We start from the raw sequence: 144179 nt of genomic DNA, 5'->3' as shown, positions 1-144179 counted from the left end.
TTCTGTAGCTGATAAGAACTTGAGATCCTGGATTCAAATCTAGAGCAGGACCAATAAATTTCCATTGACTTTTACGTCAAGAAATTTTAAAAAGCAACCCGGATGAATTTTGCATTGTAATCACTGCCGTGCCTCGTAAAGCATGTAAAGTCATTGGTTGGCTGGTTCGTCCTACACCTGAATTATTTCCGATTCTATTGGATGCCCGTCCCAACAAGCTATGATACTATATTACACTGCAAACGTAACACTACTATTGTAAACGCATTACGTTTACAATAGCACACAGTATATGAACTTTATTAGTCGCGACAGTAGACACGAATAAGAACAATTATAAGTCGTTTACAAGACTAAAATTTATTTAGTAACAAATATGTATTTAACACTTATAAAGAATGTAAAACATCAATAATAAATTTTACAATATTCATTAGCGATTGAATTTGTATGCCGATTATGAGTATGAGGAAATTGGGAGTGCATTTACGTTTTGTCACACACTAAAGCACTATTATATGTCCTGTCGGTTAGCTATGAGTGAGCCTATGTAATTACAGACACAAGGGACATAACATCTTAACTCCCAAGGTTGGTTCCATCGGCTTGGTTGGTTGGTGCATTGGTGATTTAGGGAATAGTCAATATTTCTTACAACACCGATGGTCGGTGGCCACTACTCAACAACAAGTTGCACACATGCCTGTCCACAATTCAAATTTACTATCATGATTGAAATCTATCAAAAGGAAATCATCTCAGACCATCATTAGCTCTAGAGTTTATTCTATTTACGAAGTTCCCCCTTCTAAAGTTCCTCGTCGCGTTAATGTATAATATTTGTTAATGTTTGTATTTAGTCCCCTCAATACATTACATTTCATTTAGGTTTCAGATTGATCAATTCATACTTATTAAATATTTGTGTTGTTTTAGGTTGTGGGCTTACAAAGTATCTACTGCTATTATGCCTTCAAAATTAAATTAAGCCTATAACCTCGACCGTACCGTTCAATCTTTATCGAGACTTCTCCATCGCACGTGACATTGGCGAAATAATCTGTGCCCCATTGACACAAATAAAATCCATAAAAAAATTATTACTAATCTAAATATTGGTGTTCGATAATAATATGTTTTTCTAATTTTCATTTTACGTTTATTCCCTTGCGAGATATTAGTATACTTGTATGTTGAAATAAATAAAAGTATCTTTTCACAACTTAATCTATACGTCTCTCTACATTATTTAAATTTACATTTAGTGTGACATGATGACACACTGGATCCGAATGATTGATTACAAGTAAATGGGTGTCTGATGTCAGCAAAGATAAAATAGCTGAGTTACTTAACATTGAAAAGCTTTCTAAATTTACATACAAATAATGCTGATAGTGAATGAGTATTATATTTCTGAACGGAAAAAATAAATTGTTTAAGAAGAATACAAATTTCTTCACATTTATCTTCGTATTGGAATCACTTTTTTATTTATTACTGACTTAGTTCTTACTGAACAATTTTTTTAATTTAAAATAAGTAGAAAGACTGGCGAATGGACATCATCCATGGGCATTGGCTGTGTATGGAATATTAACCATCAATTACATTAACAAGAACAAGAACTAAGATGTTATGTCCCTTGTGCCTGTAGTTACACTGGCTCACTCACCCTTCAAACCGAAACACAACAATACTGAGAATTGCTGTAAAATTATTATTATAGTAGTAATTCATATGACATAATAAAATATTGAACCATTTTAGCTAAAAAAAAATCAGAATGTTATCAATGAACTTTAATCAAAGTATAACTTTCATTGCCGAAAAAAACTATAGCTTTAAAAAAAAAACTAGTATTTCACACACGTTTCGACGGTGTGGATGCAAGGTCAATCTATTAACTGAACTACGTGACCTGAAATTTCTCGAAAATAGGACTATTCATTCGTTCAATCCTTAGTCCTTTTAATAATATTCGTTTAAGGCGTCTTTTCACAAAATTCAATTTAAAACACAAAAACTTTACTAACAAAATTTTCTTTTTTTATTTACTAGAAGTATGGATGTGAAACTAAGATATGAAAATGTATAAATATATTAAATCAGTTTAGTTGAACTTGTTAAACCTGTTGATAAAAAACACGGGAGTTATAAGTTCTTTAATGCCTGTTATTATTTTAACGTAAATTTTCTTTTTATATTATATTTACAATTCAGTCCTTTACAGTCAATATTATTTTATACGTTAGTATAACAGTTTTTATTGATTGTTTATTTTGTTCGCAATTGTGAATGTTAGTTTGATTACTTTTAAATTACTTTTTGATGTTGTCAAAATTGAAAAGTGATGAGAAGAGATAGTTAAGCATAAAAATGGGTCGCGGTACTCTCAGACGTTGAACATAATATATTATTTTTTTATTGAGTCTGGGGCTAACGAGTAAGAGGCTCAGCCGATGGTAAGTGACTACCACATCCAATGGATGGATATCTGCAACATCGTACCGGCGATAGAAAGTTAGGATCAAAACTGTAATAATAAATCGTTTTTAACTTCGATGGTCTCGTAGGCAAATTATATGGCTGCAGATCTCGATCACTAGAGTTCAACTAAAATTACCATCTGCTTCGTTGTCGATAACTATTCTTGGAAACATTTTTGGAATATTTCCCACAACTATGCGAGGGTGGAAATAGCTCAAATACTCCACATTCAAAGCCATAGCTACGACACACACACTTTGACAAAAGGTGTTTTTTGTATTCTTCACTGTGTCACGCAGCTTATTGACATATTGAATTTATAATATGGCATTGCCAATAATCTTTTGTGAGTAACAATAGATTGTTCAATAAGGAATCAAAAACTTTGGATGACTTTGGCCGCATTTCGACGGATGCTGTGTCGGTGTCCGGTGTGTGATTTATGAATTGTATTTCTTCGAGCGTGAATCGATTCTAAATTATAATGTGTGGATAAAAGTAGATTTTCAACATTTTTTTTTATGAATAAACATGGATATGTTCTTTAATAAAACATTATCTTAAATTCATCCAGTGATATTAATCTGTTCTTCTTCTTTTGAAAATTAACAGAAATTACTACAGCAAATAAAAATGTATTTTTATGCTAATTAATTGTTGATCAGATCAAAGAAAAAAATTTATTTTAACAAAAAACCTTTTCAAAAACACTGTCAAAAGAAATTCGCCCCTTATTTTTTTCTATAAACTTTAAACGGATTAAGACATTCCAATTAAAACTGACAAAACCAAATATAGCTAAGAGTTTAGAAAGTTTAAATGAATCTGTTCTTTGAGTAATTCAAATGTAATGACTGCAAACTAGAACAGCCTCACTAATTATGAAACCAAGAGTTTTAGGTCCTTAAGAGCATTTGTAAGTATTTGTCAATGGATATAATATTATAGAAGAAAAAAAAAAACTAATTATATTCAATTAACAAATTAATTGCAGACAAACATCCGATTGCAGTTAAACATTTGAAACCTTTGAACTTGGACTTATGAAAATTGAGCTTTTGAGTAATAGTGCAGAAAAATAGGAGTTTAAATCCCCGCCTTATTACCTACACTGGTCACACGAGGTTGGTGCATTTTTTGTTTAAACGGGGAAATGCTGGTAGCTAACGTGATCAAGATTTTACGATAGCTTTTTTTGGTTAGATTTGTATATTTAAAATACTCAATGTAATTAATTCTTATGTGTTTAGTTCAATATATATTTAATTTGACAGTAGATTGACTAATTAGCTTCCCGGTTCTTGGATCCTTATTCCGAAATCGGTGGTAACTTTGATTTAAATTTAATCCCGTAACGAGAAGATTCAAGTGTTCCTAAGAACCTACTTGGATAAAGTATATTTTGATGTGAGTTTATTTGAGAAATAATATTACCATAATAGATCATTATACCATAACGAGATAAGTTTATAACGTTCTATGATTCAGCGAAAAGTTGAATTCGGAAGCAAAAAATTTTGCTAAGTGTTTTTAAGGATTGCCCTTGGAATTGGCCCATTTGTTACTCGGAAAATCTGCTTAACCCAAGCTAAGGGATCGTTTTTTTTATGTAGAAAAAAAAGCTTTGTGTAACCGCAGCGAAGCGAAGCACTGCGTAGTCGTGTGAATTTTATCAGCAGGATGATACATGGCTCTCGGTAATACGGATACTCTTAAGCTTCACGTTTAAAATACATCTGCTCATATGTTACTCAACTCAATTTTTTTTTATTAATGAGGCTAATAACGAAAATCAAAAATCAAATGTAATTTTGAGTAAATAGTCAACACGAAGCAGCAAGAATCATGTAATGTAGATTACTTAGACGAATTTCATTACTACATACATTTTTACAAACACGTCCAATGCGGAGACTTTCCTCGTAGAATTTCGTCTATTTAAGGATAATTGATAAATAAATAAATAGATATTGAACAAAATCACATACATTATACTCTGATCCCAATGTAAGTAGCTAAATCACATCTGTTATGGAAATCAGAAGTAACGACGGTAAAACAAACACCTAGAAAACTAATGAACATTTTCTACATCGAACCGGCCCGGAATCGAACCCGGGACCTCGGAGTGGCGTACCCATGAAAACCGGTGTACACACTACTCGACCACGGAGGTCGTACTAATGATGACTGTTTTTTTACCCTTAATCTATAAATATACCTGTTTGTCAGACTTACAAGAAAGAAGTACATTAGTATGTTACTTTTATGGTTTTTGTTCCTAACTGTCCATAAGACAATTACCTTTATGAGTCCAAACACTCGTTATAATAGTGGAAGAATTACAGAAAGGTGAGCGAGAGGCTGTGTGAGGATGATAGCAACGTGTGCCACGACCCGTCACTAATACAATATATTGGAAACGTCGAGCCAATAAGCGTACGATATTTATTTTTATTCAAAAAAAGAATATGTTCGAAATATGAAAATAATTACGTTTCGTGGAATTATATGATTATTTATATGTTTTCATATCCATTTTACCGCTTATTTAGTAAAGGTGAGCCGAGATGACCCATTGATTAGAACGTGTGGATCTCAAACGAATATTTCGGATTAAAATCGATAGTGACTTTCATCTTGTGAGGGAGGAAAACATCGTTAATGGGGAATTCCAATGTACATGTGTATCTGTTTCGTTTTGTAGTGGGGGGGGGGGGGGGTGTTGTATGGTGGAATAAGCTGAGATATTATATGAGAAGCTGTGATGGATATGGATATGGATACATTTACTTTCCTGACACTAAAAATATCGTATAAAATATAAATTTAGCATATCCAATATAAATTTGCTCGTGGTCTCTCAATTGAAATGAAACTGCATAGTGTTACAGGCGTCAGCTCATTGGAATGGAAAACCGTCGGACTGCTGAGGGCCACAATTCTATCACATTAGCCATCTGCTGCGACTTTGCCCGTGTTTAATTCAAGTTTAATCCTATGGTATTTTTTAAGCCTTATACATTTTGTGTTATAATTGTTATATACATATAAATGTATGCATTTTTCATAACACAATAAATATGACAAACAATTTTTGGAATCTTATAAAAACAAATTTCAAGGAGTATGTTTAGAGATTACTTCACCACGCTGCTGCACGTGTGGTCTCACCGTAGAGCTTTGTCAAAAACATCTGGGCTTTATATTTTTTTTTAATTTATAAACAAAACAAACTGATCAATCAACGCATAAATATATTTTTAAATAAATAAATACATTTATTAACATATCATAAATACATTTATTTAAACATTATATAAATAAATATTGGACAACATCACAAACATTACTCTGATCCCAATGTAAGCAGCTAAAGCACTTGTGTTATGGAAAATCATAAGTAACGACGGTACCACATAAACCCAGACCCAAGACAACATAGAAAACATGAACTACTCGACGACGGAGGTCGTCGTATATAAGTTAGTTTGCTAGCATTGCATTTGCTACTAAAATGTTATATAAAATGATGATATTCTGACAATTCAGAATACTGCGGCCATTTTATAGTGGTTAGTCCGCTATAAAATGGCCGTAGTAATTATATTTAATTTTAATTATTGTACATTTCTCAATTAAACATTTCAGTTACATTAAACTCCGTGATGTCATATATCCAACTCTAAACTTCTTTAAGATGCTGCACTTAAAACAGTTAAGTGAAACCGGGGAATAAACTAATCCTCCATTATAGCATTCAAGTTGGAAAAGTGAATGTTTAAGCACTAATAAACGGTAAAAACAGTTTGTGTCGAAATATAATAAGGAAATAAACAGTTCATAATTATTGTAATTCCAAAATTATGGTGTTTTGTGATTTTATGGCTTTGGAAGGACAAATGGGACAGCTGATGGTAAGTGGTCACCTCTGCCTATAGGCATTAGCGCAGTATGAAATTTCAGGCATTGCTTACATAACCAATGCGCCACTAACTTTGGAAACTGATATGTTTCGTCCGTTGCGTATATACGAGTATGTAGTTATACTGGTTTATCATCCTTCAAATCCGGAACTAAAATACTAAGCATTTCTGCTTGGCGATAGTATGTATATTGAGAGGGTGGTACCTACCCAGACAGGCTACCTCCATCTAAATTCATAATCGGTACTTTCATAATCTTATTATTATTATAAATCAGTATGTTTGCCTTTTAGTAAGGTTTGAATCGCGCGAGCGGATACACGAGCGTGCTGAAAATGAGTCGGTTTATAATTATTTTTATATAGATTTCGATTATCTAGTAGTATTCATTCTTTAGTTTTTCATTATTAGTAGTAAAAATACTGATAAAACAATTGAACTCAATGTTCCTATTATATATTTTAAAATTTCAAGTTCAGGAATAATTAGATTTGCAGTGTACAAAATACGCTATAGCGATTTATTTGTGAAGGCAAAAACGGTATTTATTAAAAATTCTAAGATATAAGGAGTAAAATACTATATTAAAGAACCAGTTGTGTGATCGAATCTATTAATGATTACTATTAAATGTACATTTTTAATTGATATTATGTTTTCTGACATTAATTTAAAACTACTACTATTGAATGAAATCAAGGCAATAAAAAAAACGAATTTAACAAAATATAATGCAATGGTGTAAATAAATTAACACGCTGGTTGTTTTTTTTTTTATTGCATTGTTTGGCAGACGAGCATATGGGCCACCTGATGGTAAGTGGTCACCACCGCTCACAGACAAAGGCGCTGTAAGAATTATTAACCATTCCTTACATCACCTATGCGCCACCAACCTCGGGAACTAAGATGTTATGTCCCTTGTGCAGGTGATTACACTGGCTCACTCACCCTTTTAACCGGAACACAACAATACAGAGTACTGTTATTTGGCGGTAGAATATCTGACGAGTGGGTGGTACCTACTCAGACGGGATTGCACAAAGCCCTACCACCAAGTGTTTATAACTACTATCAGAATTGGTAAATAATATTACAAGAATGTTCAGGTATTATGTATCAAAGCGACGAAAACATTGAAAGCTTAAAGAATGAATCATAATATGGATATTAGAGCGATAAATTCACTCAATAAAAAATCTGATTGAACGTCTGTGAAACGTATAATCGCGTTTTTCTTCGTCGCATCGGATAAAATAAATGAAGCGTGGTTTAAAAGAGAAAGAGAGCTTGTTGTTTTATTATTTATTTTGTCCTTTTTCTATTCCGAATAATTACACGTAAGACTCTTTTCAGCTTTACTTAAATACTGATGTTTTTGTGCGAACAGTTTATTCAATTGTGACACTATTGCAGGGCTTTGTGCAAGCCTGTCTGGCTACCAATGATACTTTGTATTGCCTTCTAGTTAAAAGGGTGAGTCAGCCAGTACAATGAACACGGTGTTCATTGTATGTAGCTATCATGTGTACAACATCTTGTTACTGTAATTTTGATATGTTTATGCTTATGTATAAGTACCCTATACAATAATAAATAAAATTTTAATAAGATTTGTTTTACCTAAATATATGTTGTCAATTTAAGTATAAAATTAATGAAAAAGTTTTCAGTATCAATCATCCTCATCAAGTGAGTAGCGAGAAATGCACTCAGGTTGTCAAGACTGTTTAGGCTAACTAGTGTAATCACAGGCACAAGGGACATAACATCTTAGTTCCCAAGGTTGGTGGCGCATAGGTGATGTAAGGAATGGTTAATATTTCTTACCTTTGTCTATGGGCGGTGGTGACCACTTACCATCAGATGGCCCATATGCTCGTCCGCCAACAAATGCCATAAAAAAAAAAAACTAACAGCTTAAAACAAAGCTTTCAACTCGTTAACTTACCTTAACTTTATTTCTTGAAAGTGTTAATAGATCTAACATAAAAATAATGTTAAAATTATTTTACAATACAGGAAGATGTATGTAATTATACTAAACAAAAAGCAGATAGATTTTTCTCGTGAATCTATCTGTTTTTTAATGAAAAGAATAAAAATCCCAATATAAGTTTTTGGGATTCGATAACCATTTCAAAATGTTTTATTGAATATGTGTATTTCGTTACAGTTCTCATGTTTTATGTAAAAAGAATAACGAAAATTGTACCATCAAATAAATTGTAGCTAAGAAGAAAACATAAATAAAAATTCCCAGTAAATATTTATATGGAATAGTTCAGATCCACGTGTTCAATCCCTTGGGCATTTAGCTTATATGTGTAACATATAATATGTTGTATGTTGATAACATTTATTTATCATACACAATATGTTTCAATATTCAAATTAAATGAAAATAGTAATTGAAAACCAGACCTCCGTGGTCGAGTAGTGTGTACACCAGTTTTCATGGGTACGCCACTCCGAGGTCCTGGGTTCGATTCCCGGCCGAGTCGATGTAGAAAAAGTTCATTACTTTTCTATATTGTCTTGGGTCTGGGTGTATGTGGTAACGTCGTTACTTCTGATTTTCCATAACACAAGTGCTTTAGCTACTTAAATTGGGATCAGAGTAATGTATGTGATGTTGTCCAATATTTAAAAAAAAATAAAATAAACAGTTTATTGTATATCTTAAGTAACCCTTTTGAATTTGTTCTGATATAAAATATATTAATTATATATATCATTCATATTCATATTCATAATTATATCATTCAATTTATTAGACAATTGCACTGAAAAGTGATTAAGTTACAATATTATTTGTAAGCTTTCATATTTTATTTTATATATACCAACAAAATAAAAAAATAAAAATTACATCTCAAAATTATCAAGGCAAAAGTTCTACTACTTACAGGTAGTCTCACCATGCATTATCATATTACACAATGTATTTTTTAGCATTAGCAGCCCGTAAGTGTCCCACTGCTGGGATAAAGGCCGCCTCTCCCTTTAAGGAGAAGGTGTGGAGCATATTTTACCACGCTGCTCCAATGCGGGTTGGCGGAATACACATGTGGCAGAATTTCGTTGAAATTAGACACATGCAGGTTTCCTCACGATGTTTTCCTTCACCGCCGAGCACGAGATGAATTATAAACACAAATTAAGCACATGAAATTTCAGTGGTGCCTGCCTGGGTTTGAACCCGAAATCATCGGTTAAGATGCACGCGTTCTAGCCACTGGGCCATCTCGGCTCAATTTGTTATAAAATTGGTAGGCAAACTGGCAAATACACCACCATAGGGTAAGTGGTTACCACTGTACTGTAAGAAATATAAAACATTTACATCGCCAATGCGTCGCCAGCCTTGGGAACTAAAATGTCATGGATACACTGGCTCACTCACCCTTCAAATTGTAATATAACAAAACTAAGAATTATTGTTTGGCGGTAGAGTATGTGATGAGTGTTTGATATCTACCCTGACAAACTATACGTAGAGCTAATACACACACATACAAACTTACATAAATAATTATATAATTTGCATTTTAATTAAAATTAAATAAGTAAGTGAATTTTGTAGTTTATTTGACAAATATAACAGTGTACCTAAACAATATTTGATTACCAAGTATCCAACGCGGGTGCCAGAGCATATACTTTAAGTAAAAAACGTACGATAGCTTATCTACGCAGTAAGTATTTGATAATGAGTGTTGCTGTGGTTTTATAATATTTACTATATAATACATTAGTTACGTTAAGTTTATATATACATATACATATATTATGGCTCTAAGTTACACTTGTTTCGACTGCAAGCTAAAATTTAAATAGGTTTAATTTTATTTCTTTCTTTCTATATACAACATAAAATATAATGTAACAAAGTATAATATCACATGTGTCAAATAAATAAATGAATATTCTACACGATAATCTCTATTAGAATATTCTAGAACATGGCGTATTTATTTAAACGCAAGATTGTTAGAGTTTCTGTTAATAAATACATTCAAAGCTCCCGTGCTCTATTTAGATTATAATTTTTAGGTCAAATAAAAAAATCGTGACAATGGTTCCATTTATTTGTAGGCAATTCCACTTCTGATACTAAACTATTATCGCGTATTGTATTCGAATTCGTTTGAAGTAAATTGATATTGAAAAATATTCCTTTCAAAACTGTAATTGTAATTTCAGTTTTGTGCGAATACAAATATTATTTGTTTGATGGCATGATCACCACCGCCTTCACACATTGTTAGTGTAACATTGTGCCTGTAGTTACACTGGCTCACTCGCCTTTCAAATCGGAACGTAACAATAATAAGTGATGCTCTTATGCCGCTAGAGTATGTGATGACTGTATGGTATCTACTCAGAAGGGATTTGCTTTACCACGTAGTAAATAAATTGTCTCTTTTAATATGCTTAAGAATGTATCTCCTAGCTACATAGGCGAACCATTAAGTCACTTGATGTGTTCTATAACAGTGTTTTCTTCGTAATCGTCGCACGTATTTGGAATGCTTATCCCGATTATAATTTATTCTTAAATGTTGCTTATTTTCTACATTGACTAAAGCAGCACATTTTCTTCAACTTTAATACAATGTGTACATTTTTGCATGTAGTTTTTATATATGTAAAGTTCTACATATGTTAATATTTATTTTCATTTAACTATCTCTGATTTATAGATGTACTACATACATATATATACACATCTATAAATCAGAGATAGTTAAATGTAAACTTGTAAAAATTTTAGTTATATATTTACTAGTCTTAAAATTGTATTAAATTTCTAATGAAATATTCTTTTTCTACTAAATTACAATCTACGTTACTTTGAGAGAGCACATAATCTGTAACAACCTAAACATTTGAAAAGGAAATAATATTTCATTTCTTATCTTAACTTCGTACAGCGGCACTATTCTATAAAAACAATTCTAAACTCTATGTAGAACTCGATCGTCAATTAATTTCCAAAAGGTAATAAGCTATTTGATTTTTTTATTAATTTAAGGTGGTCGCGTAAAAGTGCTTTTAAATGCCTATATGAATGAAGTATATTTTGATTTTAAAACTCAGCAGGATCCAAGGTCCAAAAAGAGTAACCGAAGTGTTTTTTTTTTGTCATACAATTACTCAGTAGCAGCCCAATGTTATCATATTGGAAGTGTTACACTCTCGAGCCTCGAAAATCACACGAGGTGGGTGTGTTCGACAGATCTCACTCTGGTTAAATGGATTTGCCGTCTTCGAATTATAAGATTGAAACTGATTTTATACGCTATAATATTTACTGCGAAGTTAGCTAGTCATTGCGATCGTGGCCAGAATCATTAGTGGTTTTACTTACTACTACACTTTTTTACTGGTTATAATATAACAACTAAACAATTTATACTAAAATTATAAATGCTAATGTAACTCCGTCTGTTTGTCTGTTACGCTTTAGTAACTAAACCACTGAAATGAATTTGAAGCATCCTCGAAATCCAGAGGCTGCTCTCTTATACTTAAAATCTAAGATTGAAAAACGAAAATTCCATTAAATATATACGATTTTATTATAACAGAGTTCTTCAGCATAGATTTGATATCGAACACAAGAACACTAAACATACTTAAAAATAGCGTTTCGGCGTAAAGTCGATTTTCAACGTTTTACGATCGGGTCGACCATCGAATGTCAAATATTCTTACAGAGTTACTAGATCGTTCAAGAGATTAATCCTTACAATTTAAATATGCTATAATTTATTCATGGTAATATTTTTATTGTTTCTTAAATAACTTTTGCTTTTAAAATACTATATCAAACATATTTTTTTGAATTCGTATCATATTCTACTGAACTTTTCCTTTTTAGGTTATCAGCATTTGTTTTGTATTTTATGTTGAAAGTTATTTTATAAAGTGATTTCGGCGATAACATTAATTCTCTGCAGTCTCAAGTCTGGTTTGAGAGAATTGTTTTAAATTGTATTAACTTAAAAATGGTATTAATTGGTATGTAATTTTGAAATTACAAAATAATTTCTAGAATTTATATAAAATTAAATAAAATAACTTGAAGAAATTCAAAGGTTATAAAAATGATACTTAATTCTATTTAATTATTAAATAAAGTACTGTATACAATTTTGTATACACCTTTAAAGACGTATCACTTCGAATGTTTCCTATATTGTTAATTTTAAGTGTTTAGTGATAAGTCGACGGAGTAACTACATAAATACATCTCAGTAATTCTTCTAAAAAAAAAATAACATCTTTATTATTAAGTGCTAAAAATATTTTTCATTGTGTTTATTTAAATTTAAGGGATATATACATAAATGTAATTTATGTTAAAACAATTCATACCACAAAATGGTTATAGATAAATTGAATTAAGCATATAACAATTATGTACAACATAAAGCTGTCACATTGACCTTAAAATCTCCTTAAAAAACTAAATAAAGTAAAAACATTAAAAAATATTTCATCCGTCGTAAATATTACAAAATTCATAACCTCGTTGCCGAATACACATTTACGGGTAACAATCGTAAAAGCAATTGTTCCATTTCTGTTTTTCCAATTTCGTTACGAAATACAAAAACCGATTGAAACGAGCGAACGAAAAGTACAAACTTTAATGTAACAGTTTTAAGTTGAATCTGTTCCTTTCATTGTGATTGTGAACGAACGAAGGTTCGAACCGCTCCAGGAGATAGTAATTGCTAACGGGGACTAATTGGGAATTCTGAGATTGTTTCCTATTATCGAACTCATTATCTTCAAATTGAACTCTTAACTTCCTGATTTCTTTAACTTCACGCTAATGTTCTTTAAACAAGTAGATTTCTAAACGTTTCAGAATATTTAGTTCGAGCTTGAGAGTTTTATTTAAATTATATTTGTCATCGACCAATATGGCTCAGCGGTTAGAATACGTGAATCTTAAGCAAAATTCGTAGATTGAAAGCCAGTTAAACGCCACAAATTTCATTTTCACTTCGGTTAATTCATTTAAATCTTATCTTTGGTATAGACAAAGATTAATGAAAGGTTCCAAGGTGTATGTATGAGGATATATGAAAATTTTATTAACAAACAAAAATGTTTATGTAAACTTAGTAGGAAATTGTGTTCAGGATAAAAGGGGAAGCCACTTATTGGTACTGGTAGGATTCGCATATCTTAAATATATGTACTCCGTGATAGGACTCTAAATACTTCGAGCGAAGCTCTTCTAAAATATGCACTAATCATGTAGAAAAATAATACAGCTAAAATGGTACTTTTACTTATATTTTTGACTGTCTTGATGGCTTACAACATTAACAGCCTGTAAATTTTCCCACTGCTGGGCTTAGGCCTCCTCTCCCTTTGAGGAGAAGGATTGGAACGTATTCCACCACGGTGCTCCAATACCACTTGGTGGTTCCACGTGTGGCAGAATTTTGTTGAAATTAGACACAAGTAGGTTTCCCCACGATATTTTCCTTTACACCACGAGAGCACGAGATGACTTATAAACACAAATTAAGGACATGAAAGTTCAATGGTCAAAAGATGCACGCGTTCTAACCAATGGGCCATCACGTCTAGCTCATAAGCCTGAAGATGATGAGGCAATGGATTCAAGTTTCAATAAAAAACAATTATTTTTTTCTGTAAATAAAATCAGCAGTAGATTCAAATGCTCGGAATACAGGTAAGATCGATGGACTTCTGTTTTTGGAATCGTTGGACTTGGAATATTTTCTCTTCTGAGAATGGATGCTGACCGATGGCGATCAACATCGGTTATGGGATGATCATCATTAGCACTTTTATTTAATAATAATCGAATAAAATGACAGACAATGTTGAATTAGTGGTAAAATTTAAGACCACAGATCCCTCAGAATCCCCCAGGTTTTGGGTTCAAGCCCCAGGTCGGGCTAATAAAAGTGTTTTTCGGTCGAAAAATCGTCAATCGTCAAAACAGACAAGACAATCTGGATGTTGAAAATGCGAACACTCCCATACCTTGGAAAGTTCCTAAATCCATTAGTCTTGCGCCTGTACTCTTTCCGGTCTTGTTGGATTTGCCTTCCCATTGGATTTTGAGATTGAGTTAATAGAGATTGCACCTAAGCTATAAGTAGTTTGCTAGTCTCCCTTAATATTAGCCGCCGTGACCAATTCATCGTTTAAATAAAATTATATCTAAATGAATGCAAGATTCCACAATGCTTCAGAAATTTAGTAAAAAGGACGTTCATTTTATTTTTTATTAAATATTGATTATATCTTTATAATAATTTGACTAATGTCAACGTTAACGAGTAAGAATAACTATATTCACGCTTGATTCCAAAATATCCTAATTAGGTACCTTTCTTTATAGCCTTGGGCTGTCTTAGTCTTTATCCCCTTTAGCCCCTGCGATGATAATATTTTAGTTATTTGAAACAGCCTGGAGGCGATCATTTCATTCCCAAGGTGTGCAGTCAACTAAAAAGTCATTAGTGTTGTAATATCCTTAAACACACAAATGCTCTTTAACGATTTTTTTGAATTTTATAATTGAATAATTTTGAACGTTTTCTGGGATCCTGTTGTAAAAGCGTATACATTGCCCCAAAAAAGAGTTACTAACCCTATGTAATCGAGAACTTGGAGTAACAAGTTTATTCTTGTTCCTATTGTTTATAGAATGTACGTCACAATTTCTGGGAAAATCATTTATATTTTTGCGTACGTACATAAAATTATCAAAAACAAATTGAGAAGCGACAGTCATTATTTTAATTTCTTTAAATTTACCTCTTAACGAATCTTTTGGGCCCAGATTATAAATTGCATGAATAGCCCTCTTCTGCAGTACAAAAATGATATTAATGTCAGCTGCATTACCCCAGAGTAGGATGCCATACGACATTATACTGTGGAAATAACTGAAATACACACGGCGAGCCGTATCCACATCAGTCAAAAGTCTAATTTTTTTTACCGCATAGGCTGCAGAGCTGAGTCTATTCGCCAATTTATTTATATGGGGGCCCCATTGGAGCTTACAGTCTATTGTCATACCAAGGAACTCTGTTGATTTTAAAACATCTAATGCTTCCCCGTTTAAAAGCACACACATTTTGACACATCTTACATTGGGAGTAGTGAATTTAATACATTTTGTCTTTTTACTATTTAACATTAAATTATTAACACTAAACCAATTTTCTATTTCAGAGAGAGCATTGTTCACATCGTTATATATTGAAAGACGTCTTTTTATTTTAAAATTAAAGAAGTATCATCAGCAAACAATACTATATCGAGTTTATCACCTAGGAGATGTGGCAGGTTGGGCAAGTCATTTATATAAACTTCCTCAGTTCAAACTTCAGGAAGTTCCTCAGTATACCTCTACATACAAGCAAACAATCCCTTTCCCTGTTTATAATATTAGTATAGACAACAAATATACTGAACTAGAATTGATATGGAAGTTTTTATCGGAGCCAGTGGTGGACAATTGAACGCATAAATAGGTAACTATTAATGTCGTTCATGCTCATACATCGCCGCACCCAGCATCAACGTATATGCGAAGGCATGAATATGCATTCTGTAACGATCAAAGGGCAACAAGCTAGTCTCTGTTCGATAAAACGAGCTTTGTTGATTTGTTAAATTAATATTTTAGACCTTTTATTAATAGTTTTATATCCACAGCGTTTATATTCGTTAAGATAGATAGACATTTATAGTCAGATAGATAAAAATTTTATAAAAAAAAACAACACAACAAATATATTGAAAAATTATTTTCGCATAGATGATGTAATTGATATAACTATTTTAAAATAGAAGTAAAAGGAATGAATCCGATTTAAAACAATGTAACTTATTTTCATTTACTGTAACGCAGTAATACAATGTTGTAAATAGTTTCAAATTAGATTCGTTTAATATATAAAAATTAATCGATATTAAATTATTAATAAGATGAATGTCAGTTATATACAAGGATCCGATACTATCGTTCACTTTGAATGATGTTGAAAATATTTGCAAAGTAGTAAATATGTGTGAATGTGTTCTATGATTTCAAGAATGTTTTTTATAGATTCTTTAATACATAGATAGATGTATCTTTTGGTTTATCTATCTATCAGTATTGTTATATTGTTACGTTAATAATATATTTTTGTAAATTCATATTAATATTTTATTTTAAAAGTAGTGTTGTTTTTTGAAGGAAAATTTGAAAAATAGAACGTCCTATTTAATATTTTATTTATTATTATTATTATTTAATAATAAGGCGTAAGTATTTATATAATTTTTAAACTCGATCGGTTCGTATCGAAAAACAAATTCGAAAACGTTATTTTGGTTAACAAGATACAACGATAAATAAATAAGCAATGTGTCGTTATGTGTTAAGTAGAAGCTGAAATTAGTCGGGTCTTCTGTTTCCTCTTTTATTTAATTTTACAACCAATAAATCGGCTGAAGCCCTTAAGACGAGAGCTGTAATAAGTGGAATCGTTAGCGAAATCCTTCGATTAACTTTAAATTGAAAAAAAACTTATTATACTCTAAACCTGGGTGGGTTTATCCGTTCAATGTGACCACTTAACTCATGAGCTACACTATCAAGAATATTAAATTACATGCTTTGCATGATTGCATTACACTGGATGTTATACGTTAAGATCTATCGAAATAATGACTTAGATCGGTTTCACGTTGATGCAATTCACTTTGGTTTGTACTTTTAAATAATAATCTCAAGTTAAAATTAGAAATCATAAATAGTTAATTGAAGCAGATCGAAGCTCTAAGAGATAATTAGCCCAGTAGTGTGACATTTCTCATATTCAATTAAACATCTTTTAATACAAATTTTATATTTGTATTAAAAGATGTTTTTGCAGTTTCAAAATATTATTGTACAATATTTTATGTATATTGTTTTTATCATATTGTATTACAGTTGTAGAGAAATAATAAATTTTGAATGACATTTTTCAACATTATATTTCTCAATAAATACAGATTTAATTTATTTGATTTAAATTATTTTTTTCTAAATAAGCAAATCATCAATATATACATATATAATTATATAATTTGTGTACAAAATTGTGCCGATAATCTTTTAAGAAATAATAAAACATGTATTACATCACTGCGGCCTTCACTATCTCTGACGTCTACCGAACACAGGAAATTACCAACTTCATAATACACACTTCGTATAAGTTGTCATAACAAAGCAATCATCTCGATCTCGCCGCGCAATATTGCAAACGCCCTGCACCTTGTTATAATAACTTATAAAAACGTTTCGCAATAAATTCTTTGTTATGTTGTTAAATGCTAAAAGTGATATGGTTCTAATGTGCACATTATTAAATTGTACTAGAAAGTATAATCGTAGCGCGTAGCTCGTAGCCTTTGTCGTAGCCAGTTCGCGCCCGCGGACCGTGAGTGCCGGCCGCGCACGTCTTCCGACATTCCGTCGAGTTTTAATAGTTTAAGATATCTCCGATGGAGTTCCTCAGTTACATATACCTTATATGTGATTCGGTATTATGTCCTCATATTTAAAGGCAAGTGTTTCAATAAATTTTATATATTATCTGTAAGATTTAGGAATTTATAGTGCTTATCTTAGACGCTAAAAAATTTAATTGATTTTTATTTATTTACATTTTCATACATTTTTTTTTCATAACAACATAATTATTAACCTTTTTTAATATCGTACAAAAATGATTACCTATTTTATTTACGTTTACTTATGGATAAAAATAGGCAACGATATATCATGATCACGATATTTCTCTTTAATATAAGGTACATAACAATATCAATAAAGTAGAAATTACTTTTATATATTTACACATAATCTACTTAAATTTTATAAAACAATCTCAGTATTACAATACACGATAAATTTGCAAAACAAATTGGTAAATATTTTACATAAGTGTATACAATTTTTGAAATGTATGTGCAATATATATGTATTTATGAATATTTTATATAGACTGAAAAGAACAGCTTCGTCTTTGCGACAGATTCAAAGCTAACATAATTATAAATTAATTAACAACCGACAGACATTTTCCTTCTTATTGTCATTCCCTTAAACTTTTTTTAATTAACTCATGGTAAGCGCAGTGTGTATCATTCTTTCATTCATCTCATTCTTTGTATATTCTTATAATGTTAAAATGAAATTTGATAATAAAATAATTCAATACAAATCTGCATAGTATATGTATCAGTACATAGTATATGTGTTAGTTTATTATATCGAATTCATGTCATAATTATTATTCCGATTAAAATCAAACATACATGCTAGAAGCAATGCAGAAAACACCTTATATATCATTGTATTAAGGCTATGTTTCTGGTTTAATATAACACCTTCGAAACTTGTCATTATTTAGTTACCAAGAAGGTTTAACATATTTAACCTTTAATTTGTTTTTTTTATATTAATGTCTTTCTAACCGAATTTCAACCAATTATATTTAATAGCCAAACGCGTAGAGTGTACTAATGTTAACATGTGTGTGAGTGTTCTAATATCCTATAGGACTTTAATTTTCATGACCGCAATAAGTGCTCTTTGAGAACTTGCTTACAACGAATTGCTACTGAATATTTCTCATAATTTCGACCCTGATTCGAGTCCAAGACCTAAAGATATTTAGGCTAGCAATTACACCATCTCAAAACTACTATTGAGTATTTTTTTAATAGAGATTACAAGCCAAATATCAAAGACCCCATAAATATCAGTACATAGGATTTGAACCATTTTTTAAAGTAAGCTAGTCGTTATACCAAAAAGGTCTTACATATACTTATATACCTAGTCAGAGAAAGATTGTGATGATCATAACATCTTTTATAGATTATTACTTTTATATAGTAGGATTTTATGCTCGTCTGGGTACGAAATATTACTCCTTATATATTCTACCGCTGAAGAGCAAAACTTGTCTTGTATGTTGGAAGGATGAGTGAGATCATTCAGTGTAACTAAAGGCATGAAATCTTAGTTCCAAATGTTGATGGCGTATTGGCGATATAATCAATGATTTATATTTCTTATGGCACTAATATCAATGGGCAGTGCTGACCACTTACCATCAAGTGACCCTGATGCCCGTCAGCCTACCTACTTAAAAATATTATAATTTTATTGATTATATAAAGTAAAAAAAATAATACTTATATATATATATAACTATATTATAATCTATTACAATCTTTCTTTTTAATACAATATTTATCTTGATGTTCTTCTAAGGAAATTCTACAGAAAATATTAATGGAAAAGTGTGAAGTCAAGACGGATCGCAAGTGTATAACATAGTGACAAGGGGCCGCTTGAAGAGGCTTTAACACTTCATAGTTAAATTATGTTTAAAAGACACCACTAAGTCTCCCTCTAGAGCCGTTACTTTATTAAAACACCCGCTACAAAACTTTTAATCTCACGTTCGGCTACAACAATTAATTTACTAAGCGTCAAGACTGTCGCTTAAATAAATTTATGTTAAATAATTGCTCTTAATAAATAACGCATAACAATAATAAGGCTATATGAACTTTAAAACATTAAAGGTGTTGTGAGACGGCCGGTTAGATCGAAGAACTTTAATAAGAAAATATATAAAGCCCTACCTACCACCAATAATAAATTATCATAGATTCCATTGTAGTACGAATCCATTACATTTCTTGGTCTATCAATGTTGACGAGCAGCGTGTGGTGACCATCCAATATGTGGTGGCCCATTTGTTTGTCTGCATTCCAACTGTAAATACTAATAATAATATTAAGTATGTTCACACATTCGTCGAAATCAACTACGTCACTCCACCAGTACTCTTTGCTACAGAATAATAAAGTTATTTGTGACCTTTTGACATTCGCTTTGTTTGAAGCTCGCCAAAGAAACTTGGAGTTAAGCTGACATTCATTTTGCATTCAATATAAAGTCACTTATATTGAACTTCTTGCACTTGTTATATAAACATTACATTCACATTTAATGTTGATACTTGTGTGTTCGTATAAAGTGTAAAATCTGTGAATCTGTGATAGTCCAGTGGTTAGAACATGATTGCGAGTTCAAACCCAGGTCAGCATCATTGCTTTATTTATGTTGATAATTCATCTTGTGCCTGGAGTTAAGTAAAACCTTGTTAGGTAACCTGCAATATAGTAAAACCCTAAAACCTCCAGTCAGAGAGGAAGTCGTAGTCCAGAGGTAAAACATTTACGTTACGTTACAAAGAATATAAGAAATATAAGTAGGATCAGCAAAACAAGGTGAGCGTAATAACGAGCGAACGAACGATTACCGAACGATTTTCAGACACGGCAGCCAATTTCACACTACCCTGAAAATATTATGTTTCAAAAGTATTTGTCTTCTGCAGAGGCACGCCCAATTCTCTTATTTTCATAATCTTAGGAATCGGAAACATGACATGACCGTTGGCACGAAAATGTAGCGCTTACTTTCTATCTCCGGGATAGTACTGAATTTTTTTGAGCGCAAAATTGATTAAGTTTATGTCGTCCCAGCTCGGATGAACACCGGAGCTCAGATGTGCCGGCTTTTAAGATACATACTAGATGAACCTGTCAGTAAGTAACAGGCTAGTAATTAGACTTATGGAAGGCTATAAAATAATTTCGATTACAATCACATTACAGTAATACGAATATGAATGGTCTTAATACATTATGTAGTAATTCATACTTTTTTAAGTTAAAAAAAAACAATTATCAACTTCGAATCGCTAGAAAGTTTTCCTATCATATGTGATGGTTATTATATTTTTCAACGAAACTTCAAGATACACAATAGAATTGATCGCATTTGAAAATTGATAACACACATCGCATGTGTGTGTGAGAAAAAGAAATAGTTGATAAATGTGCCGCAACGGATCAAAGGTCACCCATCTCGGGAAGAAGATTTGATGCATATTCCACCACACAACTTCATTGCGGATTGGATACGTGTAGCACACTATCATCCGATACTTCCTGATGATATTTACCTTTACCATAAACATGATATCAATTATAAACCCAAATTATACACTAGAAACCTCCGGGTTTGAATACGCAATCTTTGCTTGACTATTCGTTGTTTCTTTAAAAGTATATTAGACTTTATTTTAACTACTTAGTTATTTCTTGTTTATTCGTTTAATAGTGTGACGATATACTATTTTATTTTCATTTATTACGTAAGGTCGAAAATTGTTTTTGGATACCGTTTAATAGCTTTAGCTCGAAACGGTGTTTGTAATTCAATTTCGGGGACTCTCGTTAGAGGAATATATGTTGACCTCGAGTTTGTTTACGACTGCCAGACGCTTTTCCGCCTTTGGGAATAAAACGGACAATTATTGAGAAGACTAACATTTCTTTATTTGTTGGTGAGATCTATTTTTGTTTTGAGTACATATTATTATTTTTTCGTAAAAAGAAAGACGTAAATCGTGACGCTATCTAAATTGTTCGTTTTGTTAGGATTAAAAAAAAGAAATATAATATCAGTCAAAAGTATTGACGTTATATATGTAAATAAAAAACTAGTCGATTTTTGTTGATAATTTTGCAAATTATTGTTAAATCTTGCATCGTCATAGATGAAGTATATAATTATATACATATATCGACATATACTTTTATCATTTTTAATATTATGTCATTCTTACCAAAAATATTTTTGTATGTTTATATACATTATTAACTTAAAATCGCTCCGTTAATATATTATTTAATTTATTACGAATTATGTTAATGAAAGTACAAACTAAATTAAAAAAAAAAAAACTTCGATTATACTTTTGTTTAAAATACATTACCTAAATATAATCGTATTCTATTAATTAATTCAAACAGACATTAAATAATACGTCATTTATTGCGAGGGAATTATTATTATATATTTTAAAACTATACAGACAATATGTAATTTAGTTCACGTAGCATGTGGCGCGCCTATATTTTTCATTAGATTATAAAATGTTATGATTCATACTTCATGGTTATATTTTTAACATTATCGTAAAAATATTGTTTTATACATTACTACAAATCCATTACATGTTTTGCTGTGAATAAGATTGTCCTTTATGGTTTCACTGTATGTGACAAAATAAATTGTTATTAATTAAAACAATAGCACATATAATCTCTATGCGTTAATAAACTATTCATACTGATTGTGATGTTATTTTCTTGAATTCTTTACATGTTAATCTTTCAAATTAATTGTTTTATGTAAACCTTTATTCTTCCCGTTGGTTGGGTTTTGTGTCACCCACCAAAATAATTAATTTGAGGTCTGTAGTAGGTGGTAATATACCAGTTATTCTACTACGAAGTAGCATACTGACGTCATCTGGCTACTGACTTTCTTGCCGGTTTTCTCGTTCTCGTCTTTCGTTCTACATTCCGAACCCGCGGTAGTATTATATTTAATACCGTTCTGTAAAATGACAACTTAAAAGTGCTAGTAAAATCTATTTGATTAAACTATATTTTTGATTGATTAATTGATCTAGATTGATGATCGATTTGAGCTCAATAACTTTTCATCGGCTCGACCTGGGATTTGAACTCAGCAACTTGGTATCTGCGGTCTTATATCTAGCCGCTTGACTAACGAGACAGTAAAAGTATATCAATATATCTGTAGGAGTTTACTTGGTGGTTGTTGTTGTGCGAGCGATCTGTGTAGATACTACCCACTCTTGAGATTCGAACCGCCAAAGTGAACCAGTGTAACAACAGGAAAAAAGTACCATGAAGGAATAAATAATCATAGCCACTCAATATCAGGTAGCCCATATCTCGATATTATAAAAAAGTCCCGACTGACTGATTATTAACTAGCACGTCTGAAAATGCACTAATATATATGTCTTTACTTCCCTCGGGTGAATCTTTGGCGCGTAGTGACAGTTATTTTTCGATGTATCAAGTTTTTATGTCATCCAATGTTTTGAAAAAGAAAAAAAAGTTATAACACGATAACACTACTTGTATCCTCAGTACGTGCAATAAGGTCAGTAATTTTTAATATATGTTATATTATATATGTATTTAAAGTAAAACGTGAGCCGTACATTCGCAACGCTTAGCCTTGCGAAGTGGTGCCATGAAAAACAACAGCAACAATGCCTCTCTGAAAGCAAAGATTTTTTTGTTTAAAGATGCAAGTTTTACAATGGCTAACGTCTAGTTCTTTATATTTTAGCTCTCCCATTCGTTGCATATACAAATAAAAATATCTTACAATATACACCCTTGTCTAAGCATAATTCGTCTAACGCAACTACTCATATCATTATGGTAATGACGTCAACCGCCATTTCGTTAATTAAATCGTTTTAGTTTGAGAAAGTTATTATAAATGGTAAAACTGGAGAACATATTTCGTTTAATTAAAACTTTCTTATATTTTGCTTGTTAGGTGTGCTCTGGAATAAGTCTTTTGCTACTGACGATGAAATATTTGACAGATTCATATCTTCTTAATTAAACTATTTTTTTTTTTTTTGATATAGGTGGACGTACAAACGGCCATCGTCATTGCGCCACCAACCTTGGGAACTAAGGTATTATGGTCCCTTGTACCTTTAGTTACACTGGCTCATTTACCCTTCAACCCGGAATACAACAATTACTGCTAGCGGTAGAAATAGTCTGATGAATGTGTGCAACCCGACGTATTTATATATCTAAAAGTCAGTATTTATCTAGCATTATGATGGTATATTATCAGCTTTACTCATAAGAACGCGACCACGTTAAATCTTCGTTTAATTATTCTAAATAATCTTATTTTTATTTTTATTGCTGTTTTTACTTCTCTTATATTAATCTACGCACACTTAGAAAAATTATAAGTAACGTCACTCATACTAATACACTCCGATAATGAAACATATAAAAATGAAGCAAATGCATATAAAAATCTTCTGTATGTGTGTTTTTTACAGATTGGCCGATTTCGATGATTTTTTTTTGTGTATATTTTGTTATATAATCCCTGGATAGTTTGTAAAATATTGGACCCGGTAGATGGCGTTGTGTTCGAGAAGTAAATAAAATTCTTATTTTACCCGGACGAAGTCAGAACGGGCAGGTAATTTAAATGTAAATTGTTATTAATATTAGTAACAGTAGATATCTTTTTAGTAGGTATTACTAATAAGTAAAAATGAACGGATAACGTATATTTTGTGAAAAAAATGTTGCCAGGTAATTTATAAAAAAATAATAATATGTTACTGTAAAAATTGTATTTTATGTGTATTTTCAAAGTAAACTATTCTTAACGCTAGCAAGCATATTCGTCGAAAAAAAAAAGTAACTTAGAGAACGAACGTCAATCGACGTGGTTATTTATCTCGTATTGTGTTTTGCTGACGTCATGCATCACGCTATATCTATTGTATCAACAGTAGCGTTTTAGTGAACACAAATTTTTAGTTCATACACGTTCCCGTTTATCTGAAAACTAAGCTACTCAAGAGTAAAAGTTGTTGATTTATCAAGAGATACATATATATCTATCTCCTTCATAACTAGAAATGGATGGATTATTTAATTTATTTTATGTAGGTGGAAGAATTTGAGAAGGTGTCTCCAGCAGGTGGTATGTAGTGATTTTCACACATATACATTGAATTATCTCTTCTAACGCTATGAATGCTAAATAAACGATGCAAACGATGTTATGTTCCTTCTTCTTCTCTGCTCGGTGTCCCAATTTGTTTGGAATCAGCGCAGCGTGTCTTTGCGTTCCATTCTTCTCTATTATTTGTCATCTAATCGTTCACATCCATCCATGTCTTTTTATGTCGTCCTCTTTCCCTCACAGTTCCATACCAACTCAAATGATTTCCTTTCACTTCTCCTTGCGTCTGTAATTTATTATACTGGGTCATTCGCAATCAGGAGAGGAGTACAAAGTAGTTCTGATTGGCGGTATTATAACTAGCAATGTAGTGACTTCCCAGACGACAACAAAGCCCTGCTACGAGTTAAATTGCAATAGAAAATATCAAAAAAAAAAATACTTTTTAAATCAGTTCTTTTCGACTTTTGACATTTAACAAGTTTGTGATAAGGGCGGCTACTAACGCTATTGTAGTAATTATTTATTCGTCTTATAAGCCGTGTTGTTATCCAAGTAATCTACAAACTACTGCTATCTGACTGCTGTAATACATCATAGTTTAAAAAATGTCTCATGACTATAAAGCCTACTATAAAAATTATTTTTTACTGTGCTCTGGAGCTTCCTTTCCTTTCCTCACAATCAACATATACATATATGTATTAACATTTTTTTTTATATAAGGTTTCTTTTTTTATTAGCATTAGCAGCCTGTAAATTTTCCCACTGCTGGGCTAAAGGCCTCCTCTCCCTTTGAGGAGAAGGTTTGGAGCATATTTTACCACGCTGCTCCAATGCGGGTTGGCGGAATACACATGTGGCAGAATTTCGTTGAAATTAGACACATGCAGGTTTCCTCACGATGTTTTCCTTCACCGCCAAGCACGAGATGAATTATAAACACAAATTAAGCACATGAAAATGTAGTGGTGCCTGCCTGGGTTTGAACCCGAAATCATCGGTTAAGATGCACGTGTTCTAACCACTGGGCCATCTCGGCTTAAGGCTTAAGGTACATTAATTATATATATTTCACGCTAAATAAGAAAAACCTATACTTCGTAACATTCACTGATATGTATATGAATTAGAAATGTACACAACGTTCCCAAACTTTAACAAATTAAAATTAAAAACAAATAAGAAAAATAATAACTTATATTCATAAAGTTTGTTTAAAGTTGGTTTAAGTTTGTTATAATTTTTGTAATTTAATTAAAAAGATTTTTCAAAAAGTCAATGTTAATCGTACTAATATTTATTACCTATAAATTTTAATAAGTACTCTATTGAGATATAGTTTAGTTATTTTATATAACATTTTCGTCTTGGTGATACCGCGTCAACAAAGATTACTCAAAGTAAGATCGGTTTCAGAAAGCAACGGTCGGGTTTAGTCAGCTGCTCAAACTACTACACACTACTACAATGCCAAATGTTCTTTGGGAACGTTATAAAGTTGTGATCCCTTATAATTTACTTCGAACTAACTAACATACGTAGACATCCTTCTATAGAATATAGAATCGAAAACTCCAGATCTCAAAACATGATTATTCAGAATATTATAATAAAAAAAACAGTTGTTTTTGGTAGTATCATCGGTAGCCTATTTTAATAGGTAATAAGTGCATTTTTAGTTTAAATGTATCTACAACTATAGACATAGATCTGATAAATGTCGTTTTTGATTCTATCATATTTCAACATTACTCAGTAGTGATATAGTGAAAACAAAAATTTATTCGAGATTTTTTTTCTGCAAGATGATCTCAATGGATAGGTTAGAAAATTGTTATTGTTAAACTCTTGTTCCTCGAAAATCCCTTGAACCCTGTTGGACATACTGATTTTCTCCAGCTATGATTGGTTGCTGTTTCAGCGACTGTGGGGGTAAGGGTTTAGATAGCGCATCTGCGTTAAAGTAAACATTTGTGTACTCCGGTTTCGGTGATTCATCTCCGTTGTGAATGTTTGCCGTTGAAGAAGTATTTTATATATTATTATAGTTTTTTTTTTTTATGACAAAGACAGCCGGGTGGGCAAATGGATCACCTAATTGTAAGTGGTCACCACCCCATAAAAAATGGCGCACCGAAACACACAAACATAGTACCGAGTACTGGCGGTAGAACTCAATGAGTGGGTGGTACCTACTCAGACGGGCTTGCACAAAGCCCTAATAATAAGAATCTATTTGATATGAATCTAATTTAACTTCTTCTACTCGATCTTTCGAGAATAAGCTAGAAATACTTTTTCATTTATTGCCCCAATTTAATATCTTTAAATAAAAATCCGTAAATATTTCAATGTTGAGCAGTAAAGACCTCTTTTACTTCGAGAAGAAGTCACTTCTCTGCATGAAAAAGTTTGGTGTTTTTTCTCCTACTATTACACTGCGAGCTTGTGAATAAGCCTTTAATCGAATTTCACCCGACATATGCAGTTTTCACACGACGGCTTCCTTTATCGCCGAGCACATTTAAGTACGTCAAAACTCATTGGTGCTTGAGCAATTCATCTGACAATCAGTTAAAATCCACGCGGACTATCCTTTGGTGCCATTTCGTCTCATACGAAAATTAATAACGTTAAAATTTGTATATATATTTTTTTATGTAATAGGTTGGCCGATGAGGAAATGGGCCACCTGATGTTACGAGTAAGTGGTCACCAACACATGGGCAATGGTGCTATAAGAAATATTTACCATTCCATACATTGCCAATGCGCCACCAACCATGGCAATTAAGATGTACCTGTAGTTATTGTACCGGCTCAGTCACACTTCAAATTAGAACACTACAATTCTGGGTACTGCTGTTTAGTGGTAGAATATCTAATGAGTGCGTGGTACCTTCCCAGACGGGCACTACCATGAGGTAAATTTGTATTTACCACCACAAGTATGTAAAAAATATTCATTTAAAATTTCAATTTCGTAATATGTATATGAGGAATTCTTATTATTATTTTAATATCTGTAGACCCCCCACATGACACTTATAAAAAGATTCGTAGCGCTCACGTCCCATTCGTGGAATATAATTTCAGATAAGACCAAATGAGTGGCATTTACATTTCAACCGTGCACGAGGTATTTCTACCCTAATGGATTACACTTTATTCCTACTTTGTTATAATACCACAAAGAAAAGTGACTGTGCTGTTCTGGAGATGAATCTAAAGAAGCAACACCAGATGATTAGGCATGACTTTGAATAATTTTATATCTTTAACAAGTTACTTGTTATTTTTAAAAGATCACGGTTGTGGCTTTCATTGTCTGAATGTATCTTTATTTATCACTCTGCTTCTTAATACAAATGAAACAAATGAATGTACAATCGTATTAAAACAAAGCGACGTATATTTGAAGTGATATCTTTTTCACACATGTCGTATGACTATGAGAGAATAAAAGGGAATAATTTGGTACACTTCGAAATTCAAACTTTTTTATTATAAATCTCGACCAATCAGCAGAAGTTTTATGTAAATAAATAAGCAATACTAGTGAAAAATATCCATATACATAATTCAATTATGAAATAATAAGAATTTTCCTACTGGTTTAGTCGTTTCGTGTAATAAACTTCTTAAACGAGTATTAGTCGAATTAACACTGAAGACAGTCCTATTGAATGGCGCTATAAAGGCTTAATTCAATTACCCGGTAATCTAAGGGGTAATATTAACTTAATTTCACTTAATAAGTTGTTAATATAATTTCCATGAAGCTTAATACTAAAGTCCGATAGATTTATTGTCTCTTAAACCGTCCTCTTTTATATTTTAATACACCTAGTTCTAGTAGTGTTCAAAATTACTTACAATTTTATGAAAATGTCATTCTGACCTATTCAGTCTTTCCTTTAAACATTATTTTCAAACCATTTCAATTACAATTTAGGAGCTGGATTTAATCCCATGATCTTGGTGAAAATAGTCCATACTCCACCATACTGTTTCAATGCTGAAAGTATTTCATTGAAATTAGACACATGCTGGTTTCCCCGCGATTTTTTCCTTCAGCGCCGATCACGAGATGAATTATAAACACAAATTAAGCACATCAAAATTCAGTAGTACTTGCCTGGGTCTGAACCCGCAATCATCGGTTAAAATTTACGCTTATCTATCTATATCTATACTAGGCCATCTTAGCTCTATCTGATTAAAGTAAAGCTGCACCATATAAGCCGCTCGACCATACAACAAAATAGATAAAGAACTATTCATATCACGTATATTACTTATAGCCGAGATGGCCCAGTGGATAGACCGCGTGCATCTTAACCGATGATTTCGGGTTCAAACCCATGCAGGCACCACTGAATTTTCATGTGCTTAATTTGTGTTTATAATTCATCTCGTGCTTGGCGGTGAAGGAAAACATCGTGAGGAAACCTGCATGTGTCTAATTTCAACGAAATTCTGCCACATGTGTATTCCGCCAACCCGCATTGGAGCAGCGTGGTGGAATATGCTCCAAACCTTCTCCTCAAAGGGAGAGGAGGCCTTTAGCCCAGCAGTGGGAAATTTATAGGCTGCTAATGCTAAAAAAAAATGTGTATTACTTCAATAACACGTTACTGCTCAATATTTCGGCGTTATTATTGAACAGTTTTATCCTCTATTAAAGATTTCTGCCTTTGCATTTACGTAGAAACGTTAATCAACAGAAGCACTCATCGTGCGTAAGGGCGTGACATCGGATCAAAGGGTTAATTAAATGACTTGCTTAATCATTTCGTCCCTCTCTTAGTCTGACTATTAAGTAATTAGTTTCTAACGCATGTTTTTCTAGACCTGATATTATGTAAGACTTACTATTACTAAAAATATAAAGTATTTTCTAGGTGATGGAATTTTTCTCGAAATTATATCCATCAATCAAAACTACTATATAGGTAATAAAAATTCTTTAGAATATTCATTTATTTTTTGTCCCCAAAATCTCAATGCCTAAGGAAAATGGCCTAACACTAATGACTTACGCATTTAGACGTGGAGGCTTTTGGTATCACTATTCGAACGTTTCAAAGTATTTTACCATAACAAGGAAAAACCTCGTTAGTGAAACAGTTAGGTATAAATTTCGTTTGGGTCTTAAATGGTCATTCCCTTTCTATCAACTAATTTTGTAATTCTGCTCAATATTTTTAGAAATTTTATCAGAAAAAAATTACGAATTAGATTGTATTTTTTAAGTTTATTTTGTTAAAAAAAATCACATACTAGTATTTGTATTTTTATTTTTAATTTAGGTAGGTGTAGAAAAAATAATTATGTCATAAAAATTAACATATATATACTTTTTTATAAATTCTTTGACGATCGATCTGACATATCTGACGATTTCGATAATTGGTTTGATCCTGTACATTTATCACCATACTAAAATATATATCGAGTCTTTTCGAATATTATTTTTGAGCTTGTTTAATTTTTTCAAATAATAACACAATTACACATAAAATTAGTTGGACGTGTCAATGTGACAACACAATGTAAGCGCGTAACATGTGCGTTATTTTTATTTACAAAAATAATTTGTATTTAGTTTTGCTTTCTTTACTTGTAATCATATTTACGCACACTATAATCAAATTATCTTGTAAGTATGAACGCATACAAATGCAAGCCAATAATTTCACGTAGAGGGGCGCGTCTACCTGAACAGACCTATACCATTAACATGAGGTTGACATTCTTTTGTTTTGCCACATCGGTTCCTCTTCATAAATTAATTGTATCGTGGTATATGGAGAAAGGCTTTTTAAAATTATTGATACCTATATTATACTTACATTACATTAGCAGCCTGTAAATTTCCCACTGCTGGGCTAAGGCCTCCTCTCCCTTTGAGGAGAAAGTTTGAGCATATTCCACCACGCTGCTCAAATGCGGGTTGGTGGAACACAGATGTACCAGAATTTTGTTGAAATTAGACACATACAGGTTTCCTCACGATGTTTTCCTTCATCGCTGAGCACGAGATGAATTATAGACACAAATTAAGCACATAAAAATTCAGTAGTGCCTGCCTGCGTTTGAACCCAAAATCATCGGTTAAGATGCACGCGTTCTAACCACTGGGCCATCTCGGCTTCATATTATACTTATATTTAATATATTCCGAACGAAACTGAAATCCATCACGCGTCACTAATCAAGTGCATCTCAAACTTTTGACAAAATTTAAATTCATGTTTATAAAATGAAAAAAATAAATAATATTTCCAATAAATTTCTAATAAATATAAAACGACCACGTGAATTTATCCTGTGTTCCGGATTTAAATGCAACGAGTTTTAAATTGGCTCACAACTGTATAAAACGAAAACTGGGTCAAATTGTAAAATGGTCGTGATTTCTGGAAATTTCATCTCACCGGGAACAATTTCATGTTTTCTGCGATGGAATTTACTACGTTTACTTCGCGTCATCACTTTTATGGTCCTCAGTTGGGTTTAATATGATTCCTCACTATCGCTATGCCCGCAGCGCTGTTGGCGTACTTCCATACTTCAGATATCATTTTGTGAAGAATATTTGATTATATATGTAGTTGATTTAGTTTAGTTTTATAACAAGCAAAATTTAAAAAAGACAATCTATTTCATTTTTTAAAAAGTCAATAACAAACGATGCTTAGATATATACATATGTATTTTTAATGTGTGCGTGAATGTCATATATGTGTGTTAATTTGCATTCTTGTCGTAAAATATATTTTTATTTTCATTCTTATTCCGTTTCATTGCAATTCATTGTTAATTTAATTATATGTTGTATTTGAGTTAATTATTGTTTCCGTTCCGAGGACTAATTCTACTAACTTAGCGGTAATAATACGTTACCGATTCTACATGACATTAACAACCTGTAAATTTCCCACTGCTGGGCTAAGGCCTCTCTCCCTTTGAAGAGAAGGTTTGGAGTATCACAGTACCACCCACTCATCAGATATTCTACCGCCAAGCTGCAGTACTCAGTATTATTGTGTTCCGGTTTGAAGGGTGAGTGAGTCAGTCTAACCACAAGGCAAACAACATCTTCCCATAGTTCCGAAGGTTGATGGCCTATTGGTGATGTAAGGAATGGTTAATATTGCTTACATCGCCATTGTCTATGAGTGGTGGTGACCACTTACCCATTTGCTCGTCCGTCTACCTAAATCATAAAAAAAATGCTATTCCGATTTTATTCCGATCCAACTTTTTGCACCTCAACCGTCTCGATGCGTTTGTAGAATATGAAAACAATGGAACAGCAACGATTATGTTTTGATTTCTGCCTACGCAATACTCAGTAAAAATTACAATCACAAGAAAATATTAAAACATTTTCTATAACTGTATTAATATAAAGTCATTGACATCGATATTATTCGATACGAAAAGTAGATTTAATACAGCAATATATCTTTGCTAAGACCCATTTATTTATACGAGTTTCGGTCGTAAACAAAAATATCGTTACATTGTACAAAGAAACAAAACTGGGGATTTTTTTTTTATGAACGCTAAGCGTAAAAACGAACACGTGTAGCGAATTTGTCGGAAGGCATTGCGTTGAAAACATATTACAGGATCAAGAGATCTGAGTCGAGTGTGCTTTTTGTCTGGAATAAATGTGATTCTGCATACATCTAATAAAAAGCTGAATTTATATAGATATAAACAGTATTAAAATATAAATGTATGATGATTGGGTATGGAATTTTTTGTTACGCCTAACTGAAAGAACTATCAAACCAACGTCCATAAAATGTATACCGGAAGACGCAACGGTACAGAGGTTTAAAAAGTTTGAAAGTCTATATATAAGTTTATTATACATTACATTAATATGTAAGTAACTTTTGTCGTAGATTCATCTGAATAAGATTAGCCTATTGACGTGACAAGCGTGAGTTTCATGTTCTTTAATATATCATAAAGATACCTAAATCAATGGTACAATTTACTTTCGGGCTAAAGAAAATTCCAAATGTATGTACACTACGATAGACCCTCGTCAAAGAAGGATTATGTTAGAATAATAACACATGCCATACTAAAATAGTATTTGAATAAAAAGCTAAAGTATATAGTGCTATTCTGTAAATTTATAATAACAAAAATTTATAATAATAATATTTAAAAAAATAAAAAATATATTAGTAATATTTTTACGTTTATTTCCACTACATAATGACTTGATCGTCATATTTACTATCAAAATAATATAAAGAGAAAAACTACAAGATCTTGGCTAAAGAATTGAAAATATTCTCACTACAAAATAAAATTCAGACCATTTCCATACAATATGACATACATAGATACATAGAGGTAAGGGACAACCCAAGAAACGATGGATGGATTGTGTGAAAGACGATATGGTTAGAAAGAATGTTACTTGTGAGATGACGTCTGACAGAGAAGTATGGAAGAAGAAGACATGCTGCGCCGATCCCAAGTAAAATTGGGATAAGGGCAGGAGGATGATGACCATATAAACCATACAAAATATACCATAAATAAACAAAATATATACCAAATAAAAATTTTAATAAATTTAAATTGAATCAGTCAGATATTTATATATAAAATAAAAAATAATCCCTATTTAAGCAAAATATACATGACTGATTACCCTCATCCAACATAAACGACACAACATCAAGTTTTTCAAATGACAGCCTAAATCGTGTGCTGAGCAATAGAGGATTATGTGTTTTGTTTGTAATAAATTAAGGCGTGTTAAACGTTTTGTGTCGTCTTATAACGTGTTTGTTTACGTTTCATTTCCTCGTTGAAGTGTAAACTTTGTTCAATGATTTATGGAAGATTTCCACGTGGTCTATGTAATAACGATTGGATAAATAGACACCTAAAATAGGAAACTAACTACTGAATCTTCGTTATCTTAACTTCTTAAGAACTTTCTCTTTTTTCGTTTTTGCGTTTCTTCCATTTCTCTTCATTAAATAAAATCAATGATCTGTATTGATTTAGAAATGTAGAGCTATAAATTGAAGCTAATAAGGGTTTTACAGAATTTAAAATATAATAAGCTAAGTACTGTAAATTCTTTAGTATTAAATGAATATACACATTTCTTTACCCGACCTTTCGACAGTATCGTACTAGTCGTGGTCTCGAGTTCAGCCAGAAGTATTCGTTTTTGTTTATAATATCACATTGACGTTGTAAAGAATATTAATTACCCTTACATCGACAGGAACCGAGATGGCCCAGTAGTTAAAATGCGTGCATCTTAACCGATGATTTCGGGTTTAAAGCCAGGCAAGCACCACTAAATTTCATGTGCTTAATTTGTGTTTATAATTCATCTCGTGCTCGGCGGTAATGGAAAACATCGTGAGGAAACCTGCATGTGTCTAATTTCAACGAAATTCTGCCACATGTGTATTCCACCAACCCACATTGGAGCAGCGTGGTAGAATATACTCCAAAATCTTTTCCTCAAAGGAAGAGGAAGCCTTAGCCCAGCAGTGGGAAATTTACGGGCTGTTAATGTAAAAAACATCGACAATGCATCACTATCACACTGACTCACTCATCCTTCAAATCCAAACAAAACGTATTACTGTTTAACAGTAAAATAAGTGATGAGTGGTACCTATTTAGACCGACTTACACAAAACCCTACCACTAAGTCTGATTGCGTTTAAAACCCTGATTTAATAGTTATAATTTCGATAGTCAATTAGTACTAAATAAGCAATGGATATAAAATATATCGTTAATTACGACATCGTAAACAAGGCCGCTGAGGCATATTGAAATACACATTTATAAAGTAGAGGAAGCCCTCGAGCGTAATACGTTCACTCGTTTATTTGCGACTGTTGTTTTATAAATACAGCAAGCAATATAGAAAATGAAAGCTATTTGTAAATACCAAAAATAACGAGATTTTAATTGGCATATTGGATTCCCGCTAAAGAAACTGGGTCGTACTGGAAAATGCTAACGGAATAGGGAAATGAGTATCATCAAACTACTAGAAAGTCATTGAAAATTCTCTATTTAAAACAAGGGATTTGATTTCAAATAAAAAATCGAATATATAACTACAAGGAATAGGTACAATAAAATAGTTATAACGTTTACTTGTATCATACTCTTTATTACATAGTATTTACATTTGAAAGTATGTTTACAAAGTTTTACGTAATATATTATGTTTCTAAAATATTAAGAAAAAATACGTAACAGCTAGTCAGTGTCCCACTTATGGGAACAGACTTTTCTCTCTTAAGAAGTTTGTGAACTTATTCAACGTTGCTCTACCTCGGGTTCATACAAACATGACATTACAAAAAACCGACACATTTATTCCTCGACTGCCTCATTGCACTAGTGGCTATATAAGACCACAAATTACGAGGTTCTGGGTTCAAATTCCAGGTTGGGTCGTTAAAGGGTTACTGGGTTTTTCTGACAAAAATTCTCAGTAACAGTCCGGAGTCTAGGAATTGGAAGTATGTACACTTCCGTGCTTTGGATGGCACGTAAAGTCGCCTTTCTGTTTCCGATCGGATTTGACAGACGACCAGATTATGAAAGGGAGGGAAGAGAGTATACCTCTGTTTGCACATACTATAATATGTCCTGCGTAGTAAGTTAGGGTGATGAGGTTTCCTGCTGTAACTGAAATCTGTAGGGAAGGCATCGTCATTACATTTATTTACATTTGAATACGGAATGAATTATAACATAAATTACACAAACGATAATTCAGTAATACTTGCGTGAGTTTGGACACATGATATTCAATTAAAACCTACATGTTATATCCACTGAGCAGCCTCGGTTTCAAAAGATTAATTACGAAGAAATTCCACGAGTATATTGGTTGCCAATAAAAATACTGACTACACGAGAGAGTTAAAAAGCAAAATATTTTCAATTATTCTGCCCGAGCGAGTTTCATTCGAAAACTAATGGATACGTGTTTTTTCGTAAAGTACTGATGTCCTTGAAAATTAAAAATATTCTTCTTCAAATAGGATCTTGGAATTGTAGGAGACCTTTTGAATTTTACAAGATAAATTAAATTGAATGCTACCATTGGTTCGAAAGACTACCGAAAAACGGCAAAAAATTCAATAGATAATCTTTTGTTGCGTATTAAATATTATACGACTTGCGTTGCGTATTATAGTTAAAACATTGGTATAATTTAATCCAACAACTTGTAAACAATTATAGCCAAGAAAAATTTTAAATCAAGTAAAGTCTGATTTTGATTCATATATGATTATTGTATTAATATGACGTCACAACTCTAACTATACGTTTGATATAATTACGCAGACGCTTTCAATTCTGATTGCTATTTAAAATTAATATCGGCACTAACCGCAAACATAAAATTTAATGAATATTAATGTTTTCGTATATATATCTACGGATTATTATTTAGAGCGTGATCTGTTATAACATTTCACGTTATACTAATATTCTAATATTATACCTTTGAGCTATTTATTTAAACTGGTGTTTACACGGTGGTCAAAATGCAACGATGATCTATACATCATTATAAAATTGTGTCGGGAATATTTTTGATAGGGAAGATATTTAACGTTTTTCTTCCCTTATTTCCGAATTTCTTTTGATATCATCAATACAGTCGTCCCGGCTTCGCACGCATAAATTGATAAAACTTTTACATTAAAGGATAAAAAATTAGAAAAATACCAATATCGATTTTCAGTTATAAAGATAGATAAAATACCTTGTCATACGAGTACACCAATTATTTACACTCTTTAAATATAATAAATGAAAAGGCTTTTATTTATTCCGCGTTTGTACATTTGCTTGCTTACTTTTTCTAAATTAAATGCCGTATTTGAATGCGGGTTTCACAAATATTTAAGTATTTGCTTATGACAAAGAGTATTAAAATAATCATAGTAATGATGTTTTGTAATCAAAAGAGCTTTTAAGCTCTCGACTTGACTCTTGACTTTGCTCATAGCGAAAGTTTTTTTCTTTATTTAAAATAGGCTGACCTTATGGTAACTGCTTTATGGTGAGTGGTCAATATGTTAAATGGCATTCGCCTGAAGTTAACCGACTTACTTACCCTTCAAACTGAAACACGAGAATACCAAATTGCTGTTTAGCAATAGAAGATGTGATGAGTAGGTGGTATGTACCGAGCTCGCATAAAGCCCTGCCACGAAGCAAACTAATAAAGACTAATAAATGAGAAAATATGCGGCTTGGCCGTTTCGTTACTATGAGAACTATAAGTGAGTAAGAAAAGTGATAAATAACGGATATTTTTTTCACCCATGTGAACGTGGCCAAGTCATTTGAATAAAGCGTAGAGGTTGTGAAGTTAGGCCTCGTAGAGTTAGGGCGTTTAGAGTTAGAAGTTTGGTTGTACATGAGATGAGATAGAGACATGTTGTCGCGCTTAGAGAGAGAGACAGACAAAAGCAGTTCTTTGTTTTATATGACGTAATAATAAAAATATATTAGGTAAATAATTAAAGTGAAATTAAAGTAAATTTAAATATCATTTATAAATTAATTTGTTGAATTTGCTGCGCTTCATGTTTTTAACTAGTATTAAACTGTCGGAACTTGTGCAGCAATTTAGTATTAGATTAACACCATTTGTAATTTATTTATTAAATATAAAACTTCTTAACAGTTTCACAATAATCACTATAACATACCACGTGTTCCATCTGTCTTTATTTACGACCCGACTTCGCGCGGGTGCTGTTTATTAATAAAGAAAATGATACGATATAAACATAATTTATACTATAGCACATATATGAAGCTTTATTTTATTTTTTAGAATTTGATAATAAATTCCGTAGATTACTATATACAAACAAACAAAATTTTACGTCTTTTTAGTCATAGAGTAGAAGCATTGTTGAGAATATAAGTAATTCGCAAATAATAAAAATAATAAATAGCCTTAAGTAAACAGTTTAAGGCGAAGGCAAAGGCCTAACTTTTTTCATTACGTATAATTTATTATGTATCCTGGAGAAAGCTATACTTATTGCCTAAGTATTAAATAAACGTTTTTCTTATGTGTGATAACAGCTTTTACGCAACTGGATCTTTATATAAATTAGGTAGTTAAATATATATTTAGAAATTAGTGGACCCACCGTAATGACTTAGGACTGATCACCAAATTCAAGGTCGTTTATACGATCAATGAAACGAGCGACGCTTGAGGTTTCTCTAGCAGATAGAATCCAAAATGAGGACATTCGCCAGAGAACTAACATAAACGACATCGTGCGTAGAATTAGCTCGTTGAAGTGGAAGTTGATTGCCGACGGAGCCGACACGTGCTAAAGTGGAGACCACGCTAAGGCAAATCTGGTAAATGTTCTTGGGTGAGGTGGACGCAAGAACTATACAAAGTTAGAATTATAATTATAATATAAATGATGTAGTTTTTACAAGATATTTACTATTTTGTAGTAAATAATCATAATTAAAAAGAGTTCTCGTAATGCGAGTAATGAAAAGTTAATACTTTGCAGAATATATATGATTATTTGATTAATTTCAGAATACTGTATGTTTTGTTAATACAAACAACATTAGAATACTAACTTGTAAGACATAACGACAAATATTTTAACATAAGCCTTCCCCTTAAGAGTACAGAAGGCTTGTGCTAATAGGTAATTTAAGGGGATGTTACTTGCTGAATGTAAAATTTAATCTTAAAAGTATACTGTAGTATATTACAGAAAAGGTTAAATAAATTTTAAAATATAACGGTGTCAACTTAACACATAAACCAAATCAAAGAACGAGATCACCAAAGATCGTTGTGTTTTTTTTAAATACTGTTTCCAATTCAAAGTATTATTTATTAGTAATCAAACAAACATGCAAAATAAAACAAATACGAGAGTTAGTTTTACCTCCAAGATATTACAAAGTTAAAGCGTGTTAAAACCAGCAACTTGAAGCGCCCTCATAGTCCATTAACTTCATAATAGGTTAAATATGCTAAGAAGCGCTCGTTTATGAAATTAATTGTAGTTGTAAGGAGGCGTCTCAAATTTGGGTCTAAGGAACAATTTGCAAAGATTTTAACGATATTTACAGCTATTGTTATCGTGATTTATATTTTAAAATGTAACAAAGACTTTCGCGCCATAAGGAAACTTTGTAAAACATAATCAAAGACTTATTCTAGTTATTTATTAATTATATTTTATAAAAACAAACACGACAGTAGATGCTGTCTGCTATGTATTATATACTAAAACCTTCTCCGACGCACTGGATCAGGTAACACAAACCTCTCCTCATTTATGAATATAGATTTTAGTTCCTCCAAGCCGAATTTTGAAAATGGCGATAAATTCTTAAGGTGCAAAAAGGGTGTGCCCAAACACAGGTGTACTCTTAGCGCCCGCAATCTCAGAATGCGGTGAAATTAGTTTTTTTTTTCGGATATATTAGCCACCCATTCCAGCTAATCACGGATACACTTTATACGGTATGAAAGTATCCTATAGTACAACAGGAATAAAGTGGCTTTATACAAGCAAAAAAATCTGGAGATTGTCTATTACAAGCAAACAATTTTTACCTATTTATAATATTACGATATATTGTAATCTATATTTGGATATATAATAATAGCAATAAAGGAGAAACCAATTTAAAAATCGAATCATACATTAATTTCTTCGTCATCTTCATCACGTCCGAGTATGTTTCGAGACGTTAGAGAAATATTGCTGCGTTGCCTGTCCCCAGTGGCCTACATAGGGTGAGATGTGCGCTTGACGGGTAGTCACACCCTGGCGCCCTATTTTCTTCTTAATCTTGCATCGAACTTGAAATTTCCGTCTCACTCTAATTTATATAGTAAATTATTAAACATTAGTATCATATAACTAAATATTATTTATTATACAATTATACATTACATTTTTATATTTTATTTATTGTATATGTACCTACTTCGAATTATTTTATTAATAGTATTTCAGTAGTGTAGTTTTATAGTGTTCGGAATTGTGTATGATACTAGTTGTCGTTCACTGCTTCATTCGCGTTTCATGTGTTGATCGTCGGATGTTTGGTACAGAAAAGTAGCCTTTGTCCGTTCTCGGGGTAAATGCTTGCTTCATGTACAAGTTTAGCCGTACGAGCTTAACAGACTTACAGAGTTACTTTCGTTTTTATAATATTAGTATTGTATATATTATCATTGCAAAGGCTGCACGCTGTACGCAAACATCAATGTTTTAATATCAGACAAATATTTATTTCAAATCGTAACGTATTTAAACGTAGGATATTTTTATATTGTTTATATAAAAGTGAACTCACTCTTGCCAAAAAACTCTATATCTATAGTTTTGAATTTTAAATGTAAAATATTGTCTTCTTATATATATATATCTTTTATACTCAATACGCCTTCTCCCCCTTAGTTCTCCCTCTAGGTCCCAGTATATAGTGGTAGATAATTATAGCAGTAACAGTGTCTATGGACAATGGTCATCATTGAATAGCTCCTTTATCTTACTACAATGAATAAAATAGATGAAAGTTATCAATATATTCGTATATGGCGTAATCAACTGCTAAATTATAAATAAATAAGCATTTTAGCATTAGCAGTCTGTAAATTTTCCCACTGCTGGGCTAAAGGCCTCCTCTCCCTTTGAGGAGAAGGTTTGGAGCATATTCCACCACGCTGCTCCAATGCGGGTTGGCGGAAAAATATTTTCAATCAATTTAATATATAGGTTTAATAGTATACTTGCATCCGGACTGACAGAAAACTTTAAAAATCTTTGTCAAGTCCTCTTAAAGATTTCGTATAAAACTCTAATATAAGTTTGATTCCAAGTTTTACCAATATTTAAAATTGTAATAAAATAAATTCGATTAAAGAATTGACAAATATATTTCAGTAATGTGAAAAATTTAACTCGAATGCCATTCATTTTATAAACTTTTTTATAACTACTTCAAAATTAGAAATAAATAAGTAAAAGATATATGGTCGGTTCCTATCTATAATGAATCTTTATTGTACATCAGTAAACGATCGTTTTTGATTTACGACCAAAGATATGTTATAGTCGTTACTAGGCCACGTACGCGACTTCGAAACATTCATCGTCAATTATATTAAATACTAGCTGTGCCCGCGACTTCGTGCGTGTTGTTTGAATTGTAGCATGATTTTATTTTTATACTTCCTTATTACATCCGCTATCTGCCAGTGAAAGTCCCGTCGAAATCGGTTCAGCCGTTCCATAGATTAGCCGGAACAAACAGACAGACAGACAAAAATTGTAAAAAATGTTATTTTGGTATCTGTACCGTGTAAACATACATATGCATTTAGTAAAAATGGGTTATATTACAAACAGACACTCCAATTTTATTATATGTAAAGATATTCCTTGCTTTATGTTACAATTATAATACTAAAATGTATTCAGTATTCATTATATATTGCTAATTATCATTAATTTGTTAAACTATTTTCGAAAATAAAAATAGACATAGACTAAGAAGAACACTGCTTTAATGGTGTTCGACTCAGAAGCAATAAAATATAACGTGCGTAAAGTTATGACATGAATCAAATTATAAAAGAAATTCAATATTTCGTCCACATGTGAAAAATACACGTATAAGTCTCGTTTTTCATAAAGTCGCCAAAAAGGGAGGAATACTTCGCATTAAACATTCTTTGTCGGCGTAGAGATCACTCGATAAAGTTTTTTGTCAAATAATATTTCAACGTATCAAAGTTTTTTGTGTAACAATTATAATATATCTTGTAATATATGTATATACAAAAAATTATGATTAATTATACATAATTTGTTTTTATAATAGAGATCTATTTTGAGGCTTTTCATAATATTATTAAGGTTTTTTAACGGGTTTTCTCAAATCAGGATATTTTCTTGGTATATTTGATTTTATTTCATATACTGTGATTTATTAAATTATATCAATATAATGAGCACACTAACACCTATAACCCATAATATAATGAAATAAAGTCATATATATAGTTTTAGTGAATGAGTATTAATTTTGTGTGACGTCAAATATTACTTTTTATTTGCAGACAATAAACTATGTATAACTATCATTTAAGCTAATCAAACAAACATACTAAGTTCGACTACAAATAGAGGCATAGTTAGTTACAGAACATACACAAATAAATCGATGCCTACATATAAATTCAAACTTACTTATAACAAAAACAAAAACAATCCGGCTCGAAGGACCTATATGTCTCAGTACTACAAAGCCAGGGGAAATGAAAGATTAAACCCTGAACGCATAGGCATATATTCAAATATTAATATGACCTATATTATCCAAAAAATACAAAACGATAGCGCGATTTAATCAACTACTAACGCCATCTAGTGTTAGATGAAGCAATTAACACATTTTAATTATTAACAAGTTATTAGACATAAACGATATATGCACGATTTGTGACTATGAAGACCCTTCTAGTTTCGAAAATAATAATGCAACGAGTACAAAACTTATTTCACCAAATATACTATACGAATTCGTCCACTCGTATCATATTTGAATAATTATGAAGTCTGCTTGGCATATTGGAATAATTATAAACCCGAGGGACAAACGCCGGGTCGAGCCAACAAAAAATATATAGAGAGTTTCCGTCGAGAGCAATACGTCTGGAATGAAGAATTTGGAATTATTCACACTCTCATGATTGATGCAAAAACCGTCTCTTGTATCTGAACTCTTTCCAGTTGAGTAGGAGTAGCCATCCCACTGGTTATTTTTATAAAAGTTAGGCGTATTTTCAAATGGTCAACCGCTACCATAACCGAAATAGGTCGAGAGGACATCATCAAATTAATCATTATGTAATATTTTAACTTTACATTAGAATCACTTTCATTTAATATGAATATTCATTTACAATATAAAGTTAAAATATTTGTTATTAATATTAGCAGAAAATCAAATAACGTCCCAAATATTTCGAGTTTAGTAACAGTATAAGAGGGTTTACGTTTTAATTTCCATTCTGTCGATAATTACTCACTTACCCCACACTCAGAGTAGTGTAGTGATACTAACTTTTGTAATACGTTTAGATACTTGACCCTACTTGACGGTTTTGCAATATTGTATCAAAATCAAAATATACTTAATATTTATACTTGGATATTTATTAAGTATATTCTTCTTCTCTTAAGGAACAGTCAGTCAGTCTCTGTATATGCTCTTTTCCACAATTCCATTTAAAAGACCTATTCATATAATTGTCATAAATATAATACATTTAGTTGACTCCGTATTATATAATACAAAGACGACTTTACGATATAATTATGTTATTTAATCAAAATATTAATTATTCAAGCAAGCTCATAAAAGCATAAAATCGTTGAGTTCGTTGTAAAACTACCATCGGTTCGGAAAGTAGATTATACTGAGAAGAACTGGCACAAAACTTAACACTTTTTTCCATTGAATCTGTGTTTATTTATTTTATTAATAATGTACCAGTTTGATTGAAATAACTATTTTTACGTTAGTTCTTCAATTTAGAGTAGAGTTCCACTGCAAGGCTTATCGTCCTCTCCCTTCGCGGATAAATTTGGATACACATGTGGCAGAATATCACGATGTTTTCCTTCAATGACGAGCATGAGATGAATTGTAAACACGAATTAAGCAAATGGAAATTCTTGAGTTAAATTGCACGCGTTATAATAACAGGGTTGTCTCAGCTCGTAATAGAATTAGAAAAGTAGTTGTAATAAACGTCGATCAATATGAAACTACAAATCGTATGAAAAATGTATAATAAAAAATTATATCTGAGTGATATGTGTATTGTATGAACACGTATATCATGTATTGTAAACACAGTATTAAAAATTTAATTTGATACATACGGATATCCTTACAGTGTTTCCTTCATACCCGAGCACGTATTATATTTTATATTAAACATGAATTATGCAAATGAAAATTTAATGAGAAGATTATTAAATTCACTTACAGTATTTTATAAATAATAAATAAATATTGGACAACATCACATACATTACTGATCCCAATGTAAGTAGCTAAAGCACTTGTGTTATTTATTTATTTTATTTATTGGAAAAGTTACACCATCAACTTATCACTAAGCACTTAAAATTAATATCTGGCTTGGGTAACATACAAAGTGATACGTCTTTAAAAGTATAACAACATTAACAAGGTGTTATGGAAAATCAGAAGTAACGATGGTACCACAAACTGCCAGACCCAATACAACATAGAAAACCAATGAACTTTTCCTGCATCGACTCGGCCGGGAATCGAACCCGGGACCTCGGAGTGGCGTACCCATGAAAAACGGTGTACACACTACTCGAACACGGAGGTCGTCAAAGTACTTGGTGGTAAGATTTTGTGCAAGCACGTCTGGGTTCATTCCCCATCAGATATTCTACCGCCAAACAGCAGTTCTTAGTATTGCGTAATCACAGGCAGAAGGGCATAACATCTTAGTTCCCAAGGTTGGTAGCGCTTTGGCTATATAAGGAAAGGTTAATATTTCTAACAGCGCTTTTAAAATACATCGTTGTATATAAAAAGTATCGTGTGAAGGCAGGGGTTATTAGTAAGCTATAAAATATTTCATGCCTCGAAGGCGATCTTAAAAGCGACGTTAATAGCATCACGGACAGCTGTGTAAGAGGAACGATAGTAAAGATTTATTTGAAACTGCCTTCGCTCTAATAAAAACACAAAAATAGTGTGTACATTTTTTTAATATCGAAATGTCATATTCATGTATAGGAAATAATATTACGAATTGATATTCTTATTTGAAAATAATAGTTTTATATTCAAGGCGTTAAATTCGACTTTTGTATCGGAAAATGGTAACAAAAAACACACGTACCAATACAACAATAAGTATAACCATAGTTTATACTCTGTACAAACATACTTATCAAAGTCATACCTTAAAAAGCATGCTGTCTCATCTCATGTCTTATGTAAGTAATCTATCTCAACGACCTGTATCATTAGAGAACTAGTCACTGTGAGCGATACACCTCCATTTTTTGTATATTATGACCTATTAGCTGTACCCGCGACTTCGTGCGTGTTTGAATTTCACATAACGGAATCGTTGTAGCATAAGTTACTCCATATTACATCAGCTATCTGCCACTAAAAGTACCATCAAAATCGGTCTAGCCGTTTCAGAGATTAGCCGGAACAAACAGACAATCCAATGTTATTATATGATTTTTTAATTTTAAGACTAAACAATTTTTTAAAACTCTCAGAGGACGGCATTATTTTTAGTGTATAAAGATATTCTTAAAATAAAATGCATCACTAATTTTTTATATTTCACAAACAATAATTTTTTTTTTTATATTGTAATTAAAATTGCAATATATAAGAATAAATATGAATTAATTTTATATATGAGTATAGAAAATAATAAAAAAGCAGGGAGGAAGCATGCTTATTATTTTTATTTTCTACTATACGTCTAGTGGTAGGTGGTAGTGGTATTAAAAAACAAACAGTATTAAAAATACGAGCATGTTATGCTACTTTTTACTTAGTCAGTATATAAATATCACACAAATGAAATTACTTCGTTATAAAGTTCGAAACTTAGAAGGGACGTGATACGGAATTATTAACGTACTCTCAAGACTCCATTCGCCCACATCAACGTTGCGACCCGGCACCCCATTTTACACACAATCTTATATTGAACTTAAACAACATTTGTTTAACGTCTTTCAAAGTTACGAAAACATTTCGACGGAATTTAATTACGAGAATAATCACACGATTTTTAAAATTTTTAACATGTAGCAAGATTAATGGTGTTATCGGTATGACTAGGAAATTAATTAATCATTAAAGTTAATTTAAACCGATTAATCAAAGTTTCGCTCAAAACTATGTTGTTGAGAAAAAATTAAATGAATACTAAAACTATTTAAAAAAAATGAACATATAATCAATTCAACTTTAGTTATCGTCGTATAAATCTCATATTATATTGAATTAATTATTATCCTTTAGAAGTCAGGTAATCAAAACGTACTATTTTCAACTATAAATAGAAATTAATTAGGAAACTCTACATAACAAAAGGCGATAGCGCAGATTGTAGAGGCAAATATAATTCCTTCGAACGGTTCTCGCATCCGTCTCATTCCAGGCATATATATTGAAGTTCATTTGAACTAGAAAATTTACCCTTGGGTTCATATTTCATAAAATTAACATCAACCTCCAAGCAAGGTTTTTGTTCTAAGTCAATGAATAAAATATCGTAAAACTTGATTTGATTTCTTCTGTCAGTGACAGATAGAAAAAGAAACCACTTGTAAAACGTTTCAGACTCTACTTTATTATGATATAATTTGGTAGGTAGGGCTAGGTTCACTTGGTGGTAGGGCTTTGTGCAAGCTCGTCTGGGTAGGTACCACCCACTCATCAGATATCCTACCGCCAAACAACAGTACTCAGTATTGTTGTGTTCCCGTTTGAAGGTTGAGTGAGCCAGTGTAACTACAGGCACAAGGGACATAATATCTTAGTTCCCAAAGTTGGTGGCGCATTGGCGATGTAAGGAATCGTTAATATTTCTTACAGCGCCATTGACTCTGGGCGGTGGTGACCACCACCAAACCACACACGCACCCACACACATACACACACACCACAAACCGGAACAAAACCATACTAAGAATTATTATTTGGCGGAAGAATATCTGATGAAGGGGTGGTACCTATGCAGTCAAAGCTCCATCACTAAGTTAAAAAACTGATTGATTACAAAATGTTACTAGTCGATATCTGGAAGTTATAATCCTAGAGAGATGTATATTGGTATACAATGACACAGGTGGCGCGATAGCTTATCGCGAGTTTTGTTAAGAGTTTTATGCCGTGATTCCAAGTGAATCGACATGGCTTGCCAAAAGCCGCATTCGCATCCTCTCCAAGCAAATATCTCGCACTCGACGTGATTATTGCTGTTAAATAAACTACATAATACCGAAAGGAACCTTATATCGAAATCTATATCAAAATATTGTTTATGCAAATCGGATTCAGCGATCGTGCGTAAAAGCGGTTATTTTAATATTACAAACAGACACTACAATTTTATTATATGTATAGAAGATGGAATACAACAGTAATTTATAGATAACTAGCGACCTACCTCGGCTTCGCAAGGGTGCAATGCTGCCATTAAACATACTACAGAATGTCTTACGACGTTCACAGTTTTTCAGTCTTTAGACAATACAAACTATGTCTCTGCCTTTTAAATATGTAGTATCTTCGAAAATATTCATTTGAATTGCATGCTGTAAAGGGCCATATTGATCTTTATTAAATGCACAATGTTTTTGAGGTACTTTATTGGATAATTATTTATGCTATATTGCTTAATATCACTTCGAATATAAGCCATTATTTCTCGTAAAAAGTAAAGGATAAAAATGGTTGTTGTGGGCTATCCCTAAGAGATAGATATCGCCTCCAAAATAAACCTCTAAAATAAATGTTCCTCTACTGTATTGTGCATGTATTGTACATATAAACCTTCCCCTTGAATCAATCTATCTACTAAAAAAAAATTTGTGTTATTTTAAAGATCTAAGCATACATAGGGACAGACATCGGTAAGTGACTTTGTTTTATACTAGGTAATGAAGTTCGAAGAAACAGTTACGTCAAATAAATTATGGGTTCATTATTCTCGGAGACACCCCAGGCTTAATAGTATTACCAGAATAAGACCTAATAATAAGACGACCCTAATACTTAGGTCCAAAACGTTTTTGCTCTCCTATGTTGAACCACACGAAATGTAATTACCGCTTGAAGATGTTTGGTAAATTTTGATTAAAATGTCATGTCACAAAGAAAATATTATCATTAATAATATTGATATTGATGTCGTATTGATGTGTGCAGATTTGTTATTATGTTGTGTGCTTAAACACAAATGCACTCTCCATTTTCGTAAGGAAATGGGACGAATTTTTTTTCGTGCTTTGTGACGCTCACACACGAGGTACACACTTACAACTTCCAGGCTTCCAATTCTTTAATCGGCCCGATTCGGGGTTTTCACACAGAACGTCGGGATCTATGGTATTTTATCTAGCCTCTAGACAAACGAGGCAGATATATTTAGTTCTTTATTTTACTTTCCTGAAGCGTTCTAAATTAATAAAAAGAAATGTTAAGACTCAATTTTGTTTAAATTTTGAGCATAATATGCGTTCGTATAACCACGTCGAATTAAAAATACCCTCAAAGGTTTAAATTTCCCGCTTGTCACCAAAACAATGGTGTAAAATATATGAAGCCGTTCAATGCAGATAAAGATTGAAATGGGATTGAAAATGTCACCTCTATTAACTTCGCATACTGTCCCTTTCTATAGTCACAACCATAGTTAAAAGGGACGATAACATTTTTATCAGCACGGGTAGTACAAACCTATTGCCAACAGTTCAAGGTTCATTTATTTTAACATTTACGTTTGCCATCGCCCATAGGAACTGTTACTACAATAAGTATAAATCTCTCATAACAACAAAACTATACTGCTAAGAAGCTTGAGATGTTATATGCCATATGCCTGTATTTACACTGGGTCACTTAACTTTTAGATCGAAACACAAAGACACAGAGTTGATGACAAGGTTTGGTGTTGTAATAATTGGCATTACTGCACCACCACAGGGTAACAATACTCGACAATCGGGTTAACAAACTGCGGCTTGGTAAATGTTTGCAACTTTGAAATACTTCTAAGAGTTATCGAAAATTATACATAAATGTATCAGTTTTATTGAAAGTAGTCGTATTTGTAGCAAAAGATATCAGTAGACTAGTGAGACCGGCAGCCAAGCGTTTAATAATCATTTAATCTGCCAAGTAGCTAACAATAGCTGTATTCAAATAATAAAAAAAAATAATCATTTTATTGGCCATTCCCGAACATCAATAGATTTAATCACTAAGAATTAGTATTGCAAAAATTGAAAATTTCTCTTAATCTTGTCTAGTCTTGACTAGTCTGTCTAGTCAATAATCTGTGTCATGTGTAATTATGAATAATTACTGTTAAAATATATATTTCAAAATATATGTAATTTTTACTAAGACATCTCAAATACAATAACAAATTTAATAAATTACTTGAAACAATGACTTGTGCAAAAGCTTTTAGGCCCATTTGGATTCAAGCGAATTTTAGGCAAAGGAACATTACTCTTGTCACGTCAGAGGAAGCCGCCTTTGCACGCCAAGTACGCATTTTACTTTATTAATATATATCTATATATCTAAGCCACCTAGCGTGCTTGTCCATTTATATCAACTAATTGACGTCGTTTACACCCACGTAAGGTGCAGAACGAGAGGGCTCCTAACGCGTAATAACTTAAGGATTTAAATATTGTTATTTACGGTTGATTATTTTCGAAGAGGATCAGAATTGCTATTCAACAGGAAAATGCTGCAAGCATTCTAGTCACCATTAGAAACGGCTAAGATTGATACAGTAATTATTTTTATTTCTTATATGTATACAGTTAAGGGCAGAATATAATAATAATGTTAATAAATGTACCATCAAGAGTCACCAAGAATTATGACAATATAATTACATTCATACTTAATATTAACGGCGCGAGTCTCCGAGACGGCTACAAAATGCATTATCAAAGTAGATAACATCAATTAGTTTCAGAATGCTTGATACTTTCAAATGCTAGAATCAATATATACTATATATATGTATATTGGTATGGAAGCATGTATGCTTCAGTGTAGGATGGAATTTGGCACATAAACAAATGTTTTTAATGAAGAAGGTTTTTATATTCCTGTCTTGTTTCCCTTTTTTTTCACGCAGTGGATACTATCAATATGGTATGAGCCCCTGGGGGAAACAACCGGGTTATGTAGGATTACCAATAAAACCGATATGATGACCATCTTCGGTACAGATTGGAAAGGCTGCGGGATCGTGTGATGTAACGCAGCCGCGGCCCCGTGTTTATAATCCTCGATAGTACTGCGACACAAAATTTCTATACCGTTCAATCAATTGCCATCAAAATTGACTTGTGCTGGTTGCTATATAGACGAATGTCATCCTATCAGTCAATATCTGGCAATAGTCTTGGGATTTATTTATGTATATTATTTATATTTAAAGGACTCCGTTGGGATTAAAGTCAGTTTTCTCACTGTCAACGAATAAAAGCAACGACAAAAATAAAAGATAGTTATTTTTAAAAATATATTCAATTCAGTTTTTATTAATAGTTTCGCAAACATTCGCTACACATGCAACTTCGCTGAAATGTAAAGAAAATAAAACGTATTGTTTAATAAATATGAACTGCGACAGAGGTAAAATTTTACAGAAATTGTAAAGTTTCGCAATTTTGTATTTACTCGTGTTTCGAGAGCCAAGATGGTCCATTGGTAACATGAAAATCTTTACTGTGTACTGCTGGTTCAAGTCGGGGTATGCACTACTTTAAATATATTTGAATTGTTTTGTAGGTGTAGTAAAACCTGCATTTATCGCATAAAATTCTGCCACTCCTGTAACCAATCTATATTGGAGCAGTGTGGTGGAAAATGTCCATACTTATCATATCATAACCATGTCAGGATTTTCGTAAATACCCAGCACATTGACAACTTTCAACATTTTCGTTCGAATTTAGTTTAATATGTAAATTGCAGTGGTATCGGATTTTCTATAAAATGAAAAAGGCGCGAAGCATTTACGGACAGAATGAATGAACGTCATTCAGTTGTCGTCGCTCCAAACGATCCATTCTTAGCAAAGACTGATTGCTTTGCGCGATGCTTTTTATATAATGCGTGTATATATACTATTTATATACATCGTGCCACGTTGATGTAGTCACTACCTTATAAGAGCGCAGATCCTGAGTTCAGATCCTGGCTCAATACAATACAAAGGTATTAGGGTTTCTATCAATAAATATTTAGTAACGGTCTAAATTTATTACATTCAACATATATTTTACATATTTTAGAAAATGGCCTAACAGTAAAGCACAGAAACCTATACTAACCTATACTTTTTGCACAAAAATTTTTCACCAATCTTTTTAGAATTGACATGTTACTTTTGAATTAAACAGAAGTAACTCACGCAATTATTTATTTGTAATACAACAATTCACCTAACTTATTATGTCCAATTTAATTTTATTTATCAAGCTTCCCGGATGTTCAATACGCCTTTTTTCGCAAATCAATTATGAACATTATTGATTAATCAACCTTTCAGCCGATGATATCGCATCATTTCGAATGTTGTTTATTTGGTCCGCTTGTGGTTGGAATATAAACTTATACCATATAAGGTATAGGTATATATAAGGACTTTTCACTGTACCATCTCATACCATGACTGTGCTAGAAACGCCACACACATAAATATATTCTACGTATTGAGAAGCATGGCCCACTTGATTGTTCTGTGACCGACCGACACCGTCGCATGCCATGTATCAGCATAAGCAAAATATCCTCGCCGACAATCGTTGACGCTCATTTACTACTACTACTACAACTGGTACAACTGAGAGAACGAGAAACATAAACTCACGGCACGCGGTGGATACGCGGATACACGGATACTACGGATACTGAAACGTTATGTACGGGTGGAGTCAGAAGTCCAGGACATGCTATTCCGTACCTAATACATTCATAGCACGATCATTGCATGAGACAGTGTACAAAGCAGATTATTTGTGGAAGGATGAGGAAATGAAAACATAATAAAACTATATAATAAATACAAAATCGTATATAAGCAGTTACAATTAATTTTTAAAACTATGTATAGGAGACGGGTGTATATTCAAAATTGGTGTAAATTTATTCCTTTCCTTTATATTGGTTTTATTAATAGCCTCCAGTTATCGTTTCAAGTAAAACATTTCACAACAGCGGTCGGAGTAAATTATTCATAATTAAAACCATTTCATATATTTTACAATAACAAATCAAACGTAGAACTCTAGTGGGATAGTGGTATAGTGGTTCAAAATATTTATCGAACTATTGTTTGTGAGTTAAAAGATCAACTCAAGATATATTTAGTTTACAATGTATGTTCTATTCCCTTACTCTAGCGATCAAACACAACGGCAATTTAATTCGACCGGAGAGTGTGTGCAAGACTTTAAATGCTTTCCAAGGCTTGCTTTAAAGAAAATCCCCTAACGAAATGAAATGTTTATCCATCCTATTAAAATTGGGTTCGAAGGCTTATAACGTAACCAGACCAACGAGACGCTTCGCATATAAAAGAAAATCTATAAAAGAGCCTCAAATATTTTTCTCATGAAAGGGTGGATACGAAATGAGGACTCCGTGACAAGCTAAATTCTATTTGAAAATTTATTTCTCACATATCATCATCATAGCAGTCTTATTCCATTACTTTCTCAACCTGATATATAAAATTCTATAAAACCGCTTTATTATAAATGATTCCAAAATTATTTTATTTTGTTTCCAATAATTAAAATTGAAGATAATATTTTAATTTATTTTTAAATTGTTTCGTATTTATTATTAATAAATACGAAACAATTTACTTAATTTTATATCTGACACAAGAGCATGATATTACGCCACAATGATACAATTATATACCTATAAAACCTTCTCCGTATAACGTTACATGTTCTAATATAAGTTTTATGTATGTTGTTTTCAGTAGTTTTTTTCAAATAGGCATTACAAAAAAACGTGTTCGTATTTATTAGTAAAGATTATGACATTTATTTATAACGTTACGTAACTTTTATAATTTTTTAGTATTAAAAATGAAAATATTCCAACATCAAATTAGAAAGTTTTCTCATATACGAGAAAAAGGTCAAAGTCATTATGATTATCCTTTTTTTGTTTAACGACCTATCTACAGTTCGCAGCTACTGCAAATTTTGAAAGGGTAAAAAAATATATTTTGATAGAAATTAATATACTTTTACATTTTGTATTAAAAATTACAAGTAATAACATGGGTACAACTAATGACGTTATGTTTAATTAATGAAATTACAATTAAATTAAATTCTTAATTGAAAAGTGTAACTAACTACTGAACTTCTTGTCGATTCGTAACATCAGAATCTACATTCTACATTATGAATTTGTGATACATCGGATTCAAAATGGTTTCAATTACCTACTCGTGCAAAGCATATTTCAATTTAGTTGCGCTTATATTTGTGTTTCTTTGAACGATGCGTTTTAATGATATAAATATAGTAATATTTATTACAAAAAATGACGCAGATTTACACCACGCAATTTTAGTATTTTTTTACTGTGATAACCTATCTACTAATAGTAAATATAATACACATATAAATATATAGTAATTACTTATATTGTTATACATATCTTGTCACTATTCTATGCAGACATGATTTTTACAGTAACTTTTTTTTTATTTGTATATAATTAAGGTCATAATATAAATAGTTCGAACTCAATATAAATAATGATAACTCTTTTTTCTTAATATCGTAATTGTTCATCAGTATATGACATAAAAATAATTATAATATGGAACATATTATGTTTGGCCTTATTTAAAATACAAGTGAAAATAGCACCTGAGATAGGTTAGATAGTTTTTATTTATTGTATATTCTGATTCATAGTCGTATTTAATAATGAGGAACCACTCCCTGAATATCATTTACAACGTATGCTTTGAACTACACAACGTATTCTGGGAACTACACAATTCCTTATCGTGTATATATATATATATCGAATTATATTGTCTTAAAGATTTTCATGTACCAAATAGCTGTATTACATGTAGCCGTGGCGGCAAATATGTATAGACCAGCAGATGTGTGACATCGAAAATTACATTTAATAATCGATTTTTTTATTAAACAAAATAATAAATACATAAATAATTTGAGAATGAAATAAATACAAATATAGACATAATAATATGTAAATTATATTTTTCTGATAATTATAATAATATATTGAAAACGCGTATACTCAAGGGAGTGAGAGCGGAGGCGAAGCGAGAACATTACGGCATGCCGTTTGCCTTCACGGCCTACGAGTCGGTCTTAAACCTAAGCCGCGTCAATATATGTTTCACATAAAAACTATAATAAGCTATTCCCGGAACATGAATTTATACATACGTTGTGTATTCAGAGAACTCCCTATAAGACATTTTTATAATTTTTTTTTTTTTTATAATGTGACTGTCACTCAATATAACTCAGTTATGTTTATTTTTGTTTCAGATTTAACATTCAGACTACGAGATATTAGTATGTTTAACTAAGAAAAACTCCAAATTAAATTAATGTGCCTATAGAAATAATAAGGTGATATATTCATATTTTAAGTACAAAATATTTATTAGTGTTTAGAAAAAAATAAGACAATAATAAGTCTATAGTTCGTCGATAGTGTGATTGACAACATTGAATATAACATTCAAAGGCTGGGATATAATATTGTGAAGTGTTGTTAAACGTAATCATGTTACCCGTGCCGCAAGATCGTTTGTCTGGTCGCCGCAGCAGCTCCATAGTCAGCAGAACGCTTCTCGGTCGCCGAGCGTCAGTTTACGTCACGAGTAACCAACAGGATCCTGCTAAGGTCAGATATACTATCAATACACATAACCTTTAAGTATTTCTTACATTTTCATTTTATTATTAATCAGTTAACCTTTTAGTATAATTTTTATATTATACTAGCGACTCGCCGATGCTTCTTACCTGCGTGTTATTATTAATGAAAATAATACGATATAAATGAAATATATACCCTATATCACTCTGGAATAATGTAGCTTTTTGTGATAAAACTTTTTTTATAAATAAAATTATCTTTTTTTAATATTTGAAATACTTTACCTAGTGATAACATGGAAGAGATTGCTTGTTCAGGAAAAAATTCAAGATTATTTGTGAAATATATTTAACTTTATTTTCATTATACTAAAGCAACGTGTGTTAAATTTAAAGTATAATGTTGGCCGTTGTAGAAACTTATATATTTTTTACTTATAAACTGCATTGTACGACAACATCGAAACGCACAAAAGATAGTCTTAAAGTTATCAGCCAACCGTCAGACGTTCAGATTAGGTAGTTAATTAGTAGTAGAGCGTGCTAAAAAGAAAACTTACCACTTTTACATATAATAATAACATATATGACTTATTATATACCCACACATATACATGAAAACATTGAACACATACAAATAATTATTGTTATTTGACAAGAATTATTAATACACGTATTATTATCACATGTTTGGCATAAGTTAAAAAATGTGTGGTTTTATAAAATAGGTATAAACTAGTTTAGCTTAAAATTGTTGAATCGGCATTAATTTCTATGATTGTTACATAAAGCATTAAATTTTAAGTAACCGAAATGAACGAAACTAACAACAGTAACACGAATTAATGGATACCCTGATAATAATTTGATAGATTTTCATACGAGACATGCAGGTTTCCTCACGATGTTTTTCTGCCTTTACACAAATGTTGAACTCGATATATGCGCTTATAATTTATCTAATCTAACCAAGAATCAAACTCAGCTCGAACAAAAAACTCAAACTGTAAAATTTTGTATGAATGCTAAAAATAACTACATACATAGAATTATAGAATTATTCGCATTAGCATTAGCAGCCCGTAAATATCCCACTGCTGGGATAAAGGCCTCCTCTCCCTTTGAGGAGAAGGTTTGGAGCATATTCCACCACGCTGCTCCAATGCGGGTTGGCGGAATACATATGTGGCAGAATTTCGTTGAAATTAGACACATGCAGGTTTCCTCACGATGTTTTCCTTCACCGCCGAACACGAGATGAATTATAAACACAAATTAAGCACATGAAATTTCAGTGGTGCCTGCCTGGGTTTGAACCCGAAATCATCGGTTAAGATGCACGCGTTCTAGCCACTGGGCCATCTCGGCTCAATTATAGAATACCCAACTACAATTGCAATTCATATTGAATATCAATTTTAATTCTAGTTTACAATCCTGAATGTGACTCTGTTCGTGACTTACAATAATGGGTTTCTCCACTCGTTCGTTTGGGTCCGAATTTGACGGAATCGTGTAGTCCCAGAGGTGCAATTTATCGCTTCTAGTTTCCGAAGTCGATTCTGGAATGATCTAGAACGACGCAAACGGTTTTCTATGTATTTCACGCATTGTAGCTTCTACTATTATTTATTGAATGTTTTAAAAAATAATTCAAAAAAATAAAACGCGATAAGGCTTTAAGCAAGATTGACTGAATTTGTACCTCACTTTTTGCTTGCAATAGTGTTGTATTCCGGTGTAAACGTGTTACCGGATGAGTGAACCAGTGTAAGTTAATTATTATTATTAAGTAATATAATATTTTATATAAGTACTAATAGTAATAATCATTTGTTTTAACGTTAATAGTTTCATATAATAACGGCAGTTCAAGATGTGATAGCTAAAATAATCAGTAGTGACATGTTTAGCAATGAATTAAGTTTTTTATGTCTTCAGCCTTCCTTACCTTTGAAAGAAAAAACCACCAAGAAGTCCCCTTTTTCTCAGGAACGCTTGGAAGCAGTTTCTACGGTGCCTTGGAATTGTGAAAAAATCAAACCTCTAAGTATACGCAATCAAAAAGCATGGCCCTGTATGTCGCAAACATGCGCAAAGATAATCAAAACCTCTATCTTGTAGCATAATTATTGGAAAAATCCGAAAACCGTGATTGTTTCGTTACGGATATTTCGTCAGTCAGTGCGTATTTGTCTGCTGTTACGGAACCCACAGTGTGCGAGTCAAATTTAAAACACGATTCTTATTATACAGAAATATTTCTTAAAATAACACAAAAACACATTACACATTAGTTGCATCTTATGTCATCCTCAACATTTCGATTTTAGAATTTATTTCGTCTGACATATTCAAACCGTTTATATGGACTCTATTCAGGTATATAATAACTCACATAACTACATTATTCAAAATTTGTTCTATTTGTGAATCGAATCCGTCTAAAAATGTTTACATTATCAATGGCTGTCAGTATTACCCGCGGGTTTTTGTGGGAAATCCGGCGGTAACAGCTGAAAGGAATTTGCATTATAAATCCAGGGCCTGGCAAATAGGCCTATTCGAGGATATAAGTCAACTTCGTGAACCATTACCAGTAGAAATTATAACCGTTGTAATATCACGTTTAACATGGAAAGCAATAATGCCAAAACAGCCAATGATAAGTGGGTATTCGATATATTCCTAGTCATTTTAAATTTCGAACTATTCGTTCAAACCACTAAACGCATCGTTAGCAATAAAATTGCACCTTTACAAATTTCTTCTATATATATATATATATATATATATATATGTTTTTAATAAATATGTTTACATTTTATTGATTTACTTTAGCCCAGCAGGGGCTGGGCTAAAGCCTCTTTTCCCTTTTGAAGAGAAGGTTTGGAGCTTATTCCACCGCGCTGCATCAATGCTGGTTGGTGGATACACATGAGATAGAATTTCGTTGAAATTATATACATGGAGGTTTCCTCTTGATACAATAACGAAACGAAATAGGTAATATTTTATTTGTTTAGGCACAAGCCTCCATATTGTTATAGTTTTTATTATATATATATTTGAATATTTTGTAAATAAACAAAGTTATTTTAGCAAAATTCCTAATGGATTCATATTTTTGGAAAATACGTGTTTGATAATAATTCGTTTAAACTAGATTAAACAGTTGAATTAATAACTATGCCATATATACAATTAAGTTTTAATACTATAATGTTTTGACACGCAGTTATTTAAATATTTACTTCTGTTTCCTAAAGGTAAATTAAAAGTAATTCCGGAATAATTTATCAAACAATATATTTTTTTAATGTTTATGTTTAATTTTTTTATAATATAAGACAGTCTGGTTAAATTTCAAAGTGAATAAAACATAAGAAAAGTAATAAGACTGTATACTTTGGAATAGTCTATAGTTTATAGCTTATGATAATATGAAGATACCTAAGCTATTTGAAGAAAACGATTTTTTGCCTTTTGATGTTTCTTATATCCATGAACAATCTATTAAAATAATAAATCACTCGTTACTAATTAAAATAAACACTACCTTGTTTTTTACTTCACTTTGAAGATTTAAAAATAATAAATTGTTGGTTTGTTCTTTTTTTTTACAATAAGTATTAAACACAATGAAAGTACGTTGTAGTGAAGACATATTAAATAATTTATCACTTTTTATTACATTAATTAACCTCTAAAAGTCGATGTGTTCATTTCAACCAGAATTTTTATAAATCTGATACCAGATTTTTGTTTTTGAAAGATGTTATAAAAAATATGATTAAACTACTCAAGGCAATTAGGGTTGTATTTGTATCTATATAAAAAAAGATAAAGGGTACATTATAAAAATAATGTAATTTGTATGGTCAGGTTACATAAATATACATTAGTAATTAAATATTTAGGTAGATGAACACTTACCATCAGGTAACGAATATTAGTCAGTTAGTCTGTAGAAAATTAAAAGTATTTATAAATAGTGATTAGTTATTTGTAAAGTGTTAAAAATAATCGACCCTCCCAATAATAACGATTACGCACTATACGATTCGCGTCAATCATAAGCCATCGTTTGTAATAAATCTTTTTAGAGGTCGAACGCTTTTTTGATAGCCTATAAATTAACACTAATTCTACATATTTTACGATTTTCCTTATAGTTTTACAGATGAAATATATTTAAGCACACATAACATATTGTAACTCGTGTTCTAACTCAGTTTTACTATATTTTGAAATAAAGGTCGACTTAACTAATACTCTATGGGAACACCGTCGGAAATGTTTACATGTTTGGTTTTTAAAACATGTTTAAAAAAAATTATGAATGAAATAATCTTAAATTCTTGATTGAGAAGTGCTAAGCTCTATATAGAATATTTTTTTTCAAGTGGTACGACTTTAAAGTAACATCCACTCATCAGACGATTTATTAACCAAAATAAATATATTTTTTTTTGAGAACCGGCTTTGCGTAAGCTAGTATAACTGGTTCAAGGCAACGTTTAAGATGCCACGGAACACGTTCAGGGCAATGCCAGTGTCGATACTGGCATTGCCCTGAACATTTAATAATATTGACATCAAATAAGGTGAATGTTTTTGCCTACTAAAATAAATTAAAAAAAAAGATACTTAAAAAATTATTTGTCTCTGGTATTACACAATTTGTTAAAAAGGTCATTTTAAGTCACTGTTTTGTATAAACTTTGTTGTAGTTATTTTGTTATTCGAGTCGCTGCTCGACATTTCATGGTTGGAATTTTAAACGAGGATATTTTCTTTATACCTTAAGTTAATATCTTTTTGTCACAATCGGATTACACTTATATTATCTTTGCGGATTTACATGACGGTAAGTGTGTTGTTTTAATTAAAATGTCCGTAATAATTAATTTGTTTATTTAATTCGACACTTTACCTAAAACTATATTGCTTATTATTTAAACTCAAACTAAAAAATCTTTTTTATGGTATAGTTTGGCACCTAGGGAACTTATGTCCCTTGTGCCTGTAGTTACACTGGCTCACTCCCCCTTCAAACCGGAAAACAACAGTACTGAGTACTGCTGTTTGGTAGTAGAATATTTGTTATATAATATTTGTGATAGAAGCATTATAGCGCTATTTATTTCCCTTTCATAGTCCAATAGCTAAGCTCGTCACTAAACCATAAAGGTAGTTAATGTTTTACAACTACATATTGAAAATATATTATATATAAGTCCTCGCCACGTCTTTCTGTCTGAACAAAGGTAACTCAAATACTACCGAGCGGATTTCATACGGTTTTGATTCATGAGGAAGGTTAAGTGTAATTTTGGTGTAAATTGGCTAAAATTTGGATATGATTCTTGAAAATTTCGATTGAGAGAGTACTTGTACTTTGTGTTCTTTTGTTACACGTTTGCATCCGTTATATGTAAACCTGTAATAAACAGGAATTTGTAGCTAGTTTTTATTATTTATTTTAAAATATTAAAAAAAAAAAAATCACTGAACGTTAGTACGTTTTATTCTTTTTCAGCGAACAGCGTTCCTTCAATAGCGTGTCATTTATTTGATGTGAACATTGTTGTCTTCTTACGTATTTTCACTTGAAACGTTTTAGTACTAAAAGATAATACTCGTAAGTGTTCGGAACAAATTGACACGATTTTAAACACGAAATGTCACGACGTATTCTACACAACAACATGTACATATATATTTTGCATATTATATGCATACATGACCCGCACTCCACCCTCGCTTAACGGGTAGTTTCTTAGATAAGCGCGTCTGATGAAATAAACTTTCCCACTTTAGAATATAAACTATGCCCCTGGTTTTACCTGTATTAAATTTGACTGTCCGTGCCTGATTTATTGACAAGATGAATTGCCAAGAGTTATCTAAGAGTATTTTCTAATATAACATTTTTCTTTTCAATAAGTCTGCTAGTTTCGCTCGGCAAGTCGTCTGTGTAATATAAATTTAGATTCAGATAAATTGAAAACGCATTAGCTTGACAATCTTGTTGATACATGAGGTGTCAAGGATCGAATGACAATCGATTTGTTGAGTGAAAACAAACTCAAATTTCTTTATTCAATATAGAAGCATTACACTTATTTTTTGATAGTCAAATGAAACACTACAACAAGATTCGAAAAGAAAATACCCTGACCTGAGAAGAACCGACTAAAGAAACTCAGCTGAAAAACACATACTTCTTAACATACTTTATTTATATACGTAAGTAGATATAGAAAATTAATGAAAACTTTGTATTACAGACATGAGTTATAATTAGCATTGCAACGAATAGTTTATTCGGCAGTATACCGAATGCCAAATATTCGGTGAGTCCCTTGACTGAATAGTCGAATATTAGGCAAAAAATTTCGGCCGGATTTTAGCACCAAAACTTATACAGACGTAGAAAAATTCTTAACTTTTCTAATATAGAAAATGATTATTTACCTGTTTTATGTACCAAAGTCTTCTTAAATGATTATAAAACAAATGAAAACCTTACCCTTCTAAATTTTGATTACGACAATAATTTAAATACACAGAATCCTTAACTTTTCTAATACATAAAATCATTATATACCTGTGTTATGTACCAATGACTACTCAAATGATTATAAAAGAAATAAAAAGATGAATAAATACGTAACTAAACGGTCTTTTTTTCATTTTACCATTAGCTCCCTATAACAAAATATATTACTCAATTATTCGTTATTCGGCCGAATATAATAAAAGCAGCCGAATAGGCCGAATACCCAAATATTCGTTGCAAGCCTAGTTATAACGATGTTTTACTTTGTGCAAGACCGTATGGGTAGTAACTCCGAATCATCACATCTACCGCGAAGAATTACTTATGACTTGGTTTGATCCGGTTTGAAGGATGTGTATAAACGAGGACAACGCTCATTAAATCTTAAGACAGTTTACAAAGTTGGCGGCGCATTGACCATGTAAAGTTTGCGATGAATAGTACATCAGGCGGCCCATCTGTCAGTCCGTCAGTCTCACGTAGAATGATTAAATATTTTCGGTCCTATGTTATATTACACAAAGAAATTTAATTAATAATCCTTAATTAAAAGTCCTTAAATTGCCCATTGCTTGGCAAGGGATTGCTTTTATATTAAGCAGAAGGTTCGATTTTGATTTAATGGCTCATTATTATGATGAAGATATAATATATACTACTAACTACTAAACAGCATGAGATGCATTTTTATAGTAAGAAATTATACGATACGAATTGCGCGCCACCTTTTATACGTTAATGGCACTATGCCAAAAAACTTTCTTTTCAATTCCCAAGACCAATTGAACAAAGTTAACTGAATCGGATGAACGATAAGTGAATGAAAGAATACAAATAAAATAAAGACGTTTTTTATATGTATAATAATAAATAATATAATATAATGATAATATTCGTTAATAACACAGTTATATATTATGTAAAAAATACTATCAATCAATAATTATTTAATCAATTAATAATATCATTTTTTATGCATTTAGAACAAGATTATCTGAAGTATATATGAAACGCCTGAATAATATACATAAAAGTTATTCGCAGACTTGAAGAAATTGTGACCTCCTGCGTTGGTTGTCGAGGATGTCAAGGTCGCAGAAAGAAAACATCCAACTCAATTCGGCGATCTTTTAATAAAATATTTAAATTGTTAGCTTCTGTTTTAGATTTCAAAAGTAAATGTGTATGGAACTTATTTTGGATATGTTTTAATATTCTAGAAAGCTATGGGCATAGGTTTTATTAAAAGTTACTAAAGTGGACATATGGCGAAAAATTTTACTGTGATAGGATTTACACAAAATGGAATAAATATGACAATTAAAAGGTATCTTATTATCTTGACAATATCCAAATCTCTCGTTAGACAATCACCTCGTTTAGCCTATTTATTACACTATCATTCGTTCTACATATATTCATAATAATTATTGTTATTAAATTCCCGGGGAACTTTTCAAATAACATTCCGAAGTAAAAAAAAAATATTCAGTTTAAAAGATTCCCGAATGTATTCAATTTAAATTGATAAGATGTATCATTAAGATTCTTGAAGGTCGAATGCCAGCCAGTGTAAGTACAGGCACAATAGTTATAATATATCCTAAAGTTAAGTGTTTTTATTTCTTGCAATTCTAGTGTCTCCTCAATCAATCTATATCTAAATCTCTATGGTAATAGATATTTAGGCATAGATATTATTTGAATCTATAGGTTTTTGTTAACAAATAAGTATATAGGTATATACAGTAGAGGTAGTAGGTATAACATAGCGTCCTTCTGCTTGTTATCACGACATACAAGTCAGCCTTACACTCAGCCTGCGCTAGTGGATGATTTACATCATAAAATAATTTACCAACGCAATTAATAAATTACAGTATCAATATGATTTTCGGCAAAATACAGCAATACTATATGAATAATTTGATATCTCCATCAGTCATTTCCGATCCGATTATCTCCCGTGTGAGCTACTCGCCTGTTATAATAACAACAATGAGTAAATACACATTAATCATTTCGTTAACACAAACAACGACCAAGACCTACTTTAAGAACAATCTTATAGGATTTTCTTAGGCTTATTGTTAGACCTAGTTATGAAATTATAATTTTTTTCTTTCGTTACGTCAACGATCGTCATCACGAAATATATAGTAGGTATCTTTTATCAGAATTTTAGCTATTATTAAAATTGTTTCAGCTTACATCGAAATACTGTGATAATAATGCACATATATAACGTTGTTTGATCGTTTATAGATATACCATTATACACTATACGAGTACTCCAATATATACACTATAATACACAGTAGCGAATATATTATAGACAGCGCGATTCAGGAAAGTGACAATTTCAATCAGCGCCATCTATCGCTGGGTTGTAACTTACGCAATTATAAACTTTCCCATAATTATGTGTACGTAAATATTGGTACGTATATTTTTTAATACGTTTCGGTTTCTTTATTATTATTTATGAGCAGCAGTTTTAAGGTTCGAATATATGTATACTCTGTAGAGGAATTTAATACATAATTATTATTTATTCTAACAAATTATTTATTGATCAATGATTGATGTTGAATGATTATTGATTGATTGATCGTATTTAAATAATATTATATTCTTAACATATAAACTATATAATTATTTTGTTCTATTAAAATTTTTGATATATAAAATCAAATTAATCGATCTCGATTGATTTCACAGAACAATATTTACTCAAAAACAGAAATTCTAAAAAAAAAAAAAATTATTGCTGACGTAATCACCAAAAATACGCCCCCTACCCCGTCCCTTATGTCATCGATAATAAGAAAAGCAAACCCCTTGTTTACGTAATACTTGAATGCCGCTTAAGGTACTGTATTATAAGACTGCCTGCTCTAATTCGATCACTATAAATAATAAACACATATATCATGTTTAATCATTCTCATTTGTCATCCCTTGCAGGTAGACTCAGCTCCGCGACATACGCGATGAGGAAGGTTAGACAGCTAACTGACATTGATACTGCTCGATTAGTATGTTTTCATAGTATCTCGTCCTATGGTATATAAATTTGGTGTAATGCTATTTATACATAACCCATATTTATATTCGTGAAAGAAGACCCATTATATTTACAATCTCAGAGCTCGAGACTCCCTTCGAGATGTTTCAGCGATATTGTTATAGTATATAGATTATGTATATCCAAAAACTAACAAGAACGGGCCCTTGTGTGGGACGCTACATACATTGACATGCTGTCGGCCCTGTCGCAGATCAGGGAAACAATGTTAAAAGCCGGAGTCTCCATGGAAAAAGCTGAGGCGAGCAACCGATCCAAATATTTATCCTTATTCCAAATTATGTCTGTTTCCTTTGCAGTTGAAACACTTGGACCTTGGAGTAGAAGTGCAAAAACCTTCATTAAAAATACAACACCTCGCCTTATCACCTCCACTGGTGACAGAATGGGTGGTTCATTTGCCCAGAGCATCAATTATTTAATTTAATTTAATCGTCGGAAATAACGATTCAGAAGTGTTTGAATAAAGTAAATTTTGATTCGATTTGTTTTAATCATCTTAAAGTTTTACAACTTTATACCAAAACTTTAATACAAAGACTCAACAAATGTATCATGCTTGGAAAAAATATTTAAATTGTTTATCATTAAATTGCAGGGACGATTTCCCTTGCCTAATTCATAATAAACATTAATAGTAAATCTCAGACATAAAATGAAAAACGAGACCGTTCTAAGTATCGTATTAACGTAAAAATTTGCTACCGAAAAAGATTTTAACGTAAAGGAGCAGTGGTGAAATAGGAGTGAAACAAAAATCCCATTTGCTTTTATCTCGTATACAAGTATCAAAGAATACACAACACCTGTCGCTCCTCACGTCCCAGATGCTCGAATCAGTTGAATACATTTTGACAACCAATTACAAATTTCTTTTGACTTATTTTCCAGAATAATAAACCTTTGTAAAGTTACGTACCGAAGAGGAATTTATTTATTACAAAAGTTTCATTAAAAAAAAAAAACAATAATATATATATATACATATATATATTATTGTATATATGTGTTTTTTTGTATTACTTACATACAAGAAACTACTACACCAATATACATAGAACTTATACCAAAAGATGAAGCGTATTTCGGACAACACTTTGAAAATTATTAAGGAATGGTTAATATTTCTAGCAATACGTTTAGTAATAAAAATATTGGAAATAAAAAAAATGACTCACACATACTAATACACAACACAAGCGATAAATTGCATATGAAAAAAATTATCATATTATAAATAAAACGAAGTTATTTAAATGAAAATCTAGCTATGAATACGTGTATGTACATTGTGTTTGTTTAAAAATAAAATACTTGAAAAGGAAAAATACCTATGTCAACAACCTTTGTAATAAAAGCAACTGACCATTCCTTAAAACGACTTTTATTCGCGACGACTATTACATAAAGCGCTCCACCTACGTTTACTCGATCATTTTATAGAACCCTATCCTATAGCGAATATAATACTGGTTTATATAATAACATCATAGACGAATTATATAAGACTATTTTTGTCGCATAAAATACGTATAGCTATGTGCTTCTTTGGAGTTCAAGCTGTAGATTGCCTGTGAAAGCACAACAGACCGACTGACAGACAGAGAGATTTACTTTCGAATTTATTATTCCATTCCTTATTGATAATGAAAAAGTTAAGGAACACACTCTGTTGCACTCTAATATGTTCTGCGTGTATGGCTAGTCTCGCGAATAGGCACTTAAGCTGTAATCGGTCATCACATTATTTTTATGTCCCGACAATCTCAATTGCCAGGCATCTTTACGATACTAACTTAACTATTCATAAAAAATAAACTGGACTTCATTTATTTTAGCGTACGATAACTGCACTTCATAATAGAATCATGAATATAATCTATCTCGGGAGATTGTTAACTGTCGATTGATTTTAAACGGTGATTCAACTTACAATAAAACGTAACATAATATTTCGATTGTTTATAATATTTCAATTAGATCGGGTTAAGTTTTTGTAACTAAACTAAAATTTTGAAATAAAAACGCGTCAAATTGTAAGCAACATTATGTTTTACGGTACAGATAGATGTATATAATCTACCAATGTTACGGTGATATATACCTATGTATTGCCTTTCGTATTATACAAACTGATATTAGTTTTTATTTCATAATGCATATGAGTATGAAATAATAATAGTCTTAAAATAGCAGGGGATAACTTTAAGACGAAGTTGCTTGATTGTTGTGTAATTATTTATCATTTTGATCTGCCAATATTAAATTGATAGTATAATCGCCATATGGCAATCTTTTAATATAAACCTCTTTTATTTATATAATTTATCGAAGGCTAAATAAACAAATAAAATAAATTTGTAATAAAAAATGAAATGAATTATAATTATTCATCATTCACATTTTTGACGTTACGTTCGCGATTTTGCAAGAAAATTGTAATGTAGTCAATTCTCTATTTGTAATCTACATTTTATTCAGTTGTATTTTTGCAATAAAAGTAACCAATATCACGGAAATCATATAATGTCTATCGAAACCAATAAAATTGCTCTTCATTGTAATAAAGATAAATCTCTAAACACTCACAAATGCTGCTCTATCACGTTTATCTGCAATATAGTATACACCCAATATCACATCAATGAGAAAATTAATCTAAATGTTTTATAAAATTTAATTTTAACTTTATATGTTATTATTATTACTTGAATAAATAAGGCATCTGGCCTATTAGGTCAATTAATGGTAAGTGTTTACTAACGCTCAAATACATTGTCAATATAAAGAATATTGGCATATTAACCATTCCTTACATCACCGTTGTGGCAGCAACCTTAAGATTAGGAACTGCTATATCCCTTGTGCCTTTCACCTCACTAGTTACATTACCCTTCGAAGTGAGTTGAATGCAATAACACAAAAAAATAATATCCTTTCTTATTTTATTTTTTTTATATAATTAATTTCATCTTACATCATTTAGATTCATGATAAATATGTCACATGTCATGCTAAAAACAAATTTGTCTAAAACACTAATAAATAAAACATATCGAATTTTATTTACATTCAATTTTCATACGTAATGATACATCACTGTGATAAAAATATTTTTTATTGTAATTTATACAAAATCAAAATCTTTAAATTCCAAAATAAATATCATTAAAATATAAAAAAATAATTCTCAAATAAATTTGAATTCAGAATTACACGATATTCTTATTACTTACATGTCTATGATGCCAATAACATCTATCTAATTATCGAACATTAAATTTTCTCAATACAAAAGGTTTAAAAAAACTTCAATCATATCTAACTAATAACAAGCAAATTTTCTAATATAGTTCATAAAAAGTAACGAAATTGATATAAACTTGAATATTTTGCATTTTTTGAATACTTACAATAATAACGAAATGTGGAGAATCTTTTGTGACTAAAATAAAACACGAAGATCTTACTAATGGAGAGATTAGATAAAGAGTTCCACTATACATCGCCTGTATTAATACTCAAAATAGTTTAACTAACTAATATTAAAAAAAAAAAAGTATTTCGTTTGATACACTTTCCTCAGATGTTAGGCAAAAAATAATAGCCTTATACCGTTTGCAGTTCAATTTTGTTTGATAACAAATATTATCAAATTCGGCCCAATGGCTATACTATACTATACTATAAGTAGAGAATAGATAGAAGCATTTATAAAAAAATAATAATCGTGTAAAAAAAACTTGAAAACCTTCAGAAAGTTTTCATAATATATCATTTAAAGATAAATTAGAAAAAGTAGAGCATGGCTAAGTAGTCGTAGGCGGTCGGTAGATAATAGAATCAAAATAAGTAATCAAGTTCGCTATCAGCAAATAACAGTTCGCATAAGCTTGCTGGTTCATTAATGATAACTATTATCAACATGACTGGCGCTATAACTTATTATCGATAGATTAATGTATGAGCAATGAGCATGTTTCATAAGCCTCTGTTCCAAATTATTAAGTATATCTTTATTATTATTTATTGTCTGTGGTCTATCTACAACTCAAATTTGTTTTTTTTTGTGACATATACTTCAGGTATACCTACAAAAACACAGTAGAGATGTTCCAGTGATTACAAAAAATGGCTTTTTTATGTGCTTAATTGTGTTTGTAATTCATTCTGTACTGGGTTCAGAAGGTGACGATATAAAACAAAATTGGGGCGTTTTTGAGTCAATCTGTATAAATAATTGCTTTTAAGAAAACCCACTCGACGGATATTAATGAAATGCGTCTTTTTATTTAAAAAAAACCGTGATATATGTTTCTATGCTTTGTGGGCAAAGACTTGAAATTTAATAGGAATCCTTCTTTGCTATAAACGGATTTTACGACTATAAACTCCGAAGGGAAAATATGCAGCTTGTTAAAGTTAAGCACGCAGATTTCAAAGCTGTTTGTATAAACGATTTTTTTCTAATATAGATCATGAACACTTTTGATATATGTGATATATATTTGATATGTAGGTGACTACTGAAGCAATGATAATAAACAGTAATGATATATTTCAGTGTTCTGCTGACAGCTTAGCAATCAAATCTGTAAGAATTCACATCGTATCTCACTCGTGTAATGTCGCCAACTGACTTATAACGGCGATACGCCATTTTGACGTATCCGTGTATCCTATAATTTTTTTAACTATTATAATCAATGACGGATACCACATTCTGTCATTTCGGTGATGACGCTGATGTTCTGCGGTGAGTTTCGAATTCCTTTTTTCATAATACCTCGACAACCAACTGAACAAAATAATTAGTTACCTTTTTTTAGATAAGGCAATCAAATGTTATCTAATTCATTTACAAACACAAATTCAGCATATTATTATTTTACGTTACTTTTAGCAAAAAAATGTTTGGAAATATCATTATCAGACCACGAGTAACCGCGCGCCTCAATCGTCTAGTTTAGTTACAATAATTTTAATACTTATATATAGAACAGATATAATATGCATTTCAGTTTATTTTCAAGGATCGTATTGCCATTAGTATCAATAGAACGCAAGGACGATGTATAAAAATAGAAGGCATTGACTGAAGGCAAGATTGTTTCTCGCACGGATAAATTTGCGTAGGTCGTTTCACAGTAAGTTGTTCGAGCAACTTTGTCGAGCTAAAGAAGAAATGATTGCTAAAGTCATATTATATAGAAGCTTGTATTAAATTTAACTTTAAGAGATTGATATTTTTATTTATCCTTAGTCATACAGGATTTATACCGTAACTATATTTTATTTGAAACTAGCTGTGACCGTGACTTCGTGCGTGTTTGAATTTAACAAAAAAGTTATTGATGGAGCCTAAGTTACTCTTTATTACATCTACTGCTGTCTGCCAGTGAAAGTCCCGTCAAAATTAGTCAAGCCGTTCCAGAGAATAGCCGGAACAAATAGACAGACAAAAATTGAAACAAAATATATACTTTGGTATATGTGTATACGTATACATACATATTACATTTAGTTAAAGGTGGTTATTTTAATATTACAAACAAACACTCCAGTTTTATTATATGTATAGATATCATACGATTATAATTTTTATTGACATCTATTGGTAGAATTACTAAACTGTTACAACTAATATTTTCTCTTATCCTGTTCATGAAAATCAAGAATGTTGCTCTACTTTTAAATTTTCTAACAAACGCATTTTACCTTGCAATATTTTTCTTCATTGTCAAAACGAATAGAGATAGAAGTTTATTACGATAAAAATATATGTTCAACCACAAGACCCGAGATAGTTCAATCCTCAATTATTCAAATTACTTTAGTTTATTATTAAATCGGAACTATGATTCAACAGGGAAATCATGCTAATATCCATTAGAACAATTCTACGCGGTATTGTTTACATAGAAATTATTTTAAAAAAATGTACATATTTGTATATATTTATTATTTTATTAATTTATATAATTAATTAATTTTATTAATAATCATTTTCTCATAAGGATATATAATAAAATGCTTTATTTGGTCATAAATGTACGTGTGCCTTTGCATTACAGTCGCGAGTCCAGTATATCGAGTCATGTCAATATGCAAGGATCACGTTCAAATTTACTCAAAAGCTGCCGAGCCGAAGTGTGCGAAGCAATGCATCGCTATTCACTTGTTTTTATCTTGTACGTCTTTTACCATCAAACATTATAAAGCAGTACTTTTTTTTGTTTTTTATTGATAATTCGATTAAAAAGAACCAACACGTTGTTGGATGAAGCCCAGCTTATACAAAAATCTCTATAAATTGCGAAAAGGATTTGAGAGTGAAAAACAAACTACGGCTAATTAAAAGCAATATGCAATTTAAATAAACCGATTAATCGATGGGTCGCCTCTCGATGTGTGTGGGGTAGAGCACAATCAGACGAGTGCTTGTATTTACTCGATCTAACTCGTATCGTATTATTCGCATCTTAATAGATAGGGACCTGTACCAATGACTTTTTAATTTGAGATTATAATACTCGTCTGACTGTTGGAATGCCCTCACTATCGCACTTTCGATTTAACGTCTAGATTAAATTAATAATTTGTTTAAATAATAAAACTTGAAATCGATTTTAATTTAAACCCAATTGTATGTTTATAACGCTATTACGCGTCTGATGGATATGTTGTAAGTCGTGCATATTTTATTAAGAAAATATACGAGAAAAAAATGGTCACACACAGCAGACATTTTTATAAAATACTGGATTTCTATAAATCGGACCCGTTTTAATAACTTGCAATGAATTGACCTAGATAGAGATATTTTGTTTTCTAGAATGTTCGCAAAGGAAATTGTAACGAGCGATGAAAGTATTAGCTATATTCTGAAAGAAGCAGCAATGTGGAATCATAAAGTACATGTTATTAATTAATGAAAAAGTTTTTAGACATTAATAATAATTTTAAAAATTTATCAATTCGTACTTAACTGTTTTTGTTTTATTCATCGATAGCTTTGACTATTGCAAACCAATTTTAATTGTTATTATGTTTTTGTTACCCTTTACTTGTTCATATAAGTTAATTGAACAATCAGTTCTGAGAGAGAAGGTAGAATTATCGTAGATTAGTCATTTGTTATGAATATTATACAGATAGAAAAGTTAATTTAGGACACGGGACAATTATAGAAAGTAATAAAAAATACCTGACAAGAAAATAAACAAAGTATACTTACAAAAAGAAACACAACAAAAATGGAAAAAAAAAATTTTTTTTTTTTTTGCAATTGTACATCTCTTGTACATTTTTTGTTAAAGAGTCCAAAATTCTCTCCAAATTTAACTGATTAGATATTGTAAAAGTTTAACATATGTATATTACTCTAAGAGTTTTATTTTCGTGTAGGCAATTTTTTTAAAATCATTTTTCACTTTTGTTTTAATTACGAGTCCTGGAAGTGACAGTGTGACGGATGACTGTTATTAGCAAATTTGACTAAACACAAACTGCCAATAAACGTTCCAAATTTAAATACACCTTACGTCACTTATTAATAGTTTTACCTACTTACACATTGTTATTATTTATTAAGTATATTTTTCTTTATAATAAAGACTGAAAAATACCATCTAAGGTAAGTGGTCAACACTGATAGCATGAACCTTCGAGCCTGTAATTATACCAGCTTACTCACTTTATATTTGGAACACAAGAATACTAAGTATTGCTGTTTGGCAGGGTATAACTATAATTCTTATAGAATAATCAGTCGTGTTTATATACTTTAAAAAATACTCGGTTATTTAATTAATGCGAAAATAATTGTTACATCGTAGATAATAATCACTGGACATATTAATATAACGACCCCAATGCTCGTATCTGCGTTGATCGATAGAAATTAATTAATATTCTATTGCCAAATCAGTAGGCTGTAGGCATTAAACGCTCTCGTATTATTACCTCAATATACATATTCATATTATTTACAAAACAGTAAATAGATTACAATAAATCATTGATACAAATAGAATTTTCGTAAATATGATGTTAAGTAATACGTAAACAAATCGTTGCATGTATTTAACAACACATATATGATAATGTCGTCCTGGTCGATTATGACAGTTACTCTTGACTAAGCTAATTGCGCAGAAAATGTTTTAACGCTAAAGTGTGTGCCCATGCATTGGTGCTGGTGGAGTCTTTTACCTCATTTTCATAATACAATGACGTCAAATCCAAAACGACTGGAAAGAGCAGCACAGTAGGAGGAGGAGCAGGACAGCTTTACATACTTTTCTAGGCACTGCATATTTAGACTCCAGACTGCCACAGCAGAATTCTCAACGAAAAATGCCAATAACTTTTTACTAGCCCGACCGGGGGCTGAAACGCAGGACCTTGCGGTCTCCAACTACCCATATAATAAAATGCGTCTTAAAACAACGTCTTCCAGGGTCATATTCAACATTTATTTCAAATATAATGATTACGGTATAATCTTAAGTAACAATAATAGTATTTTAGCACTGGCCGTTATAGTTCGTCTCATATAACTTTACTGCCCTGAAACCAGACTTCCGGAAAGGATAAACTTAATTCCTTAGCATAAAATAATCTATACATATAATAAAATTGGAGTGTCTGTTTGTATTATTAAAATAACCGCTTATTACTAAATTCATATTATACTTATATGTATACACGGTACACATACCAAAATAACATTTTTTTCAATTCTTGTCTGTCTGTCTGTTTATTCCGACTAATCTCTGGAACGGCTGGTACGATTTTGACGAGACTTTCACTGGTAGAAAGCTGATGTAATAATAATAACAATAACTTTTTTTTTAAATTCAAACGCGCAGGAAGTCGCGTGTACAGTTAGTCAATAATAATTAACACGATTATAACAAACAAAAACAAGTATAAAACAACATAAGAAAACTATTACAAATATTGGAAATTATTTAGAAGAACAATAGAAATCCCGTCTATATACTGTATGGAGCGAGTGGGATGCAAGCAAGCATCAAACGCAACGAGCAGCTGAGGCAGAGCCGTGATGACGTCATGTTCGACTAGCCGCGCATTTAAGCTCGGAATATAGACGGCTAAGCAGTCAACTACTTTCTCCTAAACAGCAAATTCACATGAATTGAACTGTAGATAAATTAAAGTTTAGTTTTATTATTATTTTTTTAAGAATTAAATAATATAGTATAACGAGAACAAGTAATAAGAATGTGTAATATGGTCATTAAAAAAATCTGGATAGGTATTTTTTCATAGTTTTAAAACAAGAAATACAATGTATCTGCACTAGGGGCTGTATTGAAAAATCATTTTAATAGTCCAATCAAGAGACGTTCTATTTCAAAATCCTCTCCGAACTGTGGGATGTTTTGTATTCATAAATATAAATAGAAATAATTATACAAAAATTCCACGAGGTGAATTGAAAATAAAAATTAAGCTCTACCCACAGGCGTCCGTAACCATTACAATAATAAAAAAAATATTCCTACGTAATTATTTAGAAAAATATACCAACAAGCCGTAGTTTAATAAAAACTAAAATAACTATATAAAAATAAGAAAAATAATTTTATTACGTTACGTTATAAATTATAAATTCAAAATGTGCAAAAACAAAATCATATAAAAAGCCTCTAACAGAATTGAATAGTTTTTATATATTTATTATTATTAGTTGTATGTAATACATGTATTTTATAACACAATATACGTATTGTAAAGCGATTAAGTGGTAAGCGTTACATAATTCAGTATGTCGCCAGCGTAACTCAACATTGCCTTACATTATTAAACGTTGCGATTTGTCTACGCCTTTAATTATTTATTAATGTATTAGCTGCTTAAGGAATACGCGATTCAAAATATTATTAATAATCTACATTTATGATCTCTTAAAGCAGAATTATTTTATTGTAACATGTATATTTTTTTTACATGAATATTGTTCTTGTCGTGTTTATGTCATTGAACTTGATACTTGTGTCAATATGGATCCCAAGACTATTTGTCTATTTATATAGCAGCATTTATTTATAGTTAATAATGATCAAAATATAATTAAAATATTGAAGGATTTATTTACTGAAATCCAATCGGATTTGGGAGTGCTTGGAACATTAATGATGTACTTAATCTTGAGGGTCTTATTTATCTTCTCCAGATATCGACTCGTCGTCCCCGAATTCACCCTTTTAACGGCTTTCGTTGAACTCATATCTTTTAACACCTTCCTGGTTTTGCGCATCTTACAACTTCCAAAGATACTAAGAGGTTTTTGTCGCCTAATGGATAAGCGTCGAACTTTTATAGAGGCAATGACCATGTACAATGATATCTAAAACATATATGTCCAGGGAAGTATTTTGTACCTGTACCAGTTTTCTTCAAAATGCCCTTTCGATAGAAAACGTGAATATTAACTAAGCTATAGTCAGTATACTCAGCTTCGAACCGGGCAAGTACTAATGCGACTTAACATGTGCTTAATTCGCAATTTGACATAATGAGAGAACACCCATGTTTAAGTCTAATATTTTTTACTCATATATCTACAAATCTGTAATCGATCAATATCGATAATAATAATATGTATGCAGGTTCTTAGAAGGTTTCTTTTTTATGTGTAACAACAGGCACAGGCCCTAAAAATTTAGCCGATGCTGATATAGCTTAAGAGCCGTATTTACCAACACTTCGACCCTTTAAATGTGGAACTATTTCATACGGAATTTTTTTTCTCAACATAGCCGGTCAGACGGTGATCTTAACGAAGCTCTGGATAATCTTAGTTAAGCGTAGATCACAGTGTGATTTCGTTCATAGCTAAGAAAAATTATAAATAATCGTAACGATGTTCGACGCATTTGAAAAATCGCTAAAAATAATTTATTTATGTAGTTTTATTCTACATTAGTATCGCTTACACGAGTATAGTACAATTTATAATCTAGGATTCATTAAAAATTAACTAGATCTTCAAATGATCAACACTGACATAGAGTATGCATATAAACCTTAGAAGTTAAATCGATAAACTCCCAACAAAATAAACAATGAACCGCAACCTTTACATTTTGTAGCGTTAATTGTTACCTAGCCAAATTGAAACATTATTAGCTCGAGCGTCATTTATTTTTAAAGGCTTTCATTTTATTTCGTTACATTATATTATTCATTCACAAACGCTCGGTTTTGTCTCGGTTTACTTTCCAGTGACGGCCTTTCCTGTGGCAATGAGCTCGATCTTTATCTCTTCTTCTCGAATACCAGACCGTGGCTTTACGAATCTCATCGCCCCACCTAGCTACAGGACGCTTAACACCACATCTGCCGACACGTGGTTTCCACTCATGAACCAGTCTGCTCCAACGACCATCGGTTTTGCGGCACTTCTGACCTGCCCATTGCCTCTTCAGCTTACTGATTCGCCAAGCTATGTTAGTTCCCCTGGTTCTCTGATGAAAAAATTTATTCAAGATTCTATTCGTAAGAAAAACTCTGAGCACAGGTCTCGCCATTGCTCGCTGAGTGACCTTGAACTGGTAGACTAGTCGAATTGGCTTAAATATCTCTGGAGAGAGCTCAGGCGCAGGACCAGTGCTTTTCCCGTTCTCCAAAGCGTGTGAATTAAACACTAGCATATTCCAGGCATCTCTATAGAAAAACCTATTAACTTTTTTACTATTCTGACCCATTATTTCAACGCGAAATCTCTCAATATATAGTCTTATAATTAGATACTAAAGCAATGATGCAATTAAAAAAATAACTTTATAATTATTAAAACAATTTTATACCAGTTTTTACTATACAAGCAGTTCAAGTATTTTTGCTTGTCTATTCAAGGTTCTCCTCGTTTAACTTTTTGGTTAGCAAACAAAAAGTGGTCATTCCGAGGTTTATTATAAAAGTTTTGCCAACTTTAGTGTAATAGAAAGGCTGAATAGTTTTATTCTACCTACACAATAATTAAAAAAAAAAAACACTCACAAATTTCAAAATAAAAATAACTTATTTTCAACAAGTTGTTTCACTCAGGCTGGAATATCAGAGCGCGTACTTCACCCAATAAAGTAATCAGTATTATTAAATTGTTAATTAAGTCCCAGCCAGTTAATTTACACTCCTGAAAAAAATGTTTTTGTAATATATATCAGAAAGACGTATATTCATCAATCAAAGTAAAAGAGATTATCATATGCAATATAAATATTTAAGCTTGACGATACCTGATTTCAGTCAAAGCAGCAATCTCAACGAAACTCTCTAGTAACGAATAATCAAAGAAATTTAACCAACTGTGTAGGAAATATTATATGGGACAAGTATGCGCACAAACAACAGTGCACTCTCTATTTCCTCATACTCATAATCCGATGGGACGGCAAATCCGACACGACCGAAAAGACTTCAGGCGCTTGACCGACGGCGTTAAGTGCTTTTCAAATAAACGGGAATGTAAATACTGTCAGTATATTTCTCGTCAGAAAAAGCGAATTCGTTTTATATTATCTTCTTCCGGATTTCAACCTTAGGATATGCTGTATTATATATATTAAATAGGTATATGAACGAGCAAAATTGGCCACCTAATGCTAAATGGTCAACATCGCCGATAGACATTAGTGCCTTAAGAACCTTTTCATAGTACACCAATGCATCACCGACCTCGAGAACTGTGTTATGTTCCTTGTGTCTGTAGTTCACGGCCCACTCACCGTCTAAGCCAGAACACAACAATACTGATTATTGTTGTTTGGCGCTAAAGGTTGTAAACCATCAAATGGTTGGGTAACCAACTCAGAAGGGCCGATTAACCTGAGATTATAACCTCGACACTAAACCTCCGATGGTCTAGTATCTAGTCTTTAATTATAATAAATTGCATCTATATACATATATTTATCCATAGCGTATAATTTGCAAATAGTTTCGAGTAAAGAAACGAAGAATACAAAATTAAACTCGTGATATGTGTTTGATAGTTAACGAAAATATGAATTACAAACATAAAAACGTATAATTATGCATATACTTTAATGATCTTGAAATGAAATCGATAACCTATATAAAACGACCGAACTTTCAGAATTACGAAATTTCGTAACGGCAACATTTCATCACTTAGTACCATTAAACAGGCTATCGCGAAAGATTTCGATTATGATACAGCTTCACAGGAAATTTAATCATCGACACGAATTCTAGAAGTCTTTGATTAAAATTCATTTTCATAAACTAATATAACAAAAATATATTCGATTTTTAAAAACTAATACAAGAACAAAACACATTTTACTTTTTTTGTATATTCTGTTTATGACAATTTAACGTTTTTTGTATTAAATTAGTTGTCGCCCGCAGCTTCGCTCGCGTTTTCGGGGTTGATCTTCAGGTTTTAGGTATAAAATCGTATCGTCGGAGTTCTTTGATTTGAGCTACCTTCATACATAATTTCATCATATTCAGGTGAAAGAGCAACAGACAAAGAGTCGAACACAGAGAGTTACTTCATAAAATTAGTATCGGTGAAAAGGCAACGGTAGGACTCTTGGTTGTAAGGCATCGGTAGCCCGTCTAGGGAGGTACCAACCACTCATCAGATAATCTACCGCTGAACGGTACTACTCAGTATTGTGTTCCGGTTTCAAGGGTGGGTGAGCCAGTGCAACTACAGGCACGAGGGACGTAACATCTTAGTAAAGGTTAATAGTTCTTATAATGCCATTGTTTATGGGCGGTGGTGACCACTTAACATCAGGTGGCCCACCTATATAATAAAAATAGAGGAAAAAACATGGAGAATGGTTAGCTCTATATAGAATAAATTGGAAAGTAATGTGTCCTACATTTGCCAATATTGGGTACCAAGATGTTAATATTGACTCGACAATGACAACTAATTTACCACAGTGTTTTTGACTGAATGTTTACTACAAGATTTTATTTCACTTGTCCGTTAAAAAAACTGATAATATATATACGACGATTATATGTCGTCCGCGGGTTCGCTCGCTTATTTGGGATTAGTCGTTAGGTGTAGGGTATAAAAGTCTATTTCCTTCCTTGGGATTCAAGCTTGATTCACACAAAATTTCATCAAATTTGATTTATTGGTTTGGCCATCAAAGAGTTAATTTCACACAAACAACATTAGTATAGATTATATTAAATTACTTAGCTGAGATAAACCAGTAGCTAAAATACGCTTATAGCAGATAAACAACAGATAAACGTATACCACAAGCAACACTTAATGCGTTTGTATGTGAGTTTTTATGTGCTTACATTGCATCTCGTTTTTGTGCGTTGAAGGAAAACATAACAAAGACTTATAATATGTTTTGATTTTGGGTGATTTTTTTAACAGGTTTCAAACTCGCATTGGTGCAGCGTGGTATTATAACCTTCTCATCAAGAGGATATTTATCGAATATTTAGAGGCTGCTACTGTTAGCTTTGCTTGATTTATTAATAATAATAAATCAAGCAAAACTAACCAATCGTATAAAAAATAATTAGTTTTGATGAAACCGTAACTAAGCCTGAAACAATCACACGGAGTTAAATCGGTAAAGTTGCTGCGACAAACTGAGTCCGCCATTCATTGAAAAGGCAAGTTTGAATGAAAGCTTTCTCAACTTTTGCGGCGGTATTCTTACTGTATGTCTTTGATAATAGTAAAGATTTCGGGAAAAGACAAATAAGAATATCGTCGGTTTACTGCAATAAGTCAATAGATGCAAGCAGCGCTAAGTTTCATTACCAAGGTTCATTGTTTTAAGCATTTATATGCAATAAACATAGTACATACTACGTATTATAAAAGCGTGAGTTTTGGTTTTTGTAATAGGTACGTATCAACTGTGGATAAGTTAGGGTGTACGAGTCAGTACCTTTGCTATCAACGTAGTAGTTTTTGAATTAATGAATTCTTGCAGTTGGTAAACGACCGATAATTTTATTCTGATTGAATCATAAAATAAATGTATTATAAAATTAGCTTGAGTAAAATCATTATCATTGTTTAAAGTATAATTTAATAAACACCTAAGCCGCTGAGAGTTGAGATGGCCCATCGGTTACAAGACATGAATCTTAATCGTGGATTCTGAATTCACACCCTGGTCAAGCAGTACGCATTGAATTAGCGCGGTGGATTAAGCTCCAAACCTTATCCTCAAAAGGGAAGCCTGAGCTAAGCAGTGGAACAATTTCAGGCTGTTAATTTATTTTTAATTTACTACATATGGAACTTATAACGAGCAAGAGACAACATATTGAGGTCACTCTCGAATCATAAATTATTAAACACTCGTTGTAGTTTTGAAACATATTCAGCGGATAAAGTTTTTCGTATAACTCCGTAGTTATATTACTACGTTATATTTTTTTATACAATTGGATAATAAAAATGTTTAGACATCAAAGCTACCTAATAGCCACAGAAAAATATCAGATCAGTAATTACGAAACCGAATTTGGAATGGTGTAAATGTTATCATTGTACATAAGTAATTCTTCAATGAAACACATTATTTGTAATTGCAATCTACATGGGATTTTTATAGAAGAATAAAATTAAACATTGGAAAAAGCCACGAGAATTTAATAAAACCCAACACTGTATTCGAGCGAAAACGCACTCAGTCCGACAAATCTCTTTGAATTAGAGGGTAAATTCAACCGTCAATATTGGCTAACTGTGTCACGCTTCATGATTATACTGACACAGATTTCATGTAAACGTATAGCTCTTATGTCAGCAAGTATTACTTACTTATTTTTCATTCAAAATAAATAGAGAATAATAGTAAAATATCATATTTAAAAAAAGAATAATGTGCGCCTCGGGACGCACGACAAAGTGGATAACTTAAACTAATCTACGTTGAACTTCTATTAATAAAATCTTTAATTGATTATAAAATATATTTTAATTTTGTGTATGTACATTATTAGTATCAATATTGCCTACCGCAGCCGTATGCGTAAGAGAAAGGGAGATCAAACAGACTGGCGCCGTAACACGTTACGTAACGAAGCGGCCCCCATAACTATTTCTTACTTCGAAAATTAAATATTTTTTCACTAGCAGCCATTTAAAATAAAAATCAGTATATAAATACTAATCCACAATTTTAAACAATTATTTAAAAAAGTAACAGTTTGTTATATATATATATATATTTATATATATAGCATATAAGCCGATCGACCTCGATTGGGGATGGACATTTGTAGTAAGTCGTACTAGATCGGTATAGATCTAATACGGCGTATTTTGTGTCACATCAATTCGATCGACAATAACATCAGACTACACGATCGATATCCATCGACTTATATCTAATATAACTTTGCCAGAATGCCTGCAATAATTGAATATTATTTATTTAACAAGTTTTGTAAGTACAGTATCAATACAAGATTGTCTGATTCTACTTGGTGGTAGAGCAGATAACAAACAGAAATACTTAGTATAGTTGTGTTGTGGTTTGAAGGGCGAATGAGCCCGTGTGACTACAGATACAAGGGACAGAACATCTGAGTTCTCAAGGTTGATAGCGCATTGATTATGTAAAAAATTATTAAAATTTCGTTCGTTGCCAAATTTATGGGCAGTGGTAACGCATAGGGTGACCTATTTGCGCGTCTACCTACCGATGCCATAAAAAAACATTCCATTCGTTTATGAGGGCTTGTGTTAGCGCATACGTTGGTGCATTAAAATATGACTGCATTAGTTGTCTAGTGGTTAGGTATAATGGTTGTAGATCCGAGGTTCTGTTTTCAAACATCGGATCAAACGTTATATATTTTCGGCCAAGATATCACCATTACTAATATCGATATCTCCAGCGTAATTGACTTGATTCTACCTTGAAAATGTCATTTTGTAAATATACAAACTTTTATTCGTTGCATATGTTTTAGAGTGGAACTTTTGCAATAGAATCCGTATAACATTATCACATACTTATGACCATCCTTAGCACTGCTGTCGAAATTATTTACTTTTGTGTTCTATTAATGTATAGTTAGTATATTTTGAGATTCGTGATAAACTGTATTAGTCGATTAGTTTCAAAAGGTCTTATCGTAACAACATTTACCACAGATACATATCAATTAAAAAAAAATAATATAATACATTGAAATGAAAAACGAAATGACTACTCTATTTTCCGAGAAAGTTGAGACTAATTATTTGCCTGATATCAAACATCAAATTAAGCTAGAAGTATCGTACCGCAAACCAACCGCATGCTATGAAATTATAACATCGCGTCAGCAATTCCCCTAATATTCATAATTAATTTAATTAAAACTTTATTTAAAGTTAGTTCACTGCTGATCGTCAACCGCTCCGTAGGCATCTGTATTCTAATTAGCAATATTAATATTAATCATAGACCAATAATAAATTATAATATTACTAGAAAAATCAAAAACGACTAATAAAATTAGAGTGCAGCCTGGGCACCCCTGTTCAGGTGGTGTACGTCCACCGCTGTAGTTGATAGTAAATATACCAAATCCTGGGGTAATAATAACAAATTCTGCGCAACCATCGTGCATCATGTTTTAGGGGGGAGGGGGAACGGGCCTCCGGGACTCTCACATACCAGACGAAACGCAAGCACCTGATGGGTACCACCCACTCATCAGACGTTCTACTGTCAACTAACAAAACTTGGTATTGTTGTGTTCCGATTTGATGGTTGATGATTGAATATGAGTAAGCCATCCATAAGGGATTTAATATCTTAACTCTTAGTATCTACAGGTTCTAGTGATATAACATCTTAGTTCCCAAGGTTGGTGGTGCCTGGGCGACGTAATGTTTAATATTCTTAAAGCGCTAATGTCTAGGGGCCCATTTCGCCGTCCGTCTACCTGTACTATAATTTTTTTTTAATGAAAATTATGTGGTGCTTGCTCAGATTTAGTTGAGAGTGTGAGTTAAGATCTCGGTAAGACACAATTCCATAATGAGATGAAATTGTTAATGATTTAAACCAATGCCTCAATTACCTCACCGTCCAAGTCGCGTATCATTATGTAATCTTATTAAAAAGTAAATATGGTACAATATCATACAAGCGTATAAATATCAATGAAGCGAACAGTTTATTCGTGTAATATATATACGTAACGTAATATGTTTGTATTCGTTTTCTTTGTTAGCAAGATTCGTGTCGAAAACGTGATGCGCTCGGCAACGATGGCGGTAAGCCTCGATCTATCATCGAGCGTAAATGGTGCTGACACAAGGCGGTGTACCGTTATATCACACATAATAATTTGGTTACAACGTACAGACACTGATTTATGAAGCTATGGAGTTACTACATCGAATCAAAATCATAATATACTTTATTCAAGTAGACTTTTACAAACACTTATGAATCGTCATTTTACAAACTATATTACGAGAAGCTATCAACGGCCCGGAATGTAGATTCTACCGAGAAGAACCGGCACGAAACTCAATAGATACTCTTTTTCAACATTTAAAATACAAAGTCGTTGTTATTTAAATACAATTATACTTGTATATATTATATCCTGCCTAGAATTTAATAAGTATCATCTATACGACCTTGTTTTGCATTTTTTCTTCATTTTTTTTTTACAAATGATTTTAATTTATAATATATACACGTTATTATAATGATAAATAAATTTAGCTCGTTCCTATTTGCACTACGTTTTACTCATGTAAACGTTGCATTCAAATTAAAGTTTAAATTTGGACTCCCGTCTTGCTCAAGACACTTCAAAAATTTAATATTTAATTAATGTCCTCTGAGAGATAATTACTCAAGCTCTTCTAAATCCTGTTTGTCTGAAGCTAAATTTATGTTTTTTGTTACTAATCTTATTAAAGCTCTTAAGTTAATTCAAAACATCTAAAGTCGAGAAACAAAATCTTTTAAAAGCATTGAGAAATTTCGTGATTAAATTATGAAAAACTCGACAAAAAGCATATTTTTTTAAATCACTTTGTTGCATTAAATATCAGTTTTGCAAGATAAGATCTTTGTGTCTTATAAGAATGTGTTCTAAATAACTTATAATAAAATGAGTCAAATCAGCAATCTTTTTTATTTGTTTTATGAACAACTTATGTAATTTTGACCGTAATATAGAAAACAACAGCACACAAATTCTCAATTAGTGATGAACTTCCAAATAAAAAAAGAACACAAGAAGACAATAATAAAATTGTGTATTCACGAAACTGATTCTAAAATTGTAATTGTTTACTACCTGAAAATAAAACAATGTAAGCAGATCATCCTTTAATAAATCTTTCTATTATATTTACATAGTTTATCTAAGTAAGAAAAAGATAAACCAAAACCATGCACAACACTTTCTGTAAAGATTAGTTTAAAAAAATATGAGGAAATAATGTTTCAAATATGTTTATTTTACTTTACACTTCATAATAATATTTATTTAAGTCTAATTACATTTTTAATATATTACATTTTTTTTAACTTACCAAATTAATAATTCTCTTAACATTGAACTTTGAAGGCATTACAAAATCGGTTTTATTAGCATAGAAACTATAATGTACCTATTAGTCCTGACGGCAAATGGTTATTTTGCAAACATAAATCTAAGCCCCGTCTCGTTTGCACCAAAGGATTACGAATGAGAGAGCCTAAAATATTCAGGGATCTCAGCAAACGTTTAATGCCGCAACTAAATTTACTAAGGTCCGTTACTCAGCTAAGCCTATAGATTTATGAAGTGGCAACACATGGCCATAAAATATAAGGCTCTATCCAAATGGATTATGGATGTTTGAATTAGTAATATAAAATACATTACGACGTTTGCACAAAAATTATTCACATATGTTCAAATAGAGACGTGTCTGAACCTTTATGATGTTGATTTGGGAACGTTACATATTACATTAAATTCTAGTGTCAATATATATTTCAAGTATGGAATTACCTTCTATATAAATATAAATCGGCAAAGGAATAACAGTTTAGTACCTTTCTGTCTTGTTGTTGCTGTAAGTGTTGAAGAACTTTAGTGTTCGATAAAAACATTTTGGAAATAGAACGTTAATATCGTTTATAATGTTAGCGCTAACAATTACTAATTTTAACTACAAAATAGTGTTATAAAAAATATTACAAATAAAAAAAACCTATTCAAAATTGTTCGAATTTTGAATACATTCCAAATTGAATTTTCATATTTGTTCGAAATGAAAAACGATAGCTGAATGAATGTGCTTATTGCAAATGTCACCGTTTATCCTACAAAATTCCTGTTTGGTCAGTACGAACTTAATTCGTATATGAACAAAGTCGACAGCTTAATACCACGTGGGTTTCGTGGCTAAAATATCTAAAAGTATTAACTGAAAGCTGACACTCGTGGATAAGTCGGTAGTATTATTCAACTCACATAATAAAAAGAGACCGAATATGCATTAAATGTAAATTTTCGTATTTGTAACTTCCTATTAAGGGAAATAAATTGGTCTGCAATTAAAATGGCCGGCGGACATTGACTGATATATAACCTCCTTGCTCAACACTGTCTCGAGACCGACCAGAGCGGAAAAAATGAGCCACCCGTCTGACGTCCTGCCACAAAATTTATTGGCCACTTTAATGGAATGTAAAAATTTTCTCGCAATTCCTTTTCAATAGAGTATACTGTAATAAATCTTAGCGAATAAAAACAGCTAGCTAGCGCTTTTTTTTTAATTATTATGATGTAAAAAATGTATATAACTCAATCATTATCATAATCATAAATTCAAATTTAACAGTCAATGTTTTTATTAATTACTTTGCAATGAATAGATTTTTTGTGAGAACAACGTATAACATTGTCTATTAAATAACATCACGCCATCTAGCGTCAACGGTTCGTAGTAAGAAAAGAAGGACACTGGAAAAGTCTCACATACTCACGAAACTTTATTACAGTCATTGAATACAGGAAAATCCCATTAGATGTCGCTACAGTCGTATTTTACTGAAAAAGCACGCATTAGGGACCTTTTTTTAAGTTAACTTCTTTGGATAAGTGGAATATTCCATTTAACATTTTAATTAAATATTTAATCATTTATATCATTTAAATAACATTTTTAGATATTAAAGAAAAGGTACTTAATATTTGCTGTTACTTATAAAATAAAATTTGGTTAAAGAAACTTTATTAATATTAATAGCTTTTTTTTCATTATTTAGACATAGTCTTTGTTGTTGTAACTTTTAGAAAATTCGTAGACAACTAAAAAAACAGCGATGTAAGGTGGGGCCTACTTTTTTTAGAAATTTTGTAGATATTTCAGTCATCCAACAAAGTTCGGGCGACGTAGAATGAGGGAACTTTTTTGAACATTCTGCTAAGTCTACAAAAGCCCGGTTGAGGAAGTTGCCGAGTAAGAGCCCTCACTTATAAATAATCCTGGAACGTACCATGAGAGGCATTTAAATTGCCTACTTATGAAGACTTACTTGTAAATGGTAATTGGGTGAAAATCCATCGAACTTGTTAAAACTAGTGCCTGATGATAATATTAAGGTTTTTTATATATATAATCATAATATTTCATTTAAATAAACATATTTTTTATGGCATAGGTTGGCGGACGAGCAATTGGGCCACCTGATGGTAAGTGGTAACTACCCATAGACAATGGCGCTGTGAGAAATATTAAACATTCCTTACATCCTCTATGTGCCACTAACATTAGGAACAAAGATGTTATGTCCGTTGTGCCTGTAGTTACACTGGATCACTCACCCTTCAGACCAGAACACAACAATACTGAGTACTGTACTGTACGGTAGAATATCTGATGAGTGGGTGGTACCTACCCAGACGGGCTTGCACAAAGCCCTACCACCGAGTATATATAAATTATATTCAAACTACTTTAATATTGTCATTATAAGTTTAATAAATAGGGAGGAGTTGGTAGACATTTTTTTTTACTAATTACATAAATATCGTGATCGAAAATATTTAACATAAAGATAATATAATTAGTCGCTCCTAAACTATAATCTCACATAATGTGAATATTTCATATCAATCGGGTTAATATATTGATGCCAAGCGGTCCTTCGCAGTACTTCGGGGTAATACATTTTACAGTACGTCTAACGACTTCATACTGAGTTTATAGTTAGAAAGCTGATGAACATTTCGCTATATGATTTATTCATGTTTCATATCGATAACGGTTAAACTGTAGATTTCTAGAAATTGATTTGGTGAAACTAATGTACACTTATACATCAAAATTGTATAATACAATTTTAGTTATAGTGTACCACCAACTCCAGAAAGTTGATTATCTTATGGTATATATTATGGTAGATTTTTGACAATCAATAAGCAAGTGTAAATACTTCTATATTGAATAAAGATTTTTGACTTTGACTTTATCAAAATGTATGACACGGACAGTCACCTACGTTCTGTCACTATATATGAGCATACATATAATGACAGAACGTAGGTGTTTTAATGTAAGAAGGGGTACTGGATATATTGTTCAACCTTTTCGTTGCATTTATTTTATAAAAAAACATCATTTTAATTAATGTATTATAATTAAAAATGTAATATCATTAATTTTCATTAATATTTTGTAAATTTTCGTTACTTAATGCTCGTCGCGTATGTTTTCAGGCCCAGAGGCAGACAGCTAGGCAGATAAGCAAACGTTTCTTTATTGAAGTTTAGTTGGTTGGTAAAATATTTTCTGCGGTCCTTCAGATATCTTCAATCGAGTAATACAAATATGCTATGTATGTTCTTCATACTATATGGATTTTAATCCATATAGTATGAAGTAATATCCTTAAAACATAACAAAAAGATGGCAGCGATGATTTCTATCTCTTTGTTTTTTTTTGTTTTTTCAATCAGACGGTTTACAGACTGAGAACCCTGCGTATAGTTGGTAAAACTGTATCATGCGCCAACCGCACAACATGGCCTACGTACTTTAAGACTTGTTTGAATTTACCTACGTAAGTTCGACCTGCGCGTACATGCCTGTGCGTGCGGATGGCGATCAACGTTCACGAAACAGTCAGGGCTTGTTATCGCTCGGTGTGGTATGTCGTCGTCCATTTCACAAAGGTGCATACGTACAATTGCGGGATGATTCTTTATAGAAACAAAGAACTCTGAATTACAAAAATATGAAGCTATGACAATATTACATATATTCCTATAGTAAAATAAAATTAAAAAATATCTGAAGAGAGGAGACGTCATATCGGTGAAGATCGATTACGTATCGCAAAATCTCTCAGAAAAAGACAGAGGTGATATTAAGGGAAATCGTTAAACATTATTTTCAAGTTGATTAATTAATAAATATTGTTTCCAAGCCTAATGTGGTGCAACTTAAGTGTGTGATAAGCCTTTATTAGTTAGCAATGCTACCATGGTTGTAGACACGGTATTTAATATACATACATATGTATATATATTTTCTTACAATATATGCAAAAAAGTCATACAGTTTTTTTTTCTAATTGGCTCCTCGACCATTATATTTATGGCGCATTGCGATAATTTTTATGACTGTCAGGATGAAACGACATATTCATAAAAAAAAATAATGATGTGAAAATTTATACCTAAGTATTGTAAAATTTTCACAAAACCTTTTAAAACTTTTTTAAATATTAACCCAGCCGATGAGACCTGCATACAATAAGCCAAATATTGTATACAATAAGCAATATATTGTAGTTTTAATAATGACGAGTATGTCAAATTAAATATCTATATCCATCCAGATCACTTTGTTAGTTCTCACTCGTGAAATATTAAAAACCGACTCACGGTGATACGCTTTATTGATGCGTGTATTCTTGAAATGTCATCATTAATTATTCTTGTCAATGTCGGATTGGCAAATGGGACACCCCAATCCGCCTACATGATTTTATAGAGTATGATATGACATACATTTCTTTTGGGTTCTTTAATCTCAGATAATTGTGGATGCATTGAAAAAATCAGGCGTAGAATGGCTTTATCTAGCTAAACTGACAAGATGGCTGGTAGTATTTACCTAGATTACCTAAATGTCCGAAAATCCACAACAGCGCGATTTTTAAGACTTTTTTTGCCTCGCACAACCACTCTGTGGAACCCGCTTTCGCCGGCGGTTTTTCCGAACCGATACGACTTGGGAACCTTCAAGAAAAGAGCGTACTGTTTCCTGAAAGGCCGGCAACGCACCTGCAAGCCCCTCGGTGTTGTAGATGTCCATGGGTGGTGGTAGTCACTTTCCATCAGGTGAGCCTCCTGCTCGTTTGCCACCTTTGACATACAAAAAAATAATAGTATTCTTCATATTTTTCTAAGCGTTGGAAAATCGATCTTGCGACATATTGAGAAAAAGAAAGAACATATTACTATCAAAGTGTGGAAGAATGTTATTGTTAATGCTGGAGAAGAACGTTATAATTTATCAAGGAACATGTTCTGAAAATAGTACTTATAAGCGTAAAAATTTTGTCCGTGAAACAAATAGTCTTACATTTCCCTTAAATTCGAGGGAACCAAAGCACGCAACCGACTAACCTTGAGATGGCTGATCAGATAAAGGCTACACAGAATTTCCATAATACAAGTACACAAGGAAGGAACCATTACGGAGCAGTGGAGATAGTGGGATATTTAACGGGCCACGGTTGAAACAATATTGGATCATAATATTCATTGGTTTGGGCGTGTTTAAGAAGACCATAAATATCATGTGATAATCGGGCAAAATTATAGATCGAAGAAATAAAACGCCCCGTTTAAATCAAAATTACGCTTAATCCTCCCTTTGTGCTTTTCTACATAACAAAACTATTGTGGTCTGCAAATTTATACGTCTTTGTTCACAAAGTTGAATCAAAAACTCTGCGGCCTATATTTTAAAACAACGTGAACGTTTCAATTCACCTTCACATTATAGTTAAGGCAGCCTCATTCGCGTTATTTTTATTATACGCGCCTTCCTTTCATATATTTTGATATATTTGTTGATATTTATGGTAACTGTTCCGCTGCTTCGGATCATACTACGGTGAAATAATATTTTTTTGTAAATTGACCTTAATAAAAATAACAATACAATAAACATTTGCTGAGATAAGCGAATTCCATAACACAAACTTTATACTTTATACAATTGCATTATTTATATCTTTTAACTCGATTTACCCATACAAATTCAAATAATAAATGCTTTTACTCCCTCTTAAATAGTACTTTTTGCCTTGGTGGGTCATACTGATAGCGTATTGTTGTATATTCCTTATTTGTTTCGACTAATAGGCTATCTTCTATAAAAGGGAGTGATACATCGTAAATAGTCGTAGAGCTATGGACAGAATAAATATATACAAATACAACTAAAAAATATATAATAATTATATCAATATTTTTGTGTTTCAATGTTTCAAAGGTAATTCAATATACACCTACGGTTTGGTTATAAATTTGCCTTAAATTTTATATGATAGGGGCAATTATCTCAATGATTAAACGTCACGTCAATTACGCCGTATTGAATCATACGGGCTGAAATAACGTACCGTTGCCAACCTGTATGAGACGGGATTGCCAAACACAGCTAGTGTGTGTTCATTCCAATTAATTAATGAAAAATATTTTAACTTTCCGGTATAAAATAACATCACAATCAAACAGTATCGACGATCCCGAGTCAGGATTATAATTTAATTTGTAACCTTTTATAAAAAGACAAAGAGAATTTTGTCATATCAGATTTATTGTGATATGGTCAACAAGCTTATCGTCAGCGACGTTAATGGCGGAAAAGATATATATTTTTATGTAAGTATATGTTTTATTTGATAGTTTAACATCGTATGAAGACAATATATAATGAATACTGGCGTGCACCTCAAGATTCAGGCGACTGGCGTTGGCGACCATTGAATCCGAACACTTCGGATGAGGCCGAGGGTACGTTATATTATCGTAACCATCTCGTAGTCTCTCCGATCAGTGCCGAAGACTACTATCGCAAATATTTTAGTGGGAAAGAAACCCACGTAACGCGATACGTTTTAAATATATTTAAAATAATAGTAATAACAAAACGAGCAAGCCGCATATTTTTATAAGTATATGTCGGCAGGAAATCACGTATTTAAGAAAAACATGTGCTCGGAAATTATTGTTTTAATTATTGTTAATAATTGAAAACTGTTTGATTATTAAATTAATAATATTTAGTGAATTTTGAGATGTTAAAATAGTTTGAAATATTTTACCGTTCATAAATAGGTGTTCTATTGAATAATTAATGCCCCCCCCCCCCCATTTTTGTTATATAAGCCGAACGACCGCCGGTATTGATAGGACCCCACTGACTACGTTCTGAGGTGCGATCTCATAGGAGACACCCTCAGGACGAACGTCACTCTCGAGCGCAAAAGGGTTCACTCTAAGACAGAATCTTACCACTCGCCCCAACGTTCTGTGACGCTGTAAAGGCCAGTAGGGCCAACAGCAATACTCAACCATGATACAAACGGTATCGACAGGCTTGTTCGAGCCGTCGAAGCAATCGGACCTCCTAAGTTTTAAATAAATCAAAGAAGAATATTTCCTGCTTTTAATTTCATACCGTCAGTGATCGATAGAAATCCAAATCTTGACATTCGTACCGTCAGCAATGCTGACGTCATGTTTTTAAAAACAAGCTGAGACAAGCTACTCCGTCATATATTTTATTTGATTCTTCAACAATGTGTACACTAATTAAAACAATATAATATAACAAAAGTAGTTAGTAGTAAAGTTCTATTCTAAGCGTCACGATTACTTAAAGAAGAACACAGCATGCACAAAGAGAAAACAAATGAACATCTTAATCTAGCGTAGCTTCTTAATTTTAAAACTACTGAAAAATGAATGAAAAACTATATACTAAAATATATATATATGAGAAAGTATGCATTATCTTAAACATAATTTTTACTCCCCAGTACGATCTTTTATATAGATCGAATGGAAGTAACATTTAAATCGACACTGTTCTGATCTCACTGACTCATCATAATTATTATACATTTGTGAAAGTGGGCTATGTAATTTAAGATTTGTGCGATGCTTTTGTTTATTAAACAAGAGTAAATTATCTTACGTAGGTAATCTGGTGGGTATATTAAAACTAAGCCACTGTTATAGGTCTGAATTAATAATAGACCCAGTAAAGATTCTATTCAGAAATATGAAGTGAAACAGACTTCTACGTTTCGACAATGGAGTAAGACTGATTTATTTAATATGTTCTTCGTAAGATTTGCTTAGTTTGCTAAGCTTACAACTAAAAGTTAATAGTCTAATATTTTTACTGGATGGACTCAAGTCTATCGATGTGATTCTTATATCTAAGAGACCAAACTACGCTACAGTACACAAAATTACTTATCACCAATGCATTGAACATAACAATTTTTGTAGTTGGCTGTTTGATGTTCTTAGATTCTCTTATTAGAAATCCTAGTATTTTAGATGCCTTGAGGGCTAAGATATCAATCATCAATCAACATTTATCGAAATTAAGTTTTTGGTCAAAATATATACCCAGATCCCGCATAATTTCTACGTCCATAAGTACTTCCCCGTTCATAATACGTACTGTCGGTTTTCTATATTTATTTTTTGTATATGACGTGTAACATCTGACATCTCACCTAATAGTAATAAGAAACATTAACTTTATATCCTCATTGGATCACCACGCTTCCTGTTGCACACTTCTGTCCCTTTTCACAAAATCACTCCCACAGAAAGCAGGAAACCTAGAATGATTTTACACATAACAAATCTGTTATTGATTATGTTTTAATAAAATAATAATAATTTATACGTATAATAGTGACAAATTTCATTAAATTCGTGAACGATACCAATGAATTTAACAAATAATGTATACAATATAGTTTTATTGAAATGACGAAAATAATAACAAATGATTTATCATACTCGTATATTGGATCGACAAAGCTAGCTAATTTTAGCATCATATAACGAAATGTATCTGTGGCTGTTAAATATTTTATTAAATTAATTGATGTAGAATCAAACTATGATACATTGGGTTCATTAATGTTTCCAACACAATATATTCACCAGCCTTTTCCAAGCTTCAACCTTTTGACCTACATGTAAGCATAAAAATATACTGTTGAAATAATTATATTCTAAGAAAAAAATATTTTACCTTCATTATGAACAATTTCTGAGTATGATATTCTTTCGTGTTTATCACGCGAATGTAAACTGCATAAATTATAATGTACCTAAAATGTATTTCTGGAAAACATGCTTTCAACTTGAATACACAAGATTATATTGCATTGACCCCGACGTTGCATGTTACAATGAAAATGTTATAATAATAAAATACTTGTAATATTCAAATAATAAAATTCATACGAAGAAATATTGTAATTTGCACACCATACACTGTACCATACACTCGACGCAAGATAAGCGTGGTGGTACCAACGAAGGGGGTCAACGTCATGCTATATTAAGTACGAATAAACACTCAACGCAAACATTTGTCAGAATTCCTACAGTTAAAAACTCACAAATGTATCCTACTTTTTACTATAAAACAAGTTCGAATTAAACGTACATTTATTTATATTATTCCAGTAAAATACTTCAGTATGTTCTCTTGTAGTCTATTGCTGTGATAAATAAAATATTGAACCGTGTGAACTGTCGCAATGTATATTGTCTATTTTATAAATTGCATTCTTGTTTAAATCGCGTCGGTACCTTTTGATTATTTTGCCAGACTTTTCAAAAGAGAGTGGTTGTGGTTTGTAGCTGATTGCTCGGCCCGTACATAAAATATGAAATGAAAAATAATATTCCGTAATTTATTGCTTTTTTTTCATTTATTATTTTTTATTCTAGAATAATTTACCTATTCGACTTTATTTGCAAAATGCCAACTCAATTATTTGTCATACAGTACTACCTGTTACTACAAACTTAAAGGAAGAAATCCAAAAACATATACCAAAACTTTACGGTATATTTATATTATTTATTTCAATATGTGTCATATGATAAAATATTGTCATAAATGTAAATCCGATCAAATTAAATAGTTATACACAATTTTAATCTAGATTCGTTAACAAATATAAGTAAAATAAATCGTATAATATTACTAAAATAAAGTAAACACTTTTAAATGCCCAATTGTAAAAAGATTTACTTAACTAGTACGCAGTCTTCTAAGTAAGTTGGTACGTATCACTTGTCCCTAATAAATATACTCGCTGACCATTTGGAAAGAGTCGCCATCAACTATGTCCATCTCACATCAGTACCGATGTTCGGATATGACTTTCATTTTTTCCATGTTTATCTTCAAAACCAACCGTTCAGATCTCCAAGCATGGTACTAAGGTCGTCCAGAGACTTCAACAACATCGCTATATAATTACCAAATGGCTAAACTTTTCATCGTTTATGTCAATATCGCGTCCTTTTTAATATGTTAGCTTAGTCGACGTGTCTTCCATTATTGGGGTATCGTGTTCTCTAGCTGACGCATCTCTGCAATTGGATGTGGTTCTTTTGAGATTTAATCGGAATGACGTGCTAGTAGCCTTTCTTTTTGGGTCTTCCTCTAGTCTCAAACGGATTAGTGTCAAGGATATTCTCTTTGGTCGCGTCAATTTCGCTTGATTTTCATAAGCACCTCTGGTCCAGTCTAGTTTCCATAGTCAAATAAACTGAGTTGAACTGAGCTGAACTGAACTGAACCTTCCAGAAAAATGAGGGTTGCTTATCTACTGTCTGGCACCTTATGATTATAATCTCGCATTTAGGTTCACAATATAGTTATAATTCATTCATACTTATAAAATAGTAAACAACACAACACCAACACAACAACATAACTTAGAATTATAAAAAATAAACAAATATATAATTGGTTTTTGTTTGTAGAAAAATCCTTTTTATTTTTAAATATTAAACACGATACACGATACGTATCGTTGAAAGCATTGCAACTCTATTTTGATTGATACACACGCGATTTGTATACGTACTCGTCTTGTATATATAGTGGATTAAATACAAACAAAAACATATTGTATTTTTTAGTAGGAGGAAGGCGGGACAGGCAATAGTACAACCTTATGGTAAGTCGACACCACAACCCCTAGACATTGGTAGTAAGAAATATTAACCGTTCTATAGATCAATGGCCACCAGCCATGGGAGCCAAAATGTTGTAACCCTTGTCTGCAATTACACTGGTTCAAATGGTAGTGGTAAATGTAAAGCTACCAACAGTTTCGCTATTACAATACAGTAAAAAACTGCCAAAAAGTCCTTAGCCAATTGTTTTTTTATGTAATAGGTTGGCGGACGGGCAAATGGGCCACCTTATGGTAAGTGGTCACCACCGCCCATCAACATTAACGCTGCAAGAAATAATAACCATTCCTTACATTACACCAATGCGCCACCAACCTTGGGAGCTAAAATGTTATGTTATGGCGGTAGTTACACTGGCTCACTCACCGTTCAAACCGGAATACAACCAAAAGTATTGCTGCTTAGCGGTAGAATATTTGATTAATTGGTAGTACCTAATACAAACACAAAACTACCTACCACAAAGCAAATATTCATTTTTGAAGCATTACATATAAAAACTAACTATTAAACTATACCTAATATCTTACGCGGCTCTATAACATTTCGTTCATAATCATATTTAAGATATTACTGTAACGTTATATACATCTTCAAACAATGTTTACCGCAATCCTATTAATTATTTATTACGGTTCTAACAAATGACAGATTAATATATCAATGTGCTCCAAAGCTTTATTAATAATTTAATAGTCTAATTAATGTGCTGTCTAATAAATTATAAACAATTTATGTCTGAGCTTTATCATTGGAAGGCTGAAATAGTATGAACCGGGACGCGTGGTTGACTTAGAAAAAATGTATTGGAAGTGAAATCAAATGGTATACAAATTGAGTACATTTATGAACTATAAATGTACTGAATTAATATTTAATAGTCAAATATAATCTTCGAAACAAAGGTGCCTATAAGAATCTGATCAACTAAGCTCGTGATATTTTATAACCCATAAAAAATTCGAATAAAAATAAAACTGATTGAAAGACAACAAAAAAACCAGTCGGTTCATAAGCGTGTGCACTGAAGTTTCTTATAGCAAAAGCAATTAAAGAGTTTTTAAATTTATTCCATAGGAAGGTTGAATAGTATAGTTCTATGGAACTTCTTCATTTATGAAGGTAGAAATGTGAAAATTAGTATTTAGATATGTATTGTTATAAGTAATTTATATTCGAACTTAGAATGGAAGGTGTGTAGTTAAAAATATGGAAGTTCAATGACCTTTTTAGTCTTTGAACTTTTGCATCAAAAAATTCGAACTATTGAGAAATATCCGAAGATGACACGTAGGAAATACCACCGAGCCCCAAACAAGGACTTAATCAAATACAAATAGAATATTTTTTTACAATCTGACTTTTTATTTGATTTTCAATAGTTATTATAACGATTATAATTGCTTGATAATGTTTATTTGTCTTTTTCAAAGACATGTTTCACTTTATTTCAACAAAATATTATATTCCACTTTAATTTCCGTTTATCACAATTACACATATACATATTCCAAGGTACCTCAACGAACAACTAGTTTTAAAGCCATACACGAATGAATTAAAAAGAGCTTCATTAACAACATTCATAGAGTAAAAAATCTTTTTTAATTCAATACTATACTTGACTTACAAAAAAAATGATGAAAGAATAAATAGGTAAGGCTTTTCGAAAAGTATTTACTGTATTCCTGAATTAATATTATATTATTTTCTAATATCAATACATATAGTATATTCCAATGGCAAGACGACTAGATGCAAACAAACCATAGATTTGCATATTTGGTTTAGAGATTTATATCTCGTAAAGAACAAACTATTCACTTACACGTAGATTAAGTATACATTGATTATACCATGCGGTTTACTAATAGTTCTAATAAATTAATATATACTACAAACAGATCTTAATAATTAATATATCTTTATTTATAATACATAACTTTTGCATGAAAATCCTTTAATGGACTTTAATTTTTACTTCCAATATCAACTTCACCGACATTCAACAATGAATACAATAACTTATTTTAATTCTCGACAAATGTCATATCAGTTCAAAGTCAAAGATGTATTTTTAATTTTGCTTCTTCTGTCCTTGAAATGAGCTTTATACGAAATGGTTGTGATGAATAACTGCTTGCTGATGGTTTTGGTTTATTTCAAAGTTCTATCAGAAAAATAAGGCATAATTAATTTCTTAAAATAAAAAACAGAACCCTCGTTGTCTTTATAAATTTTATTCCAATGAATATTATTGTTTTTGTTCTACGTACTTCTGTTGATAATATGTTTCTTTTATTTGTGAATCGAAGATCGAGCTCTACAGAACGACCTATTTAATTTCTTCACATCATGCAATATAATCACTTTTGTAATAACTCGTTCGTTAATAAGATTCTTTTGAAGTGATTGATAACTTCTTATGCAAGGGTAAACCGCTTTGTTACGTAACGCGTTACGGCGCCAGTCATTCTCTTATACGTTCTTCGTTACGATTCTTGAATATGAACATTAGAATTTTGTTACATTACATGTTCAAAAATTGTAACTAAGAATAAAATATAGTAATGTTTATAATAAATAAAACCAAATAAAACTAATCAAATCAAAACAACTAAAACAATTACAATTTATTAAAAAAATCAAACACTGTAACTAAGCCACTGACGGTTCAATGACCTTTATATTTCGATAGGACAACTAATGAACATTGATGTTTCTTCGGATCAGTAGACACGGAACACAGCGGCGTCGACTCAGCGGCATGTGGCCCACCATTGGCGCGTATTGTTTGATTGAGTCGACCTGGATGTAGCACCTCGTTCCACATCGCCGCCTCTCAGCCTGCTGGACTTAATTTAAAACTGTATTACATTTTCGAATCCATACTATAACAATACGATATATGTATATGTGAATCGAACTTTTTTTTTTTAATTTATAGTGATTTTATATTGGGTGAAAGAGTTACGTGGTAAATTAAATTTCATTTTAATCAAATAATATTATACGATTTTTTTATTCATAACAATATTTTTTTACCAAATCTTGCTCGATCCATAAAGGAAACGAGCTTCAACCTAAATGTATCAAAATAATTTGTAGCAGATTCATATATCAACAAATCAAAGTTTAACGAGGTATTTGCACAAACTCCAAATACTTCTCTATATCAGGCCTTTAAATAATAGCCAGTTGAAACAGTCGACATTAAGCTTCATTAATTTTAAGTGTATGGTGTAGTCGACGATGGCATAATGCATTTCGAATCAATTATAATCAAACGCGGAGCAATAGTTCAATAACACATACGCGATAACCGACCCTAGTTCCACAACACGACCCAGTTATGTACACATAGGTATGTAAAATACAGTGCGGTTCCATATTTCATGTTCCGCCTCTTCTAACCTTTTTATAGCAGTTTATTTCAACCACTTAAAGATTTTTATCGCATTGCTATTTTTAAGGCGCTTTATTACGATCCCTATCGATAAAATAACGCCACTATTTATAATTAATAACTTTTTCCACGATGAATATTCGAAATTGAATTTAAATCGTTTTAATGAAAAGGAGTAGACTGAATCTATATTTAAAAGACGCAAGGCTTAATTTTTTTTCTGAGTCTGACGAGTAATGGGCGTATCGATAGGAATTGGTCCTCAGCACGACACTGGCAAATACTACTAGCCTGTACGTCGTCAATGTTTGCCTCAAAACATTAGTTCTAAGATGTTTTGTTTTGGTGCCTATAATTATATTGGTTTACTCACCATTGAAACTGGTATACAGCAATATCAAAACGGTCTAGTTATTTTTGGGAGATTAGGTATCAACCATACAAACATTCATATCATAAACGATTCTTATTGAATGACACATTTTTATATATAACATGTTTTTTGTAAAGCTGCAAACTTAATACGACGGTAGCGATGTTTTTGATGACAAAACAAAAAAAAATACAAACAAAAATGAACACAGTTGAAAAGACACAAATTAATAAATCACACACGCCGTCTGAAACATGATGAAACGACGGTAGGCGGCATGGCGCATATCTCATTATTTTAGCTTCAACTTGTACGAGTATATGCATGAATTTGACTCCGTGTAATTTATAGTTTGCCAACGATTTATTCTCCTCTTCGGTATACACTGTAAGCGAGTAATTAATGTATCTATGTATTGTTTCATTGTCCGCAAATAATAAAACGCAAACGATAATGTGAATGCCCATTGAGAAAGATGTTATTATTAGAAATATAAATGTCATGGCATTTATGTGCTCTTTACTAAATAAGGATATTATTCTAAAGAGGTTTTACAATGTGATTCATTAATTAATCTAAACGTAAATACATATATTTATTTTTATATTTAAACTTATAAGTGTTAAGAACGACTTAATTTTCGTTAGTACATTATTGGAATAAAACGTATATTATAAATTCATATCGTACATGTTTGTGTATGGGTTTGAGGAAAATAGATTTCAACACTGTTACATCGATTACTATAAAAGTTGGCGTATATTGTATGTAGATCTGGTTTTGTTATGCCGCTGGAAGGTTCAACCGATCGCCACGTTTATTGTTATATATATCTACGCAAGTAGGACGTCAGCGTCCGCCAGGTTTTACTAGTAAAATATATTTTACAAAATGCATCGTTATTTTTTTCTCTTCAGTTCAAGAATTTCAGCGAGTAAAATCACTTGAAAACACTTTAAATACTGTTTACATTCTTGCTAAAACTTTACGCTGTCAGGATTTCTACAGTTATTTTTAATGTTACAAGCTAGCATAGGAGATTGCTAATCCGGAATATAATGTATATACTACTACTACTACTAATACTACTAAGTGACATGATATGACATGATATTTGACATAACATGACATTATATTGTGCACTATAACAGATCCTGCACAGATAGCTCGTCCTTAAAATTGGTATTTATCGCCAGTACATACATAATAACTTAAAAAAATATCATTTATTCACAATGATCTTAGACATCGATTCAGCGATTATAGAGAAAAAAATGTCGATTGATTTTTCTAAAGTGCAAATAGAATAAATTGCAATATCATAATCTGATATATTCGATTAATTGTCAACAGTTCAATTAAAATTGGAACTGTGATATTTGTTCAGCTAATTTTGCATAGCATGCAATTTCTAACTTATCAAACTAGTTCGTTTAATACTCGCTCATAGGATTTAACATAACCTTGTTAAAAGAAAGAGTTCGATTCTATTTTCTTTTATTATAAAGTTCATGCAATCTTTGTTCAATCTTATAATAATAACAAATCATTTACTTCAAATTAAAAACGCCCATTATTTTAGTAACAATGTTCTTATCCTAATGTTAGTATAATAGATATAAAAGATTAAATGAGGAACACAAGCACTGTTAACGATCACTGCTGCGCCCTTCCAGTGGAAGGTGTAAAGTCAAAGTCAAAATATTTATTCATTATAGAAGCATTAAACTTGCTTAATGATTGGCAAAAAATTATCACCGGTTCGGAAATAAGCACCTCAGACCTGAGAAAAACCGGCGAAAGTAACTCAGTGAGGCTTTTTTTCCATCTCAAATTTAACAATTGTAAATTACAATAACGAAATTATTATTTTTTGTGCAATCGTTTCATTCCCACGATGATCTCAACATGCTGTCGGTGCTGCCACTGACTGCACACTAAGGATTCGCATCTTTACGCAGCGTGACGTAAAAATAATCAAATCAGTCATCCAATCATAAAATATAAGAAAAGTCCTTGTATTGTCTTTGAATTAAATATGTATAACCTTTTTCAAATAGTTTTAAAAAATAAGACAAATTTAAGATCTTTGCTAATATTAATTCCACACTTTCATCTTTCTCTAAAAAATAATATATTCTTTATTTGAAAATTTAAAATCGCCAACGAAAACTCCTCTCTGGACTAATATAAAGCAAACAATTAGCAAATATATAATCCATCAACAGATGGATGTCACAATTAACGTAACATGTCATCCCTTTCTCTCGTTCGTTCGTTAATAGTCCCCAAAGGCATATCGTATAATGTATGGATATTATAGTAAGCTAATGTCACATCATATTAATTGCGTAATACTCAGCCTGAGACAGGCATCAAGCACTGCTCTCGCTACTATAAATGAAGTTACTAATTCTACATAATCGGTTACGTCAAGAGTTTAATTACAAGCATGAATATCTTATCGTGACTGTCGACACACTAACGCGTTTAAGGTACCAGCTAATATACTGCTGTGTATAGAAAAATAGACATTACAGGAACAAATATTTTGAAATGTTGTTTTATTTTATTATTGGAATGAAGTTATTCCCCCAAGTGACCTTCCCGTGTTTAAGTTTGTTAATAAAAAAAAAAATACTTAAAATTTTTTCATTTATTTGATTGTTTAAGTTTTTTAATACATAATATCTAAAGAAAGCTTAATTCCGACCGGGTGTCCTAAGAAGCTCTTTTTTTTAATATTTTATTTACTTGTACATAGTGGGCAAGTTCGTTGTATGGATTGCAAATTTGAGGCTTTGCTTTTAATCGATTGGGTATATTTTGCGATTTTTTTTAAGTAAAGCCTTGCAAAAACACAATCTACATCTTCGCCCAGTCGTTCTGTTTATTGTATCATTCTTTCATACTTGCTTTAATAAATATTACTATCTATTTAATTAAAAGATATATAGAAGTTAAACACATTTAGATATTAGTCTTACGTTCTACTAGACGAAGTTCTAGAAGTTTACGAATGTGTCTCGCGTTGTCTCTCCACTTAATCGACCCTTTAAAAATATAACTCATTCCAGTTAGCCGAGATAAATATAATCAAGTCCTTTATGAGGTTAGACAAATGTGATGTACAAATACTTTAACGAGAAGACCCAAACACAAATTAAACATCTTTGATTTCAAATTATTCGTTCATGTGATTGAGTTCAGAAAAAGGACCTAAATTAAACTTTTCACATAAATTTATAACAGGATTTCGTGACGATTCACGAAATGACTAGTCTAGCGCTAGTAGTGCGTCGGATTCTATCATTTTTATCTCAATGTTAAGCCAATCTGCATTATTTCAAACCTAAATTAAATCTTTTTAACACGATGCCATACAACTTTGCCTAAAGTCAATTAAAGTAACAACTTGAAAATATCTCGCTGCTAGGCTTGGTTGCTCCTCCTTGTAGATACACTTTTGGAAAATTTCAACCAAAACTAACTAGTGTTTCACGATCTTTTACTTCACAATCAATCACGCAATTAACCGCGATGATCGCCTCCGGGCTGTTTCAAATAACGAAAATGTGTTTATTATTATTATATATGAAAACATTAAATATATATACTACTGTACTTGTTAAAATGAAATAAAAAAAAATATATCCCGCTAAGTTTCTTTCGCCGGTTTTTCTCAGGTCCGAAGTGTTAATCGTAATAAAAACCCGGTGTTAGATTTTTGACTATCAATAAGTGAGTGTAATCACTTCCATATTGTCTAGAGATTTTTGACTTTGACTTTGAATCATAATCTTAAAGTTATAGGTTCATGTAACCTGAGTGCTTACCCTGATTTGAACCCCGCTTGATATCCGCTGACAATATTAATTGTTTTAACTAATGTGACATCTCGGCTGCATATTTAAAAGAAGCATAGAATTATTTAAAACAATCAATTAAATTCATTTATTTCATATTTGTTATTCTATTTACTTAAATGAATTAAAACTAATTCAAATAAACTTTATTCAATAAACACAATACTACTACGACGAACAACTTCATGCATAATTTTAACATTTCTACTTATATTCAAACATCAATTCAAATTATAAATTAAATTTTGCGTCTAAAAGCAGCTTACGACTATTTTATTAACATATTCAAAAGCGAGTCTCGAAAAACTGAATTAGAATTATCTTTTTTTTTATATACGACTCAAATGCAGAAAAAAAATAAACGCCGATTCGAATAAGACCAGACTAAATACAATAAATATTTGGTATTTATCACTATAAGTAAAAAAAAACTATTTACGTCTTCGTTTGCGTATACGAGTTTGCTATTTTGAAAATATTAGAAATAGTAAGTTCGTAGTTAGAAGGCGTTAAGTATTTATGAAGATTTTCGTCTAATCTAAGGAAGTCCTTAATTATAAATGTAAAGAAAATTATTTACGCAAGCCAACTGCACAGGACATCTTACAGCGCACAAATGTGTGCAAACTCAGGTACTCTCTTTGTTCTATAATTCGGGACGGTAAATAAGACAGTTAAAAAAAAAGGAAATCATCCAGGAGGAAATATGAGGAAATATACACGTGTCAAGTGTAAACAGGGGTTATCCACCAAAGGGAATTGCAGCAGCGTGGTTGAATAAACTCCAAACCTTCTCATGAAAAGGAAAGGAAGCCTTAGTCCTGCTGTGAAGTATTTACGAGCTGCTAATTTACTTTACTAAGAAAAGAGCTTTGTTTTCTTTACAAATTTTATTTAATTGTAAGAATCCGCCTCGAAGAGGTCCAAATTAAATGAAAATCTATTAACAGTTTCGCTATTACAATACAGTAAAAAACTGGCAAAAAGTCCTTAGCCATATTTTTTTTATGTAATAGGTTGGCGGACGGTCAAATTGGACAAACTTATTGACGCTAACATTGACTCTGTAAGAAATAATAAACATTCCTTACATTACACCAATACGCTACTAACCTTGGGAGCTAAGATGTTATGTCCGTTGTGCCTGTAGTTACACTGGCTCACTCACCCTTCAAACCGGAATACAACAATACTGAGTATTGCTGTTTGGAGTTAGAATATCTGATGAGCGGGTGGTAACTACCCAGAAGGACTTGCACAAAGCCCTACCACCAAGTAATTAACAATTGGAAACACATCCTACATAAAAATATTCATACATACTCCACGTTTTTTTTTAAAAGCCTTTACGTCTTGTATTGAGTAATATAGCAACATATATATACAGTACAATATATATATATATATGCAGTACAATAGTTTATTGAGTAGTATGTAGTATAACTAAATTATATCTATATTGACAGTCCTCGAATAAAGAAAGAGAATAAATCGGATCCGAGTGCTTTTGTGGCGAAACAATAACAGACGTATCCAGACTTTATAAAAGAATATGACAAGATTTTAAAAATTGAATGCAGTTTAGTTATCTTTCGACAAGAACACACTCGATAACCATATCGGAGTTTGTTTTATTCGTCAACAATCGTAATTAATCGTCGTAAACAACATTCGTCTGTAAATTTTATAATATTTTAATTGAGTGCAATAAAGTCTAAAAATATCTATCTATTTATGACAATGATTATAAGTATTCTTATTTAAACTTTATGTATAATATAATGTTAATCATTTCTAAGAAATTTCTGTCATATCTATTTATTAAATGGGTCCCTTTAACGAAATTAAGACGTATTACAACTAAGTGATTACAATACTTAGCCGTAATATACACATTGGTGAGACGTGTTGGTATGTTAAAGGGACATAACATCTTAATCCGCAAGGTCTCTGGCGCAATGGCAATGTAAGGAATGGTTAATATTTCTTACAGCACCAATGTCTATAGTCAAATCTGATCACTTGACAATAGCTCACTTTATTTGCCTACTTAAAGCAAAAATTAAAAATTATAACCAATATATTAATTCCAATAGTCATATGCTTGTTTATTTCTAGAGACTATATACTATCATCATATCCATATGCTTGAAAGATAGATCCTTCTAAAATATATATATATAAAAAAAATACTCGTGTTTTATTTCGTAATTCGAGCTAGATATGCCAAGATATAAATTATTTATTTTTCATCTCGCCTTTCCCTCGTGGGGAGAGGTCAGGTGGGATAAAACAACTCGAAACTCAAACTATAAATAATTTCTATTAGATACGCTGACGTGGTTACCTGGTGGTTATAGCATTTGAATCTTAACCAAAAATTGCGGTTTCAAATCCGTACAATCACTATTATTTATTATATGCTTAATTTATGTATAAGTGTATACATCAGATCTTAGACGGTGAAAGAAATCTCGTGAGAAAACCACCTAACCCATATTTATTCCATCATGTTGCTCGTAGCGGTTGCTTTGTAGCTTGACGGAATAAAACTCTTGTTAAAAAGAAAACAAGAGCACATTCCGATGCTGTTATTTTACTTTTTATATTAAACTAGTAAAACAATATATACGAGTTGTTTTTGCCATCATTTGAACGGTATAGAAATTCATATGATACGCCGCTATCTAGGTAAGTGTAACCTATTGTTTATATTATTATATAAAAACACTCTCCGTGGAAGAATAATTTATTTGTGCCAATTTACATTGTAGACACTATGTCCAACTTTATTAACCTCAAACAAATATACCAAGTTTCATTATATGTATAATATCATGTCACAAACCTGCACTGGAGTAACGTGGTGAAATAAGCTCCAAGCATTCACAACAAAAGATGAATCCTTAGCCAATTTTTGCAGTGTTAATAGGCCTTTTTTTGATGTTGTACTGACCTTTATTTTGATAAAATTTTGATAGGCAGTACTATATATAGAGACCCAATTTATTTCTTGATACTTAATATAATATGTATCAATGCGTGACAAAGATATATGAAACTATTACATCATACATTTCAATACTTAATCCGGTTCTCTTTACGTATTATGTATGGATATAATGTTATATTAAGCAAATATATAAGTTAAATCTCCATCAATCTCAATAGTCCAACGCTTGATAGCCCAACTATAGCCCAGTAGTATAACGGATTTGTTACTGATTCGTCTTCAATAATATGCCCTGAATTAATTAATTAATGATTTGTAATTCATGTCACTCAGAATGATGTAGGAAATGTAACGATAACCCATCCATCCAAAATTTTTCAGGAATTTAAAAGTTAAGGTGGAATATAGACATGTATATATGTGTATATACACATATATACATGAATTCCAAAAATATTACAATACGTCTTTTTTGGGCAGTCGTGTTGAAACATTTATTAATACTATGACATTTGATCGGAGGGAAAAAAATGGATCGCATTTGTCGATGCGAGGGAAAACTGGAATTTTTATAGCAGTATGAATGTAATAAAAAGATGGAAATTTCAAGTAAATTGCTAGTTTCCTTCGTTCCGAATATTCATAGTTCTATTTACGTTTAAAATACGTTTAACCTTCGATTGCTTGATGGAAGTGTATCAATTTGAACTTTAATGCAATCTTATTGCAGCTGATGGATTCGCTGGCGGAGTCGGGGATAATCGCATTTTATACATTTACGTACGGTTACGTGTGAACGTTATAAATGCGAATTGCAATTTCCGAAAATTGAAATTAAACTTGAACGGAGATTGAAAGTAAACTTTGCGCAAACTACTTCATATACGTCATATATGTAAATTAAATGAATTGAAACGAATTTAATTTGATTGAAGATATTATATATTTGTCTGTAAAATGTAAGTAAATATCTTGCTTCAATGGTTTTACAAATATCGTTATTTATACGATAAATAAAACCTTTTTTCACAATAAAGGGAAAACAAAACTTTCAAAATCAAAAAATAAAAAGTGATCTTGATGATTCATCGATCGTGTTTATATATGATTAAATTAAATGTAAAGTAAAGATGATGATGATGTCCTCCTGAACAATGCCTAGGGAGACTAACCAGTTGGTTAGTTACCTAGGACATATTATAGAGCACAAATGAGTGCAGAAACACAGGTGCACTCTCTATTCAGATGAGTCAGAAAATCCGACAAGACCAGAAAGAGTTCAGACCGGACTAACGGCTTTACGTTCTTTATGATGCACGGGATCGTACACACTACCAACTCCTAGACTTTGGGCTGCAGTTGAAAATTTTAACAGAAAAACCCAATCACTTTTTATCGGCTCGACCTGGGGCTTGACCCCGGACCTCTATAAGGCGCTAAGTTGTAAAGTTATCACCAGTTCAAAAAGGTGATCCAACTGAACAAAACTGGTAAAAATGTCAGTATCAGTTCTACAAATTTTATTACAAAGGTACGTGAATGAAATACAATTCAATTTGCTAGAGTTTGCCTAATGGCCGACATTGGACTAAAATCATTATTGATAATATAATATTGATAGGAATACATATTTTATTGTGTATGTTTCGAACATATTCTTTATCTGTGCTTATTTCTATTTTATTTATTGACTATACTAAAGTTTCTAAATAGTTACCAAACAAAAAGAAGAACATAAGTTGAATCACAGAGAAAAACATGTATTGAACTCTTTGCCTACTTATATGCTTTAAAATATTTTATTTAGAAACGCCTCGTTTTATAACATTAGAATTAGAATTATTGACATTGAAAAAATAATATGAAAGCAAAACGAAAGTTTCACGTATCCTCAATTTACCGATCGTTAAATTTAACGCTACGTTGCTTCAATAACGCTATATATTTGATTGTATCGCTACTTTATTAACTGAGTTTCATTAGAAGTGAAATGAAACACTTTGTTTTCTTCGACAATAAGTGGATAGGTAAACACGGGTAAAGAAACGTCGTCCACCCCAAGATTTACTACAGATTAAATGTCATTCGAATAAGCATTACTGTTAGAAGTGAAAAATGTCATCATCAGTGAATTTAAATTTAGTTTACATCATATTATTAAACTATAACTGTTTAACTTACTTTTTATACTTGCTATTTTTATTTTTAATGTAAGTTGTCATTTGTTTGTATTTATTTTAAGTGGAAACTATTTTTACTATTACTATAAATGTAATTATAATTGTGTGTAAATCATCATCATCCTCCTGCCCTTATTCCAATTTTACGCGTGGTCGGCGCAGCATGTCTTCTTCTTCCATACTTCTCTGTCGGACGTCACCTCACAAATAACATTATTTCTAACCATATCGTCTTTCACACAATCTTGATAGAAAAATGTATGCATATTATTTTGAGGTTGTTTACTTTGAGATATACGCATAGTGCTACATTTTCTATAAGTTATTTGATTGCTTTTATCAGATCCTCATAAATGCCAAGCTAGCAATGAGTTACTTATTTTGCGGATTACGTGACACAAACTGACTGACTTTGGTTTTTACTTAAAGCTGATATTAAAAAAATTATAATAATTGAGATATGAAAAATAATAATAATCTATAACTTTCTATTTCAAGTATTATGATTTTGTTAAAACTTAAGGAAATATAAGTAAGCGAGATACACACTCCAAATGTTTTGCTATAAATTAATTAAATATATCTAGCCTAAATCTGAGAGAAATATAAAACTTTGAACAAAGCATTAATTTAACAAAAGAAAACGCGTACCGAAATAATCTGAGAGTGAGCCTATTTCATACGATTTTTATTTGCACTCTCGTATTACTCCAATTTAAGAAAAGTATTGGATACCTGATATTTGCTGTCTTCATTGGAGTATTTCCATTCTTTGTAGACACCGACAAACAGATTGTTTTTAATACTTTGAAATAAATTATTAAAAAATTACATTAATTATTATTATTAGTCTATAAAAATTATCATAAAATTAGAAACAATGTTTATCTACAAGAACATAAATAAGCCTTCAATAAAGTCCTTAAGGCGAGAGGGATTCTAGTCGGATATATATATTTATATAAATGTATTTTCCGTGAACAATGACCTACTTTACCAGCGGCTGTATCGTTGATATAATCCGCCTTTTGAATCGGAACGGAAAATATTGTGTATGTCGGACTCAGAGGTGCGGCGCGGATACTTCGACGACGCCATTTATCTCACTTCACACTTTCATTTCAAATGTCATTTTAAACTATTTCCTTTATTTTAACACACACACTCATTCAAATAAATTTATTGAGTGTTTTAGTTTTTATGTAATCTTATGTTACGAATTTAAATATAAGACTACTTTTAATTTTAAAATTTAACAAGGAAAATATTGCTTCAGAAAACGCTGAAATACTTATCTCTGTAAGATGCCATCTCAGCTATCTCTACGCCCACTCGTGTGGAATGTAATCGATAATCGATATTATTAAAGACTGCAATGCCGATTACTAGTTCCAGTAATCACATTGTGTTTTTAATATTATATAATCTGTGTCTTTGCGATCGCGTATAATATATACTAACGATCTGCATCCAATACTCGATCCGTTCTATACCCAATATTTTCAAAACCTATTTATATATCTACTTCAGAACAAATTAATTCAATATTTTTTATGTAAATACGCTGAAAGCATTTTGTTGTCTCTCCGATTACTGTCAATAACATCCAGTGTGTAAAAAAGTGCGTGCAATTTATTACACGCCGTAGAGGTGAAGTTTCCGTGTTTCAGAAACGTATCATTTTGCACTTCATTCAAAATAGAAGCCCCGATTTTTTTTTAAAAATGTCACATTCAACGAGTTATTACTTAAGTAATTAAAATATTTAGCTCAAGATTTATCGCCAATTTGTCGTTAATGAATAGGGAGTGAACGTTTACCTTGTAATATTATAAATGAATATATTGTATATTACGTTATCACGGGTGTAGAAATTAGGGTTAGGGTGTAGCACATAGGCTCCTCCTCCGGAAGATATGGTGAGCAATAAAATATATAAAATCACAAAAAGTTTCTGGTACAATAAAATTTCACTTCAGTCGCATATCCAGAGTTACACGAGCACTTAATATTATTATAGATATTTAAATACCTATATTAACAATCTGGATCCTCTAATATTATATACATACTTAGAGATATCCTTCATCAGAATGCAAAATATTACCATCCCCGATGTACTGCTACAATATTGCTGCCTCAGGATCAATCCGAATCGAATCAGAATCTACGAGTACCTAATCACAGATACTAAAATATATACATAACTAGCGGCACGCTGAGGCTTCGCACGAGTACTATACGAGTTTATATATTTATATACAAATCTAAAAAGAAAAACCTTGTTTTTTGAATAAGAAAGCTGAAATGCTCGGCATTTCTTTACTATAATATGCATGATTATACAGATAAACATTCCTCTTAAATCACTCTATTCATTGATAGAAAACCGCATTAAAATCAGTTTCGTAGTTTAAAATATCTAAGGATACAGACGGCGGGAAGCGACTTTGGCTTATACCATGTATAAATGGAATATCTATAGAATCGTTTTAAATAAGTTAATATGAAAATATAAATGTTAATAGGAGTTTCCTGGTTATGTAAGAAGAATATATTCTTTATTTATTTTATATAATTCATCTGCACATTTCTTAATTTTTTATTTACCTGCTAATCTAATTCAACTAATACTTATAAAATATATTTTATAGGACATCCACGATTTATTTATTTTTGGTCCAAATGTAAAAAAACCGCTGTTGTCATTTAGAATTATCTCGTAAATGTCGAGCATAGCTCAAAAGCCACATTATGCACGTATCATAAGAGCGCCCAATTATTAATTTGCCAATGACGCATGGACAATTAAACAATATCTATGGGCGATTGCATCTCTTCCTGCTAATGATGTATCTTTCGTGGGATAAACGGAAAAGAGGGAGAATAAATGGAAGAAAAAATGTCCGAGGCAACGGTGTTTAAAGACTGCAGACTGTAAAGCGGAAAAAAATGATACCGAGAGTAAGGAAATGTTTTGGCAAAATACTCGACACTGATGAATATATAATTTAATAATAAAAAAATAAGCAAAGGTAGACTATAAAATTGTTTTAGATATATGTATATAAAAATAAAATCATTTATTAATTAATCTCAAACGTAATTACGGAGTGATTGCAATTACAGTCCACCCTAAGTCGTTAATGTGCAGTGAACATTGCAAGTTTGGATGCTCATATAAAGTGTACCTCCGAGGACCATTCAAACTGCATCAGTTTGAATGCGCTTGCCTTTTTGAAGCAACAACGAATATACATTACTACGGCTGACATAAGTTATACTTAAGTAGAGGATTACTGGGGCAGGAAACGTTAACTCAAACAATAAAACTGCACCACATTTACGTTTAAAATCTTCCACATACTTATACTCGTATATAAAATAAACATGAATGTACAAAATGTACAAAAAAATATCGAAGGCGATCAATACCTCCACCCTACGTGTATACACAAATATACTTTACTTGATATATATTTATGTACTTAAGATAAGATTACACTTTCGATAACAAACAATGAAATCCAATTTTAGTTGTTAGTAATATATCTTACACCAGTTTCTTTGGTTTAAGTTTTATTTGTTTGGATTATCAACAGGTAGCGGTGGAATTTTAATCTTAAGGGGAAGATGTACATTTGTGAAATATTAATTTATATTTCTTAATTTATTATATGATTGCATATGTTATTTTATTACAAAAACAAAAGACGGTATGGTATTTATGATTTATTAATAACCTTTTTTTATTATTTTTATCATTCATTTTTTGTAATGAATGGGCAGCATTTTTGTATAAATAATTATATAAACTTAGGTTGTATATAAAAATATCTGTTAAATTCTGATAAATTAACAAAAGGAGTTTTGATGGTTAAAAACCAATTTCTCAAGAATACACAAAAATATTAATAATAATATCCGATTATTCGATAACATTATCGCCGATACGTTTCCCGCCACCTGTTTACGTACTCGGCAAGAAAACACAAGTATTTTGTCAATCATTACGGCTATTGCGCGGGCGGGCTGCGGCAGTCGAGCGCTGGCAGCCGCTACGCCACCCTGTCTCGTCTACGCGCCACGAGTGCTACGCTGACACGACACGCACATGGCACTACGCGTAGTGTTGACTAGTTAACATTGGCACATTCAAGAAAATTGTAGGCGTGTCTCGATTAACTTTATATTTTTAATTTTACAGTTATTTATTTTATATTTATTTGTAACATTATTTTAATAAACTTTTATAATAAAAAATAAGAAAAAATATTTACTAAAACTTTCAAAAAGTATCTTAAAAAAACTTACTTTAAGTGTAAAAAAGGACTTTTTTTGTAGTGATTCAATAATTTTCAATATTTCTGTGATTAAAGAACCTCGTGTATACGTGATATGGCAATGAACACCTGATTAATGATCTTGTCATAATATAGCTAAATTATTAATCTTCCCTTTAGCGCTGAACTAATGAGGGATATATTTACCCATTATCCCCGGATTGTCAGAGATAGCTTAATGATAGTTAATAACATCAATACGATATGTTAAAGGTGGAGGGCTCGGATTAAATTATTCCAAACAAAGGGTAAAGTTTGCTCAATTTATACTAATAACATATCTCATTATCAAATATGGAAATTCTATTCTATATTATAAATATTCTTATAAAATCTTAATAAAATAATTGGATTATACGTATTTTATAATAAAGAACGTATTTTATTTGTTAATTTATCCAAACGTATGTTGAACCTCTTCGATTCTAGAGCCTAGCACATAAACTCTTGTAATATTAACAAAGCAATACGCGGGTATGTTTTTACACTCGTAGGATAATAATTTATGCATTGTATTCGTTGTACGAGGTGTCCCAGTGGAATAGAAGAACTAAAATTACGCGTTCCAATCTTGAACATCCAACTACTGACAAACGCAGTTTTTATACATGTGTTAAAGGTTATCTACCAGCCTGCTTACCAAGGTTTTTTTTTTAAGTTAATTAATTTTAAATCATTTAGACTATACATAGCAGTATATACTGAAAACGATAATGTGAATCTCATAATTAATATAATATATAACCTAGAATTATATTAACATAAAAGCTGATTTAATCGTGTAAAATATCTTTAAAGTTAGATTGGATCTATTTTGAAAGTAAGTGAGATTAAGAAATATGATACAAAAACTAATTTCTATATATTAAATGGAAATTCCATTGAATTATTTAATTCCGTTTAGTATTACTCGTAAGACATTAAACCGATTTAATATCAATCGTAACGCTATAAACATTTTATTAAGCCAAAAAGAGAGATGTTGGTATTCTGAAATTAGTTTCCTCGCACATATTACCATCAAACTACATCGCAGCTACGTGCTTTAGATCTTGTCATATTATATTTTCTCACAAATAGAGAAATAAGTGCTTTATTAACTATTTTTGTTCAAAGAAATAATAATAATAATAAATGTATCATCGCTTCAATAGTAAATATGTTGTGTGAATATTCACTACAATACAAAACAATACTTCAATCGATGAAGTCATTCGGAAGTTAAACGATCACTACTAGACAGTAGGATTACATATGTAAATATAGTAGATTATAACGTATACCTTGAGCAATATAACTGTACTTAAGTAAATACTCGTAAGACGCCCTGTAGGGAAATATACAAACGCACACATTAATATTCATTCACGTTACACTTAAAACATTACTGCAGCAATAAATTCTAGTCAGCAGTAAATAAATAAATAAATATATAGATATAACTCGGAATAAATTATTTATTTCTCTCAGTTACTATTTATGTTCAATATTTTTTTATTTACGTATAACGTATATTGCAAATGATTTCAGCTAATGTGTATTTTATCAAAGGTAATTTACTCATAAAATCATTATGAAAGTGATATTAAAGATAAATTTAAAAAGTGATAGTGCGTAAAATGAATAAATTAAATTATAAGATAAAAGTGATGTAGACGACGACGCTATGGCGGGCCCGATTCGACACCTATCCACGTACCACCATGACCCAGAGCCTAACGCCAATTCGGTAAGTCTAGAAGATAAATCTATACTATTCAATGTAGAGACGATTTTTTTAATCCATAACTGAGATATTGCCAGTCTATTTACATAAAAGTCACCAATAAATCGGAAGGTGCATCGATGAATGTTTTAGCGTAACTTAATTGGTGGTAGAGCTTTGTCCTAACCCGTCTGGTTAGGTATAACCCACTCATAAGATATTCTACCACCAAACAGTAGTACCCAGTGTTCTTATGTTCCGGTTTAAAGGGTGACTGAGCCAGTGTAACAGGCACAAGGGACTTAACATCTTAGTTCCCAAGGTTGGTGGCGCATTGGCAATGTATGGAATATTAATATTTCTTACAGCGCATTTGTCTATGGGCGGTGGTGACAACTTACCATCAGGTGGCCCATTTGCTCGTCCGCTTAACTATATCATAAAAAAAACGTGTGTCTTTCTGTTACTCTTTTACGGACAAACCACTGAATCGAATTTGATGAAATTTGATATAAAGCAAACTTAAACTCTAAGAAAGGATATAGCATTCTTTATATTGCCTGGCAATCAACCTCTAAAACTCGAGCGAAGCTTTGGGCGATAACTAGTATATAAATGTAGTTTCGTAATCTCACCCGCTTAAAATTGAGGCTATTGATGTGACACGCGTCAATTTCATTCTCTTGTATAATTCAGAAGTAAAACAACCACAGCGTACCAAATTTTACAACGACTAGGCAAACTTCCAATGTTGTAATAAAATAATATTTATTTATTTATAACCTTTATTGCAATACAAAATAAAATTGTACAAAATAAAGTTTGGTAAGTATTTTCGTATCAAAGTCTACAATTTAACTTTTCAGTATCTCAATGAAATGTTATATCGTTTTTTTTTAATATTATGAGATGAATTGCTTGTTTTATTAAAAATCTCATTAACATTGTATTACAGATATTATATGCGTATAAAATATTTAATTTTGCCTGGATATTAGACACAAGATACATATAAAATATTTATTTAGGAATCCTGAGTAAATATTGCTTGTCTATTATAAACTTATTAATTAAATAACATGAGGATTATACGGGACACTCATCGATCTTTATGACGCTGTTATATTAACAACTAAATTGAGATTATGCTGTAGTTTTTAATAATTTATAATCTACTAGTTACTTTAGCAATGGACAGCAATATATTGAATTCCAATTTCAATGGTGAGTGATCCAATGTTTATTTATTGATTATTATACACACAAGGGACATCTTAGATTTCATAGTTAGTATATAAAGTTGCTTATAATTGTCACTATATTGATTTACAAATATGACACTTCTGTATTGTACAGTAAAATAGGATGTATAATATGTTTATTGTAATAACATCGGCATACAATTTTGTACGCATTTGGGTACTAACTGTTTATTGTAAAAAAAAATAGTCTAGTTATTATATCTTAAACAAACGAATGTATACATATACATTATATTTTACATACGACCCGAAGACCACTTTTTTTTCAATGTAGCGTGACTATACAAGTAGGATTGTTAAACTATAAGTAGAATAATAAACATACATACTTGATGGTAGGGCTGTGTTGCAAGCCCATCTGTGTAGATACCACCGACTCATCAAATATTCTACCGCCAAAAAGTAATTCTAAGTATTGTTATGTTCCAGTTTAAAAGGTGAATGAGCCAGTGTAACTACATGCACAAGGTATATAATATCTTAGCTCCCAAGGTAGGTGGCGCATTAGTGTGATGTAAGGAATGGTTATAATTTCGTACAGTTCCAATATATATCAGCAGTGGTGACCACTTACCATAAGGTACATTTATAGTACTAGTCACTTCATATAAAAAATATTTATATGAAGTGACTAGCTACTAAACTTTAAATATTGTCAGTCTTTAAAAACCTAAAATAGATAGTGCAAAGAACAACTTTATTTTTAAATGCATTTTAACAAATACTATAAAATATTTATCTTTACATTTTTAGAATCATCTTTAGTGATAAATTTATAAATAAGTCGTGACATATTATATAGAATATATATCCAATTCCAAGTTGTACGGATAAACTTTTACGCTCGAATGCTCCGAGTTGAAGCAAGAATCTCAGTAGTGCTCAACGAAGCCAGAGTTATCGTTGATTTCAGTGGCACTCACCGGAAATGTTTACTCGACGAGCCGCGATGGCAGAATGTAACATTATCGTGTCGCGCCCAGAAACGGCTGAAATCCATTACCACTCCGCTATGCAATTCCCTTTTGGCAGTCGAGCTGCACACAACACAGAATTTTAATTAGATCGGCTCCACTCTCAATATATCCTGCATCTATTCCGATATTTCATGGCGACTCTTAACAATGACTGCAGCCTATTCAACGGAGGAAAACAATTTTATATGGATTCTATTGTTCTTTGAATAGAATATCAAATCACACGATGTATTTTTTTCTATATAAATCTTTTAGTGTTATTTCCAGTGAATGCGTCATGAAAGAAAATATCAGAGTTCAATTAAATTGTTATAAAATTAAAATTACATGTAAGTTTTATTTTTATTAAAGCATTGAACTTTAACTTTTATTAAAAACTTTCCAATTTAAATTGGATACTTTTTGAGTCTACATAAAGTAGACGTTAAAAGTTTCGTAGGAAAAAGTATTTAAATTTTTAGAACATAAAATTTAGGAAACGCTCTCAAATTTCTCTGAAAAATAAAGCTATACATCGAAGTAATCATGTACTCGACATTTTAAAAAATGCCTGTTAACAACAAATGCAAGAGATTTTTTTCCAAAATTTCATATTTTTTTGTAATCGTTTTATAACTATCACTTGTTTTTAGTTAAAGATATTTGTTTATTAGTTGTCGCCCGAAGATTAGCTCTTATTTTAGAGGTAAGGCATACAAAGTTACTTGGAGTCCAACCTTGCTTCATACTTATTTTCATCAAATTTGCTTCAGTGGTTGGTCGTGAAAGACAGAGTTACTTTCACATACATAGATTAGTAAGTTTTCAGAACACACATGAACTCATCGTTTCATCTCAAAAACTACTAACGTACTAATTTAACTCGTCGTGGTTATCATAAATGGAAGGTCTCCAAAATTTAATTCTCTGACTGGTAGTTGGTATCGGTTGGTAGCTAATCCGAATATGATGAATATATATATAGATTGCACTCAACAATATAACAAAATAAATACATACAAAATAATATCAATAAATAAGGATTAAACATAATCGTAATAATACCTACCCTACACTGTTTATCGAATTTAACAAATGCTCTGAGGAACACGTTGTGAAACAAATAAATTGATGGTTTCTGGAAGAGTTCATATTAAAATGAAACTGATAAATACATATAGTAAGTTCCATATAATATATTTGAGTTTCGTTAAATATATATTGGTCTTATTACTTAGTACAGTGAACTGGCAGAAATCGTCACGTAAGGGAAGGCATTATGCCTCCAGGCGACCTTTCCCTCTCTTATTTTCTCACACGGGAATTGTTAGAGGTTATTCAGTGTCATTTTTAATCATTTTCGAACGTTGTTAATTTAATTTATTGTGTCTGTTACATAATACATTATATATAACTCAAACGACTTTGTTCCTACTGAGAGTCCCAGGACACCTCTCGTTTTTTTTCATGTACAATACGCTACAGAGATATTTACATTTCAGCATTCACGAAAAATATTTATTTTTATGAATATACATTATTTTATTCCTAATTCATAAAATTGCAAGATTAATATTTACGATGTGCATATAAGAATAGGATAAAGAAAATAAAAAAAAAAATAGAATATATCTTTCACTCAGTCTACAGGTTGAAATAAATCACAAACATCGAGTTCATTCGACTCGAAATAAAATTTTACAAACGAATGAACCCCATCGACCAAACAAATTTAATCTAATAATTGAAAAAGAACACGGTGTCGGCATAATAATTTATTTAACCTGCTTCACCATAATCTGAACGGGTAATATTTTACCATACAAACAAACACACAAACAATTGTTGTTTTTTATGTTGTTATGTTGGCACCCTTATTCAAAGAACTTGTTGGACAATTTAAAAGGAAACATTTATCATAGCGAGAACTTTTTAATCTCGAAATGAATACGAAACATTTGCGAAACAATATATAAATTCCTTAAAAAAGTATCGACGAGGTATTACGAATACAAGTAAAACATTGAACACGACGATTTATTCTTCGAACATTATTAACAAAATGTGCGTATTTTAAAACACTATTTATTTAATTTTTTTATAAATAATATTAATACATATACAGTTATACACACATTTGTACATAATATCTGCTATTATACATAAATACATTATACATTTATAACATGACAGTAAGTATATAGTTATTTACTTGGTTGTACGGCTTTGTTTCAATCAGTTTCAATGGGTGGGTGTGCAACCGACACATTTCACCACCACAATTCAACATACTGTTATATTTAGAAGTGATACTAACACAGACACAAGTATATAACACCTTAAGAGTGGTAAGACGACGTATGGAATGTTTTAATTTCATGCCGTACCAATGTTATGAGTAGTGGTAACCAAGTGGATGACATGACATTAAATAATACTTTATTAATAAAATCGTTTTCGATTTAGTTGTAAGCTATGTAGTAACGTCTAATAAATAAAACGAAATCAAACTGTTGTTATTATTATCCGATATATTTACTTTTATGGCCTCAAGTCCAAGACTCCCTCAAGTCTAATATTAATGGGACAGTCGTGTGGATAAACAAGCGAGTAATTAAGTTGTAGCACCACATAAATACAAAATTAACGTTATTTTTTAATGTGATATATATACAGATATCACATTAAAAAATAACGTTAAACGGCCTTTAAAAGCAAATACATCGTTTCAACGTTATGTTACGTTTCGATCAGATATATTATAATTGTTAGGTTTCAATGTATGTTTTATTCTCAAACGAAAAAACAAATTTAAAATTACTTAGATTTTTTTATGATATAACTAGTTGGAAGGACCATGACGCTGTAAGGCCACCATTTCTTATATCGCCAATGCGTCACTCACCTTGGCAATTAAGATATTATGTCCCTTGTGCCTGTAGTTACAACGGCTAACTCACTCTTCAAACCGGAATACAATAATACTGATTACTGCGGTAGAATATCTGATGAGCGTGTGGTATCTACCTAATCTTGCACAAAGCCTAACCACCAAATAGATATTTAAATAGGTAAAGCAAACATTTTTAGTAACTTTCAAACTATAATAACAATCTTAATATAAAATTATTAATATTGTATATTCATCAAAAATAATTATGAGCCGAGATGGCCCAATGGTTAGAATGCGTGCATCTTTACCGATGACTATGGGTTCAAACCCAGGCAAGCACCACTGAAGTTTCATGAGCTTAATTTGTGTTTATAATTCATCTCGTGCTTGGCGCTGAAAAACATCGTGGGGTAACCTGCATGTGTTTAATTCCAACGAAATTCTGCCACATGTCAATCCAGCAGCAGCAGTAACGTGGTGGGATATGCTCCTAAACTTTTTCTCAAATGGAGAGGAGGCCTTAGCCCAGCAGTGGGAAATTTACAGACTGTTAATATTATTACACAAAAAGAAATATATAACTCATAACCAAGAAAATGTAAAAGTGATTTTTCCTTTTTTTAAATTTATTACCGTATTAGCTTACTCCAGTTTCGCGATACAGAATGAAATGTTGGCATTAAATTATGTCGTGACAAACCCGAGTTGCGACTTTTACGTGATAAGATCACGCCTCATCCAAACCTGAATAATGTTTGCTCATCACGTATTTTAAAATAACCAACTATAATACTGAACTATACAATAACTAATACGTATATTTACATCCTGACCCTAAACTACGCAGACCCGTATCGTAATGACCTTTATATATACTATGTTTTTGTGTGTGTGCGTGTGTATATCGAATAAATTTGCACACGTCACAAGCAATAATTAAGATTTCTGTATTTTCATAGTTAATTTTCTTAAAAGAGTCTTGCGAATAATTATCTCTTTTTAATTGTGTCATTAAATTCAAATAATGTCTAAACCAACTTCATGATGATAAAGAACCGCTTCTGAAGACTCAAATTAAACAATCAGAAATTTCTTACTGAAATACCGCGGCTTTTGATGTTAATAATTCATCGCGTTCGCCTTGTATAGTTGAAGGAAAGAATCGTTAAAGTTATATTTAAGAGTCATTTAAAAACGTGCAAATTCTCAAAAGTGAAAATTATTTTTAACAAGAATAATAAAATTCCAGTAATTTAATGTTTGTACTGTTTTCACTCAGTGTGGGTAGTTGGAATACAAATTGAGAAAAAACAAGGATTCACATCCCTATTTTTGTACAGTCAATCAGTGCAATATACCCGCAATCCGTTGCATGTTTGCTTTTCATTAAAACTGTGAGAAACACGTTTTGTATTATTGTATCGAAGTTCGCGCATACAAATCACAACGCAACTGATTAGTTGATTCCGTGGAGTATTGGTGACAACGTAAGGATTTATGCACTAATTTTAACGGTTTAAATAGAAAACACGATAAACTAAGTTACGTTAAAAGTTTTTCGAAGATTAAAAACAGTTTCAGTTTTACAAGAAAAGTCTAGTAATCTGACTAAAATATGATCGCTTATTGGTCGCCGATCACGTCATCGACTACAATGACTTAAAATTAAATTTAAATTATTTGATCAGCGCAGCAAGCTGGAGGTAAGATTTTTCTTAAGGTTTTAATTGGAAAATCATTTGAATATATTTCGACTTTTATAATATTTATTAGCATATTTTAGTCATTTTCTTTAACCAACATTTAATTACAATTTCAAAACTTATATATGACTAGTTGTCGGCGTGGCTTCGCTTTCGTTTTAAGAGTTAGCTGTCAGGCATATTAGGCATAAAAAGTAGCCTAAGTCGTTTTGCTCAGATACCAAAATCTATTATTTTGCCCTTTTTTCGCATTTATAAAATGAGTATTTATTATACAGACATTTATCAACATTCATTCTTTTTTTTTTAGATATCAGAACCACGACGTGTTGTCTGTGAAGCCTTGGTGTATTTCACCTATTGCTTCGATTTTTTTTTATTATATCTATAAATTTATTACCAGTCAATATTAAAACTAATCAAACTTAAACTCAAATTCACAAACATTACACTTACTTATTGATAGTCAAATTAAACACTACCACCGGATCGGAAAAGGAAACACCCTGACCTGAGAAGAACCGGCGAAAGAAACTCAGCGGTTTTTTTTTGTCAATCTAATTAAATACATATATTGAATATGAAATATGATAAGATTGCTATAAGTATCGCCATTATTGTATTAATAGATGGTTCACACTAAACGTCATAAACTTTTTCACTTACAAACAAAATATCAGATAAGCGACAAAGAATAATCGAAACCCATATTTCAAATAAGCCGCGTAATATTTTTGTTATATCAGAAAGCGTACCCTACATTGACATAGACTGAGGAGTTTTGTACAAAAAAGGCTATTTCCTTTGGAGAAATGGTTCCGAACTCGATCTTGCGACGTAGTGATAAATGGGTCTAGTAATCATTGCATAAGTCCTTCTTATATCTGTTTTCTAATCATCTAATCTGCTAAATTTGCTAAATAATATGAGTACATATTTTGATGACAGTATCTATTAATATATTTACAAACACACACTCTTTCACTCACACTCTTGGGTGTCTATAATCTCTTAGATAATCTTTTCTTTGTAACACTTTATTTTTTATTTTAAATAGTTTTAAAAAGATTATATTTAATAATAAAATAAACATAAAAAAGTAATATCAAGATTGATTATTAAAATATAGAAAAATAGTTAAAATAGAAAACCTATATACCACATTAAATCAACGTGCGAGAATTAACTCTAAGCCTTAACCTTAAGAGGCCTATAGGAGACGCCTTTGGATATTTACACGCTGTTGCTCGAGTAATAATAAACATATGTATATATAAAGTCTTATATTTATATATTGTTCTCCACAAAAGGTCTGACGTTAAATGAATGGCTTTTTATATCTTTTTGCTACGAATCTTAAGCGCCAAGGAGTGACAATATTCGACAACGAATCCGTCAAACTGTACTAAACACCTACTCATCTTATATTCAAATACTACAAATTTAACACAAGTGAAATATCGGGACACGGAAAGCAAGTATACTCGAAAAGATCACAAGTTAGTTATATAATGGAAATAAAGGTAGGTACTTATAAACCAAATGGGACTAAATACAATAACGTAAATATAATTTGTGTACAATAAAATAAAAAACCAAGTCTGTGAAAGTGTGACGTTTGAATTACTGCAGAACCACCCCACAATGTTGGGCAATATTCCATCAGCAATATGAACGAAGTGTGGTAGAGCATCTTGATTGTTTGTCAGTCAGTGACATTAAATCTCCTGAATACGTCGATAATAGGAAAAATATTTTATGTAAATAATATACTAACTGTCCTATAAATACTAACAGCCTTTTATTTATAAAATCGCAATTTTCTTTTTTTTTGCCCTGTTACTTTTTGTTCGTGTGTACTGTAGTACAAAAAAATTTACAATATTTATTTAGCACTATATAGTGCTAAATAAATATTGTAAATTTTATAGTAATTATCATTTTAATTACTTCTTAAGATTGAAGAATGACGTTTACCTTTATATGAAAGTAGGCCCAGATCTATAGATTTCCTTTATTACCTGACTTCTTTCAGTTATAGCCGTGAGAAGTAATCAAGACAATCATTACATTTTTTCTAATCATATCGATCGAATTAATGGGGGACGTAATAAAATATCCAGAACTAGAACGATGTAATTGGGAGAGTTATTCACTTCTTGAACGAGCTTTTGTAAACATGAGTAGAGGAGTTCACATCGAGGAGAAATATAGATGAACGAACGAGGAATTTACTTAATTTTTTCAGTCATTTATAATACAATTAGCTTCATACATTTTACCGAACTTTAATTTTATAGTTTTTATGGCCTTTTTTTACCTTTTTAAGATTATTTTTTTTAATTTAGTTTATTACAATATCACAATTTAAGTTACACATCATCATCACACTCTTATTAGCATTAGCAGCCCGTAAATGTCCCACTGCTGGGATAAAGGCCTCCTCTCCCTTTGAGGAGAAGGTTTGGAGCATATTCCACCACGCTGCTCCAATGCGGGTTGGCGGAATACACATGTGGCAGAATTTAGACACATGCAGGTTTCCTCACGATGTTTTCCTTCACCGCCGAGCACGAGATGAATTATAAACACAAATTAAGCACATGAAATTTCAGTGGTGCCTGCCTGGATTAGAACCCGAAATCATCGGTTAAGATGCACGCGTTCGAACCACTGGGCCATCTCGGCTCTTATGTGTTCAGTAAATTACGGTTCCAACATAAGATATATCGATCCCAGTTAGTTTTTAAAAAACAAATGGTCGAGACGTGTTTTATTACTGGTTGCAATACAGCAAGGTAGCGTGCCTTGAATTACTAGAACGTAGAGGTGGTCCCACGAGCGTTTATCTGCATATCAACGTTAAACAAAATTCAAATATACTTTATTCAAATAAGCTTTGAATTGTCGTTACACAAGATAATATTAAATATAAATTCGAAATATCATAAGAAGTTCTGTCGATAAAAACCGATAAGAAACTCATTAGTCAATTTTTCCAGCCAAAAATGACGTAGGCGTATTAAGAAAGTAAAATGAAGTTTATATACACTCAAAATCAATGAATACGATCCCAGCCCTATTAAATTATATATAATAGAATATTTTATTGGTTAAAATGCCTTTTCAATTTATTACCCCAATTTTCAAGCTTTCGGGTCCATTTTCTATACGTGTAAATCACTCGTCCATCATTTTCTAAAATCTATACTAATATTATAAATGTGAAAGTAACTCTGTTTGTCTGTCTGTCTGTATGTCGCTCTTTCACTGCCAAGCCAATGAACCGAATTTGACGAAATTTGCTATGAATCAAACTTGACTTGAGCAAACTCCAAGGAAGGACTACTTTTTTTTGAATAACACATGACAACCAACTCATAAAACGCGAGCGAAGCCGCGGGAGACAACTAGTCCTAAATAATGCGAATAATAAAATGACACCGTGAGTGTTAACCTCGCCGCGTCCACGATCAGTTTATGTCAGAGCTGCATACCAATTTTCGAGTTCCAAAATGAGCCGCTAAAATTATCATAAAGTGATTTCCGCTATATGGTACATATTATAAGTGAAATAATGTATCGATGGGTAAGTGTGTTACACTTCGGCTAAAGTTGGAATAAGATATTTTTTCGACATTTTTGTATTAAATTTTACTGGTAACGTAAACTAAAAAAAATACGTATTTATCTTTATAACCTCTGTTCGGTTCTGTTTTATATTGCAGTAAAACTGCTTTTGTGGCACGTCTTGCAAAACAGTGGTTAGAGACTTATACACGGAGAGATCCTTGTTTTTGCTTATTTCATTGATCAGTCAGACAATTCTACTAAGCTATCACGATTTAGATACGTTCCCAATTCTATTCCGATACTATTTCGACTTTTATTCACAAAAATAATTCTCAGCTAAATCGTAACTGCGGACCAAATCTACTAGTTTATAACAGCAACGATACATACCCAAATGAATTCCGATCTAGCTTCGAACGAACTGCAACTGGATTTTTGTGTTATTAATAATCAAGAATAAGAAAAATGACAAGAAGCGATTTCGTTTCGATTTGCGATTAAACGACAAATTACTAACAGTATTTGAAACGGGATATTTACCATGTTTTTTGTTTTTATTCGGTGGAGCCTGATATTTCGACATTATCTACGAATGTCTTGTTCATGAGACTGTTGAACAACATCTACCCGCAAACGTCAGTTAAATACTGTCCGTTTTAAATACTGTTAGTAATAAAAATAACCATGTTAATTTAAAATCTTATAAACGACAAATTGTTAGTAGAATAAGTCCCCTGTTTAGTCCATTTACGTCGCACGGAACAATGGTTTCGCTATGATGATTACAAAATATTGTTATCGTGTTACCTATGTTATTGGATAATTTAGTGAACCATGGACTCCATATATCATTCCAACTTTAGTGTAAATCGGAATTCAATCTATTTTATCACCCATAATGTAAATAATTGTGTTCGGGCTAATGTCTGGTTATGATTAAATTTTAACTGACATAGCCAATTAAAATAAACTATAAATTAGGTAGTAGTATCTTTAAAAAAAAGATCCATTCGCATTCAATGTTCCAAGCATTGACCATTTAGGTATTCAGGAGGATAAAAAAAGAAAAGAAAATTAACGATTTATTTTTATGGCATTGGTTTGCGGACGAGCATATGGGCCACCTGATGGTAAGTGATCACCACCGCTCATAGACAAAGGCGCTGTAAGAAATATTAACCATTATTACATCACCTATGCGCCACCAACCTCGAGAACTAAGATGTTATGTCCCTGTGATTACACTCATCCTTCTAACCGGAACAAAACAATAAAGAGTACTGTTATTTGGCGGGCTTGCTTGTGCAAGCTTTGTGCCCTACCACCAAGTAAAGAAATAATATGAAGACTAGTTTAAAAATTATAATATATGACGGCGACTGCGATAGATCATCGGCATGCCCGTCATCGGCAAGAGCTTCTGGTACAGGGTTCATGGCGTAGGTCTCATGCAATTAACCACAACGATACAGTATGACTATTCTTGTATTTTATGTAGGTAATCAACAATCACAAATTATAAAGCAGGTATATTATAACTTTCAGAGTTGCGTGAACCAACGGTCCCGTTTCGAAGGCCCGAACTGTATTGCACTTTCAAAAACATTCAAAAAGAATTCAAAATGTTCCAGTTGTCCCTTCAAACGATTCCGATCACGTGACTCAATACGTAACCGCGTTCACAACAAAATCAACTGAATTTCTAATTATTCGTGATCGACGAAATATATATAAATAAATCTATAATGATTATTTAACGGATATAGGTGTCATAGTAACTATGAAGAGTTATAAAAACTTTCTTTATATAGCACTGTAATAAACCGTACATGGCTAATATTCTTGAGCACTTAGATTTTATATTCCTAGTACCTGTAGTTACAGTGGCCTACATAGTCTTACTTTATACCCAAATACAACAATACTAAGTTGTATTGTTAAGCGGTAGAGTATCTACATAAATATTAGTCAACTGCTAGCAAGCAAAAAAATTAGTTTCTGCAGGATTTTAACAAACAAATACTTCCTTAGTGATGATATAATGTTGATAACAATGTCCTCCATTTCGGCTACAGGTACCATTGTCACAGACCACTCAGGACATATTATAGTCAACAAGAAACCAAGCAAATTAAAACCAAAAGAGTTCAGGCACAAGACCACATACATATATTCCGAGGCACAGAAGTGCCAATGTGAACTTCTGGATCTCGTTCTGTTACTGAAAGTAATAAATAACACTTATTGGCCTGACTGAAGAATCAAATCTAAGTCTTCAAGATTTACAACGAGACAAATTTGCTAAGAATATTTAGGAAAGATTTTTAATTTGAATCTTATCTTTAATTTGTATTTTTTATTTTTCATGAGCATCACAATTTAAGTTTGAGGATTCATTTTTTGTAAAGATATTTGGTATTCATATGCAATATAAGTCTGTCTGCCAATGAGTCGTGAATTCCAAACGACATTTTCATTGTTTCGGAGTGTGACCTTGAAGTGGTGTAATTTGTCTTTAACGTAGAAATTAACACATTTAATAAATTTTATTAGTCGAATAAATTGACTACTGAATTCGTTGAAGGTTATTTTTGTTCAAATCTAGCAGAGCATAGTGCTAAGAGATGGCTATCCTGTTAACAAAAAGGTTTTGGACTTATTCCACCACGGCTTAATGGATATACATTTACCGGACGTCCAAGACGTGTAATAAATTGTAAATACAAATTTAAAGCAAGTAAAACTTTAACATTACATACCTAGAACTGAACCCGTGATCATCCACAACATTTCGACTAAACACAATATTTATACAACATGTTTATACCACATTTTTATTTTACTGCGCGTCATTTAACATATTAAAAATATAGTTATTCCGTGCACACGAGTTTTATTAATTAAAAAACAAAAAAACTTCCAATTTCAAATTACATTTGCCGACGAATATTCGAGTAAATGAAACCACTACACCCAATTTTATACTGAATCAAATGTGTACTATGTAAAAAATATGTATAAAGCGAACTATGTCGAACGGAGCGTACGTAAAAACAACAGCAAAAGTAAGCGATAAATTAATTTCAATCGGTCAGCGTTCACAACCAGGGGTTGGCGAGCGTTCATATAATTAGCAGGCTACTCCATTTACCGCAGAGCTGCCGTTCATCGTTACGATTTTATGTTTCGCCTGATTTCAATGTGATTCGCTATCGATTACCATTTATATGTACTGACAGAACTTCATGACTTTTGTGAGCCAACATTTTATTTACAGAAAAGAATAAACCTCAACAATATAAATATAATTTTGTTTAAAACGCGTTCAATTATTTCCAATTGACAAGTCAAAGTTTTAATGAAACGTTGCACTATTTTTTTACCCTCATAGCGTCTAAAGAAGTTTTACTATAGGAGAAAAACGAAAATGGGATATTAAATACTTCTTGGACAAGAAGTATTGAAAAGTTCATTCTTAACGCCGCACCTGGGCAATGTAAAAATTATGCCCCATTGCTGAAATTATGGATACACTATAATTCAATAAATAAAATTACTCGTTAATAGTAAAAAAAATATTACACATTTTATTAATTATGTTTTGCAATATAAGAAAAACATTTTCGATAATGCGAAGATTTGTTTTTTCTTATCTTATCTAATTTTGGCGGCCCTGAAAATTGGCGCCCTGGGCATTAGCCCCGGGTGTACTTAATGTAAATCCAGCCCTGAGTATTGGACACATCCTCTTAAAGAACTTCATGTAGGTTGTTTACGATCAATGAACTTAATGATTATATAACAACACTTGTAATCATAGTATGCCACCATAGTCTTAATGTAGTCATAACTCCTGGTAGACCGATATTGGTGACTTGAGAATGGAAACGCCTTCTCTTGGAGGATGCTATATTAGATGAGCTGTTCATGTCGTTGTCTATGCAAGACCAGAGCTACAGCTGAATAAGCTCAAGTGAACGATCCCTAATTTCAAAGTATATCTTTGTTTCGTTTGCAATTAAAATACTTGTAGCAGTAGTGCCTCTAATAGTACAGAGAGTATAGGAGATCTGATTAATTTTTCTTTTAGAGAATCAGAATTGTGATACAATTAGGAAATACTGCTAAAATTCTTGCCACCAAACCATTACACGCGGTAATTACGAGTATTCGTGCAGGAGAAACATTTATTTTGATTTAAATATATTTATCTAAGTAATAAATGCAAAGAGTTCTTATGTAAATAGGTTTTATTTGTTTTTTTTTTTCTAAACGTGTTGTGTTTTAAATATTGCATGTTATGTCATTATTCGTATTGATTAAATCATTTGATAAACTGATGATTATGTACTCTACACGTCACGCTTGACAGTAACAATTATTACGAATAATAACAACTGACGAATATTTTGTCTATTTCGATTGAATGAGGCTGTCTGAGTCACATATGTGCGATTCTTCCGAATCAATAAAACTCAGGACTTCGATACAATACCTCATTCAGCCTATTCATTCAATATATTCCCTTGCCGTAAATAAAATATGGTGAGCAATAAAGTTACATACAACACAACAGATAAATCACGAAAAAGAAATTTAACTATTGTTTATAATTTTATTTTATTTTTTTGTTAGTCATCGCGGATAACCATTAGTATACTGTGTTACACTTATATGTTAGATAAAGTAGGCTATTAAATGGCAAAACATATGAAAATTTATCCTATAACAAACATTTCATTTTCATTATTTTATATATCCGATAGTAAACACACACTCGCTTGCATCGCTAGTTCCTTTTGCAGCTTTTGTTATTCAAAGTGAAAGTCAAAGTCAAAAATCTTTATTCAATATAGAAGTATTTACACTTGGTTATTGATAGTCAAAAATCTACCACCGGTTCGGAATTTAAAACCTCGGACCTGAGAAGAATCGGCGAAAGAAACTCAACGCGATTTTTTTTTTCCATTTTCCATGTACAATAATAATTATATTTTAGTTATTTGAAACAGCCTGGATTGATATAATTATTGCATATCTGCATTATTCTAACGTTTTTTTTTCGTAGAATTTTATCAAAAGAGATAATATAATATTTAAAAAATAATATATATATATATAGGAATTTATAATAGAAGTGAAATTTTTTGAAGCAAATTTTTATCTTTTACACGACACTATCATAACATTTATCTTGAAATATAATCGACCTACATTCGAAAATACCCTTTTTAAAAATGAATAATGTTTTTTTTTGTTGCAGTTAATAACAGAGATCAACGTACAGCTGGCTCTCTTCCGGGATTTGTTGATCCACATTGGACAACCCCACGACTGCCCGGAACTAAGAGAGAGAGTACGTCGCTTACGACGCACGTGCGTTGAAGCAACGAAACAAACCAGCCAGCTCGTTTTGCCGACCTGCAAAAAGTATGTATTAAATATTTTAATCTTTAAAAAAAATAGGACAAACAAATTGAACGAAAGAAGTAAAGTTATTTTCTAGTATTTACGTCGCCTGATGTGCTAGTAGGTTTTTTCTGTTAGTGTTTTTTTTATGGTTTATACTATTATACTTGAGAAAAAATAGATCTTCCTCGTTATATCTAAATTTAAAAATAGTCTAAATGGATAATTTTCATTTTATTTATTTAATACTTAGTTGTAAAAGACATAACAACGTTTAAAAAAATGTTTTTTTAGTTTAACAAAAAGTTAGCTTGTTGTAAAGTAATAGTAAATTGAATGTTGCCATTTTTTTCTTTTGTTTATCCAAAAATTATATGAACATAATCACTAGTAGTAAACAGTAACATACCGGCGATTTTTGGCGATAGCTAATCAGTAGATGTTGACTACCCAGAGGATCTGAACAGATAAATACTCGTTGGGTTAAGAATTCATTTCAATCTCGTGTCCTAAGAATACTAACGATTTTGCCTTATTTCTATTTAAGTATTGAGATGTAACTCTAAAACCGAAATAATTACTTTCCAAAGCCTTCGGTATTCTAGTACCCCATTATCAGCATATCAAAAGACGCATCGTGGTAACCTTTATATTAAGTACGGAAGAGAATCAATTACGTCGATAAAAGTTTTCACCCTTCGACTGCGTCCCTTGAATGAAAAACAGTAAACTCATAAATCAATCTATTGTGGTGTTGCCAGCCGTTAAAACAACCTATTTGGCACTTCCTTATACAATCTAAAGCTATCACTTGCCAAGTCCAAAACTAAATAAAATTAAGCAATAGTTTTGAAACGAAAACTTCAAGCTACTTGATTAATGAGTTCCTAGACTTAAAGGATTTATCTAGCAGTTTTATTCAACTAGTATCGAATAAGATTGTCATTCCACGTTTAGTTATATTAAAATAACATTTTTAAAAATAATCTAGGCTTAAAGATTTTTTTTTATCGAAAACGAACTGTCAGCTGTCACCCAAATATAGTGACGCTGTTAACGTAATTACCTCGTTAATCTAGCTGCTATATAAGACCACTGAACCCAAGATTTATAGTTTCTAATCCCGGGCCAATAAAAATTATTTGATTATTCCTTCGAATTCTCAGTAGCAACCTGTCTGTATCGGAATATAATGGGATATAATAAAATGCCATTTAATAATGAGTACGAGAGGATAAATTGTTCATCTATGTTTGGACACACACTTGTGCATTATAATATGTTGGCGAAGTTAGTTGGTAGTCCAAAGACGAAGCCGATATTTCGTCGAATGATGTTTTTTTTTGCATCAGGTTATTTTTTAACGGTCGGTTGTAAATCGTTTCGCATTTTTAAAATAAGATGTAATTCATATTATTTAGATTAAGAAAGGTGCGTGTATATATTGTAATAGTATGAGACGTTCTTTTTCTTCGGCGTGATTAAAAATAGTTAAAACTCACTTACAACTTTAAAAATTCACAATTTATTTATAATAGTCACTAACAGACTTTGTCGTTGTATATCATAAATATTCGTAATGAACGAAAATTTAAAAGCATAAAAATGTATAATGCTTTAAATCACGAACGATTATTTATGTATATGTCTATTTTTTTATTACTTAAAATATATTTTGAGTATGATATAATTTTGGTGCAATATAGTTCGTAGTATGAACAAATATACGCCGTGGACAATGATCAGGTCTGTTTTCATTTTGTTTCGTTTTATCTAAAGCACACTAATTCATTTACAGTATAAAGCTACTTAGTACGGCTTTGTGCAAGACCTTCTGGGTAGATAATACCCACTCATCTATTCTACCATCAAACAACAATACTTTTTTTTTGTATCCAGTTTGAAGGATCATGAGCCAAAACTACATGCACGAGGGACATAATATAATAACCTTAGTTCCCAAGGTTGGTGGCGCATTGACGAATCAACGGTTAATATTTCTTACAGCTCTAATGTCTATGGGCGGTGATGACCACCTACCAACAGGTGGCCAATTTGCCCGCCCGCCTACCATTTTTAATTTAATTAACAATAAAACTGATTACCTTATCAAATACTGAATAGCAATGTTTCCATCAGCAAAAAAAGTGTATTATATATGTATTTCTTGAATTTTTGTTTTATTAGATTTTACTCTCCAAGCGTGTTAGGAGAGTGGCCATTTTTCTTTAACGTAGCAACGTAAAACAAGCTTAACAATGCTTCAATTTATGGGTGCTAACATTTTTAACAGGTCTATAAATAAATCCTTAGTGAGTCATTGAATATTATTGTATATCACAAATTCTTTATTGCTTTAAACATAAAATATGAATACCAAGGTTCATTTTTCAAAAAATATTAAATCATAATCGATATTCGCTTGCTCTTACTCCGTTTATTTGAGATTGACGCCTGCGCACATTGCGCACATAAAAATATTTGTGACAAATCAACAGCCAGCTGCATTCCAACGTTTGCTTACCACCATATATAGCCAAGACACATTACGTAAATCCTCAGTCCGCTTTTACGACACGTGTTGGTCGAGATTGAATACCTCAAATCTACAACGGAACCACGTGACATTGCTTATAATAACCAAAGAGAAATGTCTCGTTTAAAATATTTTTTTATATAGATTTCCTACTAATTCTCAAATGTTTATGATAGAGATATAAAAATAAGTACAGAATAAGAAGTATTGAAGATATCTTAATAACCGCTATTGTATGATATACGAGAAGAAAACACAGCGAGGTATTGTTACGTGGATAATAGAAATCGCAAAGGCGAAAATGAAGGTGGAAGTTAAAAGGAGACGGCAATCGGGGAACGAGCTAGAGTTTATAGACGCGGAAAACCCGTCAAGTTGATTGATTAATCTCTGTTGGTATTTAACGGCACGAAGTACCTACTCTTATATAGTATAAACTCAACAACCTACTTCAATTTATCAATTACTTCATAGTGCTGCTCCTTTGTAGTTTTTTTTTTTTTTATATTGTATTAAACAATCATAAACGTTTACGTGTAGAATAAAATTAAACAATCGGAATAAAAAAATTAAATTTAACTATGTTTAAAATACATAAATATTGGGTTTTTTAATTATTATTATTTATGATGTAATAGGTAGGGGAATGAGTAAATGGGCCACGTGATGGTAAGTGGTCATAGCCGCCCATAGAAATTGGCTCTGTAAGACATATTAACCATTCCTCACATCACCAATGGCTCACTCACGCTTCAAATCGGTACACAACAATACTAAGTATGACTGCTTGGCGGTACGGGCTTTTACAAAGCAACCTTTTACCAAGTAAATTGTACTAAAAAGTTTTTTTTTTTTTAAATATATGTGTATTATAATGATTTTGGTGTAAGATATCAAAACTTCTTTGTCAATGCGCGTTAAGAATTTCTTAAAAGTGACGACGTCACTTTGACACCAATAAATATAATTAATGCAAATAATCTCCATCACCCTTACACGTATTGAGATCATAATGGTAGAATTAGAGATGGCAATACTCACTTCCAGACTTTCCAATGTCTACGTTCGAGTAGCTCTATCGAGGTTTTATAACGAATAAAATTAGACACATTTGAAAAGACAATACATGACATTCATTTACTTTTAAATATTATATGTCATTCACCCCTCCCTCGAGACAACAAAAAAAATTAATTAAAAAAAAAAATTATGTAATATTATTAAGTTCTTTATTCACGTTACTAAGGTTAGTACAAATTGTAATTGCAATGACAAGGAAAAAACATTGGACGATAATTTTATGAATTTAGCATAATATTGGGAAATAAAATTATATTTTATATATTAAAATATGGATTTATAATTTCATCTCGGTGATTAAAAATTTTAATAAGTTGTGATAAATAATTATTTATTTCCAAATAAATTACGTAATTAATATTTACCCATAAATTGATATTGTTATTATTAATCAACAAAACCTGAAATGCATGAAATAAAAATAATGTTAATAGTTTTTCACTGAAAACTCATTGAAACAGAAATGTTGAGTGTAAATATTTATCATCACCATATTTATCGTATTATGTAAACAAAAATCTTTGCTGAAGAGCCGAGATGGTGTGTTGACTAGAAAGCGAACCTTAATCGAAGTTTGTGGATTCAAACCGGTGGCAGCACTAATGTTCAGGTTTCACGTGCTTAATTCGTGTTTATAATTCATCATTATGAAGGAAAACATCATCAGGAAACGTATGTTTTTCGTCATTAGGTAATAAACTTCAAGCCTTCTTCAAATAGAGGAGGTCATTGCCCAGCAGTGGAACAATACCTATTATACTTTTTTAGTTGAAAATTTATTTAAAATATTATATTAAAATTGGCCCAATTTATTTCAAGTTGAGCGTCATCAGCGAATCTTAATAATATAATAAATGAGAAAGTTAACATGGGTGGATGTTTTTTTCTCAATTGCGCCAGAATGGCTTAACAGATCTGAATGTATTTTGTCACAGAGATAGTTTATAGTCTGGAATAGCTCACAGGTTATGTTATATTACTAACACCTACACCTTGCCCCCTCAAACGCGGAAAACCGCGAGCGTAATCTAGGGCGTAATCAAATATGCAATAGGTAATGAAATAATAAAAACTCTTTTCGATTTCCGCGTTTAACGAGGAGTTAAACTTTTTTTTTTATTGCAAATTATCAAAAACAAAGTAACGACATATAATGATAAATATAAATAACTCATTTCATTTTTACAGTAACTTCAATAGTTTCACTAAAAATTCAAACTATGCAGTGTTTTAACAGTATAACGGAATGTCAGTGTTTTCACTTGCACGTTAAAAGAAATATGGTATTTTTTAACTCGCAAACACACAGGGGAAAACTTCAAAAATATACGCTCCAAATATTTACCTCTTGTTATTATTGACAAAATGTCACAGAGCAAAAATTCATTAATTACTCTTTTGCTCTGTATTAAAACCACTTCATTAAAAATTTTAAAATGTCAATTCATAAAGATTTTAAAGAGAAATTAATGATGTTGGTTTGTTTAGTGAATTTTCATGAATAAGAAGTTGAAATAGTATTCATAAAACACTAATAAAGGCTTAAAACAGACTTACAATTTGGCGGCTGTAAAATTATCAAATCATGATTTATAGTGATGTGTTTAGTAGTGATTTTATATATCTGAAACTTTTTTTTCTCGCTGGAAATACGCATTTCGCTGTTCCCTCACGTGAAGTGGGGGGCGGGGTATGTGCGACTCGCCAGTGCCCAGGGCGCCTAGAACGTTCCCTAGTACAACGGAGCGACCACTAAAAAACCAGTGGTACCGTCTTCGGTGGGCGTAACGATATCGCTTTCATCGTACCATGACGTATATCTCTGAACCTAAGATCACTGTAAAATTTTACTAACATCTATGCAATATTTATGGCATTGTGTGCGGCAATGGCATAACACTGTAAAGTAAAAGCTCGTTAATGTCCCACTGCTGAGCTGAGACCTCCTCTCCTTTTTGAGGAGGAGGCTTGAAGCTTACTCCCGCAGCTCCAGTGCGGATTGGTGAATATACGTGGCAGATTTTTCCTCCGAGCTCGAGATGAATTATAAATACAATTTAAACAAATGAACATTTAGTCTTTGAACTCTGAATGATCGGTTAAGTTCACGTTCTCCTTACCACTGGGCATCACCTGTATAGTTTAATGGTCCGAAGTTTTTTACGTCTTAAGTACACCAATATATTATTTAATATATATCGTATTAGCATAGGCATAAACGTTCTTTATATCGTGCCTCATTATGCGTATATTAAATGTAATGGTCTGGCTACACGCAACGACTCCAACGAAACCTACTTCGTGTCGCCAAGAACTATACCACTTCCCATAGACATTAGCGAAGTATGAAATTTTAACCATATCTTACATAAGCAATGCGCCAGAATACTTGAAAATTGAGACTTACATTCGCTCACCCTTTAAACCGGAACACAACAATAGGAAATATTGGATTGGTTGGTACCTACTAAGAAGGGCTTGCACAAAATACTAGTACAAATCAAAGCTTGTGTATATTCCTCTTTATACTGAGTAATCATGAAAAAATAATACACATTTTTAATGCAATACATACATACATACATACATACACACATACATAAGCAGCCTGTAAATTTCCCACTGCTGGGCTAAAGGCCTCCTCTCCCTTTGAGGAGACAGTTTTGAGAACATTCCACCACGCTGCTCCAATGTGGGTTGGTGGAATACAAATGCGGCAGAATTTCGTTGAAATTAGACACATGCAGGTTTCCTCACGATGTTTTCTTTCACCGCCGAGCACGAGGTGAAATAATGAGAGCAAAGATGAGATGAAAATTCAGTGGTGCCTGCCTGGGCTTAAACCCGAAATCATCGGTTAAGATGCACACGTTCTAACCACTGGGCCATTTCGACTGCAATTAATGCAATGAATGCAATAATTACTCCTATATAAAATAAAATGTTTTTATTCTAATATATTTTATCATATTATTATATCTAGGTCGACAAGCGAAGGCTGCGCCGATCAACCACAGCTGGTGCTTCTATACTTCATGTCACAACTACTCCTTCGAGAGCTCGCCAAGTGTCACCGTCTAGTACAACTCGTACCCATGGACATGTCTTCCTATTATGGTATTGAAATCTTAGTAATTACTTTATTAAACAAACAATAATCTCATTGTACACATGCTGTTATCAGTTTTATATATTTAATTCGGGTTCACAGCTATGTCGTAATGTTAAGTAAAATAAAAAGTTATGTGCGCTGTTAAGCCCCGAATAAAATGTATAAATAAATAAACATATATAAACATAGCTCTATCAAATTCCTTATGACGAAATGATTGTGTAAATAAATCATAATCAAAACATTATTTATTCAAGTAATCATAAAAGCACTTTTCGAATCGTCATATTACATTGTCAAATCAAATGTAAAGCTACTATATAATATATATGTTTATTGTATTATAATTTATTCAGTGTATAGCTCGTGAGAAATGACGTTAGATACGGGGGATGTAACTTAATAACCATGGCTTTGCAATGCTCTCAGGCCTGTAGTGACAGTCTGTTATGAGATTAACTCCTACCTGTACGTATCGTACCAAAATCAATATCAATTACTTTAAAAATATTTCCGTTTATTAAGTTTCACCAACAGTTGTTTATGCTAAACAATTTACTATTTTACAAATATATAAACTGAAATATTGTTAGGGATGTTGACTCTCAAGTCGAATGTCCATATTTTTATTAAACGAATGAAAAGGAATGAAATTGTTCCGTTCTATCGAATATGTATAAAATAGCACATTATCATACATCACTATTGTTGTATTGTGTTTAGTTTAATGTTTAGTTTATGTATATGTAAGGAAAACAATGAACGTTATTTTTCAAACAATTTTAATATAAATTATAATAATGATTACGTAACTTTTGTTGTTAATTTATTTTGAACGTTTGAAATATCCCTATTGCTTAGAGTTAAACCCGGAGACGTAAGTGTAATTATAAAATAAAAATAGTTATTAAATTCATTCTTTTAATATATTTTTTTATGATTTTACTAGAAAACCGCGCTGGTCCATCAAATTTTGGGAATGTGATCAGTCAGATCCTACTCTGCAAGCAGATCACGCCAGACTTCAACCAAGAAGAGCTGTGCAGCATCGCTAAGGACACGCAGGAGATCACAAGGATCGTCAACGATATTCAAGAGTATCTTCCACAACACGATAATCTTACTCATTTAGGTAAAACCTGTATATTTTTTTTTATCGACAAAAACTAAAATAATGTTGACATTCCTGAAACAAAATGTTTATTGTACTTTACCTTAAATAATTAAATTTATTTCGCGAATCTCGGAACTGGCTCTAACGATGTGACTCGAACTTTGTATTTAAACAAGGTTTTCCTTTTTAAGTTTATCAGTTTAGGTCTCTTTCCGGAGAAAATGCATTGTTTCACAAAAAAATACAAAAAAAGCCTGACAAACAGCTCGATCGCCCAGGTTATTAGAAATACGTAATTTTCTCAGTTGTATTTCATACAAAAATATTCTAAATTTGTAGGTCTCAATTGTTTCTACAAGAAAACTAATCCTCGATATCATAGTTATATGTTATTATATGCAACGTCACAAGCACTATTTATATAATTTAAAAATTTGGGAAAAAATAAATACTTAATTCCTTTGTTACTTATTGTTGTTATTTATCATATAAAAACTTGATAAGAAAATGATTTTAAGGTTTTTCGTACAATATACATATATATACAAGAATAAACCAGTTTTAAACCTGTACACACGAAGATATAAAAGATCTTAACAAACAGCCCGTATGAGTTACGCCTATTCATTAATTATTCTACCCCATTGTAGTGTGAACCACACCTTGCACCAGTAAGTAAAAAAAAACATTATTTCTGACAAAGAAAAATGTTATATTGCACAGGACATGAATTTTTAAACTTATAATAGAATTATTATAATACAAACTGGCGGTTAATTATGGCATTATTACAAATAAAATTTCTATCTTTTATACCGTCAACTCGCCGTTACCGGTGAGAACTATGTCACCTTGTTGCTATTATGCCTCGTTCATCGGTACTCAGTAAAATATGCTGTTTGTCGGTAGAATTACTTATGAACAAATGATACCTACACAGAAGGGGTTGCACTAAGCTCTACTAGCAGTGTATAAAATTATATCAAATTATAAGTAGCTTTTATGAGTATCTAAGTTATAATGGGTTATTCCCGTATTTCTCACCTAGAGATAGAAAATTAAATTATTGATTCCATACTGACTAATAAGTAAAACTATATGATTTACTAGTAACTATTAGTAAAAATGAATAATACTACTTCCGTTTCTTTTCCATTGTCTAGAACTATTATACACTAATATTGTATAGTAATAGTTTATGTTATATTATTATGGGTGGAATATTTACCAAGAGCTAGCATTTTATATACACACTAGTTTTACGTCCCGACTTCATACGGGCTAAATTCACACAAATATATCCTTAACAATTGTACATAGAAAGAATACCCTCCAACATACAAAGCTTTATGTGTTGTTTAAGAAATGCCGCTTTCGAATTATATCAAGACGAGAGAACCAGGAAGGCTACGACGTATAGTTCTATACATTCACGAAGGCTCGCCCCTCCACGTTATCTTATCATGCTTTAGTATGAGTGAAGCTCGTACTTACAAGATATCTTGGTGTGCGTGAGGTGACGTGCGTGAATTTATGAATAAATACCGCAAAAAAGCTAAAAATATAATATTTTAAATTAACATGGTTATTTTTATTACTAATTTGTTAAAGTGTCGTGAACAAGACATTCGTAGATAATATCGAAATATCGAGCTCCAACAAATGAAAATAAAAAACACGGTAAATATCCCGTTTTAAATACTGAAAGCTAAAAATAATTACATTTGTGAACAGTTTTATGCGAAGATATGTGATTTGAAATCGTAACAAAACACAATAATAATATAAATATATTTGTTATTTTTTCATTAATATATTCGCATAAGTCAACATTCATTTTAGTATAAATATATTAAAAACTGAATCGCTGAACCTTTTATTTATTATTTCATTTAAAAAAATGGCTAACTACTGGTTCTTCTCGATATAATCTGTTCCAAGCCAGTAGCTTTTTATGTACTGTACCAGAAATGCTCGATACAATGTTTACGTCAATCAAAAGTCTTAAAATTATCTTTGTTTATCTATCATAGAAATATTTTGCTATATGAAGAAATAATAATATAGATTCATAAAAAAAATTAAAACAGTTTCACTTTCACCGGTATTCATTGAGAAATCTACTTTATTACTATTATTTATATTTAACATAAAATATAAACGACAAAAAATATATATTTCAGCAACCTCTAAAGGGCTACAATGCATGCGTTTACGTTACTTAGACATCAAACAGTTTTAAACGTAACGGCAAGAGATCCACAAATCACGCCCAAAACACAACTTGCAGCTTGGTTGAAGACTCACGCTTAATTGGACCTCGTGTCTGTTTGTTACAGAAACCAACGTTGCGCTTAAAGGCGATGACGGTGCCGGCCTATGGCGAAACAAGCGGCGTGGATCCCTCTACAAAGGCATGGGCGTGCTTTGTTGTATGTCGCGTCCAAACTACCTCTGAGGGTGACGCGTATCGCCAACGAGGCGGCCCAGAGTTACAGATAAATATTAAAAATGAACTCTAAACAAAAACACCAGTGAAACAATAAATAAACTCCAAGTGTTCATAAACTTTAAGTGAACGCCATAAGATATTAATTAGATTAAGATATTGATGAATGGTCGATTATATGAAGCGTAGAAATTAAAAGGGTCCACTAGGTCGCTTTGTACGGCCATGCAATGTGAAATGTTAATTACGTAAGCCGTGAGAATCGCATAATGCAATTAAATATATCAGTGTAGTAATATAAGGTAACATAAGACGCACGATGAAATATTGCGAATAGCCTGGAGTGGGATCAATTGCGTTTAAGTAGATTAGTGTTTAAATATTTTTATGGTAGAGCATTTTAAGTTTTAGCTGCGGTTCATTTGATTTATTGCAAAATATAATTCTTTTTGTTGTTTTTTTTTTATTATTGATAAAAAATCGAAATTCCATTCAAGCGAAGATGGATATTTACAATAAATATATTTATATATTTTAAGTATTAAGTATACCCATCTAGTTTGCTTTTTCCCTGTTCTATATCTATGTATATCTTAAGAAACTTCAAGCAGGTGCCAACAAAATTTATTCCAGTCGGATGAACGATACGCGAATGCATAGAATACGAACAGAACAGATATTTTTTTTTTACATAACATTTATTTAATCCTTTCGCTCAGACAAAATAAATAGCACACTTACAGCACACACTAAAGAGCATAGACGTTTCTCGAAACTGTTTAAAACGGTCTTAAAAAGGAACGTTTAGAATTAAATATTATTAATATTTACGTTATTATGTATTGAAAACAGTTTTATTATTTATAGTATTTAATACTGTTAATTAAATAAATATTGTTTATTTATTAATTGCAATAAATATATTTATAAATATTGTAATGTATGCCTAAAATTCTATGATACTATTTGTTACGCTTTGATATAGTAGGTAGTGTTTATTTAGTTCAGATCTTCGATAATATGAAGCATGCTTTTTTTTTAATTATTTTATAAGAATACTAGCTTTGCCCGCGTTATCCCCCGTGTGATATTGGGATTATAAATGTGTGTTACATACACACGATGCTTTTTTATTTTTTTTAATTGTGCTACGTAGTTGAACAGAATATAACCCGTAGTTTCTGAAGTTTGAGGGTTCCACCAAAGAAAGTTTCGAGAAAGTTTAGGTCATCCTTGAATATTATTTTACTATGACTACAAGAATTTATGTCGGTTTTTATTTATAACGCTAAATTGATTTGTAATAGTAAAACGATATTGAATACCTATCTTCCAAATTTCTCGTCTTCCAATTCACAATCTGACGATGTATTAAGATCTCATTAGACGTAAGTTATGCAAATTAGCACAATAATAAATTTTAATTCTTGTTTAATATTCATCAGGCATAATTAAATACTTCAAAATAAAATAAGTTGCTCAGTAGTAAAACTTAAATTAAGGTCACTTTTTACATTGATACCGATCTGTATAAAAAATCATAAATATTTTTTAATGAAAGATACTTTTTAAAGATAGTCTTTTAAAAACTACCCGAGACCAAGGACTCACTGAAATTTGAATCTTAGAAATCTTTTTTGTTTTATATATATTTTTTGAGTAATGATTTGAGTACCTGATTTAATCAAACTGAGTCACTGTAAAAAAACCTTAATTGTACTGCTGTTTGATTATTCAATTTTGCAATATGTTGCATAAATGAAACTACAAATACAAGCGGCTTAGATTGTCTAAGTAAATATTAAATAACGTTATTTTCAATAAATTTTATAGAAAAAGAGAAAAATCTCGTTTTTTTTTTTAATAGTAGAACAAAGTGAAAACAACATTGAGCGTTATTTATTATGACATGGAGAAATAAGCAAAATCGGTAATTACTTTTTTTTGTTTAATATATCGCTGTAAGACAGAAATATTAGCAAAAATACTCGGTATCTCGACTAAAAATATTAAGTTCCTTTCATAGTATTAAACCGTAAACTTTTTTAAATATCTGTATTTGATTAGTTCATAAATTAATGGCCTAGTTGTTAATGTAAATTATAACTTAGCTTGCATATTCTAGTCAATTATTGTTTAGGTCCCAGAATATATTTATCATTGTAAGAATCAATTATTTAATATTTAAACTACTTAGTCGTAGACTTAAAATACTTACATTTGTTGTCTATGAAAATAGCTTTCAATTAGAATTATTTCATTCATAACTAAACTGTAACAAACAGTCGAAGTCTTTTTTTTTACGTCGTCTGTCAAAGCAAAGGACGACATTTTTTCTCTCATTTTGTGTTTGACAGATTTCAAAGAAATCAAGTATGACCATAACTTATAATTAACGATTTTTTAATGTCTGGAAATAAATAAAAAAAAATAAAACAAAATAAACAAAAAGTCCACAATAAAACGGAAAATAATGTGGATGATTTATGTCTTTAAGCCTATCCGTCTATGTTTATATGTATATCCTTCCTTAATACGAACAATAACATAATCATTACAAAATTATAATAATATCAACGCTATTTATTTTTATAATATTACAAGAAATTTACAAAGATTAAATTTGAGAATTATTAAAATAAATATATATTATTCCAAATAATGATAATAATAATAATCCTACAATTACTTTAACATTGTTTAAAAAAAAACTGATCAGTCATACAAAGAGTTTTCTGTTTTGTCGCAGATTTTAATAATTTTCACATAAGTTATCTATTAGAGACCTTAAAATTATCTATTTTATAGTAATAGTAATTTGTAATCTTCAATGCGGAAGCGGTTTTGTATTCAGTGGGTCAGAAACGATTCGAGTTAAAAATCATCTCCGAACACTCGCTGAAAAACAAAACGCCGCTCGACCGTATACATTCGCAAAATAAACGTGTTCCGTACAAACAATTATACGAATAACATGCCATCTATCAAAAATATTTATATAATACATATAAAATAGATTTAGGATTCACCATTTGTAAACACCGAACATATTCGATATTGCACAATTTCACCTAGTCTTATTCATATGGTAACAATAATTTATTTATAAAATAAATCGTAGAACATTCATTGTAAAACTCTAGTCAAACTATTTATTAACCTAATAAAAATTCAATTTATACATACATAAGTTTTCAACTGTATTACAAGAGTAAACTATTTATACTAATGCACTTATTAAAGTGATGACTGTGATATACTCTTAAATAAATTATAGAAAAAAAACGCATTAGTAAAACGTATAAAGCGAAATGTAGTTTTATTTACAATTCCTTATATCTTAAGTATGCTCCTTTATCTATAAGATCTTGCTGGTTCAGTCAATTGAACTGGATTTGTCGCCTTATTAACAATATATTTTATCTATTTCAGTTCTTAATATAAAAAAAAAAAACATATTTTCCAATTTAAACTTAGTATGCATATGGAGATCTGGAAAATCGTCGGACGCATTAATTTTTATACTAGCATATTTTATGTTTCATTTGTTATTTATTGTTTGTGCAAATCTGGACCGAAATAATTTACCAACTTTGGCGGACGGTCAAAATCTTTAAGGCGATATTGCATACCTCGAACTCGGAGCGGCGCGGCGTGGTAGTGTTCTATTAGTCGCATAAAATAAAAGCGATTCATTCTCTTATTTTATCTATAATTCGATTGGCTGACTTCCCAGAGTATATGGGTGTTTGAAACGCGTATATACTCGAAAGTAGACGTGCTTAACAGAATACTATACTGCCATGGGTTAGAAAAAAGTTTATATTTGATCGCCTGATTCAGTAAAAAGTTTTAGCCTGCGACTTCACTTTTTTTTTAATTTAGTTTATATAGTAATATACAATAAACTTTCTGAATAAAACGGACTCTGCCGCATTATTTTTTATTAAAATTCGATTGTTAATCTGACGATCAATACGTTCAACCATACATAGTCCGCTTTTTAATACATAAAGATATCTATATATAGATTTGTATTATTTTGCTTACATTTAAATGACCCCAGCAGTCTTTATGATATATAAGCAAACAAATAACTTAAAGCTGTAGCCATCCGGTATTACCAAGGTGGTGTGCCAATAAGCATTGTAAGATTAACCCAACTGATTACGCTCAACTTATAAAACAAAAGGCAGGTAGAGTGCTTCACTATATGAAGTAACAAAAGCGAGTACAACACAAAGGCGAATGTGATTTGCTAGTTATATATCCTGGACGTATTTACAAATTGTTAAAATTAAAATTACTACAAACACTATCGGAAATTTATGATTGCTTTGATTTTGTATTTGGTTTTAATGCTTTACTATGACGTTCCACGCGCTCCATTTGTCTTTT

General features: G+C 31.5%; 1 protein-coding gene across 1 annotated transcript; it reads left to right on the top strand.

Moving 5' to 3' along the window:
- Positions 1–54829: 54829 nt before the first annotated feature.
- LOC125066327 (syntaxin-23-like) lies at positions 54830–139790 on the top strand. Its single transcript, XM_047674374.1, has 5 exons — positions 54830–54949; positions 129345–129511; positions 136090–136223; positions 137168–137350; positions 139672–139790. The coding sequence occupies exons 1-5, from the start codon at positions 54830–54832 to the stop codon at positions 139788–139790; spliced, it is 723 nt and encodes a 240-aa protein (XP_047530330.1).
- The last annotated feature ends 4389 nt before the right edge of the window (positions 139791–144179 follow it).

Source organism: Vanessa atalanta, chromosome 1 (genome assembly GCF_905147765.1).
Source record: "Vanessa atalanta chromosome 1, ilVanAtal1.2, whole genome shotgun sequence".
Lineage (NCBI taxonomy): Eukaryota > Metazoa > Arthropoda > Insecta > Lepidoptera > Nymphalidae > Vanessa > Vanessa atalanta.
Note: the sequence above shows the minus strand (reverse complement) of the source record. Positions and strands in the feature narration are given on the sequence as shown.

What these genes read in the sequence shown, in the direction of transcription:
- LOC125066327 (XM_047674374.1), top strand. Translation starts at nt 54,830, where the DNA reads ATGTTACCCGTGCCGCAAGATCGTTTGTCTGGTCGCCGCAGCAGCTCC. An exon ending in ACCAACAGGATCCTGCTAAG is followed by an intron (nt 54,950 to 129,344) that starts GTCAGATATACT and finishes TTTTTGTTGCAG; the next exon opens with TTAATAACAGAGATCAACGT. An exon ending in GTTTTGCCGACCTGCAAAAA is followed by an intron (nt 129,512 to 136,089) that starts GTATGTATTAAA and finishes TATTATATCTAG; the next exon opens with GTCGACAAGCGAAGGCTGCG.